We start from the raw sequence: 126,379 nt of genomic DNA on the forward strand, positions 1-126,379 counted from the left end.
TCTTGTCTTGTCTTGTCTTGTCTTGTCTGTCTGTCTGTCACATGTCTGTCTCCATGTTAAGTCTATGGAGATCCCTAATGTCATCAATATGACCTCATAGTACTGACGTCATGGACTGGGCTGTTGCTAATGAGATTACTTGGAGGCCAGTTTGACATCATGGACCACCCCATATTTGGGCATGCGCGGACTCTTTGTGACCTCATAGTGAATGGACCCCATATTTGGACATGTCTGACTCTGAATTTCATATTTGGGCATGGCTAACATGTATGGGCAACGCAGACCCCTGCCTTAAATGCTACCGAAGATGCTTTTGTCAAGAATCATTTGCGTGTCACAAGAGCAGACAGTTCCTGATCACAGTCAATCAATTATTTTATCAAATAAAGTCTCAATTGTCAACTTTAAAACCCGACCATGTTGACTGGAGAAACACACGGTGGTTCAGTGATGACGCAAGACGTGGAGATTGCAGTTCTCCGGGGATTTTTAACATCCAGCGAGACAACAGGATGGAAGCAGGAGCGTTTCAGCGATGGCGTTGTGGGCCCGCTGCTACAGTCACTATTAGAGGGGGATTTTGAGGCGGTGCTTCTGAACCCCCAGATGCTGGAACTGATGGGTGGAGGAGATGACAGCTGCGGTGACATAAAGGACATGGAAGCCTACATGGAGAGACAGGTGCTGGCCTTCTTGGCTAAAGGTACAGAGGGTGACAAGGCCGACAGGCAGCTGACTGTGATGGTCCTGGCGGTGGCCTGCCTCCACCTGTTTGCCCAGAGTAACTGGACCGGTCCTCCTGTCTCCATCCATGTCCATGACCTGCTGCCTCCAGCTCTGCTGTCTTCCTTCTCCCGGCCCCAGGACCTGACCGAGGCACTTCACAAGAGCCTGCTTCTCGACGGGGAGTCAGTGTACAGCCTGGTGGCAAACCCTTTTCTCCTCCTCCTGGCCCGGGTCCTCCTGCACAACTGCTCCTCTAAGATGGACAGCCTCCAGCTGCTGCCCTGGTGGACCTTGCGCTACGTGAAACTTCACCAACAGATCTTGGAGGCCTGCTCTCAACAGCTTCTCACCCTGGCCCAAAGTAGCATGGAGAAAGTGATGAAGTGTGATATTCTGTTCTTGGACAGACGCCACAGAAACCTGGTCATCCAGTTCCACCTGGAGTGCGTTTACATCCACCTGTCCTACTATGAACACCAGCATGCCAAGGAACACATCCAGAAGGCCCAGGAGCTGTCTGGACTTGAGATAGAAATGACTGGTGCCCTCGGGAAGCGGACCCGGTTCCAGCAGAACTTCTTGGCACAGCTCCTACTGGCAGTCAAGCGGAAGGAGGATTCACCCGTTCTGGCAGACTTTGATGAACTGACCCCAACGCCTACCCTAGTCGCCGACCTGCCAAAGGACAATGACCTGCACGATGACACAGTGCTGAACCAGATCAACCTAGCAGAGCCAGATCACTACCAGCTGCCTGATCTCAGTGCCGAGGAGCAGGCTCTCATCCTGGGTGTCTGCATTGACTTCCAGAAGAACAACCCAGTCCACAGACTAACTGAGGAGGAACTCCTGGCCTTCACAACTAGTCTACTGTCTCAGCCAAAGTTCTGGGTCATAGAGGTAACAGCCCTTTGCCTCAGGTCCAAGCTGGAGAAGGGCAGCTTCCGACGGGTAGAAAGAGCCTTGAAGCAAACCCAGACCATAGTGGATCACTTTGAAGACAAGAGCTGCTCCGTGACCGAACGCCTCAAGGTTTTCTACTGCTGTCAGGCTCCGCCCAGGTGGGACGTCCAGAAACTGCTGGCCAGCCTGTTGACCGACCTGGGCTGCACAAGCTCAGCTCTGCTCATCTATGAGAAACTGGAACTGTGGGAAGATGCGGTTATCTGCTATGAGAAGATGGGTCAACATGGCAAGGCAGAGAAGATCCTGCAGAGGGAGCTGGAAAAGAAGGAGACTCCCAGTCTGTACTGTCTGCTGGGAGACGTCAAAAGGGAGCATCAGTATTACGACCGGGCGTGGGAGCTCTCCGGTGGGCGCAGCGCCCGCGCCATGCGCTCCAAGGCCCTGCTGCACATGCGCAACAAAGAGTTCCAGCAGTGCGTGGACTGCTTCGAGCAGTCCGTCCGCATCAACACCTTTCAGCTTGGGGTGTGGTTCTCCCTGGGTTGTGCCTACTTTGCCCTGGAGCGTTGTGAGGGTGCTGCCAAGGCCTTCCAGTGGTGTGTTAGACTGGAGCCAGATAACGCAGAGGGTTGGAGCAACCTCTCCACAGCTTACATTCGCCTTCGGAAGAAGGACAAAGCCTTCCATACCCTGCAGGAAGCCCTGAAGTGTAACTTTGAACACTGGCAGATCTGGGAGAACTTCATTGGCGTGTGCATCGACATCGGGGAGTTCAGAGAAGCCGTCAAGGCCTACCACCGTCTCATGGACCTTAGGGAGAAATATAAAGATGTCCAGATTCTGGAGATTCTAGTGCGGGCGGTTGTGGAGAACCTAACGGATAACCGCGGTGAGCAGATGGCGTCTCTCCGCCCCAAACTCAGAGAGCTCATGGGCCGCGTCACCTCCTGCCACAGCACCGACGCCCAGATATGGCGGCTGTACGGGCAGCTGTACGGCGATGGCCACAGCACCAACCCAGAGGATAACGAAAAGGCACTGCAGTTCCTGTCAAAGGCTCATCGTTGTGAGGTCCAGGTCAGTGGCTGGGAGAAGGACACTGCCACCTTCAAGGACGTTATAAAGAGAGCTGTCCATATGGGACACGTCGCCATCAGTTGCAATAAGAAGATGGCTGACCCCCAGGAAGCTCTCCAGATGCTCTCCTCCACACGCCTCCGTCTGAGGTGTTTGGCCACCAAGGCCAAGCAAATGTACACAGAAGTGACCACAGGCCAGATCAGCGACGACCTGAGGGACAGCGTCACAGAGCTGGAGCAGCTCATCACAGAGCTGCAGGGCCTGAGTGGCGCCCTGCGTAGCCAATCAGAATGACCCTCCCATGATGACATGCCCCCTTTCTTCATTCATTTCTATGCAGAAAATATAATTCAACCAATGTGTATCTCATAATGAAACCCACACAGGTAAAACCACTGTATCTAAACTGAAAGTACTAAATTAAATGGTTAGTGGCTGGTTTCTATTTCTCCATTTGTCACAGAGGACAGACAGCTGCTTTCTTTCTCCATTCACTTCACAACTCTCATCTTTTCCAGCGATACAGTCTCTGTCTCAGGGTTGAAGATCTGGCCCAGTGTGCTCTGATGGCCTGGTGTTCCATGACATAACTCTTAATATTGGCTACATGTCTTCAATAGTTGCTCCGTTGATAAAACATTTATCATCTAAAATGTTCTCCCCGCTGACTGTACGCACAAACGCACAGTGTTCAGGTTCCGTGTTTTCACACCGTGGCTCTGTAGGAGGCTATTCTTCTATAAGAGGGTCTGTCTGTCTGTGTGTTTGTCCAAAGCTAATCTCACTAGTGTAAACCCTAACCTAACTCTGCTGGCAGTCTGCCAGTATAGGCCAAAGAAGCACCTTCACACATTCACACAATTGTATATCCTACCTACAGTTTATGCCTGCTTCTGATCAGAGTGAATTAAATGCACACATTTCCTTTTGGAAAATGTAGACTGTCTGATATGTTTGATATTCATTCAACAATGTAATGAAAAACATATATTATGTAAACCACGTTAACCCTGTGCAAGGGATCACTATTGTGGGCAAGTTTTCAAAATGTGTAAAGCAAAAAAAAAGAATAGCCAAAATAGCAGATGTACAAGCTCACAATGCATCACATTGTGAGTTTGTAGATCAGCTATTATCACTACGTACGAACAACTACAGTGTATAGGGCTTAACTGGTTAAGAAAATCCCCCCCCCCCCCCCCCCCCCGTGTTTCGTTATTAGCCGATATTAGCCTAATTTATGCTCCATAGTACACGACTGCGTTGTGGCCCGAAAATAGCTGATCTACAAGCTCACAACACGTCATATCTGTGACACGTTGTGAACTTAGATCGGCTATTTTGGGAAGTACAAATCAGCCTTAATGACTGACTGTGTGACATGGCTGACACGCCATAATGAGGCTGTTCACACATCCTTAGCTCTCCTGCTGGGGAATCAATCTGCCGACTGGACATGAGACTGTCTGTCTGTCCGTCTGCATGTCTGTCTGTCTGTCTGTCCGTCTGTCTGTCTGTCTGTCTCTATTTCTCAGCCCCCCCCCTCCCTCACCAGATGGTCGCCAGCTTTCACACTGTCTGGAAAGGCAAAAATATCCAATCCATTGAATCCCATTATAAACAGAGGCCGTAACGCGGGGCGACAGTGTTTCAACAGGGATGTCCTTGACCCTCATCCAGCTCTGCAGGCCTCTGACAACGACCCATAAATAAGCAGATTTGACGGTGCAGTTTCACCCTCAGTGACATTTTGTGAAAACCCCACTTTTCGGATAATGTGAATCAGCTGGCCTCCATTGACACAGGCAGAATGTGTTATGTTAATTGTTTTTTTGTGTGTGCTGAATAACTAATGTACCCGGGTTTTACTGCAGTCTGGTTGTTTGTTTATCAGATGTGAGTCGGACACACTGCTGCTGGATTGTTGTCTGTGACTGGAGATCTGAAAGGTCTACAACACAAACTGAATGCATCACTAAATGAATGTTCAGATGTTCCAATCAGGAAAGACGATTTGCTCCAGCCCTCATGAGGCTAAGGACCACAACTTGATATTACTTGAGATTGATTGATTGATTGAATACTTTATTAGCAGTTTGCAAAAAAAAAGTACAGGAAAGTGCATTTCAATACAAGGTCTGCTATTAAGGATTTTAAACCCAAGAAAGCCTATGGCTTGTTTCCATTGGGGTCCTTTGTACTCAATTAATCAAAACATTTAATGACGAATATACACTACCATGCAAAACAGCATATAAACAGTTAGAAAACAAAAACAAAAATATGTACAGTAAACAGCTCGGGTGGGGGGCGGGGGCTAGGCTTTGACGGGGGCCAGTTTCGAATTGCAGCCACCTGTAAGTGCTCTTTTAAACTGTGGAGAGTAGGGATTTACACTCCTTTACTGTTGGTAGGGCGTTCCACATTGTTGTGGCATAGCAGGAGAACGAATGTAACCCCGTGTTTGAGACAAATCTGGGTTGAACGTGATTTGTGGAGCTCCCTCTGGTGTTGTGATTGTGGACTTCATTGACGTTTGACTGAATGGTACAGATAAGGCTGAAACATTGAGGGATTTGAGTAGGGTTGTCCGATATTGGCTTTTTTACCGATAACCGATATTGTCCAACTCTTAATTACCGATACCGATATCAACCGATACCGATATATGCGGGGATTATTGTGATTAGGGTAAGCTCAAATTTCATATCACACACACCATATACAGTAAGAACTCCTGTAACTTATTTATAAAGCCAAAAAAATATATATATATATTTATTTATTTTCAAAAACCGATACCGATATTTTCCCGATATCAATTTTTATGCTAATATCGGCCGATAATATCGGGAGGCCGATAATATCGGACATCCCTAGATTTGAGGTTAGGTTGCTGGTTGGATGTTTTGGTATTGGAGTGAGATGGGGGGGGTTGACTCTGGACTCTTTGACTTGGAGCTCTGGGTGCTCACGTCATCTCAGGGCCTTTAGTTTACCACCAGCTGCGTACAGCTGCAGATGTGCGTAAGTGGCTGTGACCTCGAAAAGTCCTTTCATCCAACAACGTTCCTTTCGTACAGGAATAATCCTGATAGAGGACAAGCACAGAGAGCATTGATGTCATGGAGGTGCTGTAAAGCAAAGTGTTGATGCGTCAGCGTGACACGTCTGAGCTTTTTAAGTTGTTTCTGTAGTGAGTGTAGAGTGATTATGTTGCTAAACACTCGCAAATCAGCCACTGCAGGTCACTTTTAAGTGTGAGTTTGACGGGACTCAAACTAGAAAGGTACGCTCAGTAGAGTGCAATGTTTTGGGGTTTTGTGTTAGTAATATAAGTAGGCATGGGGCAATGGAGGGAAGGGATATAACACTTAGACTGTCATTACATCTTAGCAGTCAGGCTATTAGGAGCCTGTAGTGTGCCATGTTGTCATTACAATTACAATGTTATAGCCTAATAATACATAGCAATATGTGCGCATGACCCTCCCAGCTCTATTGTTCAGAATGTAATTCTGTGTGTCAATTATAATTGCAACTTTGTGTCGATTATAATTGCATCACCAGTCAATCAAATGTTTTAAAATGTGAATGTCAGGTTGTCGCTGCCCACGTCCTCCCAGAGAGGAGGTTAGGCAATGAAAGGCAGTGGGCACATTACTGTAGGCTTGTTGTTTATCTTCACCAATAAGAACAAAACTACTTCACAAGCAGATGTTGGTGTGACTAATAGCTTTATCGAAAAACATATTTTTTACATGCAGAGGTGAGTAACTGCAATGCAACTGTCATGAGTTGGCACTTTCTGTTTTAGTTTTGTTTAGTTTTGTTTTCAATCACTTGGGGAGTACCCTCGGTACCGAGGCGTGTTTTTTTAAATACTTTTTTCAATTCAACTTGTCAAGGGTCAATACAATATGTATGGCCATGGGAGGGTCACACCTTTTTCTATCGGAGCACTTTAAAATCCTCCAATGACCCCTCATTGTAAATATCGAACGATCCTGAAGTTAGACGATTTGTTGATTTGTACAAAGTCAATCCACGGTACTTTTCATGAGGCATAAAAAAGGCACTTAAAGAGAGATTAAACAAATGCCCTGGGGGTGCAAACTGCAAAGCCTGCTCACTCCCACACCTCTTGTATTACATCTCTCTGTTGTGACCTTGACCTTTGACATTTTTGACCCAACACGTAATCATCTCTTCGGGGCGGTCAACTGATCATCTCGTAGTTCCTTGAAAGGAACAAAGAAAACACACACACACGCACGCACGCACACACACACACACACACACACACACACACACACACACACACACACACACACACACACACACACACACACACACACACACGCACACGCACACACACAAAGGCGTGACCGGGCAGGTCACGTTGCAGGTCAAGTTGCACACGACGAGCGATGAAGTATTATTTGTCAGCAGTATCGTATTGTGTATAGGAACATTTATCCTTCAGCTTTTCAAGACACCAAAACGAGGACCTTGTAATGAGTGCTTCTGTTTCCACAACACTTCAGAAGTGTAGTCTGACGTCTGTCGTTTAGAGAGACCTTTACTGATCCAGACAGCGGTGGTGGAAAAAGATATTTTACTTCCAGTCAATAAAAGCAATACCACTAAACATAAATATTATTATTTTTATTTTTATTATTACGGTATTATACAAGTAAAAGTCCTGTAATCAAAATGTTACTTGAGTAAAAGCACAAAAGTATATGTATGAAAATATACTTACCAAAGTAAAAAGTAGTACATTTAATAAAATAAATCTGTTACACTTTTTGTGTAATAGCACAAGTAAACAATAGAGCTTAATTGGTTAATGTGTGTTTGGTAATAATAATCTAAATCTGGAAAGTAACTAGTAACTAAAGTTAAATAATTGTAGTTTAATTGTAGCCTCTGAGTTGGTGTATAAAGTATGCTGCTTTATAAAGTATAAAGCTGTGAAAAATTGACATGCTCAATTAAAGTAATTCAAGTACAGTACTTGAGTACTGTAAATGCACTTTACTTTCCACCACTGGTTTTAACGTTGTATTCTACTCGTATGTTTGACATCTAGATGGAAAATAAGCATTTTAGTAACTTCCTTGGCCCATCATAACTCATGTTAAAGACCTGTTTTATTCAAATATTTATCTAACTCAAATGTAAACAACATTTAGCGCTTGGAAACACACGTAAAACTCCTGTTTAGGAGACGTACAGTGTCACTGGGTCAAAACCCCAAGCAAAACATTTCTGACTGAACATAATTAATGCATTAGTAAAAGCTTTTGTACGTGCGGTTACTCATTATAGGCAAAATTTTAAAATGTCTTCAATCTTTTTTTTCAGATATAGCTAAAATAGCCGATATACAAGCCCACAACACATTGCACCGCGTGTACAATAGATCGACTACATCAGTTTTCCTTTTTTCCTTTTTTTCCTAATATGGAAATTACTTCAAAATTCTCCATAACCACTGAAACAGCTGTCCAGGACAGGTATTAACAATCACAACATCAAAAGTGAAGTTGCTAGTTGTACGTAATCTATTGACTGTACTTGGTGTAATATTGGCCTAAATGTCTAGCATTAACAACTAGCTACAGAAGCCTCTCTACTGTTTAATTTGAAATTAAATGCATATGTTATGATATAATTATCATCATAGTATTTGTTTATACAGAGCTTGATTGAGTTACCAGAGTGGACTTATTTCACTCTTGACATCACAAAATCTTATTTACTAGACGTTTTCTGAATGTTATTATTCAGGAAACATCTATTATTTGAATTTCCAACGTTTCAAAATGATCTGTTGCCCTGTCTTTAAACCTACTGGCATGTGGTCTTACTAGTGTACACTGAATCTACTGGCGTGTAGAGCAGACATGCAGTATACGACCATCACATCAATACGTTTTTTGTGGTGAGTACTGTGCCATGTTGAATGAATAATTCAACTCATTTCTCACAAGTGGCCGCAGTGCCTCTCGAGGGGCAGATGTGCTTAAAACTGTAACTGTCAGCTGGTGAATTCTTAAAGCGCATCCATACGGCAGCTCCTTCCAATACATTATGGAGAGCTCATTGTGGGCTGCGGGCTGAAGCCACTCTCCTTGTCCTCGGGTGTCTGTCTGTAGCCTATGTATGCAGCTACATACATACATACATACATGCATACATGAATGAATGAAAATGAATCAAAGGAGGTCAGTGGTTTTACTATTAAGTACCTCTTTAAGATTTGAACAACAGTGGAGGAGGAACATAAGAACAAGTGCTGAGTGTGTGTGCGGTTCAAAAGGTCATCACTCTGGTTCTCTTCTGGCTCGATCAGGGACAGCTTGTAGGGACTCTGCTGTATACCGCTGAGATGCTCTACAACAGTGATTCTCAAGCACCCCTCGTTTGATATGCATTAGGCCACTGACCCCCATTTGACACCATGTTTTATCTCTGGGGCCCCAAACTATACAGTAGGCTGCAAAATCCTCAGTGTTAATTTAACTCTGAGTGTGTACAAATGGAACCAAATGGACCCGCAAGGGTCCATTTGGTTCCATTTGTACACTCTCAGAGTTATAGACCCGCGGGTCTGGTCCCCAGACCCCGCCGTTGAGAAACGGGGCTCTACAATCAAATATGACTGTTTGTTTATAAAGCATTGAATGCTTTAGGACCAGCCTAGGGATGGAGTACGGTCTGGGTCAATGGGGGGGGGGGGGAGGCAGTGGCCAAGGGCCCTTCACTACCAGAGGCCCCTGGGGGGGCCATAAGCAGCCAGGCCCATCCATAAACGATTTACTAAAGGATAATTTCATTGGCCCAAGGGCCGCCCTCCATGAGTCTTAATCCGTCCCTGTTTATAGGGCCAAAATACATGTGTGATCTTGTGTTACAATTATGAACCATCCAGACCTCTCAGGTCATATCCAGGCATGCTTTCTGAACCCCGAATCGGAATGAAACGTGAAGAAGCATACAGTAGTTAAGTTTTTATGCTCCACATCCGAAACAAACTCCCAGTAAACTGCAGGTCATGCTACAACTCTCTGTCCATTTAAATCACGGCAAAAAAAAAACGTTCCGTTTGCCGCTCATTTCTCTCATTTTATTCCAGCATATTACCTGTTTTATTTTAGCTTATTCTTCTTTTCTATTCTCTTTGTAACTCTTTAATCATTTTGTAATCGTAATCCGATGTACTTTTATGATGTGTTTCTTTGCACATTCATTGTCTTTTAATGTTTTATGTAAAGCACTCAATTGCCCTGTTGAAATGTGTGGCACAAAAATAAACATGCCAGGGGACATGGAGTTCACTGTAGCTCCCCCACGATCACCCACCAGCGCATGTTATGTGCTCACATGCAAGCACATACATAGGCTACACACACACACACACACACACACACACACACACACACACACACACACACACACACACACACACACACACACACACACAGACACACACACACACACACACACACACACACACACACACACACACTTGCATTCAGCACAGAGAGAGAGAGAGAGAGAGAGTGGGAGAGAGAGACAACAAGTGTAGTGTATGATAATAGTACCCAGGCTGTTTATGAGAAGGACACGTGTTTGGGGTCAGAGGTGTTCTCTGTGATCTCCATTATCACCCCAGCAACAGGAATGGACACAGACTGAAGCCCAAAACGAGCCTTTGCAAAAGTGTTCAGGGTTATTTATTTATGAATGACTAGTCTATTCATTCTAAATCAAACCTGGGAATTCTGCTATAAAGAGTTGCAGTCTTATATTCTATAGAACTGCAACATCGCCATCTTGTGGTTGCTACCGTAATTGACATGAGTTTTCTACCACACTTAAACCACTTTTAATCCCTATAACTCTATGCTTGCTTAATCCCTATTTTATATGTACGTACGTTGTACAATGGTGTAACTGCAGCTACAGCTTTTTAGTTTTGTAATTATTTTGTTTTTGCCAATAATTCTTTTATTTTGACAAGCTTGTCCGGAAGCTCCCTTATGGTCTCGACCGGGTTGAAGGCTCACTCACAGCTCAGAGTGTCGGTGACGCTCACCGTGAGAGCACAATGTTTGTTTGCAGCGTGGTCGCTGAACCCAGGTTTGTTTTATTTTACATGTCAACGTTTATGTTCTTGTCAATGAGTTGTACGTCATGTTTTATTATGAGTTTAATTGATTGTTTGTTTTATTTCAGTTTGTTTTCAGTGTTGTTGTTGTTTGGGTTTCCTGAGGGCTCATTCCCTTTGATTTCATGCAGTCAATGAGGTAATTTAATTTCTTAAGTGCATTTTTCTTTATGTTTTATGTGCATTACATGTATTATGTCATCCTTATCGTTTATTTTTTGTGTGTTTTGAAAGAGTTTGACGTTGGTGTATTAAGCTGAGAAAGATGCTTAATAAAACCCATCAGTATAAACCACATCTGCCTCGTTCATGAAGGGAGTGACAAATGGTGTTATGATGTTGGGCGTGGCGAAATGACTTGTGAGCTTGTAGATCTGCTCTGTTTTTTTTTAATCTTTTGAAAAACTTCACCTATAATGAAAATAGTAACGCCAGGTGGTTCAATCCTTGTGGCTAACCTGATAGTGCTGTAATTAATTGCGTTTTGATTTACTGACAATATTTGTGTTTTGGGTGTTTTCAGGCTTGCTTGGCCCAGGCTTTATAAAGCAAACCAATGTCTAAGCAGGTGTCTGCAAGTGGAGTGGGCCTATTAGATCCCATAAAGTTTTCAAAGTCACCATTAATGGTATAACACTGTTTATATTTAGGCTTTGTGTCTCAATAAGCTGTGCCCTGAGTCGCAGAACACGCATGTTCTAATTGTAGATAGACAGATAGAGAGATAGAGAGATGAATAGATAGATAGATAGATAGCTTTATTGTTATTCAACAATTCCACTGGCTTGATATAATCTAATCTACTATATACTATACTATATACCTATAGGTAGAAGAATGATAAAAACTACAATAGCCTACTAAAATTACCACTAATAAATGAAATCACAGTCAGTTCATAATATGAGACAGAAATATTGCACAACAGGAGTCCTCAGCAGCATAGGAGAAAGGTTAGGGGATATTGCACTTATAGGGGACTAGAGTTGGCTTGGGGAAAGAAACTCTTGCAAACTCTGTCTGTTCTGCTCTTGTTGCTACCAGCAGATGGCTACCAGCAGATGGCGACAGTTCGATGCTTTCACCTCACAACAAACTAACAGTGTTATTTTCGAACTGGTTAATAAGGACCGACCTATGCAGTATCAAAATATTTTGGACCAGAACATTGTACAGTTTAGTTGATGTTGGCCTGCTGTTCTGTTCTGTTCATATTTGTCAGATGTATTTTTAATACATCATCATAGAACATAAACTAGCCCAGTAGTTCTCAAAAGTGGGTTCCTTGGTTCCTTGAGGGGGTTCTAAAATGACCCTTACAAGTCTCCATTTCTATACTGTCAGAGTTAAGGGGGGTCCTTAATGTATAAGTTTGAGAACTGAACTAGCCGCCTAACTGTACTCCCCTGATACATGACTGTCATATCATGACAGTCATGGATGAACTTCAACCTGGTGTTTGCACTTTCTCCATTTACGGCCCGCACATCACACATAATCGTTCAAATTTAAAATATAAAGTGCTTACCCCATGGCCACGGATGTTACAATTCTGTACGGGTCCTCAGAAGTACCCGTATCTTCCGTGTTGTTCAATAAAAAAGCATTCTAATCCGATTGGTGGCCATTTTCCAGCCCACCGATCGGATTAAAATGCGCTGTATTGAACAATACGGAAGATACGGGTACTTCTGAGGGCCCGTCCAGAATAGTAACATCCGTGGCCATGGGGTAAAGCACTTTATATTTGAAATCTAAACGGAGAAAGTGCAAACACCAGGTTGAAGTTAATCCATCACGGTCGTGACAGACGTCGTGTTTCCATGGCTAACTCTCTCGCAGACTGTTTTAATCAATGGCACACGTGTGCTGTCAGAGAGCAGACCAGACCAGACGACCACTACTACTATGAACTTGGCTTTACTAACTGAGACGTCAAGAGCAAGGCGGTCCTAAAACGGAGGCAGAGAAGGTCATGCCAGTGGGCTATACATACACACACACAGCAGAGAGTTGACTGCAGTGCAATAAGGAGCTGTGTTTCCAAACAAACCAACCTGCAGCCGTACATAACAGTCTGTCTGATCAGGAAGGACGCATGAGACAGAATGGAGATCTCCAAAGGAGACGAGCGTTCTGCTGAACACGCAGCCGCGCTGTTCGGCTCCTCCAGGCTGGATCACCAGCTGACACACAGTGAGCAGGACAGAAAGAGGAGCTCCAACTACTGTAAAATCATCATTGGGGTAAGTTATAGGCTATATTATGTCTACCTATACCATCACTATCCGACCTGCTTATGCACTCCTGGTAATAAGTTGGTCAACTCGCACTAAACAATTTTAGTCCCAGAGTCAGACAGTGCATACATCGCCTTACCACTGCAGCATGAGGCGGGAATTCTGTCTTTGGAACTTACTTTATTTTTAATTACGAGTATAGTTTATTTGCGTTAACATCACACTTGACATGATATTTCAGCCCTACTGGCGCAATTGCCTCCGCGGCTTTAAATGAGTAGTTCACTCAAACAAATGACTTATTTTCTATCAATTATACACACCTCATGCAGCCTTGAATTCATGGATATTTTTATGTTTTTGTCGCATTCCTGAGACAATAATTTGATAATTTGATGACTGGATCATCATCGGTCAGTACAGGAGACCCATTAGCAGACTCTTTGAGTCTCCACCGGTCAACACATTATTGTCTCAGGAATGCTACAAAAACAAAACAAAAGTAAGTGATTTTTTTGGGGTGAACTACTTCTTTAAGGTGAAAAAATTACGCATTTGGACCGCAGATGCCCCGCTACAGCGCACAGTTTACGCTTGGCACACGTCAGTGGCATTCCACACTGCAGCCAAGCTTGGCATTTCCATGCAATCTTTCACTTCCCACTCAAACCATGAGCCCGTTTTACCCTAGTATTTACAAACCGTATGATAAAACCACGGCTGTCTGTCAACACGCAGTAGAGAGCAGACAGCCTGTCACTCAGCTTAGTTGAGACATTATTTATAACAGGGGTCTTCAACGGGGGGTCCGGGACCCCTAGGGGGTCCTCAGAGTTACTACAGGGGGTCCACCAAATCTTTGTGTGATATGATTTTTTTTCTTCACATTAACTTGAACCCTAGCATCCCTTTCCTGAGGAGAACTTTAGCCAAAAATAGCAGATCTACAAGCTCACAACGCCTCGCGCTGCGAATTGTACTGAAGTACAGCACTTGAGTAAATGTAAATAGTTACTTTCCACCACTGAGTAAAAGTTATTATCATTGTATCCAGGGCAACAACTATTCAACATGCTTGCAGCTGCCTGTTGCGCCAACAATCCTCTTTTCTGCCTCAATAATTCAACCAATCAGGGAGCTCACATAGGGACCCGGAGTCCCCTGGCTCTCTGACATCATCATGAGTGTGGAGGAGGAGGAGGATGATGATGAGCTTCTTTAGGATGAGGATGAATGGCTGGCATGATGAGAGGACCAGACAGGTGGAGACACAGGCATTCAACTATGTACAGTGGTGGAAAAAGTACTTAAGTAAAAGTACCAATACTACAATATAGAAATACTCTGTTACAAGTAAAAGTCTAGAATAAAACATTAACTTGAGTGAAAGTACAAAAGTATTGGCATCAAGATGTACTTAAAGTACCAAAAGTAAAAGTACTAAAATGTTTGAAAATAGCAGATCTACAAGCTCACAACGCGTTGCATCGCGACGCGTTGCGAGCTTGTAGACCGGCTATTTTCAAATAGCCAAGGTATAATATAGGACTAAATTGTTTAATGCATGTTTTACAATATAATAATTGATAATTGCAAAGTAACTAGTAACTAAAGTTTTCAAATAATTGTAGTGGAGTAAAAGTACAATATTTGCCTCTGAGATGTAGTGGAGTAGAAGTAAAAGTACTGAAAATTGGAAATACTCCAGTAAAGTAAAAAGACCTAAAAATTGTACTTAAGTACAGTACTTGAGTAAATGTACTTAGTTACTGTACTTTCCACCACTGACCTATGTACGTTATTGGGCCTCAAAAGCACGGGGCATCTACTTATGTTTAATGAAAAGGATGTCTTTAGAATTATTTTTTCTCTAGGGGGGGGGGGGGGGGGGGGGTTAATATCATGTTCTGTAAGAAAGTTAAAAAAAAAGGGGGAAACGACATGCACATCCCCAACCCTGGTGCTGAGTGGCAAACATTAAGCAGAGAAAGACAAATAAAACACTCGCACACTTAGGGCTCCAATGTGACAGATGCTTTATTGCACCAAACAAAAAAAAGCTGTGACGTTTTGAGCTCAAAGCTCTTCCTCAGACACTGTCTTAAGGAAGAGCTTTGAGCTCGAGCTCGAGTGCATGTTTATTTTAGTTTTTCTCTGTAAGAAAGTTTGGGCATTACACATGATGTTTTGGAGGAATAAAAGGGGGGAAAAGCATGCACTTTGCACAGAGCTGGATTCCTGAACTGGTTTGTCAGACCTGCTGACAAATGAAAAACCTTTAGAATAGGCGTTTACTGCGGTCACATACAAATGAAACAATTACCTATATCAATTAAGTTGATACAATTGATATACATCTAATAATGTATTATGACATGCATTGCTGGGGTCATAGACCGGACAGGTCACACTGACTGACCTTCATATATATATATATTTTTTTTTAAAGATATTCATTTGGGATTTTTATGCCTTTATTGATAGGACAGTAGGCTGACAGGAAATGGGATCGGGAGTCGAACCCACGACACGCTGTCAAGCTGGATTACCAGTGTATGTGGTATGCGCCTGGACCACTAGGCCAGCGGGCGCCCATGACCTTCATAATTATTGTGCTAAATGAGAAAAGTTAGCTATGGATCGCAAACCACTGAGCGGAACCACCAAGCATAATGAGTGCGTGTGATTTTGATTGAATGTGAAGCGTCTTTTCCGCATTTCCACTCTCTTCCGATTCTAAATAATCTGTGTTTTGTCAATTCTGTAAGAGGTGTTAGCTACTCAACCACTATTAATTATATAAATTATGCATACTATGGGGTTTGGGTTTCCTATGAATGCAAATAGACAGGCAGCTGTGTGGAGTGTAATTCAAAGTATGTGTAGGCTATAGTTTATGGCTGTGTACCCAGCATGTACTTGTATTTGTGTGTTTTAGAGCTGTGGTTCTTAAAGTGAGGTCCAGGGACCGCCAGGGTTTCTTGAAGGCCTCCCAAATGGACCTGTGCAGGTCTGCAACTCTGAGAGTGTACAAATTGAACCAACCAAATGCACCCGTAAGGGTCCATTTCTTTCAATCAGAGTTAAGGGGGTCCTTGAAATTAAAAAAAGTTTGAGAACCACTGTTTTAGAGGGAGAAAGGGGGGCCCAGAGTGTTCCTAAGGCCCAGGGTCCCATAGACTCAGGATCCGAAATGCTGATTTTACACCAGATTGCCATTGGCTATAATGATTGACTAAGCCCCCCACACCATCTCCCACCCCTGGGATGTAAGTCGCAGGCGTAAAACCACCCACAACACCGTCTAATGATGTTCATTTAGCTTTTCTTTACTGCTGTGATATGTAGTTTAGTTGAGGGAATGAGGGAAGAAACTGGTATAAACATAGTTTATCCACTTCCATCTACTGTACTTTGTATACACCAATCATCCCTGATTTACACTGAAATAGGTTTGTAGGACCACAACATACCCCCCCCCCCCCCCCCTCAGCGGTACCGTATACCCACCTGTCAGTCTACAACCCACTGAGGAAACCATGGATTATGACCTGTTTATCTGATTACTACCACAGCCTGGCCAAAACCACTGGAACCAGTGATAAAACGCGTGGGAACCCTGTGATGTAAGGTTGTGTGTGTGTGTGTGTGTGTGTGTGTGTGTGTGTGTGCTGTCTATTTGGCCCGGTTCCGATATACATGTGGTGAGGTCAAAGGGTTTAAGCCTGATTTATACTTTGTCATACAACAGTGTAGCGCAACCGAAAATAGCCAATCTACAAGCTCAGCGACGCGCTGTGAGCTTGCAAATCGGCTATTGCGACACCGCCATATGACGGAGCATAAAAACGTTCTTATGAATCAGCCTCCCATATCTTGAGGAACATCTGGTTGTACTTCTGCCCCGGCTCCTCAGGTTCCTCTTTGGCATGTTACAACAGACGGATTGCAACAGCTTCTGATTAAACATAACACAAGTAGCGTTTTAGTGAAATCTAAAACGAGGCGGTTGTGGTAATTTAATCGCTCTAATGTGCTCAATTGTATAATCAGTATGATGAATTGACAAAGTTACTACAGAGGTGTATGCATTTCATCTTATGATAATGATAATGATGATGATGATGATGATGATCATTTGCTGGCCAGACTGAATGATTTAATACAGTGGTTCTCAAAGTATGGTCCAGGGACCTTCTGGGTTCCCTGAGTGGGTTCCAAATGGACCCTTGTAACTCTGAGACTGAGAGTGTACATAGTTTGTACATTTGTACAGAGTTATGGAGGTCCTTGAAATTCTAAAGTTTTAGAACAACTAATGGTGTGTCGTGTAGACACTGATGAGTGTAATGCTATATTGTGTTCACCATCAGACCAGACGCAGGTTTCCACCAGACACTGTTTACTCTTTAAACCCACAACCATGGAGGATGACTGCTAGTCTCTCTCTTCCTCGCATTCTCTCTCTGTCTGTGTCTCTGTCTCTCACTCTGTCTCTCACTCTGTCTCTGTCTTTCTCTCTGTCTCCCTCTCTCACTCTCTAACTCTCTCTCCCCCTCTCTGTCTTCCTCTTCTCCTGTCTCTTCCTCCTCTCTTGCTTGCCCCACCATCTGTGTCAGTCTCTGTCTTTCTCCCTATCTATCTCTCCCCCCCCTCTCTTCCTCTGCGTCTGCCCCCTCCCCCTGTCTCCCCCCTCTCTAACTCACTCACACACACACACACACACACACACACACACACACACCAAAAGGTTAGAGGAGGTTGGAGAGAAAATAAGTGCACATACCCAGACACCTCCATGCACACTCACACTGACTGCATATTTTCATACCTGTCTAGGAATTCAAAGTCTTGACTTGCGTACAGTATATGAATCACTGCAAATGGGTCTGTGGTGGTGGTTGTTTTTGCACAATCCTGTGGGCTTTTAAAAATAATGAGTAATATATGCCAAGTACTGTACACCACTACAGTACATGGTACCTAACTATAGCGTCTTTGAAGACACTCACTTACAGTAGGTGTGGTGCGTGGCTCTGCAAGAGGCTCACCGTCTATGACTGTCTGTGTGTCTGTCCAGAACTAACCTCGTAAACCACTGGACCGATCACTGCTAGATCTATGAGTATCCTGAGCAGTGTTGCCAAGTCCGCTTATTATAAGTGACTGTGGGCTTGTTTTTCCTGTAATGTCGCTTGTAAATATTGGTAGTTGTGGGTTGCTGTTTTTTGGGGCTTGTTTCTTAAGTGTAGTTGCTTATTTGGGCTTGCCTCAGTTTAACCATTAATCCCATATAATCCGGGTCGCGATGAGATGCGATCTAGATTTGCTTTTTCTTCTTTTTCTTTTTTTTCAAATCTGGAACGTTTTACACTGGCACAAAATATTTTCAGATGGGTTTCGGTGGAGGGGAGGTGGTCTCTCAGCTCTTCCATTGAGACATTTAGATCCCGTGGTCAGGGTAGGACCACAAGTCCAAGGACAAGAGGTGTTGCATGAAGCTCATGACGTAACATCACAGGGTTTCGGTCTCAGCTCAGCAGTAGAATTTCCTGCTCTTGTTTGGAAATTTAGGACATAACTGTTACGGATTGATGCTTTAACATTGAGGATTTTATGATGTATCACGTCTGGTTTCTGCTGGACCCCCCCCCCCCACACACACACACACACACACACACACACACACACACACACACACCCCACTCTGATATACCGACTGTAATGCTATAAACACACTGTGCATCCTTTAAAGGAGCAGTGGATTGAAGGGCACAGACACAACCTGGGGGCGGCATCAAACTTTAATACAAGGTTTAACCCTCAGCTCGCCACCTCCACTGCCAATTAACCAGCCAGGATAATTGCATGTGTGGTTCATTTCAGTGCAGAAGGGGGCTTCCTAATGAGCTGAAATGATAACTACTGTAAGTAAGCCGAGCCACGTGGCCCTTAGGACAGTACAGGAGCCTATCTCCTGTTTCTGTAGCGTGAGGGATCCCCCAGCCATGATGTACAAGTACACCCCCTGGACACGACGATAGTATGTCGCAGGGACTTTATGAACCCCCAGTCCAACCCTTGATGCTGTGTCCCATTTTTCTTCATGTCTTTGGTATGACCCGGCCGGGGGATCGAACCTCGACGACCTCCCAATCTCAGGGCGGACCCTCTCTAACCGCAAGGCCACTGAACTGGTTGAGAAATGATAACTGTTGAATATCTCCTGTCTAACTGGAAGGCTTTGCATGGAGCCGCCCCTCTAATTACAAAGAGTAAGACCCCCCCGGGACCCCAAGTACAGTACAGCCCTTTCTGGGCAGAGAAAGCAACCCACCAGCCAGCACTGTACTGTAACATACTGTACTGTACAGTACTGTACCAGCCCTGCAATTACAGAGAGCCAAGACCCACATGTAGCCTATGTGGAGAGACATTTAAAACGCTTCTTGGTGTAGTCTTCAATTTGTATTGAAACGTTTAAAAAATATTTGGGTGGGGAAAGGAAATATAGAACACTCTCCTCTGAAGTACCCTGAAAGAGCAGCAATCCAGAACTGTAGCCAGCCCTGATGGAAAAGGGTTTTGTATTTTAAAACAAAATGCCAGGCGCCAGAGGGCTAATACAATATAACTAGTTCATCTGTATGGTACAGGGCCGGATCTACCATATGGGCACTTTGGGCACGTGCCCCGGGGCCCTGGGCATCAGGGGGCACCCCAAGGTGGTTGAAAAAAAAAAAATTGGAAAAAAAAAAAATCGTTTTTTTTTTTTTTTTTTTGTCACGAAATGTTTTCCCATTTTGTTGTTATCTAATACGAATAACACAGTGTAAAATTAGCTAGATTAGAGGAAAAATTAAAAAAAACACAAAAAATGTTCGCGCGCGCTTCGCGCGCGGCCGCATGAGGGGGGGCACTGGCAGTTGGTGGTGCCCAGGGGCACTGTGAGGTGTTAATCCAGCCCTGGTATGGTAGAGTATAATACAGGGGTGGGCAAGATTTCTTTCCAGGGGGCCATACTGACTTCCATAAAGTGAGTGAGGGGCCACACGTTGTACAATTGAATTGAAACTTGAAACACATAGTGCTGAATTATGTTAAAACTGCATGGATTTGGTAGACATGCCAATAAGGTACTTGCTTTCACAACAATCATTTTCAGTTACAAAATGTTGTAACTGATTTTTTTTTAACAGCTATAGCCTACTGTATCACTCTGGTGTACTGGCCTTACAATAAAAAGATGACTTGCATAAAACAATCCACGTCAATGCTGTATCAACTTTTAAATGAGCCTATAAATTTATACAGCATCTTATCTGATATGCACCACTCCATAGGTCACTGATCAAACACATTGCATTATGTTATAAATATGGACTCAAGGTTGACTGTTACATTATAAACATAAAACATTTGAGTACATACGGATGGAGAAATGCAGGTAGGTAGCTTATAGTACTCAAGTGGTAAATATTAATTACTATTAATTGGAGTCTAGTTAAATATTCTTTTCTAAAAAACATTAACATACGGCAGCCTTTTAGAATGTACATTCTTGGTGGGGGTCTTGGTGAGGACTTGGTGGACCGGATTAAGATGGTCAAAGGGCCGGGTCCGGCCCCCGGGCCGTATGTTGCCCATGTGTGGTATGATAGAATATAACTAAATTAGTTCATATTTAAAGTGGGGTTCAGGGACCCTCACTGTTCCTTTAGGGGTTCCAAATAGACCTTTAGAGTTCTGCGTGTATAAACGCAGGGTCCATTTGGTTTCATTTGTACACTCATATGGGGTCCTTCAAATGAAAAAGTTTGAGAACCACTGATTTGAATGACACTGCGTACACTGTACTGTAGGCTACTGCCGTACCGTACCCGGTACCGTACCGTACCGCACTATGCTGCTAGTTACAGTCTTGCTGAGTTTGTTTAACCTGGCTTGTTTGGCCCTCTCCTCCCTGTACTTCCAGTTAGACACTTTGGCCTGTCCAGTCTAGTGTTTATCAGAGTATTCTCTGCCGTACACCGCTCATCCAAATCACAAAAGGTTTCACTGTTAAGTCACAGAAACATGTTATGTACATCTTAAGTACATTGCAGGGACTTGGGGTAGAATTGCTTGAAATTACTTTGTGTGTTAAGAAGTTGTATTCTAGTAATATTTCTATTTCTGCAGTCAGATAAACTTTCAAACATTTATTTTGCAACATCATTGTACACAACAAAATAAGGCAATTGAACATTGTATTGAAATCTTCATAGCTGTTTTTGGATATGGCAGGGCTAATTCAAAGGTAATGTACAGCACTGTAATGGATAACATTTAATGGAAGTAACATTTATATTGTGGCAAAAATCCTTTTATCAGTATAATGAACTGGGCTGCTTTCAAAAGCACCGTTTACTATCGTTGTCTAGCTAGCAGACTCAATTTAACTGGGCCCATATGAAAGCTATTAAATTCCTTTGCAGCCACAACCAAAAAGCAGAAAAAAACAAGTGCTTTAAAACACTGGGCTGTAGACAAAAATAGAACAAGGCCATTATCAATGTTCCTACAGTACATCATAGAACAACCAAACCAGGGGTTGCCAAACTTTTTCAGCTCAAGGCCCAAAATTCTGAAATTACTGTCAAAATGTTTGAAGTTATTTCTGTCTTTAAAAACAAAGAAAAAAGCAATTTGCAGTATACTCACAAACAGTGGTGGAAAAAGTACTCAAATGTTTTAAATTGTAAAAGTATCAATACTGCAATGGAGAAGTACTCTGTTACAAGTAAAAGTCCGGAATTTTAAATTCACTTGAGTAAAAGTACAAAAGTATTGGCATCAAAATGTACTTAAAGTACCAAAAGTAAAAGTACAAAATATTTGAAAATAGCCGATCTACAAGCTCACAACGCGTCGCGATGCGACGCGTCACAAAGGGGTCCACGACCCCAAACGGGGTCCCGACCCATTGTTTGGGAACCACTGAAGTAAACAAGGACCAGGTTGCCTACAGTGATGTAATGTTTGAATTCCTTCCCGGCTGGGTTTATATTTAAGTCGCACTTTGTCTATCATTATTCAACAGGGGGCCTTTGTCTTATTTGGCCCGAGTTCCTTGCTAACCATTGTTTATACACAGTCAAATCCTGAGTCTTCGTTTAACCCAGAGAGTGAAAATAAATGGACTCATGCTGTATGTACTCAAACAACCTTTCACAAATGTTGACCTTTGCCCTCCTCTCTGATCTGTAGGTGCTATTGCTGTGTTTACTGACGGTCATCCTTGCTGTGGTGTTCTTTATGAAGCAACGCTGTGATGTTAAAGGTACAGTATAGTAGTCTCTTTCACATAATGAAATCTGGAAAATGTCCTGGGGACATTGTGCAGTGTTGGCCTTTCATATAATAACAATAACACGCTCTTGCGTGTCAGTTTCAGATGTATTCTCACATAACTGTAAATAGTCTGTTTGATTAGGCTGGTAATCTGGAGTTCCCAGAAATTCTCACAGAAAAAACGGAAGGGGCGAGAACGGTTATTCTCAACTTTTTCAGGCCGTGACCCCCCAAAGTAATCATAATTTGAACTGGGGACCCCCCACCCTGAGAAGCGATTGGGATTGTACGAGTTGAGGCATTACATTTAGTTTGATTTAGTCTCTCTCTCTCAAAATGTTTTCCTCTTTCTTATATTATTTGACAATTTGGCCAATGTTTGACCAGTTTTTATTACAGTTTGTTGATTACGTTTGATGCAGTAAAGTTTTTTTTTTTTGGGTATTAAAAAGGTCTTAAAAGTCCTTAAATTGTCACTTCACTGTCATCTGGGTACCCCCTAAAAAACATGTGGGGACCCCCCTGGGGGTCAAGACCCACAGGTTGAGAACCACTGGATTAGGCAATTGTCTGGGTAGTAGACACATGTGTTAGCAACTCCTTGAGGGAGATGTGAGGAGCAAATGTGACATTCGTTATTCATTTCCTTCCATCTTAGTTTAGTTTAGTTTATTTGCACATTTAAAAAGACATGATAAAAACAAAAATGGAACAAAAACAAACGATACTTTTATATGGAAAGAAAAAAAAATCAAAATCAAAACATGATGTGCCGGAAAGGCCCAAAAAACCTTGAACATGACTGATTAATTGAACCGCTTGACATATATACAGTCTCCCATTTCAAACTCGGCACGCGCGTCGCTGAGGACCCGAGGAAGTGCACTTGCATTGTTCCTGAGTAGGCCGGTGCCGGTCTAGTTAACCTTGATTCCTGAACTGTGCGTCTCCTCTGTGTCCGTCCCCGTACAGTGACCAGCTGTAGGAACAGGTGTATAACGGGGACCAGGGACAAGGCCGCTTCCTGCCGGTGTGACGCGTCGTGCGAGGCGGAGGGGACCTGCTGTCTGGACTATGAAGAGGTCTGCGTGGAGCCCGGTAAGTCACACAACTGCACACACTTCAAACCAGGAGGTATTGTATTTACTGTCCAGGAGGGGGATCACATTACACCAGGGGTCTTCAACGTTTTCAGGCCAAGGACCCCTTTATATATTTCATAGGCAGCTTCATAGACTTGTTTCACAGCACTATCATGTTGGATTCATGTTGATGTGTATTTCCAGACATTTAACCATGCACTTAAACAATACTTAGTAAACCTGACCTTTCACTCTGTACTTATTCTGCTCTTTTTTCATCCTATACCAAACCACTTTGCCAAAAATAGCAGATCTACAAGTGCACAACGCCTCGCAGCGCGAGGCGTTGTGTGCTTGTAGATCTGCTATTTTTAAAGTTCTCCTCAGAATAGGGATGCTTGGTTGAAGTGGTTAATGTAAAAATCACACAAAGATTTGGCGGACCCCCTGTAGTAACTCTGAGGACCCCCTAGGGGTCCCGGACCCCCTGTTGAAGAGCCCTGCATTACACAGTCAAATCCTCAGTGTTACTTTAACTCTGAGAGAACCACGGGTCCATTTGGTTCCATTTGTACACTCTTGGAGTTACAGTGTCACGATCTGGTGGTGTGGTGAGGACCCACATGCAGGACAGCAAGGCAGGCAGGAAATCAAAACCCATTGGGTGATTTAATACAAAATAACAGCGAAAACGTCACAATCACAAACTAACAAGATACAACACTAAACATGATGTGACACCAAACAATGACCCGACAGGGACTGACTGGGGAACAAGAGTAACACATGAGGGCTGATTAGTGATTACACATGAGATACACCTGCGGAAGACATGAACGTAGAACCATGAAAACTAGAACAAGAACATAGCATGGAAATACAAGACCTAGACAAGACAGGCAAGGTCTGTGACTGTGACATACAGACACGTAAGGTCCATTTGGTTCCACTTGTATACTCTTCGAGTTACAGACCTGTACAGTAAAGACCCATTTGGTTCCATTTGTACACTCTCAGAGTTACGAATGTTTTTTCTCCTAACCATCAATCATTTAGCTGGGGACCCCCTGGAACGTCCTCAAGGACCCCTGGGGGTTGAGAACCAGTGCCTTAAATGCACCTTGTGTCCTGTAGTAAAGATTACACAGTACAATTTTGGGTGTTACTTTAACTCTAATGCAATGCTGTCATACTAGCAATGCCAAAAGCTACAAGATCACCAAGCATGGACAGCTACATTGCTGTCAAGTCGCCAAAAAACTGTGTAAATAAAAAGGGTTAAATAGCACAGGGAAGTGGTTAACAGCAAAAATGGAACAGAACAGAGCAGCAATTGTAGGGAGAGAGAAGGGCAGTGGAAATGGTGAAAAAAAAACATATGACGATTGAGTGACGACACGTCATTGCGTCATTGGAGTGCCAAAAAAAAGTTGAAGTCAGCTCAACTTTAGTCACGCCCGTCATGCAATAACAAGTGTCTTCATGCCGCCGGCTTCCATTGAACATGACTTGTCACTTTGCCACTATTGTAACACTCTTATTACATTTGTATGAACACACTCAGTGTTAAGTGGCAAAATGACCACTGAGGAGGACATTACTGTGTAAAAGTTGCTAGAGGAAGAGAGAGAGACACAGAGAGAGAGAGAGAGAGAGTTTGTTAGATCACTCACGTGTACGGCGCTTTTATTTTTTTCCCTTTACAGGATAGGTTTCCGTCACGGCGGTTTAATGTGGGTATTTCCCCGCTCAAAACAACACATCATTCAAACGCGTAGCGCTGTTTAAAGAGCTTTTCCAGAGGGAGGGGAATGTTTGCGCTCCCGGAGGAGGCTGACTATGGTTTCCATCTGGTGGGAACGTGGGCATGCGGTGTCGGTCGGTGTTCCTCGCTGTTGCAATCCCCGCCGTGCCCAAGCGCCCCTCTTCCATTTCAGGGTGACATGCTGGTGGTCACTGTGGGCTAAGCTGGCCCCAAGCAGCTGGGGTGGGGTGTGGCACGCACGCATTCTACGCTGGGACCTCTCCCCACCCACTGCCCATAGCTGGTGTTTACTACCCTAGTCAACATGGCCGCCAGATGAGCATAGTGTGTTTGGTAAGACTGTATATTAACACATTGACTGCCAGGAATTAATTAATGAATTAATCCGCCACCGCCAGTGTTTTTCTTCCGAGACCCACAGAAATTATTTTTCAAAGAAGATTTAAACAACAGATGTCTGGTGGGGAGGACGAGGGTCTCTACTATCATCTGGAAAAGAAAAATTGGAACCGCGATCTTCCATTCTTTAGTTATCGGCAAGTTGAATATAACTTGTTTTCACCAAAAACCCAAATCTGGGAAAAGAAATCAGAGATAAATGTATTTTTTATAAATCTGATAACGTTAGACCGGACGGGCTGGAATTTCTTTAGATCATGTGATTTCAGGGTGTGTTCTTCTTCGGGAGTCACAGGATCAGTCACAGGTTGCGGAAGAGTGCCCTCTATCGTGATCACTGAAAACACCAAATGACGTATATGGAAGTCAATGGCAGTCAAGTGTTATGCATAATTATGAACATTTTTTAACAAGTCAATAATTATTCAAATTGGTCATGCTCCGTTCTTAAAGAGACACGGATTGGAGAGCATGTATTTTGTAAAAAGTAGGCACATGAGATGAATATTACACAAACCGAATAACCTAAATAGAACAATAATAATAGACACTCACAGACTTTAAAGCACTGACTGTAAATTAGGACAGTAAGAGTTTTACAAGTGATGTAAAGTGTCGTGAATGAAGGACTCATCGTCAAAGTGCTGTGCCATTCCTTTTCCTTTTCATTTGGAGCCCTTGCAGCCTCTCAAACTCAAGCACTCATCAGGTGATGTCAGTTAAGGCTGTGAGGGTTCAGGGCTTAAGCCTTTAGGGAGGACATTGGAATTGGGCCAGTGTGCACACACAAAAAAAAAACTTGTGTCAGAGTATTGCAGGCAACTTGATTCCTCACCTGAATAGTCAATCCTCAGAGCTATGGCTCACCAGGCATTCTAGTTTTTTCAGCCGATACGCACGTATCTCATCCCATTGAATGAGTCTGTTATCACGGTTATCATCCCATAGCTATGGTCCAGTAATAATAATTATACACTTTATTTGTATAGCACCTTTCATGACATGAAATGCAGCTCAAAGTGCTTTACAGAGCAAGAATAAAGCACAAGTGCTTTACAGAAAAAGTAAAATAATGTAACAATAAAGCAAAAAAAGAAAATAAAACGCATAAAACAACATTAAAATAATAGCAAAAAAGGCATTGAATCAGGCAAAACTGTGAAGACAGGAATAACAAAATAGTGATTTAAAAATCAACTAAGAGCAAGAGTGAAGAAATAGGTCTTGAGCTGTGCTTTAAAGCTATCCACAGAGGCTGCCTGTCTTAGGTGTATTGGGAGTTTATTCCAAGCCATCGGCCCATAGAAGCAGAATGCTGCTTCACCCTGTTTTTATATGCCATTGTAGGCACTTCGAGCAGGTCAGCACTTGAAGGCCTGAGGGGGCGGTTTGGAACATATCTAGGCAGGCAGTCATATGTCAATGTCAACATTGCAAAATAAACATTATACACTTTCACTGGTTTGATACTTTTATCAGGCTTGCTGTACTAGCATTGGAAAATGATGGGTACAATTTCACCCATTAAACTGCTAAAAGTAGGCCTAGATAAATTGATGACTGAATGTAAGACCCATCTTTAATAATAACCATTCATTACTTAAAAGTGAATATCTCTGTGTGATTGCATGCACTGACCACAACCCCCAAGCGGGGGTCTGGGGGTCCTCCCACATAACCTTTTTAACATAGTCGATGCATTATCTTGTGTTCGGACGAAATGTTGGACTTTGAGACCAACTCCAGGAGAAATCCAGGAGATTGTCAGGAGACATGTTCGAAATCCAGGAAACTCGTGTTTAAGCTGAAATTTGTATGATAAAGTAGAGAGGGTTTGTACTTTGCCCACAGAGGTCTAGTAAGTACTGCAGTGGTTCTCAAACCTTTTCATGTCGCAGAGATTAAGATCTGAAAATATTTATGCAAGATTTGTGTTTCCAAATTATTCAGTATTCTTCTGAGCTTGTGGATGTAGGGGCTATAGAGGCGAAACAGATTTTGGTGCTATACTAACTCATTTAGCTGGGAACCCCCTGGAAACCCCTCAACAACCCCTGGGAGGTCTAACTTTGAGAACCACTGGTGTCGTAGAAGGCTGATGACAGAGCTTGTTTACCCGTTGGATTACTGACCACAGCAACTTGTCTCCTGAGACAGCACACCCCCCACCCCCCTGTCTGACAGACTGTTCACTTGACCCGGGTCCAAACCACACTACTGACTGACTGACTGACTGACTGGCCTGAGGTCAGAGACAGGGGGGGGGGGTATCTCTCACTAACATGTTAAAGAATCCCCTTCTGTCAGTGTGCTGTGTCAGCGCTCCCATCTGCTGTGCTGAGGCAGTGAGTGATCCACAGAGAGCTTGTTACCCGTATACTGTAACTAACACTGAAATGCTATAAAGCAGGGCTTCCCCAACCTTTTCAAGCTGGAGACCCAAAATTAACTTTTAAAAATGTTTCTCAATCTATTAGGCACATAACAAAATCTTCCATGTAAATCACCTATTTTCCGAGAATTAAGAGTTCACTTTGACATGATGTTAATTCGGAGAAACTATACCCTTGATTCCGAGAAATAATTCCGAGTTCACTGGTATGACAACATTTGATCAAGAAAACATTTGATTTGTGTACTTGCTGCTATCACACTCTTATGGGAACGCTCTATATGGCTCTCTTCCCGGCTTCCCGGTCTTTCCCAGAAATGGACTCCATGGACTTGGATATCGGGGCTGAAATATCGGCTGAACTCAGAATGGATGTTTCACCATCTACTCTTTGCGCAAACACTTAACTCAATATTCTGCTGTCTAGAGGCCTTCTAACCCCATGTCTTCTACATAGAATTTCGCCACTACAGAAGTCCTAAACACATTAAATGTGCATCAGTATAGTGCAAAGCAGTTAAGCACAGGCGACAGTCTTAGGTTTTGTTCAGCCGCCTGACAGCTGCTAGATAAAAACACTGCCACAGTACTCTCTTGTTAAGGCTCATGAATGATACTCCGGTATCGCTTGCCAGGTCGAGGGTCGACGCAGCAGTGGTTTGAACAGGGCGTGGCTGGGGCGATGTCCGTCCCTGATGTGCTAAAGAATCGCTCTGGTCATCAGTGCTGCGTCAGCGCTCAGGGGGCAGTGTGAGTGATGATACACAGGAACGGGTTGTTACTGTCAACAGTGCCCCGAAACACTTCCTCTCCTGATTGTTTTAATTACACAGGAAGATCCTTTGTTGCCGGGAAAAAACGGTCACAAGTGCAACTGTGGATGCTGGAATGCACTACTTTCTGGGCAGTGTGGCAGACTGCCCAGAAAAGAGTGCATCATCATACAATATAAGGTGCTTTCTTAAGTGTCAACCTCAGCAGCGGTGGTACGAGTACTATACTTTGTATATCGTCTCTGTCGTGCAGAAACCTCCTATCTCCATATTCTAACTTTTTGTGTTTTTTTTTGTAAATTAACGTCCTACTTAATCTCATACTACAGCGTCACACAGAAGCGTCAAAAGCAGCAGATCTCCAAGCTCGAAACGCTTGTAGATCTGCTACCTTTGCTACGTTTGAATTTGAATCCTGAAAAGTGACAGTTTTTGGACATATGAGGTTTCCACCCGACAGCGAGGACGACTAAACTGCTATAAATTAAACACTTTTCAACCTGGCGTCCCTATTGTGGTTACCGTATGTCATTCATGTGAACGTTGTCGAAACAAATTGAGAATAGCCGATCTACAAGCTCACAACGCATCGCAATGTTGTGAGCTTGTGGATCTGTTATCGTCGCTGCGCGACACCATCAACGACGTGTAAAATAGGGGCTTAAAGGTGATTAAAGTGGTTAAAGGTTAGTGAAGCTGTCTTGTGACTGGAATGGGTCATGAGTCATGGCTGAGGTTAACAAAGCTAAGAGGGGGAGGTGGATAAGACTTGTGCCCCCCCCACACACACACACACACACACACACACTGGTTACCATGGAAATGCCCTTGATCAAGGAAATGTCATCCCCAATTATTCCAGCTGAGCTGCAACAAGTACAGGATTTCAATCCCCAGGTGTGACTGTGTGTTACTGTACCTGATTAATCCATTAGGTTTAGATTTCTTTTGCTATTCAAAAATAGCAGATCTACAAGCTCATAGCCTATGAGCTATGAGCAGAAGCAAAGATTTGAGTTAAAATGTTTGTTTTGAAAAATATATATTCAAAGATTTCCACACATTTTCCTCGATTTAAAACAACATTTTAGATCTAAAAGCTCGTAGCGTGGCACTCAGTGTCGAATGAGGGTCTGTGCTCTAATGCCTTATCAACATGGAGGGTTATTGAAATTAAGAATCACTTAAATACCCTACTGGAATCCCAGTCTACACTGTAAAATCATCAGTGCTTATTTAACTCTGAGACCATGATGTTCCATTTCTCAACGGACCCAACGATGAGAAACGGTGTATTAAAATATCCTTAACATTTATTTTTTGAATTTCCATTTCTGCTAAGCAGCAAGCTACCTAGGCTTCGACTAATTTAGCATCCAGTAGGACTCATTATCGTGACTGTAAAGATGAAACGAAGTGGGGGGGGGTGAGGCGAGGTCGGACATGCGCTCTATTTTCTATAGATTTTCCGTGCTTTCGATGTACAGAATGTACTTAGGTGTAAGCATTTGAATATCGTGTGAGCCAAGTTGGCTCGGCCAACAGAGGCTATATTGAGCACAAACAGCATTGTTATTTCCCAGGGTGTCAAGGGCGGTAATCAATTTCCATTTGTGCTGCGTTGACATTTGAAGGACAACACAAAGAGACACTTTCATGTCCTCAATAAAAGTCACCCCAGAAGGAAGTAGTTTCATCACTTATTTAACTGCTGTCATGTTACCCAATACTGTGGGAGAAAAAAAAAAAGAGGAATCGGTGCTTATGAATGTCCTGGTGTGACTATTTAGCTTGGCACACGTTACAGGACAGGATGACGCCCTCGTCCTCGACTTTCACACCGCTTTCCTAATCACGTTTGGTTCCATTTGTACACTCTCAGAGTTACAGACCCGTAAGGGTCCATTTGGTTCCATTTGTACACTCTCTGAGTTACAGACCCATAAGGGTCCATTTGGTTCCATTTGTACACTCTCAGAGTTACAGACCTGTAAGGGTCTATTTGGTTCCATTTGCACACTCTCAGAGTTGCAAACCACCTGTAAGGGTCCATTCGGTTCTTAACTATCAATAATTTAGGGGGGGACCCCCTGGAACCCCACCCATGGACCCTTGGGGGTCCCCGCACCCCACTTTGAGAACCACGTACCGTTCTAAGGAAAGGAAAGATGAACAATGAAGTAAAGATAACTGTTTATGCAGCGCTCTCTCTGCCAAGAGTAATTCCACAGTGGAATGTACTGTACAGTACTGTACAGTACTGCATGACTCACTGCCTGTTTCCACACTGCGCTGGCTTACCTGTTTTTCTCAAGAATAATTCATACGTTAGACTTTAATTGGACAAAAAGTAAACTCACAAAAAACTCCTTTCCTTCCCACTGCAATATCCATTTAAAACACATGAACCCTATTCTGGGGCAAAGATTTGGCAAAAAAATCCTATTTTCAAGCAAAGCAGATCTACAAGCTCACAGTGTGTCACAATTGCGAACTGAACCCTATGAACCCTATAGCGTCTCTATTCTGGGCTGGACTATTCGTCTATTTTAGCCGAGGATATTTGGTGTAGAGGGAAAAAGGAGGGGCCCTAGCGTTGACCCCCAGTTCAACAAAGTGTATAGCTTTAAGCGGTTAATGCTAACATCTTGAAGATCAGTTATTTTAGGCAAGCGACACCGTCATTCTAATAAGGACTATAACCCAGCTTTAATTAAGCCTCAGATATACTGCGTTGCGTGCCGGTGTCATGCTCAGTAAACAGCAGATCTGTAAGCCCACCAAAAGACCAAAAGTCACGAATGTGATGCGTTGTGAGCTTGCTATCTGCCATTTACAGCATGCAACACCAGCGTATACCAACTAAGTATAAATCAGGCTTTAAGTGCTCATTATGTATCCCTCCGTCCCTCTCTTCTGTTCCACTCCATAAACTCCAGTTTGTTGTGTCTCCTCCGTCTTCCAGGTCAGCGCTGGAGCTGTTCCAAATTCCGCTGTGGAGAGGAGAGGTTGTCCAGTAGCCTCTGCTCCTGTTCTGATGACTGTGTGAAAACAGGGGACTGCTGCGTTAACTACAACAGTGTGTGCAAAGGTAAGCAAGCTGTGTCACACACACACACACACACACACACACACACACACACACACACACACACACACACACACACACACTCACCGGCCCCCGGGTTCAACCACGTCCCCAGTTAACCTCTAAGGCAGTCCTTCTCAAAGTGGGGTCCGGAGACCCCCAGGGCACCTTGGAGGGGTTCCAGGGGGTCCCATCCAGCAAAATGTGTTGCCGTGGCAATTTTTTAACTTTGACAAATCTTTTTATTTTTTTTATTTTTACATAAATCTTCTCTTATGGGGGTGCCTGGCACAAAACCTTTTCAGATGGGGGGTCCTCGGCCAAATACTTATCAATTTGGGGGTCCTTGACTTGAGAACCACTGCTCTTAACCATTTCACTGCCAATCACGTAGATCTACGCGAACCTATTTATAGCCGCCACGTGCCAATCGCGTAGATCTACGTGAACTAAAAAAAAAAAAGTTTTATTTTTATTTATTTATTTTTTTCAATTTGACCCAAAGACCAAGGAGATATGATTTATCGAAGATATAGACTCCTATCTATTTCCTTGTTAACTTAAAACTTAAAAAATATTGATCTCGGCTCCTGAGTTCTTTTTTTTTTCAATGAAAACTCTTTGGCACTGGCTAGAAATATTCAGAAATACCTCTGGCAGTTAATGGGTTAAGGCTACTGTATGTTCAGACTGACAGCCCAACTCCAATGTTTGACCTATCCTCCAGATTGGAATCAGATTTTTGGTTTTGATCAAGTCTGAACAGCAATAGAAAACACATGGAAACATATTTTTGGTGAATCAGATGTTAACGTCATTTCCATGTGGTTTGAAATTCAAAACCAGATCTCTAAAGACGTGTCTCCGTCTGGACACGCATCCTACGCTGGTGTTGCTCACCGAACATTGCTGATCTACGAGCTCACAACGGGTCGCAATGCGACGAGGTTGTGAGCTTCAGCATTTACTCACACGCCTATGTTTTTATGTTGTTACCACAGCAACAATGCAGAGAGGATGTCGACAGTGTTGCCAGATTCTGTGAGAGAAACAAGCAACCAGGTCTAGGAAAACCAGCCCAAAATAAGCGACTATGGGCCACACGAGCACTTTAACATATACATCAGCTATTTGAAAATAGCAGATCTTCAAGCTCACAACGCGTCGCGCTGCGACGTGTTGTGAGCTTACAGATTGGCTATTTTAAAATACAATATTGCAGGGAAATTATATTAACCAGATCTGGCAACCCTGGATGTCGACGATGTAAAATGTCTGTCTGGTCTGCTTCCTGGAAAAGAACGCTTCCTAAATCCTGTACGATGACCTTTGTGATGCAACATGTCAGATGGTCGACTTTTTCAAGATTGCGGGTTTACTGACAGTCCTAGAAACAAGTGAAGATTAAGATTATTAATATTGTGTATAGCCGGTAACTATAACTGGTATTATGTGTATAGCCTTTTTGTCAGGATCTGTCTGTGTTTCAATTTGCAGTGACATGGCTTCCTGTTCTGTGGTGTTTTTAGGTTTTACATTCCTGTTGAGTTCCTTTTATTTTGAAGTATGTTCCTAGTGTTTACTGTCTGCCCTAGTTACTGTTACCTATCTTATCTTGTTACCTTGTGATTAGTTTAGTCCTCCACTTGTGTCCTGTTAGTCCTCTTAGCCAATCGTGTGACTCGTCCCTGTGTCTATTTAAACCCTGTGTTTTTGAGTGAGTTCATTGTTATTGAATGATGTCTTTCATTTGTGTTCAGTTTTTGATGGTATTTGCCTGCCTCGTTTGTGAGTTTGTTAATAATTTGCTGGACTTCACCTGCCTGCCTTCAGTGTCTGCATTAAGGGTCCTCGTACAACACTTAACCCTGACACTTTTATCAATGAGAAACATAATACAGCACATTTTGAGAAACATAATTTATTAGGAAAATGATAAACTTGCACATCGTTGCTGTCGGCCGACAGAGATGATATATTTTACTGTACTCCTGCCCTCATTCAAATTTTCTCTTTCAGTTGGCGGGAAATCCTGGCTGGAGGAGGACTGTGAAGACATTGAACAGCCACAATGTCCACCTGGGTAATGTTATGTTTTATTTATATCACTGGAGAAATGTGTAGAGATTAAAACAGCATAAACACCTCATGTACTTTTCATGACGGTACAATTCAGCGTGACACTACCACTGCTGAGTTTGCTCTATAACAGTGGTTCTCAAACTTTTTCATGTCAAGGACCCCCAAATTGACACTTATTAGCCCGCGGACCCCCTGGAACTCCCTCAAGGACCCCTGGGGGTTCCCGGACCCCACTTTGAGAACCAATGCTCTATAACGCTTAATTTGTATGATGTGTCACGTGGCAGAAAGCAAGCTATCAACTATCTCCAATTCTTTCTGCTTTGTTGTTGAATTGTTGTTGCTTTTTCTGTAAAGCACTTCTGCTTTATTTTATTTTGTATTTTTTTCTCTGTAAAGCACTTTGAGCTGCATTTATGTCATGCTATATAAATAAAGTGTATTATTATTATCATCAACTCATCACAATGTGATGCGTTGATAGCTTGAAGATCAGTTATTATTGCCAAGTGACACTACTGGCTATTGAAAGCTATAGACTGGTAGAATGAAAGGGATGTATCTGCTACAACAGATGTGTTGTGCTCATTGTCTTTCAAGAAATGATTAATTCAGCATGGAAAAAAAGCATAAAAATGACGAATGAAATAACAAAGTCTTGGTCGACATAAACCAAACCGAGCGATTAATAGATTATTGGACTATGAGGTGACAGCCATAAACGAGACGAGACAATGGTATTGAGAATGAGTTCAGGAAGAGATGCCACGAGACAGAAGACATAATTATGCGATCTCCACGCAGAATGGAAAGAGAATGATGTTTTTCGACATCAGATGGAAAATATGTTAATCAAATATGTTCCTCTCAACAGCTGCAAATGAGACATTTAAATAGAAGGAAAGAAACAAATACAGGGAACTTAGAGCGACACCTCCTGACAAACCACAGATCATTTGACAACACTTTAACAGCTGACAGTGGGCTGAGAAATAGTAAGAAGGAACTGAAATCTCAAGCATCTGTTCATTTATTTATATGAAACTTGATCAAGAGCTGTCATCAGTATTTTAACCACTTAAGCTCCATCTACTTTTCTGTACGGCAAATAGTGAAAACAGCTGATCTACAAGCTCACAACGTGTAGCATCATGATGCAATATAGATCTGCTATATTTTGACTTTTTAATTTAATTACATTTTATATTGTTTGGAATTTTCGTCTGTAATGACATGCCCAACATAGGGCAACTAGAGGTTCAAAGTGATTAAAACTCCCATAAAGTATTATTGCACCACTGCCTGGTTTCTCAGAATTTATCTTGCCGATCTTAACCATTGACTTATAATAGCTGCCTATAATTAGACGTAAAAGCGATGGTGGTTTACACCATGATCGTAGATCTCGTTTTACTATGCAGATTTATGTTGGTTACTTGTTGTTCACATGTTTTTGTTATTTTGATTTGTGCTGCACCACTAATGTCTCAAATGTTATTTAGATTACCTGGTATCCTATTTTCTTTCAGGCACTACATTGCTCTATCTGCACTCCACTTATGTGGGTATTTAGCTTGTTGTATATTGACTGAGTTCAGGCTTACTCTGCTTAGTCCGATCTCACACTTGTACTTGTAAGTCACTCTGGAATCTGGATAAGAGCATCTGCTAAATGCCTAAATCAGGGGTCTTCAACAGGGGGTCTTGGAACCCCAAGGGGGTCCTCAGAGTTACTACAGGGGGCCACCAAATATTTGCGGATAGGGCCTTTTTTTGTACACTAACCACTTGAATAGCATCCCTATTCTGAGGGGAACATTAGCTGAAAATAGCCGATCTACAAGCACGTGATTTTCGGAAAAGAGGTTTGGTGTAGAGGGAAAAAAGAGCAGACTAAGTACAGAGCCAACGGTCAAGTTTACAAAGTATTGAGGGTTTAAGTGGTTAAATGTATGAAAACACACATTTAACATGAATACAATATGTAGTGGGGGTCCCTGCTTCATCTCTCTCTCAGCTAGGGGGTCCTTGGCCTGAAAAACATTGAAAACCCCTGGCCTAAATTGTATCTCACCAGCCTTGGAAACCAGCCATACTGTATACTGTAGATCTCTTGGCTGAAACGGTTGCCTATACCCCTGCTGTAACTTGAGGAGAAAAACAGAGTGGTATATTGTGTCTTCAGCCTGATGGCCTTGGCTGTATTTGTGTCACGTTAGCCCTTTAAAATGTTAAAGAAAAACAGAAACAGCCCACATGCATTAGTCTGGTGTTTTCATCATTGTGTTTAGCTTAGCTGAAAGTCACCGTCTCCGTGCAAAGTTAATGGTGCTGAGTTAAGTGTAATGCACGTGAGGGGAGTGGTGTGTGTGCGTGCGTGCGTGTGGGTACTTGACTCACTATACTTGTGAGGGCCAAATGGTGCCCACAAGTATAGTAGAATTTGAGAAATAGACAATTGTCCTTTAAGAGAAAATCGCAGTTTTTATGGTAAAAAATATTTGGGGAGGCCCGTACGGCTGCTGTAGCGGTCCGGGCACCGTGTCGCGGGTTCGAGTCCCCGTTCCCGATGACCTTTGTTGCGTGTCACTCCCCATCTCTCTCTCCCCATTTCCTGTCAGTCTACTGTACTCTATCAAATAAAGGCAGAAAAAGCCCAAATGGCAAAATGGCATGTGTGAAATTGCCTCACAAGTATAGTAAATACTTCTGTCTGTGTGTGTGAGAGTGAGTGTGTGCGTGCGCTTGCGTGCGTGTTCCTCCTTTAAGGGGAAGGGTGTATCCCCAGACTCAGTCTGGAAAAGCAAAATGTATGGTTTCTCTTTAAGCTATTTTGGGCCCTAGCTCTTCACTCTTCACACATCTTTGAACTAATGAATGTTGTCTGTGCTTTGTGTAATTTCACCGTATTATGTTAATGACTGACGTCACTTATTCTGTGTGTGTGTGTGTGTGTCTGTGTGTGTGTGTGTATGTGTGTGTGTTTTATGGGACTTCATTGGCAGTAACTTCAGTCAAATCTTCCTATTTCTTTTTATGCGCGGCTCGCCTTCACAGGCTAATATGAGACTCTCCCACAACACTTGGTTTTCAAACATTTTTTCCGCATTTAATGTTTTTTTTTGACAATTTATTGCACCTTACAAGTCGAGCAGTAATTACAACTTAATGTGACGTTATGAGAGCTTCGTAAAAACATAACCATACCAAAATGTATCCAATGTCCGTAAAAAACACATGAAATGCGACCGCGGCATTTTGATAACCTTATGACTAAAACCACAGATACAGCAGGAATAGCTGCATGCGCGACCTTTTAACTGTGGCGAGTGGGCGGTGACGTGTGCGCAAAGCGTTTTTCGATACATTTTGGCCACGAAAAGGGAAGGGAAAATGCCTCTATTCGGGCGGAACGGAGAGATCTGTTTGAACCACGAGATCGGCCTTTGATTCATCCGAGCCGTGGTGGTTCCCTTCCTCTCCGGGTCCATGTGGTCTGTGTGGGGGCAGCGTCTTGGCTTTCCTCCGGTCAAAGAGACGCTTTGTGTCCCCGACACAACACCAACTACTGTAGCACGCTGTCACGTTACCTCTGAACTGCAGCCAAAGATAGACTCATAGACTCGTGTAGTGTCTAGAGATGAGCTATTTGATTTCTCTTCATGCATACCATTACCCCCAGTCTGTGCACAGTTAACCACTTCAGCCCCTCTATATGTCCTTAGTTGACCGGCGTCCTCCGGGACTTTGACGATAGAACAGGGGTCTTGAACAGGGGGTCCGGGACCCCTAGGGGGTCCTCAGAGCAACTACAGGGGGTCCGCCAAATGTGCGACATTTCTTTCTTTTACCGTAACCACTTGAACCCTAGCATCCTCTTTTTCTGAGGAGAACTTTAGCCAAAAATAGCAGATCTACAAGCTCTCAACGCCTCACGCTGCGAGGCGTTGAGAGCTTGTAGATCGGCTATTTTTGGCAAAGAGGCTTTAGGTGTAGAGGGAAAAAAGAGCAGACTAAGTAAAAAAAATCTGAAACACAATTTTATACAATATAGAGTAGGGGGTCCCTGCTTTATCTCTCTCTCAGCTAGGGGGTCCTTGGCCTGAAAAAGTTGAAGACCCCTGCGATAGACAATCTACAAGCTTGTAGATCAGCTATTTTCGTTGAATGTTCGCCTATTTTTGCCAAATGTTTTGTCTTTTATGACATCCAGCCCAGAATCGTGATGCTTACGGTTCATGTGGTTATAAGTCTCATATTCTTCTTTTTCTTTTCACCCCCCAAGGTTTTCCAAGCCTCCTCTGATCCTGGTTTCCATGGACGGGTTCAGGGCAGGATATCTGAAAGCCTACGGCTCCCTTCTTCCAGTCATCAGCAAGCTACGTAAGTGTCAGAGAGAGGAATGCCCTTTTGTTGAACTCGCACCATGTCCATGATGACATCCTAATGTAGGCCTCATCCTAATTGTCCAATGGATTGTGCATTTATGTGTCTGTATTTCAGGCAACTGTGGTACATCAACCCCTCACATGAGGCCCGCTTACCCCACCAAGACCTTCCCTAATCATTACACCCTCGTGACGGTATGTCTGCCATTACTTTCCGGTCGGAATCGACTTTATTGTCACAAACGCTCGATTGCAGAGTGTCTGGAATTGTTATTTTTGTGCTCCCGACATTGCAGTTACAGTGCAGGCAGAGTTAGAATAAGGAAGAGAGAATAGAGAAGACAGGAACACAGAACAAACGTCAAGTAACGGGAAGGTGCGGTCAAAACAAATACATGAGATGATTTATAAATCGCAATGGACAGATGGCATTATGGAAAGCAGAAGCGCTTCTTGTGCAGGTGGAAAACATATGCACCGCTGCATCTTAACCCATTAAATCCGGAAATCTATCATTTCAGATTTCTTTGGCTATTCAAAAATAGCATATATACAAGCTAAAACAAACCGTGAAAATTTGAATATACATATATTTTTAAAGTGAACATTTTTAAGTCCAATCTTTACTTCTGAGGGGTCCCTGGAACACAATATTTTGATTTATCTGTGGAACCGAGTCAAACACTGTAATGCCTGCAATTCCAAGTGCTTGTCAGGGTGGGGGGTCCCCAGTTCAAATATGATGGGTGGGGGTCGCAGCCTGAAAAGTTTGGGAACCCTGAGTGATGAGAGTGATTGATATACCTGCGTCGTCTAAAGATCAGATTTAATAACAGTGTGGACAGTCAGTATAAAGATCAGATTTGATAACAGCGTGGACAGTAGGTCCTAAAGATCAGATTTAATAACAGTGTGGACAGTAGGTCCTAAAGATCAGATTTAATAACAGTGTGGACAGTCAGTCTGAAGATCAGATTTGGGAATCAAATGGTAATTGCCTGCAGTGTGAACAAAGTGTCAGTTTTCTTGGTTCTTTCTGTTGGTGTGTGTCTCTGTGTCTCCAGCTTTGCTTCACGTTTTACCGTTCACTGTAACATCTGTAACATCTGAAACCAGGTTCACTATAGTCTCTCTTACATACATGATTATTTTACTTGTATTTCTTGTCATGAAGGCATTACAACATGGCAACATGGCTCGCCGCTTGTTCAGCAGTCAGTCCGCCAATCAGTCAGGTCAGTCTAGGTCAAACGTGTATTGGTTACACACAGGAGTCTGCAGTTGTTTAGCTGAAGTTTCCAGTCCAGTGCCCATATTTCCCATCCATATCCACGTTAAACTCAGGTGTTTGCCAGGACATCTTATTACAGTCTTTTGTCGCTTGATTATAACATAGAGGCTCCTGTATTGTGGCCTAATGGCTGACATGTGTTTCTGAGCAGCCCAGATGATTGTACCTCTGCTGCTTGAACATGTGCCTTCAATTAAAGCAATTAGCTACCGCAGTTTTCTTTCAACATAAGCTGGGTAATCCTGTGGCTGCCACATATCTAACACACTGAGAAGATAAAAGGTCATGATAACCCTTTGTTAAGTGCCATTCCCACTGGGCACGATAACTATAAAGATAACTATAACTATATCGTTCACCATTGTATGTTTTTTTTAGTCAGTCTGCCATCCACTTGACTTAGAACGATTTTTTAAACTATATTTGTATAGTTATAGTGTTCAGTGTGAATAGCCCTTTAGTCAATCACCACTGTCTGCCGTTCTCAATGTGTATATAAGACCCTCACTGTGTGTGTGTGTGTGTGTGTGTGTGTGTGTGTGTGTGTGTGTGTGTGTGTGTGTGTGTGTGTGTTTGTTGCTCTGTGCAGGGTTTGTATCCAGAGTCTCATGGGATCGTTGACAACAAGATGTACGACGTGACTCGGAACGCCTCGTTCAGCCTGAAAAGCGCTGAGAAATTCAACCCAACGTGGTACCAGGGGGAGCCTGTAAGATCACACATTCATGACTGCACTGTTCCTTAAAATTCAGCCTCAAGTTCAGTGTCACATCACATGTTTAACTGGTGTAAAAGAGCGAACGCTAGACTCATTTGCAATTACAAAATATAGTCACGAGAGTAGAGAAAGGAGCACAAGAAAAGATAAGATAACCAGCCAACAATATCAAATATGTTGTGCATGCTCAAAAAAGAATTACAAATTTGGCAGAATATCAGTCTCTTGTGTAAATGAGAGACATCACTTAGCAGCAGATACAGTAGGGCCTATACAGCACCAGATATAGGTATCAGAGTCTCCTGTGCAAATGAGAGACAACTGTAGCAGCAGATATCAGATATCAGTTTATACATAGTGATAGTACCAGTGCAGAAATAGTGGAGGTGTATTCATAGACAGTCATATATAAATGAAATTATAATCCCTGTTTGACGGCCTGTGTCACCAAGACTAACACGGTGGCAGGGGCTTAGCGCTCTAGCACTCAAGAGCCTGATGATTGACAGGTGTAAACTGTTAACCCATTAAGACCTGAGGCCGATTCTTACTAATGTCTTCTAAATCCTATCAGTTTTTTGAAAAACGTATGTTTCTATAGCCTATCAGTGGTGCTCAAACGTTTGCTTGTCAAGGACCCCCAAAATGATATGTATTTGGCCACCGACCCCCATCTCAAAATATTATTTTCCAGGGACCCCCAGAAGCAAAGATTTTAGTTAAAAATGTTCGCTTTAAAAGAATATATTAATTTGCACACAATCTGCTATTTTTGAATAGCCAAAGTGTAAAATAATGCTTTTTTTTTGCTCAAATCTAAAAATGACACAGATGCCTCCCAGGTCTCAATGGGTTCAAGTTGTGCAAAACAGGGGTGTCCACCAGGTGACAGGGGGGTAAAGTTCCTGCCTACTACGGTTGAGACTGCCTACTAAGCTTGGCCGGGCGCTCCAAAAACAGGGTGCCTGTTCAGTAGGGAGCAGAACTGGGACGGGGTGGCCATAGCTGAGTGGTTAGTGAGCCTGCCTAGGGTTGCCCCAGGTTCGATTCCAGGCCAGGCCAGCATATGTGTCGATGAAATGAAATGTGTCCCTGAGCAAGACTCTTAACCCCTAATTGCTCACAGGTTCTCATTGGAAACAAGACCGCAAGGACTTTCATGAACGACCTGTTAAAAGGAATTATCCTTATCCTTATATCAGCCGGAATATCGGAGCAGCAGGAGCGGTATTGGTGCTGGTACTGCGTTCACTGTATACTGCAATGTTGTGACGAAAAGAGAGCTAGAAGGCAAAGCTCTTGATCTACCGATAACTCTTTGTTCCTCATCTCGCCTCCCGATAGAACAAGAACAAGAACAAGGAAGGGTGAGCAGTTCAGCTCACCCGGGAGAGACTCAGAGTAGAGCCACTGCTCCTTGGAAAGGAGTCAGTTAAGGTTGTTTGATTGATGGCCTTGAAACTACATGATAGCCTTGAAACACCTCAGGAATCCCAAGTTAATTTGGCCCAGGAAAGGGAAGTCTGGAACTCTCTACTGATACTGTTAACCCCCCGACCCGACTCCAGATAAGCAGATGAATGGGTGGATGCAGATTCCATGGGAAATCTGCGAGTCACGGACGTCACCAAGTGTGTTTGAGAGAAACTGAGAGTGTGTATGTGTGCATATGGAACGTGCCAGTCCGACAGCAAATACCCTCAAAGTTTAGTTTTTCAGAGAACGTTTTTGGCTTTACAGTGCACACTCTGTACTGCTGCTGAAACTGTGAATTGGCATAATGGGAGGAGGAAAAAAAAGTAAAATGTTAGTGTTGTTGCCTCTTATTGCAGCAGTGAGACGGTGTTTAGAGAAACTGAGACCTAATGACCCAATACTTTAGAGCAAATTAACTGAGTCATATTTTGTATTTATTTGTACAGCTAAAAGTGTACACCACTTTTATTGAACAAAAGTGTTTACCAAGACTAAGCTAGAAATTGACGATGCATAACATATTCACATCACTTCTCATTTCATCTACCGTATGTTTAAACAAAATCCCTATTTTACACTCTCGTATGACGGTGTCACACAAGCGTAGCGAAAATAGCCGATCTACAAGCTCACAATGTGTCAGCCTTGTAGATGGGCTATTTGCCTTTTTTTATAAGAATTTGAAAAGGTTCACCTGTAATAACATGCCCAGAATAGGAATTAAATTCGGCCATGTTGAAAGTGGTTAGGTGTGTCTGTGGGTTTTATAAATATTTAACCAATTAAAAGTGTTAACGAGCTTGTGGCTAAATAATAACTACACTGGATCCATTGGAACACAGGTTATGTTTTCCCCCATTTCCTGAAAAGTAACGGATTTGGACACCCGACAGTGGCGGTATACAGTTTGTGACGTGGTGTAAAGTAACTAAGTACATTTACTCAAGTACTGTATTTTTACTTACCGGAGTATTTCCAATTGTCTATACTTTTACTTTTACTTCACTACAATTATTTGAAAACTTTAGTAACTAGTTACTTTGCAGATATAAATGTATTACATTATAAAACATACATTAACCTCTGTAGCCCTATTTTATACCAAGGCTATTTGAAAATAGCCGATCTACAAGCTCACAAAGTTGTGGAATTCCAGGCTTTTACTTGTAACAGAGTACATTGCCGTATTGATACTTTTACTTAAGTAAAACATTTGAGTACTTTTTCCACCACTGGTGACGTGAAACAAAATGCTGCAACGTCCGCAACACGCTAAAGGGACAAGGAGAGAACGCGCTTTTCACCCGGGAGACAGTCACACAGTTTGAGAGATAAATGATGAATTACTGTCCGGGGGGGGGGGGGGGGGGGGGCAGTAGTTATTGTGCTCTGATCATGTCGTCCTGCACGCTGTAATTTGCTCTCTATGAACGGCCGGGAGACACTTGTCTTGTTGACAGCAAACGCAGGCTCGTCCATGACAATCCCAGCAAACAGAGCGCGGGCCTCTTCTCGGTGTAATTACGGATTGGGGCTTGTGCAAGATGACAGGCCCTGCAGAGGGCTGCGGCTTTGTGCTTGTTTAGACGCTCTGTGGTTTTTACATTTGAGTCGGAGAGAGAGGGAGGCCTCTTAAATCTCATTCTTCAACTCTGTGACAGCGCCCCCCCCCGCACCCCCTACGCACGTTTCTCACTCACATACCGCTTTCTCAGGAGACTTTTGATATCCCTGCCCTCTGGTCATTCATTTTTATGGCTAGTGGGGATGTTTTATCCATGCTTCTAGTCAGACTGAAATGTAAAAATACATGCATTTCCTTTTGGGAAATGTAGACTGTTTGATATTTATGTATGATAATACCACAAGCTTCAACTGTAGAACGAGCGAGTTGAGGACGAGATTTTACACTGCGAGCAGCTCCGTTAACCCCCCCGCATCCCTGTGATAATAACTCACTCGTTCTTCTGTTGAACACTTCTCCATTCATATAAAAAAAAAAGCGTATTTTAACAGTTGGCAAACGGCTACACAAGACGGCCGTCTCCATCTATTTATAAACTCTTGTATAGCCAGCAGAGAAGCAATTATTAACCTATATAAATGGACTAGCGTATTCATAAACTCTTTTGGTATTATTAACCTATATAAACGGACTAGTGTAGTGCCTATTTTAGCCATCATCATTAGATAGATATACATTGTGGAAATAGCCAGCCAATGGAGACGGTCGGGGGGCGCGGTTTGGATTCTAGCAGCACTCCAAGGGCAAGGTTTGCCAAGCACTCCCGTACGCTCCCAAATCACGCGTCACTGATCACATGACCCCAACAATCGATTCTCCAGTTCTAGGCAACATAGAAGCGGGGGTGACTTTTTTTCTTATTTCCACACAACAGCTGTAAGGTATATTATGACATGGTTCAATGTTGAAAATGAGTGGTATTCCCCTTTAACCACATTAACCCAGGCGTCCCTATCTTGGACACATTTTTCACGGGTTGTTGTGAGCTTCTAGATCGGCTGTTGTTGCTATTTGTCGTACGACAATGTATATACGGCTTCAGTTGTTCAGACAAAGAATACACACTGTCTTAGTAATATACTTTTATCGAGACAACTACTGCAGGTACACTCGCTGTACCCTTCCATCACATGCTGATACACTTAGGAATAAAACATATACTGTACGCAGACTTTACTGAGCTGTGATGGATTAACCACATGGACCCTAGCGTGCCTGTATTCCGGGGGCGAACATGGGGGCCAAGTATAGAGCCCTGGGGACTCCAGTCATCTCTAGTATATAGGGGGTTAAGTGGTTAAACAGTGTCACTTTGATGCATTGCTATGTGACGAATGACATACTGTAGCCATTCACTGTGTATACTGTAGCACAATGTGTCTGATTTAACCATTAACGATTAAAGCTTCCTCTCCTCTCCTCTGCTCTCCTCTCCTCTCCTCTCCTCTCAGGTCTGGCTTACAGCCATGGACAACAACATGAAGACGGCCACATTCTTCTGGCCAGGTTCAGACGTACCTGTCAATGGCAGGTTCCCTACTTACTACAAGAAATATGACAGGTGAGACAAATATGTATGAATGCGTAGCTTCCCTTACGATCGATGTCCCTGATCCCAATTGTTCTCACGGTGAAATGTTTTTAGTTACATAGCAGAGTGTTCATAACATGACGCGATGTCATTCTGTTTTCACAGAGGTGTTCCGTTTGAGAAGAGAATTGCAACGTTGTTGGAATGGCTCAGTCTATCCGAGGAGGAAAGGTATTGCTTACTTCAGGGGTCTTCAACAGGGGGTCCGGGACCCCTATAGGGGTCCTCAGAGTTACTACAGGGGGCCGCCAAATCTGTGATAGGATTCTGAGGGGAGTGAGCATTAGCCAAAAATAGCCGATCTACAAGCTCACAACGCCTCGCGTTGTGAGCTTGTAGATCGGCTATTTTTGACAAAGAGGTTTGGTGTAGAGGGAAAAAAGCTAACCAAGTACAGAGCCAACGGTCAAGTTTAGTATTGAGGCTTTAAATGGTTAAATGTCTGATAATTACACATTAACATGAATTAATAGAGAAGCTAATGTATACAAAATAAACAAAAAACATGTATTTATACAACATGATGATAGTGCTGTAAAATAAGTCTATGAAGCTATCTACAGTATCAAAAGTTTAATCTGCAACACAGTTTTATACAACATGTAGTTGGGGGTCCCTGCTTCATTTCTCTCTCAGCTAAGGGGTCCTTGGCCTGAAAAACGTTGAAGACCCCTGGCTTACTTCATTAGTATCATGTATTAGTAGGCAGCTATTCTTGTTTACCTAGCCTTGAATCTATATTACAGTATATTTGACTATCACATATTAGTCACAGGGACTTACCCCCAGTCCAACCGTTGATGCTGAGTGCCAAGCAGGGAGACATTGGGTACAATGTTATAGTCTTTGATATGACCCGGGTCACCCGGGGCCGCGGGGATTGAACCCTGACCTCCCAGTCTCATCACAAGGCCATATCTGTAAACGGTCATTTGGGTGAGGAGGTTCTTCTCATAACCCGCAACTTGTTGTCTCTGTGGAAACATTATAATGAGGTTTCTGTCAGGACAACTCATCAATGGATAAAGACGACTCATGAATGGGTAAAGACAACTCATGAATGAAATGGATTCAATTTTATTCAAGTGTCAAATCACAACAAGTTGCCTCACTTTACATGTAGAGCAGAGACCCGACAGTCCCACCCTGAGCAAGACATTTTGCGACAGAGGCACTGGATAAAGCCAACTCATGAATGGATAAAGCCAACTCATGAATGGATAAAGCCAACTCATGAATGGATAAAGCCAACTCATGAATGGATAAAGACAACTCATGAATGGATAAAGATAACTCATGAATGGATAAAGACAACTCATGAAGGATAAGATATTTTTATTGAATATAAAATTAGCAATATATTTATTATGGTTTGGCAATGAATTGGATTTTAGGTAATCTGATAAAGCGCATCTCCCTAGGAGAGGGGGACTCCGAATCCCCCGTACATGAACAGCAGATCCAAAACGTCAGGTGGTAGCTGGGGTGGTGGAGGGTGAGCAGCAATTTTAGCAAGACAGCAGTGACAGCAATGACTGCAACAGCCTGAGCGCAGCAAAAGCAAGCAGGATGAGAAGTGCAAACTTCCAGCTTAAATCGAGCGGTCTGAGAATTAATGAGTGGATGTGAACGTGGAGCTGAGGCGGCTCAATGGTTGGCCGCCAACAACTGCACTGATAGAACTTGCTCTGTGCATGACTGTGCCAAGCACGAAGCTCATGTCTAGTCCATCACAAGAATGTATTGTCTAACAATGTGTTTCTTTTGTGACTTCAGGCCTGACTTCTACACTCTGTACCTTGAGGAGCCGGATGCCGCGGGCCATCGTTACGGACCGATGAGCAGCCAGGTTAGACAAACGTTACGTAACAGCAATTAACACAAGCACAGGGGAACATGTTGAACAGAACATGCGTGTCATATATTAACCATGGGATTTGAGGGAAGTGTGAATAGCTAACTTGCATTGCATGGACTCGGAATCACTTTCAACCTGACGTCCCTGTTTTGGGCACGTCATTATAGGTGAAAGCCTTAAAAAATGTTTTCAAAAGTTGCTAAAATAGCTCAGCTATTTCTGTGTTACATTTTGTAAAATAGAGTTTAACCACTCTAAATCTGTTTTTTGGCTCTGCTATGATGTCCAAAATTGGAACAAAGATTATTTTTTCCATTTCCTGAAGAGCAACGGTTTTGGACATACAAGGTTTCTACTGTACTTGACAGCGAAAGAAATGTAATGTTGGAAGGTTCTGTATATTTTAGGGGAAGTCTCCAGTAAGTCAACAGTGTTTTGTATTTGTTGTCCCTCGGACCAAGGTCCTTTGGTCAAACCAGATTCCATTTGTTAATGACAGGGTTAATGAATAAACCCCACAAAGTGTGTCCGGTGTGTTAACACTATCTGAATGATGACAATCTAAAAAAGAATATTCATTTATTCACACTGTTCGGCCATTTGAAAATACCCGATCTACAAGCTCACAATGTGTCACGATGCAACGCATTATGAGCTTGTGGATCGGCTATTTTCAAAGGATTTTTATACTTGTGAAACTGACATTCTGCATAATGAGTACTTTCTTCTTTTTGTACTACATTTTGATACCAATACTTTGTACTTTTAGACTCAAGTAAATTTAGAATTCCAGACTTTTGCTTGTAACAGAGTATTTCTACATTGCAGTATTGATACTTTTACTTAAGTAAAACATTTGAGTACTTTTTCCACCACTGATAACTAGTACATCTGCAGTGGTTGGAGGTGATCTGAGAAATTAGACTCCATGGTGTCAGTTAGGACACCTGCTGGTCGACAAGTAGTACTGCCTGAATAGGGCTTCCCGAATCCCGATGCCATGTGGTTAGGCAGGGCATACTTACTTATTGGGCCCTATCTTGCCTTATACCCCTTATGCTTAAACATTTTGAATAACATTTTAAAATAGTGAAAATAGCGGATCTACATCAACTCTACATTGTAGATCAGCTATTTGAACTATTCAAAAATGTTTTTCAAAATAGTAAAAAATGCCAAAAGTTTAAGGATAAAGGGAAAGGCGGCGCGCAAGATGGGGCCCATAAGCCCTAACCACTTGGCTATCTGGAAGCCCCCATTGTGGTACAGTATATCATACTATACCACATGGGCTTAATGCCGAATCTCTGGTTCGATTCCTGGCCCACACGACTCCCGTCCAGACAGACCACTCAACTGTTGCTGTCAAATAGTAATATACCCAAAAAGGGTAATACTGGAGCTCATAAGTGCAATACCTCCCTTGTACAAGCGTCAAGCGAATGCCTCTTGACTGAGCGGTTGATGTTTGGTCTCCCACCCGGGTTCAAATCCCGGTCAGGACACAAATCTGATGGATTGCAGCTTTAAATGGGGAGTTAAACCTATGTTTCTTTTTGTTTAAATAAACATTCCTGTATTCTGCTCAGAACTCTGTTCTCATGTTCGCTGTCAGGTGGACACCTTGTATGCAAGACTGTTACATTTCAGGAAATGCAAAAAAGAACCTTTGGATCCAATGTAGTTGTTATTTAGTCACAAGCTCTGGTTCGTACTTTTCATTGTTGAAATACTTATAAGACCCACAGACAGACTTAACCACTTTCTAAAATAGCTCAATTTAGATTGGCTATTTTCACAACTTTTTCAGACACTGCCATACAACCAAGTGAAAAGTAGGACATTAACCCTTTAAGACTGGGAACGAATCTGTGTCATCTTAAGATGTCTATTTTTGAAAAATCTTGAACATAATTTTGTGCAAATCTTTGAATATATATATATATTTTTTTAACTCAAATCTTTGCTTCTGGGGGTCCATGGAACAAAACATTTTGAGATGGGGGACCGCGGCCAATTGCATATTTAAAAATGTTTTATAATCCTAACAGTATGTTGCTATATCAGTGGTGCTCCAACTTTTCCATTTCAAATGATAAAATATGTTGTTCCAGGGACCCCCAGAAGCACAGAGGAGTTAAACATGTTTGCTTTAAAACATATAAATGTGACCAGGTACAGTGGTTTGAGACACAAGTAGCCATGGTAATTTTCATCTCTTTACATATTATGAAAGCATTATGCAGAATGTAAGCTTACAAATGAGGTGTCATTCATTGAAATGTGAACATATTTCAAGAAAATAAGCTCATTTGAATCTTGTTAAACTATAATAGTCTAGAATTGGCACTTCTAGCACCCCTCAGCTCCTGGTAATGGGCGTGAACAATGGGTAATTTATTCAGTCAGCCGTCAACTCTGTAGAAACTTGATGCAACACAATTAAAATATTGCCCACTGTTACAACACATAATGTCCCCCACATAACCCTAACCCCACATATATTCAAAGATTCGCACACATTTTTGACGATCTTTCAAAAAAATTGCAGATCTCGTGCCGCGGTATGAGCTTGTATATCTGCAATTTTTTTTAATAGCCAAATAAATCTTAAAATGACACAGATGCGTTCCCGCGTCTTAAAGGGTTATTAACACATCGGGTGCCAAACACGGTCTGAACCGTGTGTTTACTTAGTGGCGGTTCCGAAGCTTCGGTGCCGAACACGGTCTGAACCGTGATTTCAGTCTTTTTGTTTTTTTCGTTTTTCTCCGCGCGGGCGGGGCTAGAGCAGCTCTGGGAGCACCCATTGTAATCCTGCGAAGGAAGTGCCAGATCGCTCACCGGAAACACTTTTTTCCCCCCCATCCGGTTCCTGTCTATTTCCTACTTTGAAACGCCTATATCTCCGAATCTGTTTCCTGTGGGGAAAAACGGTCATGCGCGATTCCCCCCCCCCCGTTGTAACCCGCGAGGGGATGTTATGGTTCCAGCCTGTAGCCAGGCTCATGGCAGAACATGAATCAATGCTTTTTTTTGCGTGGATTTGCTTGTAACGCACGCGGAAACAACAAACAGCAAAGCGCAGTCAATGGGAGAATGCTGGCACCCACGGTAAGTTGTTATGAAAAAACGCTGGCACCCGATGTGTTAAAAGAAAACATTGAAAAATGACATACAGGTATGGAGGTAGACTGAGGATGTGTTGTCGATGCTGCTGTGTTTGCAGGTGATCGAGGCCTTGCTGAACGTGGACAGGTTGTTGGGGATGTTGATGGACGGACTCAAACAGAGGAACCTGCACCGCTGTGTCAACATGGTGGTGCTCTCTGACCACGGTGAGAGTCTCATTTAAAACATCTACAATCTGTACGTTGTATGTCCTTTACCTGCACGGAGAGCGATTCCAACTGTAACCCCGGGGATTCAAATCCGTTTCTCGCACGTTGGATACCAAAACCACTCAGCAAGAGGGAATCCCACCCTTTGCCAGGGGAGATGTTGGGCTCATGGACTCCAGGCAGTACTACTTGTCAACCAATATGTGTCCTACCAGATACCAGGGTCTAGATGGTCTCCGTGGAAGAGTAGGGAGACCACCTCCAACCACTGCAGATGTACAAGTAGACCGGTGGGATTTCTGAAATATGTGATTATTAGAGGCATTTGGGGGTAAAAGTCGGGAACTAGGCCATATTACATAATTCAAGGGTGCTGAATCAGAAAAACACGGTTCCCAAGCAAAATTCTTAGTGCTTAACCTCCTAATTTGCATGTCAAAATGGCTGCCGATTTTGAAGTATTTCTTAAACAACTCTATAACAAAGCAAGCAAATCTGACAAATAAAGTGTATATATTTATGTTCTGAGGGTCATACAATGTGTGGAAGATATTTGTAATGTAATAAATTGTAAATAAGTATGCAAATTAGAGGCCACCATTACATAAAATGATGTACCGTAGTACTCAAACGGTGCAAAAGGTGCATCCCCCTTATTTTGTTCCTAATTATCTGTATTTTTGCCATCCTTAGGACATCTAAAATACATACTTTTTCCCCATGCTAAATGTTTAGTTTTTGACCTTCTAATCTGCATATCTGAATGGCTGCCAAATTGGCAAATTCGCACCTTTATCTTCAATAACTCTGTGGCCAGGCAAGCAAAATTGACAAATGAAGTGTCTATATACATTTTCTACAATGTGAGTAAAGAATTTGTAAGTAATATAATATGATAATACAATATAATATAATAATCAGCCTACTCCGAAATATGCAAAATAGCGGCCCCCATAACGGATAACGGTTTAGTACTCTAAAGATACTGTATTGGCCATTGTTGAACGAAAGTCTAGACACTAGACCACATTCATACAAGGAGGTTGATCATCACTCCGTTGCTGACATGCACACATGGCTGTGCATCGTAACCCAGATTTCCGGCATTTGCAACGACGTGTTGTGCATTGCTTATGGCATGCACATGAAATCATTTCTATAGGCTATACTAGCATGGAACAGGTTGGACTAGGCTAGAGTAGGTTGTACTAGGTTGTACTAGACTCTAATACTCTCTATTAGGCTTTACTAGTCCCTTGTCAGCCCTGTAGATACTCAGACCATAGGGACTAACCACTGTGTACACAGGCCATAGCTTGTGTGTGCACGAGCAATAGTTTTGCATGAACCTTTGTAGACCATAGTACAGATCTGCCTTGTACAGCCTAATATAGCCTAGTGCAGCCTAGCAAAGCCTACTAGAGATTAAAAAATCACACCCTGTGTGAAGGTAGCGGCGCCTTTGATACATTTTGTCATTGATATGTGTTTATAATGTGTTTATAGCCATGTGTCGCGTGAAGCTTGACCAATCACTTTGTTGACGCACCTGACCAATCAGAACGTTGACGCACACGGACAAAGTCAGGTATAGAGCGGCTAGAGCCGCTAAAAAGCGTATTAGAGACCAGTAGAGTCTAGTACTGTACAGCCTAGTACATCCAAGACTAGTCCAGCCTTTTGGGAGAACAGACTAGGGGAGGGTGGTATAGGCTATACTAGCATGGAACAGGCCGGACTAGGCTAGACTAGGTTGTAATAGGCTGTACTAGACTCTAATAGGCTCTATTAGGCTGTACTAGGCTCTTGTCCGCCCTGTAGATCCTCAACCCATAGGGACTAACCACTGTGTACACGGGCAATAGCTTGTGTGTGCACAAGAAATAGTTTTGCATGAACATTTGTAGGCCAAAGTAAAGTACTGCCTTCTATAGCCTAATAGAGCCCAGTAAAGCCTAGCAACGGGTGCTAGAGCTGAAAGCAGACCATTAGAGCCCAGCAGAGACTAGTACAGTAAAACCTAGTACACCCAGGTCTAGCCTAGTCCAGCCTGGTGGGAGAACATAATAGGGGAGGGGGTACCAGGCTATGCTAGGACTGATAAGGCTGGACTAGGATAGATGAGGCTGTACTAGGCTGTACTAGACTCTAATAGGCTATATTAGGCTGTACTATGCTCTTGTCAGCCCTGTAGATCCTCAGACCATTGGGACTAACCACTGTGAACACGGGCAATAGCTTGTGTGTGCACGATCAATAGTTTTGCATGAACCTTTGTAGACCATAGTACAGATCTGCCTTGTACAGCCTAATATAGCATTGTACAGACCAGCACAGCCTACTGGAATTTAAAACAGTCTATTAGAGACCAGTAGAGACTACAACATCAAAGCCTAGTACACCCAGGTCTAGCCTAGTCCAGCCTTTTGATGGAACAGACTAGGGGACGGCGATATAGGCTATACTAGCATGGAACAGACTGGACTAGTTAAGACTAGGTTGTACTAGGCTCTATTAGGTTGAACTAGGCTGTGCTAGTCCCTTGTCAGCCCTGTAGATACTCAGACCATTGGGATTAACCACTGTGTACACGGGCAATAGTTTGTGTGTGCACCACCAATAGTTTTGCATGAACATTTGTAGGCCAAAGTAAAGTACTGCCTTCTATAGCCTAATAAAGCCAAGTACAGCCTAGCAAAGCCTGCTAGAGCTGAAAACAGACTATTAGAGCCCAGCAGAGTCTAGTACAGTAAAGCCTAGTACACCCAGGTCTAGCCTAGTCCTAGGACTAGGCAGTAATAGGCTGGACTAGGCTGTACTAGGCAGGGCCCATCGGGGGTGGGGGGGGGGGACACAAGCCTGTATGGCAATCAACTGAAAAGTTAGGCTACATAGCTTAAACAATTTCAGCCTTTCCCTGTTGGCCGTCTAAGCGCATCTAGGAAGTTTCATAGGTTTTCGATGCTGGGAATTGGAGTTATGGCTGTTTAAAGCCCAGCCAATAGGAACACAGAGGGGCGGGGCTTAATACATTTCAGCTAGTCCCTGTTGGCCGTCTAAGTGTAACTATAGCCATCCCCATCCCACTCTATATAGTTGTGTTGAAAGTAGTTTGTGTTCAGTTATCAGTACCAGTTCTGTGGCTCTAACTCATTCTGGGGGTGAGTTATACATGGGGGCAATTTATTTTTTGGTCATCAGGGGCCAAATGTACCAGGATTTTTCCATGATCTAAATATGTATTTTAGATGTCTTAAGGATGGTAAAAATACAGATAAGTAGAAATAAAATAAAATAAGGGGGATGCGGATGAATCACTTTAAGTACGAAACCGTTTTCTGTAATAGTGGCCTCTAATTTGCATATTTATTTACATTATTTACATTTATTTACATATATTACATTACAAATATCTTCCACACATTGTATGACCCTCAGAACATAAATATATACACTTTATTTGTCAGATTTGCTTGCTTTGTTATAGAGTTGTTTAAGAAATACTTCAAAATTGGCAGCCATTTTGATATGCAAATTAGGAGGTTAAGCACTAAGAATTTTGCTTGGGAACCGTGTTTTTCTGATTCAGCACCCTTGAATTATGTAAAATGGCCTGGTTCCCAACTTTTACCCCCAAATGCCTCTAACCTCCTTATAGAAGGCCTTTTTTCTGAAATCCCTCCTGTCTAAAGTTATATTAACATACTCTACCACCAAGGGTTCCCAAACTTAACAGGCCGCGACCCCCCAAAATAATCATAATTTAATTTTGAACTGGGGACCCCCCACCCTGACAGTTTGGAGTTGTAGGCTCTGCATTTAGTTTGACTCAGTTCCACAGATAAATATTGTGAAAATAGCCGATCTACAAGCTCGCAACGCCTCGCTGTGAGCTTTTAGATTGGCTATTTTCCCAACGTTTATCTTTTTCTTACGTAATATTTAACAATTTGGTATTAAAAAAGTCTTAAAAGTCATTAAATTGTCACTTTAGAAATGTGCAGATACCCTGTATACACGTATACTGTACAGCATTGGTTCTCAAAGTGGGGTCCGGGGACCCCCAGGGGTACTTGAGGGAGTTCCAGGGGGTCCCCAGCTAAATTATGGACAGGAACCAAATGGACCCTTATGGGTCTGTAACTCTGAGAGTGTACAAATGGAACCAAATGGACCCTAACGGGTCCATTTGGTTCCATTTGTACACTCTCAGAGTTAAATTAACATTGATTTTACAATATGAATTGGGGTCCCAGAGATATAAATGCCATTAAATGGGGGTCCGTAGCCTAATGCATGTCAAACTGGGGGTCCTTGAAATTAAAATGTTTGAGAATCACTGCTAGAGAGCCCTAAAAATCTTCTCTTATGGGGGTCCCTGGCTCATCTTTTCAAATGGGGGTCCACTGGCTAATAAGTGTCAATTTGGGGGTCCTTGGCACGAAAAAGTTTGAGAACCACTGCTGTGCAGTATGTTGGTTTGTTTACCGTTGAGTGAGAAAACCATACAGATGGGTTAAAATAACCTTTCATTCATAAAAATAAGTCCCAGATTGCAGCTTCAAACTCCGCACACTGCTACCATCAAGGTTATAGGTCGTGACAGGCATCAGCGCTAAGTTTACAGAGGCTTTTATTTGGAAAATAAACACAGAATTTCCTTTTTAAAACGCAAAAACGCCCAGACGGAACTGATAAAAACAAAAAAACGGTTGGATTATTTTTTCCCTAAAAAATGAACGCCGACCACAAAATGCTTTAATGAGAACAGTATGAATAGGAAATGACCTCGTTTAGTTTGCAGGGAAGGAAAAGAGCGAAGGAAAAAAATGGGTGTCCTCGCTTGCCCCACTCGCTGGCTTTTCCTGAAATCGAGCTGTTTAATGTCACTGGCAGTTTCTTTTTCATCCCATTCCAAAAAACAAAACCCTGGTTGGCTCTACTAGGCGAACCGAGGCCTCCCTGTAACGTCGCCAGACGCTCTCGGATCGTTTTTCACCCCGGTGCCTTAGAGAGGGACTGTCCCACCGTTTAGTTAGTAAAGTGTCACAAGTGTCAGCTTCCACTGTTTGACTCGGCCGTGTCACGACACCTGTTCCAGGGGGGACGGACGCACGCGCATACCAGACTGAGACGCCGGGCCCGGTGACAACAAGCGAGGCTAGTGTGCCGTGGTGTGAGCCAGCTCGGTGGGATCGAAGCGTTAAAGGGATAGTTCACCCCAACAAAAAAATAATTCTATCGATTAGTCACCCCATGGTGACTTGAATGAATGGATATTATTTTGTTTTTGTCGAGTTCCTAAGCCAATAATCATTTGACCAGCGGACCGGTAGACAGTGGTTCCGGTAGACAGCGGTTCCGGTAGACAGCGGTTCCTACCGGAACCGCGAAATTATTGGCTTAGGAAATGCGACAAAAACAAAAAGATATCCATTCATTCAAGTCTCCATGGGGTGACTAATCGATGGAAAAAAAGTCGTTTCGGGGGTGAACTATCCCTTTTAAGGCTGAGTTATACTTACTCTAGTTGCGTGCGGGTGTCGCGTGCGGGAAATAGCTGATCTCCAAGCTCTGCAGATGTACTATATACATGTTCTGCAGATGTAAAATAGCTTGTAGATCAGCTATAGCAGTATAAATCTGGCTTTTACTGTGCTGGATGGGGACAGAGAGGGGGGGGGGAGATGCCCAGGACATCTGCATGCCATATGTCTAGTCTTGTAATTAGGCATATCCATCGATGAGATGAGATACAGTACATGTGGCTCAGGGCGATGTTCGTCTATCCTTGTAATAAACGCCTTCGTCGGCGTTGTAATTTGGAAGACGGGTTATTAATTTAAAGTCACTGTAGCCGGCCCTGGCTCTACGCTCCACCGTACATCAAGGGGAGTTCACATCCCTCTACATTACCGTCAACATGCGCTCCCAAATAATTCAGGAGCTATGAAACCATAAGGGTTTAGTAGTGGAGGGAGTCCTGGGAACAGTGGCCAGATCGCATTGAACAACACTTGATTCTTTGCGTTTGGAAATGATGCTCTGAGAGCGCCGTTGAGCACCCAGGCGTGATCTTGTGGTCGTTCGGAAAATCCGAGAGGTCGAAGCGTCGGCGCTTGGAAATTCCACACAAGAAAAATGCTATGGGAGCACTCAAAGCCTGGTTGTCACCAGCATCTGAACAATGGAGGATGGTTGCAGCTTGTTTGGTGCGCTAGACCAGTGGTTCTCAAACTTTTTCATGTCAAGAACCCCCAACTTGACTCTTATTAGCCCGCGGACCCCCATTTGAAAAGATATACTGTAGGGAGAAGATCTTTACGGCTCTAGCAGTGATTCTCAGCCATTTTAATTTCAAGGACCCCCAGTTTGACATGCATTAGGCTACGGATGGCATTTCTATCTCTGGGACCCCAATTTATATTGTAAATTCAATGTTAATTTAACTCTGAGAGTGTACAAATGGAACTAAATGCACCCGCTCAAGACAGTATTCAACACACGTATGCATACAGTACATTTAACAAAACCGGGAACAATCATGTTTATACATGGGATGAATTAACATTATTCATTTAAAATAATTTTAAAAGATGAAAATGTCAACATTAGTTGATGAGTATCTCCTCTGACAGTTTCGTAAATTAACTGATATTAGAGCACTCACTCTATAGTCTATAACGTCAATACCAGAGCGCTCTGAAATGGGAGCAGATTCTCAGAGCACATTTACAAATGCACCCATTACATAGTGACGGGCAACAAACTCTGCCATGAGCGTACCGCGTTAGACAGGTTGTAGAAGTTCCTGAAAAATTGATTTAACTACTAGATTAGTATAGAGGGTTTACTTTATACTTTTTTTTTATTTTTTATCTCTACATTTTTATCCCACGATTTTGTAACCCTTATTTTTTCACCCAGTGCCAATGCCTAAGCGTGTAATCCTGGGCACTACCTTCCCTCTGCCAACCTAGGGAGGCCAGGGCCGAGCTCATGCCTCCTTCAATGCATGAGAGCCAACTGACCTTCTTGTCACCTGACAGGGGGGAGTTTCCCTGGTTGGACGTAGCGCGTGGAAGGAACACGTTATTCCAAACAGTTCCCTTCCCCTCCATCAGGCGCCCCGGCTGACCAGGGGGAGGCAGTATAGTGACCAGGATTACTGCATGTTTTTTGTGAGGGTACCTACCCTAGGAGACACGGGGAGAACATGCAAACTCCACACAGAAAGGCCCTTTCGCCAACCCCACCTAGGGTGTGGGCACTGATGACACGGAGGAGAGAACACGCCCCCAGCGCCCACAGCGTCCCCTGCGTACTTTAGACTTTGTTGACCTGGGTGCCCCAGGGGTCTGTACTTGGTCTCCTCCTTTCCCCCCCCTCTGCACATCAAATCACAAAATAGACGATCTTCAAGCTCAAAATGCATTGCAACGCATCACGTTTTGTATATCTGCTATTTTGTATATATCTGCTATTTTTAACCAAATGCTCACTTATGACATGCCCAGAATGGTTCCAACATCCCAAAACAGCTGGATTCAGTCAAATGTTTCAAATTGTCTGTGAGAAAGACATCACTTAATTTGCTATTCTTTACCTGTCCATCACTGACAGTCCTATCATGATATGACAGCCTACAGCTGGGATCTGTTTGTTTTTTTTTTGGGGGGGGGGGGTATTTTTGTGCCTTTTATTGATAGGATAGTAGTTTGACAGGAAATGGGGAGAGAGATGCAGCAAAGGCCGCCAGGATCTGTACTGGGGTTCAGCACCAAAACAGCTTGAAAAGGTTCTCATATCAGCAGCACTGTGCACCCGAGGTCAAGCTCAGTGTAACCATAGATGCGGTGCTCTTGTTTTGAGTTACTGTACATCTACTGAAATGATTGTACAGTACACTGGAATTCCCCAACCTCCCAGGGTCTCTGGAGTTGGTCCTGTGTCTCTGAAATATGCTATGAATTATAGGTGCTGTGTCATATGTTTATCGTGACGATCATTCTGTTGTGTGACCGAGGCTATTCTCCCCCCACTACAACTAACCACAGGTTTTCAGTGGTTCTTTAATGTACCTTTAAATACATTTTATTACCTCCGCCCACGGAGTAGGTTTTGTTTGTGTGTTTGCAAAATAACTTGGATGGACAGATCAGCATGAAACTTTTGAGTGAATGAATCAGTGGGGCTGCCCAGGTCAAAAAGACAAAGGTCACAGTCAAGGCCAAGAGAAAGGTTACATAATCGTTTGTCATCTGTAAGGTGGGTTTTTGAAAGCAATAGTCAGCAGTAATAGCCGCTTTATTATAATATGGGACACATGCTGCTTTTTCTACCGCAGCACAGTGGCGCATGATGTACTGCTAGTAGTTAATAGCTGAACTACCCCACTCAGCACAGAGCCACGGCGCCAAGTGTCTTTTCTGTTATTGTGGGGAAAGCTTTCGCTGAAAAGAGCAGATCGACAAGCTTGTCGATCTGCTATTTTCAGCGAAAGCTTTCCCCACAATACCCGGTTTGAGTGGTTGACTTTATCCAGTTGGATCTATGTATGAAATTTCCAAGCTCGCCAAGAAATCTATAAATATTCACTTCAAAGCAAGCCGTGCGTAAAGGGCTAAAGACCGGCTTTGTAATCTACAAAACCACAGTTTAGTTTAATTTTTGTTTTCAATGGATTGGCTTTTAAAATAAAGGCACGTTTTTTTGCTCTGAAACCATAGCTGATAGAGACAACTAGGAAACCACGAGACAGTGGAAAACATTTCCATAAAGACAGATGACTGTTTATCATCTTTATTTAAACATTGTTCACCTTGCAGGCTCTGTCCGTATAATGACATGCTTGGCTTTGTTTGCCGAGAGTACTGACGTCTACACACAATGTAATGATGAAGTTGCTTGTGTTCGAGACTTGTGATGATGTGCACTGTAATGTTAATTTGTATAAATATGATGTCACGCCATGATTAACTGAGGCTAACCGCAAACACTACAAGTCTACACATGCCCATCCCTATAAACTGTAAAAAGTTATGGACGAAGGGAGCCGTGACACGCCACCCATTGGTTAAAGCTAAATTGTAGTTCGGAACTCCTTAAAAGGTCTGTAACTCAGATAGTGTACAAACTTGGTTCCATTTGTACACTCTCAGAGTTATGGGGGTCTGTGACCTAAATTTGCATACCAAATTGGAGATCCTTTTAATTAAAAACTTTGAAAAGCACTCTACTAAATAGAGAATCTACCCCCCACCTTTAAGAATGTTTTTATCCAGTGCTTCACAGGAGAGAATAGAGAATCTACCCCCCACCTTTAAGAATGTTTTTATCCAGTGCTTCACAGGAGAGAATAGAGAATCTACCCCCCACCTTTAAGAATGTTTTTATCCAGTGCTTCACAGGAGAGAATAGAGAATCTACCCCCCACCTTTAAGAATGTTTTTATCCAGTGCTTCACAGGCATGTGTTTGATAAAGTTTCTCTCCATATCTAAGAACCGACCTTGAGCACCTATGTAATGTTAATTTGTATAAATATGTTGCCATGATTAACTGAGGTCTAACCACAAACACTCCAAGTCTATACATGCCCATCCCTGTAGATGGATTTCTGTGACTACTAAAGCAGCACTCCTAGTGTGAGACCATCTGTCCATATCTGAGAACAGACCTTGAGCTCCTATTCAATGAAAGAGCTTGTTTATCTCTGTTCAAACGGGAGTATGTCTGCCTATCTCCAGATGTTTTTTTTTTTTTAAATTAACTGAAAGTCCTAATTCATGGATGTGGCCTTCACAAAATTATATGCACCTGTAACATTTGATTACACACACAGTTTTATCAGTATATGCAGTTAAAACACGCACATCTTATTTTAGTAATTTATAGCAATAAATAGCAATTAATATATTGATTATTGTATAAGACTGTCAAAGTTCCAGATTTGAATTTCTTAAAATCAATCAAATCAATGTCTTAAAATCAATTTCTCTTGATTGTGTTCTGGCCCATCATCTAATGACTTAGAAAGAAATTGGCCCAAGGCCAAACATACTTGCAGACCCCATAGGCCATTAATGAGAACTGTAGCGTTTTCATGGCCAAGAGCGAATGTTTGCCACCTGTGTGAGACAGACCTGTACTTGAGGTCACGTGATCATGCAGCTCATTGCTCTAGCTCTCAAAGTGGGCTCCGGAGACCCCCAGGGGTCCTTGAGGCAGTTCCAGAGGGGTCCCTAGCCAAATGAGGAACAATGTAAACACATTAAAAACGTTGTTTTGTAGATCGTCAATTTCCAAAAAACGACGACAAATCTTGATAATTGTTCACTAATCTTCTTTTCTGGGAGTCCCTGGCTCAAAACAAAAATATTTTCAAATGGGGGGGCCTGTGGTCAAATAAATATCAATTTGACATGAAAATGTTTGACAGCCACTGACCGTAATCACGGACGGCTCATTAGAATCTAATCAACTGTGTGTTCCATAAAGAGCTTTTAACCCCTGAATGCACGCCGCACACCCACTAGTGTTTGTAAACAAGAAACCTGTCTATCCGGAGGAGGTACAGTATATGCATTCTACCGAGTGTGATCGCTCTAGTTAATATTGCCGTCATTGTATTGCAGGCATGGAGGAGGCCTCGTGTAAAAAGGCAGCGTACGTGTCGTCCTATCAGGACAACATTGATGACTTTGTCGTCATCCAAGGCCCCGCTGCTCGAATCAGACCCAAGCGCCTTCCAGAAGACTTCTTTTCCTGTGAGTTCCCCTTGATAACGTCCTACTGCTCTTCCTGTATAACCCATGAAGACCAGGAAGGGAACGCGTCTGTCATTTTAAGATGTCTTTGGCTATTTTTTGAAAAATCATGAAGATTTGTGCAAAACTTTGAATATATATATTTTGAAGTGAACATTTGTAACTCAAATCTTTGCTTCTGGGGGGTCCCTGGAACAACATATTTTACAAATGTTTGCTTTAAAAAATATATATTCAAAGATTTGCACACATTTTAACGATTTCCCCCCCAAAAATAGCAGATCTACAAGCTCATAGCGCGGCACAGAGTGCCGCACTATGAGCTTGTTAGATCTGCTATCCTTGAATACCCCAAATAAATTAAAAAATGACAGAGATGCGCATTCCCGGATTGAATGGGTTAATTCCCAAGGTGACATTATTCATCATTATCAGGCTGTAACTAAAACAATGTGTTTCCTTGTCTTCTCATTCGTTGTGTGTGTGTGTGTGTGTGTGTGTGTGTGTGTGTGTGTGTGTGTGTGTGTGTGTGTGTGTGTGTGTGTGTGTCTTCCTCCATTGCAGTCGACTATGCGGGCCTGGTGAAGAATCTGTCGGTATGTCGAGCGTCGCACAACCTCTGTTGACGTTTTCTATTGTTAAGAGGAATGACAAATTATCTGCCTGCTTGACTTTCCCTTCAAACAACACATTCCCTCTCTCTCTGTGTGTGTGCGGCGTGTTGATTCTCCTCTCCTGTCTGCCCTGTGTTCTGAAGTGCAGGATCCCTGACCAGCCAATGAGGCCGTACCTCAAAGAGCACCTCCCCAAGCGCATGCACTTTGCCAACAACGTGCGCATCGAGCGGGGCCACCTCTACATGAAGCCAGGCTGGCAGGCGGCGCTGTAAGTGACCCCTCCAGCTCACATTAGCTCTAAGGTTATCTTTACACCCGGCAGCCCACATTTAGATTTTTGGGCTTTCCTGATTGGAACTAGATTGAACCGTCTGAACAGCAAAAAAAAAGAACTGATTTTTGTGAATCAGATTCCTAGATAGTTTAACCCTTTCAATCCGGGAACGCCGAGTGCCGTACTATGAGCTTGTAGATCTTGTAAATATTTGAAAAAAATAAATAAATTATATATATATATATATATATATATATATATATATATATATATATATATGTATATGTATATGTATATATATATATGTATATATATATATATATATATATATATATATATATATATATATATATATATATATATATATATATATATATATATATATATATATATATATATATATATATATATATATATATATATATATATATATATATGTTTATTTATTTTTAGCGATTTTTTTTTTTACTCAAATCTGCTTTTGGGGGGTCCCTGGAACAACATATTTTGAGATGGGGTCAAAATGCAAAATACATATCCTTGGTCCTTGACATGAAAAAGTGTGAGAGCCACTGATATTATAGCAACATAAGTTTAAAAAAAAAACTGAGACATTTGTAGAATCCCCAGAAGCAAAGATTTGAGTTACAAATGTTCCTTTAAAAAAAGGTTCGCTATGAGCTTGTATATCTGCTATTTTTTAATAGCCAAAGTATAAGATAATGGTTAAAGTGGTTAAAATTACAGATGCTTTCCCAGTCTTAATGGGTTAAATTGCAATTCAAATCTGATTTCTAAAGATTGACTGATTTATACTTCCTGGTATGACAGTGTCGCTCACCAAAACCAGCAGATCCACAAGCTCACAACGTGTCGATCTGCTGTTTTCAGTGAGCGACACCATTGTGCGACAGAGTACAATGGTGTCTAGCTAAGCACTACTCACGCCTACAGAATGTGTTTACCACAGCCACTAATGCAGACGGGTCGACAATGTGGACAGTCATATTTGAGAAACAAATCAGATTGTAACGGTATAGGAATGTTGCAGAAAGATAAGCTACAGCGCCATCACATGATGGAAGTCATGGATGTGATTGGATGGTGTTTGTTGCTTATTTGGTTAGGAACCAAATGGATCTTTACAGATCTATAAGTGGAGTTATGGGGGTTCCGTGGCGTGATCTTGTACATCAAACTGGGGTTTCCTTTAAGTGATAAAGTTTGAGAACCATTGACTTACTGTATATGGAGATCACAGCTGGAGGCCATTTAATCCGGGAACGCATCTGTGTCATTTTAGATTTTAGCTACAACCATTATTTTTTATACATTGGCTATTCAAAAATAGCAGATCTACAAGCTCATAGCTCTGCTATTTTTGAGAAATCTTGAACAATTTTGTGCAAACCTTTGAATACATATATTTTTTGGAAACGACTCAAATCTTTGCTTCTGGGGGGTCCCTGGGACAACATATTTTGATGAGTATCGGCGGCCAAAAACATATTTTTGGGTGGTCCTTGACAAGAAGGGGTTTGAGCACCACTGATATAGCAACAATAGTTTTTTAGAAAAATGAAGACATTTGACAGTTATAAATGTTTGCCGTAAAAATATATATATTCAAAGATTTGCAGAGATTTTCACGATTAAAAAAAATAGCAGATCTACAAGCTCATAGAGTTATGAGCTTGTATATCTACTATATTTGAATAGCCAAAGAGATGTGTTCCCTGATTGAATGGGTTAAGACAGTGGACGACAAAGATCATTTGTGTAAATCCTGTGGACAGCTGCTACAGTATGCTGACCTCCTGACCTCCTGCTGAGACATTGTACACAGTATAATGCACACATGTGTGTTCTGAGAGAGAGAGAGTGACTCACTGATTCAATTTACAACAATTTACAGCTTAGGCCTTTAGCAGACGCTCTTATCCAGAGCAAAGTGCGCGAGCAGCAGAGTAAATGTCATGAACCCTAGTCAACAAACTACAGGATAAATAGTCATGTACTGTAAGTGTTCTAAGAAAACACTTTAGTGTTACAAAGTAACTATAGAATACCATGGTAAACATCAATCCTAGCATCTGTCTAAACAGCATGCTATCTAAATAACATTCTTAACGTTTTTGGACAAGCAAACTGTATATGTCTCAATAACATACGTAGCATATAACCCAACATAGGAGAGAGGAGTGCTAGGGGGTGAAGTGGAAAGAGAAGACGTGGAGGACGTGAAGAGTCTAGAACTCTTGGAGCGTTGGCCAGGACGGGAGGGTCAGACGTCTTGTGTTAGACTCACTCCCTTCCTCTGACACACACACACACACACACACACACACACACACACACACACACACACACACACACACACACACACACACACACACACACACACACACACACACACACACACACACATATTCTCTCTCTCCATTCATAGTGTGTTTATTCTGCTCTTCCTCAGCCAGCCCAGCCAAATCAAATACTGCACCGGAGGATTCCACGGATCAGATAACCTCTTCAAAAACATGCAGGTCAGAGTTGAAGACATATTATCAATCCTGTTGTGAGCTTTTTCTTTGGTTAAAACTTAAACTCTAGTTGACCGGGGTCCCCCATGGGTCTATACTAGTAGGCACCCCTCCTTTTTTACCTCTACACCACATCTATTCGCTGAGAATAGCTGATCTACACGCTCACAACGCATCGTGTGGAAGCCAATAGTTCACATGCGGGCGGTCCACTTTGATACGTGTGACAGACTCCTTTCCCACTGCCAGTAGACAGTTCACCTTTCTGTGTTTGTTTCTGGTGGTATGTCACGTTTAATCCAGATCATATATGGGCACAAAACTCAGTCACTACAGGAGTTATATCAACCATTATAAATAAAAGTATGCCTGTCATCTTAAGAATCTGGATGTTCTTTTGCCAGAAATGAGTGTGTTCCATAAAATGTTTGCCTACTATGGTATGTGAAGTGCCTGCCGGGTGCAAGTGTGTGTGTGTGTGTGTGTGTGTGTGTGTGTGTGTGTGTGTGTGTGTGTGTGTGTGTGTGTGTGTGTGTGTGTGTGTGTGTGTGTGTGTGTGTGTGTGTGTGTGTGTGTGTGTGTGTGTGTGTGTGTGTGTGTGTGTGTGCGAGCGTGCGTGCGAGCGAGCGTGCGTGCGTGCGTACAGTACAGTACAGTACAGTACAGTATCTGTAGTTTGTAGTTTGTGTAGAAGTGTCAGGTGTTAACCCTAGCGTCCCTATTCTGGGGGAGTACATTCTGCGAAAATGGCAGATCTACAAGCGATCGGCTATTTTCTGCCAAGAGATTCGGTGCAAAGGGAAATACTATTTATTTGTGCCCAATACAGAGCCGTGGGGGACCCCGGTCATCTAAGTATGTAGGGTTTATTAAATTCTTGGAGAGACCAGAGGTGTCTCTAAGCTCTTGGTAAGTAGTGACGTTTGTGTGAAAGTGAGCGTGTCTGAAATTGTATCTAAATATTGTTTGGCTTTTACAGCATTGGCGCTGTTTAAATCACAGTTTATGCTAGCGACTGTTTGGCTATTTCAAAATGCATTTTTCCAGTTTTGAAACAGCATTTTCGAGTTGTTGACAGCATGCATGCAGGCCCTGGCCGTAAATCTGAGATTTAACATGTTGTCCAGCAATCAAAAATTCCACGACCTTGGCAGAGCTTCTGACCACAGTATTTTCTTCTAGGAACAGAACCGAGGGAGACACATCCCAAAAAACTCCATAAACATAACAGCTCCATAAAAAGCTTTAGTTGTACAACAATTGAACGGTCAATTCTCCCAAATTTCCTCCATGGTGGTGTGCTCTATTCCACAAATCTCTCGCTGAACAGAGACGTTAATTCTCTGAGTAGTCTCTGGAGACAGACTGTTGGCTCACACATGTTTCAAAAGCTTACGCCAGTGGTTTTCAACCCTTGTCATATCAAGGTCCATTATTTATGCGGCATCTGAGCCACGGACCACCATTTGATGAGATTTAGCCTCTCAGACCCAAAACTTAGAATATTTTGTTGTTGTTGGATAAGATTTTCCATGCTGTATAGATGTTGGTACCATAGGAGAGTAACAGGCAAACGTTAAAAATATAATAACAATTCTTTAATTAAGTAATGCAGATGTTTAACAATAATTTAACTCTTGAGAGCGTAATATGAAACCAAATGGACCCGTAAGGGTCCATTTGGTTTCATTTTACACTCTCAAGAGTTAAAGATCTAAGGGTCCATTTGGTTACCAACTCTCCATCATTTAACTGGGGACCACCTGGAACCCCCTCAAGGACCACTGGTGGTCCCCGGACGACTGGTTGAGAACCACTGCCTATCAGTCTGTACATCGGGAGCAATGAAAATCAGCAGAACATAAAGTGGATGTCTGCCTCACCTTCCGCTTCACCTTTTGCGGTGGCATAAAATAACTCCTACTGGAACCCAAATTAGTCGAAGCCTATCTAGATTGCTGCTTAGCGGACATGGCTGTGCTTGAGAGACTTTTCTCAGAACTGTGTCTGAATGTACCACATGATCTTTATATAATCACTGCTATTGGTTTAGTAGATTTTGTAAGGTTTGTTTAGCAGGCGTGCTCCTCTTTAACATGGTGGTACGTTTTAGACGCGTAACCACATCCTTCGAAGGCTGCAGCACCTGAATAGTATCTGTGCATAACTTCCCATGTTTCCAGAAGGTGGCATACCCGTTTCCTGTTCCGGTTAATTTTCCCATAGCTTTGTTTAATTGGCTCGGCAGCAGATTTGAACCTTCACACGTGTCTCCAGTTAAAATCTGCTGCAGAGCCAATCAAATGATGCTATGGGGAAATTAACCTAATTGGCGCACATCTATTGACACCTGGGTGCTGACCAGTACAACAACCACAGCCTTTCACTGTGACACAGGGAAGCTGTCTGAACCTTCCCTAAAACATCCGGAACAACGCTCCACGCGTCCCAGACTCTTCTCCCTTCTGGCTCCCAAGCTGTGGAACAAACTCCCCCATTGCCGTCAGAACTGCAGACTCACTCCCAATTTTCCGCTGTTATCTCAACCTTAGCCCGTAGCACTTGACCTAGCCTTGATGACCAAGCAGTCTTATGCAAAGGTTAAAATGTAATGTTATTTAGACAGATGCTAGGTTCATTTGTTGACTTGGCATCCTATAGTTTCAATGTACAGATAATGTTTTGATATTATGCTATTTAGAGGGGACGCCATTTATTTACGGCGTCCCAGGTACTTGCCTGGGAAATCGAACCGGTGACCATCATTCCACAAGCTAATTTCTTCAACTATTATACCTGATTTATACTTGGTTGCGCTCCATGTTGCGCACCGAAAATAGCCAATCTGGTGTTGTGAGCTTTCAGTGTGCGACACATGGCGCGCAGCTAAGTATAAATCAGGCATTAGTCTACCACTGCACCATATAACACATGATAAAGTGTCTTGTAAAACCTCAGTCTGAGTCGAGGCAAACACACATCCATGCAGAAACCCGGGTTACATCTACATAGTGGGGCCTCACCTACAATACTACACCTACAGTAAAGTGTACTTTAAATCCACTTTTGATATAACGTCTTTGTCGGGCGGAAACCTCATGTGTCCGAAACAGTTACTTTTCAGGATTCACATTTTTAAAATGGCAAACACGCATACCTGCGTGCCGCGTTTCAAGCTTGCAGATCTGCTATTTTTGATACTTTTGTGTGATGCTGTCGTATGATCAAAGTATGGCATTCATTTACGAAAAAACACAAAAAGGTTGGAGGTTTCTGTCCGGATAGCGACGATATAAACATGTCAGGTCTGTAGAATGAACAGTGCTGAGTCACAGCCACCATAATGTACTCGACTACTCGTACACAAAGAAATGCACTTGGGTATACGCAAACTAGAGCGGTTGTACTTGTACGCCACCCACACATGTTTTGCTTTGGGTTCATTTTGTTTCTTTCCGAGACCCATGTTTACAAGGTTGCCGTCTGCCACCTTCGTGTCGCTCTTTATACGATACGTCTGTGTCAGTTCCTGGTCGTGGTTTTGCGCTGGAATTTAACTCGGTATAAATAGCCAACAAACGTTCCTCTCTCCAAAAACAGGTGTCTGAGCAAAAGGAATGTCTGTCGCACAAATGGCTGTACACTGTGTGTGTGTGTGTGTGTGTGTGTGTGTGTGTGTGTGTGTGTGTGTGTGTGTGTGTGTGTGTGTGTGTGTGTGGCTGACCCAACAGACAAGCAAACCACACGACTTGAAATAGTCAGGGTTACATCACCTGCACACAGTTCCACATTCTTCATATTTACAACTTTCACTATAATAGTATTTTCCATAATAGACCATTTACAAGAGGTCACAAGTTTGCTTTAACTACTTAAACACTATGTAGTTCCTTTTACCTCAAAAAGCCGATCTACAAGCTCACAACAGCTTGTAGATCTGCAATATATGCTGAATGTTAACCTATTATGACATATACCCAGAATAGGGACGCTATAGGGTTCATGTGGTTAAAAGTAAACATTTAAAAATATTTACACACATTTAGAGCTTTCACTATAAGTAGTATCATTTACAAATGGTCACAAGTTCAATTTAAAAGTTGTTCATAGAGATGGATCAATGTGATTTTGACAATATTTGTGTATCTCTCGTTTTGTATATAGTATGTCTCCATATACTGTACACTAAACGTATGAATTTAACTGTGTGTATCTTCTTCTTCCAGACTATTTTCATTGGCTATGGCCCAGGACTCAAGCACAGGACTGTTGTTGCCCCGTTTGAGAATATCGAAGTTTACAACCTCATGTGCGGTAAGCCACTTTGTTTTTTAACTGTACTGGAGCCTGACTGCAAGTCAAATAAGGACCTTATTAGATGTACAGCATTTATTAGATGTATCACAGTGGATTAGTAGATTAGATATTCTTCATAAAGGCCATCCATCCATCAGGCCAACGTAGTTAGTGGCACATCAGAGTGAATAATGTTTTATTGATTCATTGTATGAAAGAATATTAAAAAGGAAGCTCCTGGAATGCATAAAGTTCATCAGGACTCAAGATTGTATTCCTTTAATCTCATCATCGCTGTGGGGCAGAAACCTTGTATCTCCTTGTATATTTCAACTTTTTAATGTTTTTTTCCATCACTTAATGCCATACTTCGTCATAAAAGAGTGTCAAGCTAACTTTGTGAAAATAAGCCGATCTACAAGCTACAGTAGTAAATTGGTTAGATCAGCTTTCACCATTTCTGTATTTTTTTGTTAAATCTTCTGAAAAGTAACGGTTTTAGACATATGAGGTTTCTACCCGACAGAGATGATATTCTGGTACATGACAGAAAATCCTTTAGAATTGCCCCCTCGACATTATAGCAACAAACAAAGGAAACAAAACAAGCATTTAAAGGTGCTATATATAAGAAGTGCCCAGTTCAACACGCACCATAAAATCCATGAAAACATTTGGAGCTAGTCATTTGGACACTGCAGTGGTGTAAAGTTACTAAGTACATTTACTCAAGTACTGTACTTAAGTACACTTCTGAGGTATTTTTCACTTTACTGGGGTACTTCCAATTTTCAATCATTTTACTTTTACTCCACTACTGTGCATCTCAAAGGCAAATATTGTACTTTTACTCCACTATAATTATTTGAAAGCTTTAGTTACTTTGTAGATTTTGATTATTATTACGAAACCAGTTCAGACCTTTATGCTTTGGCAATTTGAAAATAGCCGACCTACAAACTCACAAGGTGTCGCAAAGCAACGTGTTGTGAGCTTGAAGATCTGCTATTTTCACAGGATTTGTATACATTTTATTCATTTGAAAACCAGGATCGCCGGGACTAAGAGTGTACAACTGCTTTCCTCCCTTTGTCTCGCACTGCTTTATGACAAATGTTTCCCCCCTGCATTCAATGACCTTCCTTCTTGTTTTGGTTTTAGTTTAGTTTTTTATTGGGGGGGGGGGGGGGGGTTAGAAGCCCTTCCCCCACTGTTCTGTGTAGTTAATTGACTACTTAATTGACTAATTGTAAATCCGAAATAACAGAAATCATTATTTGATGATGTATTAAACCTTTGGCATGTACAGTAAATGAGGGAACTTTTCTATGTTTCTGTCTGTCCATCTCTGTCTGTCTGTCTATCTACGAACTGTTGGACCGATGAGCTTCTTGTGCACGCTGCCAGTAGACCAAAGAAGTACCATGCCACTTTTGTGTGTGTGTGTGTGTGTGTGTGTGTGTGTGTGTGTGTGTGTGTGTGTGTGTGTGTGTGTGTGTGTGTGTGTGTGTGCGTGCGTGCGTGCGCGTGCGTGCGTGCGCGCGCGCGCGTGCGTGCGTGCGTGTATTGTATTTATTTATTGTTCTCCAATGAGCGCATACAACCTTTCTAGTTCTTAGATTTATTGTATTCTTCGCCTTAGTCATGGCTGCCAGTTCCCACCTGATATCGTGTGGGAGTTCTGACTGCTCCAGACCATACTCAATAACTGCTAGCTTTCATAACGTCTTTAGACTAGGACTAGGGTCTAAGATGTATAAAGCTCATCATCAAATAGGATGATATGATCTCCCACCATGCAACAGCAGCCATCAGTCATCCAGAACAGGCCTTTCCCCTTGGGATTAACCTCTTTCCAGGAAAAGGTCTCTGGATTGAATTTCCACAGATCATTTAAGGTCTGGTTCGGATTAGAAGAGCTGCTCATTGCCACCAAATATATAAAGCCCTCCACTTCTGAAAGAAGCTGTGCTGAAGGCATGCTAAGCCAGCAGTTGGCCTCTGTGTCACACACTCTGATGTTATCGTAGCCCTCCCACTGGTTCCCTCGGCCCCCCAAATACAAGCATCTTTGTCCCGATGATGGTGGCAGAGTGACATGATGTAGCAGGGGGCGGAAAGCCTCTGGTGTTAATTCAAGACCAAACCATTGTGGTGGTGTCCACCTTGTAGATGTCTGACATCCAGTCAGATCGTTGGATCCTCCATAGATAGTTCGTACCTCCCCTCCGGAACGGTACTGGAAATATTGGGCTTGAACCATCCTTGGGTGTCGACTTCAAATGCATAAAGTACATCGCAACGCGTTGTGAGCTTGTAGATCTGCTATTTTCAAACATTTTAGTACATTTACTTTTACTTTTGATTCTTGATTTTGATACCAATACTTTTGTATTTTTACTCAAGTAAATTTTGAATTCTGGACTTTTACTTGTAACAGAGTATTTCTATATTGCAGTATTGATATTTCTATTTTCATCATAATCTGACCCGGGGTGTTGGCTTGGTTCAAATACAGACAACTTGAACTTTATTTATTATTTATGTTTTCTCGTCTGTCTGTCTGATGACAGTGTTTTTGTTTTTTTTTGTTCAAGGTTTTTTTATTTTATATTTTCACATACAGGTCAATAACAAAGGGCATACAAAAACAGTGAATGTATGTTACCCCTCCCACCCCCCCAAAGTTCCCGCTCCGAAAGAGCCACAACCCTGGTATCTTATTGTACCATTTGTCTGATGACAGTTTAAACATTAAAATCCTATTATATCTTTTTGCTATTCAAAAATACCGGCTCTACAAGCTCAACAATGCGATGTATGTATGCTGTTTTTCAAAAACAAATGAGAAATGTTGACAATCCTACCCTTATGGGGTTCCCTGGCACTAGCGGATAGACCTGGACAAATAGTGTTGTCCTGTTATCTGTACTGTACAAACTAATTATTTCTTTCTCTCTTTTCTCGCTCTCTCTCTCAGATCTTCTTGGTATTGCTCCTGCTCCAAACAACGGGACCCATGGCAGTCTGAACCACCTGTTGAAGCAGCCGGTCCACCATCCGGTGCACCCCGCCCAGCTGTCCCATGACACGCCCTGTGACGCCAGCGCTGCCCTGCCCGCTGATGACCTGGGCTGCACCTGTAGAGCCGTCACCGAGGCAGCCGTACGTCTAAAACCAAGCTTTATAGCGTCTCTGTCAGGTGGAAACCTTGCATGTCCAAAACATTTTCACAACAAATTCTAAGATTGCTAAGAAAATAGCAGCTGTAAAAGCTCACATTAGATATGCTATTTTTGCTATTTTTGTGCAACACTGTAGTATGACGAAGTAGGGCATTCATTTACGAAAAAACATGACAAGTTTTTAATTCATTTTACCGTTCCTTAGCTGCATTTGATTGCCTTGGCAGCAGATTTGAGCCAGAAACACATGACACCTTCATATGTTTTTCCAGTTCAAATCTGCTGCCGAGCCAATCAAATGAATCTATCGGGAAATGAACTGGAAGAGCAAACGGGTATGCCACCTTCTGGAAACCCGCGGAACTGCGGTTATGCACAGAGCTGACCATCCCTTGATCTTCAAACACAAACACACCTGGTTGTCCACCTCTGGTTTAGATGTATCGACTCGCTCGCTGCATAAAATATTAAATAAATATTAGACAGAGACTAAGAAAATAGTATTTATTTTATTTGTATATGCTCATAAAGTGCTCTGTGCTCATGGTGAGGGGTGCATACAATTAGCAAACGTTTCGGTCCTTGGACCTTGGTCAGTGCTATAGCATACAGTGATATATTTTATGCAGTGAGCGAGTCTTTTTCTGACAGTTTTCCTTTATGTTTCTGAGACCACCGCACCTGCTGTCAACCCTGAACAAAGGACAAAGAAGGGCGCAACAGTTTTCCCTGTTCTACTGAATGACTCAAGTACATAGTGAGAGATATAGCAGTGCATGGATAGTAGTGCATTAGAGCACCAGGACAGAGCAACATGTACTATGGGCACTATTAGTCTACTTAATGTATATCATTATGCACACTATACAACATTATAAAGTTCACTAACAAAGAAAAAACACTTTCTTTTCAGGAGAGAACGATGAACGGACACCTCGAAATTAATTCTAGTGAGTATCACTTGTCCATATACTGCATGTCATGGTTTTCAGAGAAGGTTTGATGTCCCTAAACACTGGATAACTTTTCTAGAGCACTGGTTCTCAATGTGGGGTCCAGGGACCCTCCAAGGTTCATTGAGTGGCTTCCAGGGAGTCCCCAGCTATAATGTATGATTGACAGTTATGAACCAAATGGACCCTTACGGCTCTGTAACTCTGAGTGTGCACAAATAGAACCATTTGGACACTTACGGGTCCATTTGGTTCACTCTCAGAGTTTGGTTTGGTTTATGTAGGATCCTGATTAGCTGTTACAGTTGGCAACAGCTACTCCTCCTGGGGTGCACACAGAGTTAAATCAACACTGAGGATTTTACAGGGTACTGTTTTCTGGGGTCCCAGAGATGACAAATGTTATCAAATGGGGGTCTGTCTGTCGTCTAATGCATATAAACTGGGGGTGCTTGAAATTAAAAGGTTTGAGAATCGCTGTTCTAGAGAGCATTGACAATAGAACCCTGGCCACTTTCCTTACATTTTACCATCTTGCCTTTTGGATCTATAGCACCTGCTAAGGATTTGAGAGGAGCTTTTCTCAACTTTAATTTATCGATGCCTACTAGGATTTTCTGGAGGGAGAATCCATGCCTCTGCTTTTGATATCCCCCCTCTCTGGTCATGCATTTTTATGGCCAGTGGGGATATGTGTTATCCCTGCTTCTGGCCAGACTGAATTAAATGCATGAATTTCCTTTTGGGAAATGTAGACTGTCTGATATGTTTGATAATATCACAATTTAATTTAAAAAAAAATACTCTGTCATCCCTATTTTGGTCAGATTTGCCAGAATGCATTTTTTTTTTTTTTTTTTTCACTATTTGCCCTAGATAGAAGTATATACAGGGTCAAAAGTCGTAGGGAAAATGCCCCCCCCCCCCCCCCCCCCCCCATCTGTATTTCTTAACAAATGGAACCCTGCCTGCCCCACTATACTACAGGTTCTAAAGCGGACCTCCGTCGCCTCCACCTTCCGTACGGAACGCCTAAGGTCCTGCAGGAGAACAGTAACCACTGCCTGCTCCACCAGGCCGACTACCTCAACGGCTACAGCAAGGACCTTCTCATGGCGCTGTGGGTGGCGTACACCGTCCAGCCTCTGGTGAGCTCAGCGCTGCTCTTTTATCTTCTAAACATAGTCTCCTCCAGCGGTGTCACAGCTTGGCTGCGTATCAGCTGTGGTTCCCTGGGTTTGGCTTCAGTTGCTGGAAGATGAACTGAGACTCGTTACTTAAGTAGAAGTAGCAATACCACAATGTAGAAATGCCCTGTTACACGTAAAAAGACCTGTATTCAAACATTTACAAACGTATGGTCATCCAAATGTACTTAAAGTACCAAAAGTTCAAGTACTCATGCTCAAATGTCAATGTGTCAATTTTTTTTTCTGAAATAGCGGATCTACAAGCGTTGTGAGCTTGTAGATCTGCCATTTGCGAATAGCTGAAGTATTATCTAATTTCTCATTTAATTTGTTTACCTGGCATCCTATAGCTTCTATAGTTTCAATGCATAGATTATACATTTGTTTTTATATTATATTGTTTAGACTGATGCTAGGTTCTTGGTTTACCCGTGATCCTAGATTACTGAGGCACTACTGTCTCTCTGCATTTGTTGTATGTGTTTACCTTGCTTACTGTAAGTCGCTCTGGATGAAGAGCGTCTGCTAAATTGCTTAATTCTAAATTGTATTGGAATAGGGGTTTTGTATTAATAATACAAATCTGAGAAGTAACTAGTAACTAAAGTTTTCAAATAATCGTAGTGGAGTAGAATGTACAATATTTTCCTCTGAGATGTATATTGCAAAATGGAAATGCTTAAGTCAAGTAAAAGTACATCGTCTCAAAGTTGTACTTTAAGTACAGTACTTGGATAAAAGCACTTAGTTACTTCCCAGCACTGGTTTGGCAGCAACATTAAAGAGGTTGTTTAGCGTGTGAGGCGGCGTGTCTTGTCCTGCACCAGTCGTTCATCCATCTGACTGTCGTGCCGAGGCTCTGAAGACTTCTTGTCATACTCATTATGAGGTCCAGCTTTTGCGTAAATCAGCCGTCGCGCTGACAACCCAATAGAGGGATGTTTTCAGCACAAGTGTCGCAGTGTTTTTTAACAACAGCTGCGTTTGATATCACTGCAGTTCCTTGATGGTATTCATTACAGGTGATTAGAGAAACGTTTAAATTGTGATTGTCGTTTGTTTTTGATGCCCTACTGTGTATACTGTATACTGTAAGCTGAGTCCTAAGTCCTTAGTCCTTCAAATTAACCCATTAAGACAAATTGACAAACCGATTCTACAAATGTCTTCTAGATCCTAACAGTTTCTTTTTTTAAACCTATGTAGCTTTATCAGTGGTTCTCAAAAGTTTTCATGTCAAGGACCCCCAAAATGATATGGGCCGCGGACCCCCATCTTAAAATATTTTGTTCCAGGGACCCCCAGAAGCAAATATTTGAGTTACAAATGTTCGCTTTAAAAATATGTATATTCAAACATTTGCACAGATGTTCACGATTTTTAAAAAACAGCCAAAGAAATCTAAAATGACACAGATGCGTTCCAGGTCTTAATGGGTTAAAAGAGTTCAGAATCACTGCCCTGTAGAAGCATCAATGAAAGCTGTGCTGATCTACCACAAACACAAGTGTTGTACTTGTAAAAGCTCTATGGTTTCAGTCACACGTGAGCCCTGACGTAACGGGGCTTATTGCGTCCATGTGTGCACGCTACAAAAATACACCCATCAAAGTTTCCAATAGTCATTCTTGGCAATTTTTTTATGTATCAGCCAAAAGCATTAGTGGATTAGTTCCAGTGTTTATAATACACACTGGCTCATGAAGGACAAACAGAGTGTTGGTGGTGAGGTGTCTCACAGCCCTGAGCTCAAGGCTTAAAGAAGAGCTTTGTGGCAAACATTCTGATCGGCTCGGAGTAACAAATATTCAATCCACGACATTCCATTCTCCAGTTGTAGCAGTTTGTAAACAACGCGTCTGACTGAGCACGGCAGAGAAAAGAAAAAAAAAAAGCAGAGAAAAGGCTGTTTCAGAGGGAGAGTTAAACAGGGAGCAGGCAGAAACGGAAATCTTGGATTGACGTTAGATCCGTATCCGGGTGTGTTACAATGATGTATGTCACGTCGAGAGATGAAGAGCGGTGAGATCTTTTATAAAATCAAATCAAAACAATTACCATAGTTTTTACGTCAGTGGCAGAATTGGTAATTGTAAAAAATTAAGTGTTTTACCACAGTAAAACACTTAATGGGCCGGGCCGAGCCTCGGGTTCCGTGAAGGAAAAAAAGAAACAAATCTATTACCCCCAAAAAAGAAAATTCAACTGCCCCTAGCGGCCTAACGGTGAGGCCGACGGAAATGGCAGTGGATGCGTTGGATGCAGCTCAAAGTGAAATTTACTCAGGTGTCTAGTGTGTTGCCGTCCGATGTTCCTAGCCCACGTTATTAAAGAAAAACGGGTGTCAATGGCCGAAACTCGATCAAAAAACGGCGATATAAAATCGGCGAAAGTGGCCGTTTTCAAGATGTTTTGGCCATTATCTCTGAAACGGAAGGTCCAATCTGCTCCGTTTAAAGCTTGTTGGGTGCGTGACTTTGAGGACATTAAGCACATAATGACACCCTTTCGGGTTTTGCGGTTTTTGAGCCCTTAAAGTATGGTAATTGTTTGGGCAGAGCCTTCATTTTCAGGCCCATTGAGAACTCTGTCTGTCCCTTTTATACCCATACATGGAGATCTCTGTATCTGTCTGTCCATGTTCTTTCATGCCCATATCCCTGATATCATCAGTATAATGCTCATATATGGGCCCATATGGTCATATCGGTCGGCTTGGCGGTCCTGGACAATCGCAGATCTGACCGACTGGCACCGCACTCCGTTGATCTGCCAGGCAGTTCTCGAGATTTAAGCGGACAGACACACAGAGATTTCGCACATTTATCTTGTTGCTATTAGAACTTGCCCCCCCCCCCCCAAACATTTCACTGCTTGTACCTGTATGAGACAAACAAACCGTTGTTTATTCCTGATGCCGTATCACTTTATTCCATTGGACTGGAGCCTTGAACACAAAATTACATTATTCTATTCAGAGAGCACCGCAGTCCAAAATAGTGCTGTGTCCTCCCTGACCCAAATACACAGCCAGAGTCCAAGCCAAATGATGTTACACAACCCACACAGCGTGGCTCCGGCCCGTCCCCATCCGTCCCGTCCCGTCCCATCCAGCGCTGACAGGACCTCTTTGTGTGCCTCCCTGTCTCTCTCTCTCTCTCTCTCTCTCTCTCTCTCTCTCTCTCTCTCTCTCAGAGTGCCGTCCAGCCGCTGAGCCCGAGCCTGGAGGTGTGCGTGCGCGCGGACGTGCGCGTCCCGGCGCTCGCCAGCCAGATGTGTCAGAGATACAGAGACGACCCCGATCTGTCCTATGGCCTCCTGCATCCCCCTAGTGAGAGAGAGTGTGTGTGTGTGTGTGTGTGTGTGTGTGTGTGTGTGTGTGTGGGGGCGTGTGTGTGTGTTGGCGTAATGCCCGATTTGTGCTGTGTCACGCACAGAAAATAGCAGATCTACAAACTTACAAGCTTGTAAATCGGTTATTTTCAGCAATAAGTATAACCCACAGGCTTTAGGGCTGCGGTTAAAAAAGGCAAAAATGTTTCAATATAAACTGTAAAAATGGCATTTACCGGTGTAACATTTCTTTGTCAATTGTGATGTCCTGACAAGTATAGTAATACAAGCAACACGTGTGTGTGTGTAAGTGAGTGTGTGTCTGGTTCTGCGTGCGTGTGTGTTGAATTGGAGTTGACATTTTTAAAGCCATGTTGCTGCTTGATGCACTACAGATGTGCACATCCTGACTCACACAGCCCTGCACAGTAAAATCATGAGTGTCAATTTAACCCAGATATACTGTAAAACTGGACCCATGGACCCGTAAGAGTCTGTCTTTACGCTCTCTGCTTTAAATGACTGTGACTGTGTACAGTATACACACGTGTAAAGAAGCAGATGTACAGTAACAGTAATCAGTGCTGCTGTCTCTTACAATGTGTTTATTGACTTGTTTCTTTGTGTAGATTTCAGTGGCAACGGATCAGAAGCAGATTCACTTGTCACAAGCAACATGGCACCCATGTTCCCTGCTTTTAAAGGTGAGCTGCTCTGGCATGTTTACACAGGGGTAAATGTTTTTTGTTTTTTTTCAAGTTGCATTCCAAGTTGTACGAAGTATGAGGCTGGCATTTATTTTTTCTGTGTGAGTTTGGAATTGCATTCCAAGTTTCCACCATGATAAAAGTCACCCTGAGCGGATTATTTTGCACTTTCCGTTAGGGGGGCATGCAGTGGTGGGAAAAGTACTCACATTTTTTACTCAAGTAAAAGTATCAATACTGCAATGTAGAAATACTCTGTTAGAAGTGAAAGTCCGAAATTTAAAAATTTACTTGAGTAAAAGTATAAAAGTTTTGGTATCAAAATATACAACAGTGTGGCAGCGGTGGCCTAGTGGTTAGAGGGGCGGCCTTGATACCGGAAGGTCCCTAGTTCGATTCCCCAATTAATCACATCAATCATGAATCACCGCTGAATAGCCCTTGAGCAAGGCTTCCATGCAGGGTCTGGCTGTAAATAAGTTCCGCACTTAGTCCAACACCCTGGGTAAACAACAAACTTTGCTTTATTTTGCTAACAAAGTACAAAAGTAAAAGTACTCCTTGTGCAGAATGTCTACAATGTCTAAAAAATCTTTTGAAAATAGCAGATCTACAAGCTCACAATGCGTCGCATAGCGACGCATTGTGAGCTTGTAGATCGGCTATTTACAAATGGCCGAAATGTATATAGGGCTGAAGTGGTTAATGTATGTTTTGTAATAATAATCAAAATCTACAAAGTAACTAGTAACTAAAGTTTTTTTTTAATTGTAGTGGAGTAAAAGTACATTATTTGCCTCCGAGATGTACTGTAGTAAAAGTACTGAACTGAATGAGAGCTCTGTGATTCACGGAACCTTTGAACTGAAGATTCATGGGTTAGATGACTAGACATCATATGTCTTCTTGTGTTTTGCTAAACTGTGTGGGAGGGAAAAAAGGTTTTCCAGAAAAAGGTATGACAATTGCCAGCGGCCTTTCTCTCGGGCCATATTTCTCATACGGAACATTATGCTTGCATCCAAACCCAACCCAAAATGGGCTTCACTTAGCCCTGACTGACTGAAACATGTATAATTGGAGTGCGGAGATCTAACCGCATTGCTGACATGGGACTATACTTCAATGGGACCTAACCTTTCTCTGTCAAATACAGGCCAGTGTTTAGTAGAATGAACTCAGTACCGTTTCCCAAGCTTGTGGAATAATAATGTCTTGCCAACCCTGAGTGATTTTTTTATAATTTAGGCATTTAAGCATTTAATTTAGGCAAGTTGCTCTTATCTGTAGCAACTTGCAAAGTGTAAGATCAGTGTAATTGGTATGAATCCTAGTAAAAAAAAACACAGGGTAAGTTGAGTGCCAAGAAAAACTATTAACCACTTGAACCCTAGTGTCCAAATTCTGGACAAACAGTCATTGAATATGACGAGAGAGATATGGTGTACCAATAAAATAGCCTAGTATAGAGCCCTGGGGGACACCGGTCCACAAAGTATATAGGGTTTAAGTGGATAAGTGCTACAAAGTAAATAGGATACCAGGTAAACATCAATCCTAGCATCTGTCCAAACAACATTCTACTGTACATAAATAACATGGGCTATTTCATTTTAAAACACTTCTATAGACAGTTAAGTTGCTTTTAATATTTTGATATTTGACATTCATTTTATCAGACATGCCCCCTTCCTACATATATATTGTAAACATATTGTAACTTCAAACTCCATTTTAACCATGTTAGACTGATTGAAAACACATGTCCCTGGTTCTGGTGACTGATATTGTCTTTGACCTTCTAATGCATGAGGGGGCCGTGTTTTTCCCCCCAAATCTTTTTTTCTTTCATAATAAAAATACAAATTGGCTAGGAGTTACAGACCTGTAAGGGTCAATTTACGACCCCCTGGGACGTTGAGAACCAGTGGTGTTCTAATAACGACCTGCTGATTCAACAGGCAGTAGAGATTTGTAACTATTTTGCTGCCGTTTCCCCACTGTTTGAGCAATTCATCTTCCAACTCTTCCAGTGTAATTACAAATTCCCTCAATTTGGATCTTGAGCCTCCTGTCACTTGGAGTGAGCCTCAATTTAAATCCCATTATGAGAGTTGCATAATGTCGGTGAGAGGAGCCAGCCCACAATGTATCAACAGAAGGGTGTTGCTGAGATGGGGCGTATTGCCAAAAAAACAATGATGTAATATGTGGAAGCATGTGTGTGGTGAGAGTGTTAATCCTGAGACACGTGGACGACAAGGTGAGCCACACCACTGCTGCTAAAACATCTACAACGTGTTTCTTTAACCACTTAATCCTTATATACTTTGGCGTACGATGAATAGCGAAAATAGCTGGTCTACAAGCTCAAATCACAATGCGTTGTGAGCTTGTAGATCGGCTAATTTTGACATGTTATTTACAATTAGAAATTTTCCCAAAATAGGGACTTAAACTGAGAGGGGATTCAGACACCCCATTTCCTCTGGTGTCTTCTGGGTAAATAAAAAAAAGTGTACTCATGATACTGTAAGGTAGATGCAGAAAATGAATTGCTTTGAAAATGCTGCCCTCTGGTGGCATAACACCGTGGGAAATATTATTTGATGTTCAGCGCTGGAAATATCACTTTTTAAACCGTTCAATGTAATATCTTGTTAAATGAGAATGCTTGTCTTTGATTTAAATTTAAATTAGAATAACTATAATAACTATAACTAAGTTATGTATTATGTTGTATGTGTTCTTACCAAACTACAGACGCCTGGACTCATTTCCATGACGTCCTGATCCCGAAATACTCCCAGCAGCTGAATGGAGTCAACGTGATGAGTGGGCCCATATTTGATGGAGATTATGATGGAAAGGTTGATGCCCCCAGAGTAAACAGACCGTAAGTAGACAAACTTCATCATAGTGAACACTAGTTAACTATGATGCCTTTTTTTTACAAGGTACAGTCTGTTTGTAATTATGAGGAATTAGCCCTGGAGACACAAGAGGGTTTTAAACGGTTTGACACCGTTTGGGTTTGGCAGTGGTTCTCCCCCGTCAGGGTTCCCCGGGTGAGGCTAAACTAATCTAAAGCTATTGACCAGAGAGGCTGAATAAGAACACACACTGTACTAGCTATTATAATTGTGTGTGTGTGTGTGTGTGTGTGTGTGTGTGTGTGTGTGTGTGTGTGTGTGTGTGTGTGTGTGTGTGTGTGTGTGTGCGTGTGCGCGTGTGACAGGAGAGTTGTATACCTTTTACAGTACTGCCACCAACAGGTCATGAATAGTATTTTACATGTCCAGCATAGCAGGTCTGTGACTCAAACCTTCATATCGTCACTGTTGGGTGGAAATCTTGTAGGCTATGTCCAAAACAATGTTACTTTTCAAGAAATGGGGGGGAGAAAAAGAACCTGTGCTCCAATGAATCCAACAAGCTCGTTAATAATTTTCTTTGGTTAAATATTTATAAAACCCACAGAGAGACTTTCAACCTGCTATCGCTATTTTAGGCATGTCATGCCAAAGTTATCACATCGAAATATGTTGCATCACACCGTGTTTGGGTGCATTCCTACTTTTGCATGTCCCTGTCATTCGACAAAGTATCAAATAGGGCATTAATTTATGGGGGGAAAAAAACATAAAAAGACAAAATATAGAGATACAAGGTTTCTGCCCGACAGCGACGAAATGCTAAAGATCCATGTCTGTCTTGTTGTATAACTCCTGTGGTGTGTTTTTTTTTTTGCTCCAGGAACGAGGCTCCCATCCCCACACATTTCTTTGTGATGTTGTCCAGCTGTGGGAACTCTAGCTTCAGCCCTGTGGACTGTGAGGGTCCCCTACAGGTCCAGTCCTACGTCCTGCCCCACAGAGCAGACCACACCGAGAGCTGTCCTGTGAGTAGAACACCACTGTACCACTGCTATAATAGGCCTGGCACAATTATTACGTAATCACACTTATTTTAGATCAGGGGGTCTTCAATGTGGGGTCCGGGACCCCCTAGGGCAGTGGTTCTCAAACTTTTTCGTGCCAAGGACCTGCAAAATTATATGTATTTGGCCGCGGACCCCCATAAAATATGTTGTTCCAGGGACCCCCCAGAAGCAAAGATTTGAGTTACAAATGTTCGCTCAAAAATGTATATATATTCAAAGGTTTGCAAAAAATATGATTTTTCAAAAATAGCAGATGTACAAGCTCATAGCGCGGCATAGCTCATTCCCATAGATGGGGAACATTAGCCGAAAATAGACGATCTACAAGCTCACAACGCCTCGCTGCGAGGCGTTGTGAGCTTGTAGATCGGCTATTTGTCTGAGATTTGGTGTAGAGGGGGAAAAAAGAGCAGACCAAGTACAGAACCAATGGTCAAGCTGACTAAATATTGACGGTTTAAATGGTTAACTATCTGAAAATACTCTCCAACTATCTATGAAATCTATGAAAAAGTCTAATCTGCAACACAGTTAATAACCACTTAACCACTGCACTGACACCATGCATTCAAATACTGATTTTACTGTTGATCTGAATGTAAAAACGTTTATACCACCCCTCTCCACCAGTGTACAAATGGAACCAAATGGATCCTTAAGGGGTCCATTTGGTTCCATTTGTACACTCTCAAGGGTTTCAGACTTATAAGTGTCCCATTTGGTTACAAACTATCAATCAGTTTAGCTAGCGACCCCCTGGGAATCCCCCTCAAAGACCCCTGGGGGTCCCCAGACCCCTCATTGAGAATCAGTGCATTAAAATAAGCATTGAAACGTATTTTGTGAGTGCAGATGTTCCGTTTTTTTCTTTTCTTTCTGTTTGCATCTGCATAGACGTCAGCCCGCCACCAACCAGCACTTCTCTAGAAGTCTATTGATAGATTCTGTCACACTGTTCTGCACGAACCACAGTATCTCTCTTTCACTTTCCTTTCTCTTCTCTTCTCTGCTGTCCTGTTCTCCTCTCTGTCCGCTCCTTTCCTTCAGTCCTTTACACCATTGGTTCTCAAAGTGGGGACCCCCGGGGACCCCCAGGGGTCCTTGGGGGGTTTCCAGGGGGTCCCCAGCTAAATGTGTTAATATAGCATCGCAATAATTTGAACCACTTTAACCTTTTATACTTTGGTTATTGAAAAATAGCAGATCTATAAGCTCATAGCGCGGCACCGAGTGCCGCGCTATGAGCTTGTAGATCTGCTATTTTTGAAAAATCGTGAAAATGTGTGCAAACCTTTTGAATATATACATTTTTTTAAAGCCAACATTTGTAACTCAAATCTTTGCTTCTGGGGGTCCCTGGAACTAAATATTTTGAGATGGGGTGTCCGCAGCCAAATATATATAATTTTGGGGGCCCTTGACACGAAAAAGTTTGAGAACCACTGCTTGACACACTCCTCCTCCTCCTCCGTTTCCCATGTTCTTTGTTGCTTTTTATGGCTTCAACTATCGTGTTTCTTTTATATATTACATTGAGGACCGGTTATTTAAAGATAGGGTGAAGTGGTCCTTTCTATTATAGATTTTTTTTCTATCATCGACTATATTGATTAGCTGGATTAACTGTTGCTCTTGGTCGCCCGCAGAATGGATCAGACATGTCGTGGGTGGAGGACTGGGCTCAGATGCACACGGCTCGGCCCCGAGACGTCGAGCTCCTGACGGGGCTCAGCTTCTACCACGACAGGCTGTCTGTGGAGGAGACGCTGCAGCTCAAGACGTCCCTGCACACCGTTTAAAACCTCACACAGACTTTTTAGACGCAACGCCAAGCTGTCGGTTCTGAAAGAAGAAGCCATATTGGCCGGTTCCAAAGGGCCTTTGGACCCTGTAGACGCACACAGTGACTCTTATTGCCAGGGAGCGTCGTTTGTAAAAAAAAAAAAAAGGCTTCTCACACACACATTTATGTGTACTCTGTCCTACAAATGCAAAGTACAGTAACTGCCAGCACTCTTCAAACAACCATTTTTTTAACCGCGTGCACGGTTCAAATCAAGTACGATTTTAAAAAATCACAAAATATCCAGCACTCACTTAAATATCTTCTGATTTATTACAACGCACGGGCAGCAGCACAGCCAGTAAGGTTGGGTTCCGGAACCGGATGAACCAAATCAAACATTGAGAAAACAGAATCGGTTCCATCACATTTGGAACCGTTTGCGGAACCGGCTTTTATCACACTGTCAGAGCTGGTATGTGGACTTCAAGTCTGCTGTACAATTACAATACCGGCGGTTCTCAAACTTTTTCATTTCTAACTGAGTGTGTACAAATGGAGCACTCAGAGTTACAGACCTGTGAGGGTCCATTTGGAATCGTTAAAGGGAACCGGGAACCGTTAAGGAATCAGAATCGTTAACCCTAAGCACAGGTACACGTCCTTGTACATGTGCTGCTGCCCGTGCCTTGTAATAAATCAGAGGATTTTAAGTGAGTGCTGGACATCTTGTGATTTTCTTTTTTTTGGTACAGTGACAACGCAAAGAATCAACTGATAGAAAGGCTTTAAAGTCTTTCAATTTGCCAGGCAAATGGATTATCGGTATATAAGTGATATTGCACTAATTGTATATCTCTTCATTAAGTAATTGTGTCCAAAAATATAGTTACTGCACTTTGGCTTCGTAGGGCAGTGCAACTGTTTGACCCAGTTCTGCTGTAACCAATGTTCTAATAATGAAAAAGTGGTTGCATGATTCTCTGCAATGTTCTTTGATGTACATTTGAATGTAAGTTAACGATCGTCTAATGGCTCTTTTCTTCTACTAGATGTTCGGGCTGCTACGCGGCCCTCACATCTAGAGTTTGGGCCGCTGCGCGGCCTTCACATTTACGCCGCACCGCCGATCATAGTGTCGGGGGGCCTTGTCAGAGTACCTGTTGTACCCATCTGTCTGTGTCCCTTTTGTGCCCGTAAATGGAGACCTCTGTATCTGTCTGTCTACCTGTGTCCCTTTTATGCCCATGTATAGAGATATCTGTATCTGTCAGTCATTCTCCCTTTTATGCCCATGTATGGACAACCTCATATCCAAACGACTCGACCACGGGCACCACACTCCATCGAGTCCTTGCCGATGCGTGTGCCGAGTTTGAAGTCGGTCGGTCCCATATATGCCCATGACCCTATATGGGCATAGCTCTGGACAACCGAAACAAATCAGGTTTGTTTATAGTTATGAGTCATAGTGACGTGAACGTGGTCCGCCGGCCGGCCGGTCCTCCCATTAGCCAATTGTAATATAGGATGAAGGGTAACCCCAGTACCTTCCGTGAAACTTTACAGAGCCCTTGAAGTTCTGTGATAGTTTTTATTTTTATGTTTCAATTACAACCACAAACCCCCCTGAAGGAGGAGGTGCGTCATTATAAAACCACTTCTGTCCATTATCAGTTTTTCAGAGTTTTTCAGTTTGATTTAAGGTTTGATTTAAGATTTTATTTTTTTATGGCGGTGTTGCTCTTGTTCGAGTTCCAGTTGTTCTGTGTTCCCAGAACTCAGGGTTAGAACTTCCTCCTGAGCAGGCCACAAATTACTGTATGTTGTGAGAACCTTATTATCTGAAACCCAGCCGTAGCATCATGGAAACAAACCCTGAACCTGTGAATTACGCTACATGGCACGAGGACGTCCCACATGAACATACATGGACGTACTCAAGAAAGATGCAAAGAGTGCAAAGTACCGACGAGCTGGCCAGACGTATGGACTATGGAGAACCGGGATGACTGGAGGCGACGATGGAGGGCTCGTCTGAGGACCACCTAGAGAGAGCACGGTACACTTAACTCATTGGTTCTCAAAGTGCGGTCCAGGGACCCTCAGGGTTCCTTGAGGGGGTTCCAAATGGACCCTTACTGGTTGGTAACTCTGAGAGTTTAACAAATGGAACCGAAATGGAACCTTACAGATCTATTTTGGTTCCATTTGTTACAGAGTTATGGGGGTGGGGGTCCTTGAAATGAAAGGTTGGAGAAACAATGGTTTTATTATTGTGGTGGAAAAGAGCAATTAAATGCAATTTATGCAATACCATTGATGGGCATTCAACACGCAGAGCTCCATACCAAAGAATTGCATTGCTTCTGTTGAATGGCACCGCTTAAGCCAAAGCTCCGCTTCAGGTGAGAAAATTGTGGGAACAAAGGAAACGCAGACATCTCAGAAAACCTTTTGTTCATGTAAAAAAGAAAAGCTATTTATATATAACAAGTCATTTTAATAGCGGAAACCTCAAGACATTCTGAAAATGTTTGTCCTTTCATGAGAGTGACCCTTGCCAATACACTTACTGTTGAAACAGATGTTAATAATCTTGCCAGTACATTTAGATGTGGATGTTAATAATCTATAGACGTAGTTGTAACAGTTACAGTAGGCCCCAAAATGATACGTTATAGCCAATAAAATAAAACGTTTAGGCTCTGTATAGCATTTAAGAGATGGCACATTTTCAGCAGGTTATGTTTTTGTTTTTGTATTTTGTTTATATTGCACCAATGTCTTAAATTTAGTGTTTTGTATTTTTCATTGATCTGGTCTTGGTGTAAATACCTGTAATTAAGTCAAATAAAGTTTTGACATTGTGTGTGTGTGTGTGTGTGTGTGTGTGTGTGTGTGTGTGTGTGTGTGTGTGTGTGTGTGTGTGTGTGTGTGTGTGTGTGTGTGTGTGTGTGTGTGTGTGTGTGTGTGTGTGTGTGTGTGCGTGTGTGTGTGCGTGTGTGCGCCGAGAGGTTAGTTTAGTTCTTAGTCACAGTGGTTAGAGTAGTTACTACTTATGAATTTTATAATGCATGAAAATGTAGTGAAACTCCCACACATGACAGCTTTTTCCCCAGTGTTTGGGGTAAACCGTTTAATTGTGACGGTTGTATACATATCTTCTTCCCGTGGTTACATCATAACTTTTCACTTCATTTCCTGTGTTAAGGTCAAAGATGACATATTTCCCTAAATGTGGTTTATAAGATGAGAGGCTGCATATGAGCGCTGTGAGTTAAGTGTTGAAGTTGCTCTTTGAAAATGGTCCGTGAACCCTCTATTCTGGACATGCGATAGAGGCTAATAGGCAAACATTCTGAGAAAATTGCAGATCTACCAAGCTCACGTCATCGGATTGACGAGTTGTTGGTCAGCTATCATCAGCTTGCAGCTTGTAGGTCGGCTATCTTCAGCGAAGACATTTATATGGTGTAGAGGGGGGAAAAAATCAAGTAGAGACCCCTGGGGGACCCCAGTAAGTGAAATACTGTATATAGCGCTAATTGATTTTTTTTTAAAGAAAGATTCAAAGCACTTAAAAAGATAATAAAATACTTTAAATGTATAGTATTTTAGAGTTAAACTAGCGTCAACTTGCTCATGTGTGGATGCACACATACCTGATCACATTGACAGGAAGTGATGCCCACCATCATAGACATATAAATGTAGACACCTCCTCTGTCTCTGAGGCGTCTGTATCTCGGGCGCCATTTTCTCACTTTTTTTCCCCCTTAAATTAGCCAAAACTGTTTTACCTCTTTTTCTCCCCAATCTAGTCGGTAGGACAATTAATTCCTCCCCACACACATTTCTATGTTGTCACTGCTGTCCTACTACTACTACTACTACTACTAAGCTTCCTGACTACAGGCCAATCTCAGTGCGTCTTTTACCAAACTTGGCAGAATCTAGTTGTATAAAAATATAACAGGATATTTTTATACAACTAGATTGCCGGAAAAGACGCGCTGTGATTGGCCAGTAGTCAGGAAGCTTGCCTTCTCCAAAATGGCGGCCGCAATACAAGTCGCTCCTATGAACTGCAGAGTCCAATGAGTTATCTAGGTTTCTATATCTACTGTATGCCCACCATGCCCGAGGAAACTTGTGGATACTGCAGGTGATTTTGGTTCCAATTAAAGAGCAGGTGTGTTAACTGAAGAATGTCTATCCTGCTGGGAAACAAAACAGGCCTTCTCAAGTCAAGTAAACCTGGTGCAGCATGCCTTTAATGAACTGTGGACATGACATGTTGACAATGTTTTAGAAATGCCTTGTGACTTATTTCTTAAAACCCTATTTCACCAACATTCCTCATCATACAGCAGTCAGAGCTGCATGGCACTTCATGCAAGAACCCATAACTTGACATCAGACCATGCAACACACCCAAATTTGGGTGTGTGGCAGCAGGAAGGATGTTGTCTGTGTTTTCCTGTATATATGTGAATATAATATGCCACATCCTCAGGTTGACCATACACTCAGCATACACTCTGCGAGGAGCCAGAGAGGTAAGATCTTTGCACGCAAACCTTTTTGACTTTCACTTGGTTTCCTGAGTTGTTGACATGATGCAGGCAGGTCATGCATATTGTGCTCATGTGGACAGATTGCATTCAGGCTTTTGTTGTTTATTACTGTAACACTGCACCAAATTGCGCTGCAGTTAATTTTCATGATTGAAAATGGATGCATCTTGTTGTTTTTTTGTGTCCAGAGGGTAGTTGACACAGCTAAACACCATGTTATACTGTCTGGATTCTTATGTCACTCTACTGTAAATCTAGTGACTTTAGTCTATCATTTCATGCATGGAGCAAACACTGATTGATATCAATGGACTGTGGAACAATATGGCAAACAGCAGGTAGTGCTAGTATGTTATTTTGGGGCTATAGCTTATCATCATATCTTTATCATGCTGTGAATCAGGAATGGATACAGTAATGTATTTTATGAATGTTATTATTTTGAATGCATGTGTAAATATTGAGCCGTGCATGAGAAATTTAAAGAGCAAAACCTTATTACTGACTAAATGGTATAGACTCGGTTGTCTGTCTACAGCTGTTGGAACTTATTTTTCTACATTGAAATGACTTTTCCTCTCATGAAACTTCACTTCATAAAGCCATCATATATATTAAAAAAGATATGGGTGGTATCTATTAACTGATGTCAACAAGGGAATCTCACTGACTCCTTAAAAATGAATTTCAGAAGTAGCTACAGTCAATCTTCCACCATGACAACTAGTGTTTCGGTTTTGAATTTAGGCTAGATGTGGTAAAAGTGTCAGCCTTTAAACGTGTCATGTTGCCATATCTGCAGTGGTGTAAAGTAACTAAGTACATGTACTCATGCGAGTACTGTACTTAAGTACAATTTTGAGGTATTCTTACTTTACTGGACTATTTCCAATTTTCAGTACTTTCACTTCTACTCTACTGCATCTCGGAGGCAAATATTGTTCTTTTACTCCACTACAAGTATTTGAAAACTTTTGTTACTAATTACTTTGTAGATTTTGATTATTATTACAAAACATACATTACCCACTTCAACACTTTATATACTTCAGCTATTTTCAAAAGATTTGAATATATTTGAAAACTTGAAATGGGACATTCTACATAATGAGTACTTTTGGTACTTTTAAGTACATTTTGAAACCAGTACTTTTGTACTTTTACTCAAGTAAATTTTGAATTCCGGACTTTTACTTGTAACAGAGTATTTCTACATTGCAGTATTGATACTTTTACTTACAGTAGGTAACAAATGTGAGCACTGACAATTAGTGTTTTGGTTTTGAATTTAGGCTAGATGTGGTGAAAGTCTCAGCCTTTAAAACGTGTCACACTGCCATATCTGACTTGAGACGCGTAGCCTATACTGTGGGGCCTATTACCGGCTGTTTGAGCGTCGCTCTTCCTGGAACTGCTGGGTGGGAAATGACAGATTTGTAATTTCTCACGCCGGGTCACACTGACTATTCAGATCCCACATTAACCCAGGCTAGGTTATCCTTTACTGCTATAGCCCTGGGCTGGCTCGCTGTGTCACTTCTCGTATATACAGGTCATCATAATCAAACGACACTAACCACTAACTAACCACACTCTACCTGAGTCATATGACTGCAAGGGGTTAAGTGTGACATCAGTGTAGTTCTTAGTCACGGTGGTCGCAGTAATTAATACTTGTGAATTTTGTAACGCATGTAAACGCAGTGAAACCACCGCATGCACTTCACAATGACATTTTCTTATTTTCCACCGTTTGGGCTAAACCGTTTATTTGTGACCAACATATCTTTTTGCAGTGTGTGTGCATGCGAGCGTGCGTGTGTGTATGAGTGTGTGCGTGTGTGTGTGTGTAGTACAGATCCCCCCCAGGGTTCTATACCAGTGGTTCTCAACCTTTTCAGGCCGCCGTGACCCCCCAAAACAATAATAATAACTGCCCCCCCCCCCCCCCCCCCCCCTCCGATCAGCACTTGGAATGTATGAGATGAGGCATTACATTTTGTTTGACTCGGTTCCACAGATAAATATTGAGAAAATAGCTGATCTACAAGCTCACAACGCGAGGGGTTGTACTGTAGATCGCCTATTTTCAAAATGTTTGCCTCTTTCTTATATTATTTGACAAATTGGCCAATGTTTGCCAGTTTTATAGTATAGTTTGTTGATTACTTTTGATGCTGTAAATGGTCTTTTTCTTTTTTTTGTCTTAAAGGTCCTTAAATTGTCACTTCACTGTCGTCTGGAACCCCCCCCCCCCCAACAAAAAAAAAATCATGTGGGGACCCCCCTGGGGATCCCGAACAACAGGTTGAGAACCACTGCTCTATACTACTGTAGGCCCTCTACGTTTTTTCCCTCTACACTAAATCTCTGTGCTGAAAATGCCCGATCCAAAAGCTCACAAAGCGTGAGAACGCAATGTGAGCTTGTAGATCGGCTGTGAGCTATTTTGGCCGAATGTTCGAACCCCAGAATCTGGAAGCTAGGGGTTCAAGTGGTTAGGTAACAGTTAGTATGTTGCGATTCTTAAAGTTTGACTTGTGGCATGATGAAGAGCAACAAGACGAGGGCCAGCTCCCGCTGGGAGCCACAGACCTTCTCATAAGTGACACTGATTGTATTCAATGGCCGGCTGGTAACTCTGGATAATAGCAGGGACAGTATGTTATCTCTTAACACAGGCTGACAACCAGCCGTCCATTATAATCTCTCCCTCTCTCTCTCTATCATGATATGTAGCCTATTGTACCACACACACACACGAATGATACTGCACATTTAAAGCAAACAAGTCAGATTTATATGATAGTAAGCCAAGTTGTCAAATTTTAAAGATCAGATTATCCATTTTAAAGACTTTTGCTCTTTGAGTCATGATTTTGTATTTCTTTTCAAATGGATAAATGGGTGCTGGCTCAGAATACAAAAAGGCACATCAGCCTAATTAATGGAATGATAATGGAAGGCATGCAGAGCAGGCCTAGCTGCTGTCTGTTTGGTGAATCATCACAGTCACAGCTGCATGTGACGGTCCCCTTGATGAGAGGTGAGCTCCACATGTGGGCTGTGGTCAGGCCAAGCATGATTAAGAACTCTGAACAAAGCACTGTGGCGACGACGTAGGAGGGGATGTGCAGTGTGCGTTTGTGTGTGTGTGCATGTGTTTTGGGGGGGGGGGGGGGGGGGGGTTGGCTTGTGCAGAAGCTTATAAGACTGCTCACCAAAGAGCAAGTCCTGATCAGTAGTCCATCAAACTGGCTGGCTGGCTCTCTCTCTCCACAGTGCAATGTTGCATGCTTGCTCCAAAGGTCAGTGGATTATCTGCTGCAGTGGTTCTATAGCTACTGTATTTTTACTGTGAGGATAACACTGACTGGATGATTGTCTGGCTGGCTGGCTGGCGTTTCTGACTTTTCTTGCAGCAATCAGAAAATCAATCTTTTCAGTTGCTATTGAGGATTGGATAGTGTTGTTCAGACTGCCCTTTATCATGCCTGGATTGCCTTTATGTTTGGGTTAGACAGCGAGAGAGTGTGAGAGGTGAGGCTGACTGAGCGTCCCAGAGCAGGACCGCAGGGACAGTGGTCAGACAGACAGACAGACAGACAGACGACAGCTCTATGTCTCTGCAAGATAACCATATTCTGTTGTTTATTACTTTGTTCTCTCAGGCTACAAATACACATCTAAAGACTGCAGCACCGTCTTTTGATCCAGTCAGCAGCAGAAAGAGAGGAGGCGTGGAGGGAGGAACATCAAAACGGAGAGAGAGGTTTGAACAATAAGAGGGAGATCAGAGACGGAGAGAGCGTTTTGTTAAGGATGGATCTGAGTCTTCTCCAGGCTCTGGAGATAGAGAGCGTGCTGGAGGTTCTCCACAGGGACAGACTGTTACGCACCGCTGAAGAGGAGAGGATACGGTGAGCAATTATTTGACCAATAGCCTGGCCTGTAGTGAAGTTGTGTGTACTGTACTGTACTGTACTACTGTACTGTACTGTAGGTAGTGCAGTTTATGCAGTGATATCTAATCATTTCTGCTCACTGATAATGCAACATAATGCAACATGTGTGAACTGACAAGTTTCATTTATCTTATTTACTTAGCCAAAATATTTGCTTGATTGGTTGACATATTTATTGACAATATGCAGAAGGATATTAATTGATTGATTGAATACTTTATTAGCAGTTTTCAAAAAAAGAACAGGAAAGTACAGTTCAATACAAGGTCAAGAGGATTACAGGAGGATTTTAAACCCAAGAAAACCTATGGCTTGTTTCCACTGGGGTCCTTTGTACTTAATGTACTTCAATTCATCGAGACATTAATGACAGACAAATATACACTACAATGCAAAACATACATCCTGTTCTCAAACAATAGTTTGAGAACAGGGGGGGAGGGGGGCTAGGCTTTGACTTTTACAGATAAACATTGTTCAGTACAAAATATATCTATCAAAACGAGGACAAAACACAATAAAGCATGAGAGCTTATTTCATGTGCGTGTGCATGCATGTTGAGTGAGGGGTTTGTAGTAATAGTTATTCCCTCTTCAACCCTCATCCCAGGAGGCTCAAATATGAGCTGATGGAGATCAGGAGAAAGGGAGCGAAGAGCTTCAGCAGACAGTACAGCGAGAGGACCTGCGCTCGCTGTCAGAGGCCGCTGGGGAAGCTGTGGAACTCGGGCGCGGTGTGCCGCGGCTGCAGCCACCGCATCTGCAGCAAGTGTCGCGTGGGGGGCGCGTCCACCATGGACTGGAAGTGCACCGTCTGCCACGCCTACAGGTAAGAGATATACCTGAGGGACCAGTCTTTGTGACTAGACTAAGAGACCTGGCATGAAGACAGTCAGTTTATAGAATCATGAATCGAGTGCAGTGTACATGATAGCTATTACTGTACTCAATACACACTACTGATTGTGCTGTAAGCAGCGGTGGAAAGTAACTAAGTACATGTTCTCAAGTACTGTACTTTTTGAAAATATTTTTAATACAATTTTGAAATATTTTTACTTTACTTGAGTATTTCCAATATCCAATACTTTTGCTTCTACTCTACTACATCTCAGAGGCAAATATTGTACAGTATGTTTTACTCCACTCCAATTCTTTGAAATCTTTAGTTACTAGTTACTTTGTAGATTTTGATTATTATTACAAAACCACTTCAGACCTACAGTATATACTTTGGCAATTTGAAAATACTGTTTAAAAAAAAAAAAAGCTCACAAGGTGTTGCAAGCTTGTAGATCTACTATGTGTGTCACCTCCCGGGAACGGGGCAGTGTCTACATACAGTAAGATCTACTCTAATGAGCAACAATAAAAAAAAAAAAGTGGGAGTCTACTAGAGACTTGCTTTTATAGGAAGAAAATAGCCTTTTCTACTACTGTAACTATAGACTAAATACTAGTTATACTAGCAATTACTTTACAGATCTGCTGATTAAGGATTACATGGTCAAACGCTATCAATTCTAATATTATTGCTGTATATTCTGTCTGTCTAATAGTTTATTTGCTTAGTTGAAACAAAACCAGTGGTTGCTGCCTCATGGTTGACAATCATGCTCGTCTCTTCTAGGGAAGTTAAGATCCGGTCTGGACAGTGGTTTCTGGATGAAAGGGCAAAGAAATTTCCAGCTGGTACAGGTTAGTTTACTGTTGTGTGGCTGCATGCATGCATGTCTAAATGTCTATGTTTCCTGTTTGTTTACTGTGATTCATTATTCATATTCCCTCGATACAGTAACAGTACAACTACATTGATTGTTAAATAATGTATAAATATTTGTTTGCGAATTTGCTTGTCTGTACTCTGTACTGTATGTACAGTATAGGGTTCTGTAGTGTACACTACTTGAATTGAATTATACATCATTACCAGGTAGCAAAGTCTTGTCTTGGAGGCAGTGGAAGCTAGAACAGTTAATAACACATTTTAGGGATTCAACCCCTATTGGATTTGTGCTGTTTTTTCTTCTGTTGTGTTTTTTCAAATTCCCATGACATGGTTAATGGTAGAGAGTAGAGACATCACATTTTCACGGGAGCACCAGTGATGGGAAGATGTGTGCATTCACTGCATTACCAAAACTGCAAATATATGCTATAATTAAATGTTAAATAAGCCATGAGTCTGATTTACACAAAACCTGCTTCAGATTTCGATCTATACTCAGTCAACAAATTGTGTACAATTATTTTCGAACTCGCCCAATAGGGGGCCACCAGATCGTAACACATGCATGGGCCTGGCTACAACGTGGCCATACATCCATGACCGTTTGCCTAAATATCATCATACTAGGTGGATATGTTTAAACTGTTGAGTCATGCCCCCAAATTGTTTTGAAATTGAAAAGTAGGGGCTGATGCCGTTGCCAAAAATGGGTGTGGCCCGGCACCGTTTTGGACACCTATTAGTTGTCTTTAATACAGGTGTTGAACTGTCATATAGTCGCCATATCCTAATCCTACAGTAGGCATCAGATCGGTTGGGTTTGTCAAAGAGCACAATATATAGTGTTTCAGGAAGTTTAGACAAAATGTCAACAATAACAATGTAAACAATTTGATGATGCATTTTTTGTCCAAGCAGTCGAAAACTAATGTTTTTTACCTGAAGTGCAATGTTTGCTGAGTCATCATATTTATATTGTTTACAGACAGACATGACACAGTTGGAGAGAAACTATTAAAGTCCTACCGGAAGCCTAGGTAAGATCATCAAATAATGTTGAATAATAATAGAATTATACTAGCTATTTGGACCACAATGGAACAGGACTTGTTTGTTATCCTTTCCTAAATGCTTTACTGTACCTTTGTGCTGTTTACATTTTTGACTAATAAAGTATTCAATCAATCAATCAAGCTATTACTAATAATAAAAGATATACCGTTACCGTATATCTTTCATTGGTTATTGGGGTTTGTAGTCAATTCAATCCTAAAATCAATCTTTTCTTTCCTATTTTACAGCCAAAAAATATCAGTTGTTCCACCAACTCCTCCTTTTGACTGCACGACCTTCGGCAGATCTGGGGTAATATTACACTCTGACTCAATAGGCTCTATGCACAACAGCCATATTGGAAAGAAATTGGGCCTCTTCTTACTTCCTTCACAGGTGTTACCAATGATACTAATGAAGGCTCTGTTCCATTCTGGTCAGGGTGCTGATATCGTGCATGCTCACTAGAAACACTCCATTTTGGTTCCCAAATGGCCCCTTATGATGGGTATGTAACTCTGAGAGTGTATAAATGGAACCAAATGGACCCTTACGGGTCCATTTGGTTCCATTTGTACACTCTCAAAGAGTTATGGGGGTCCTTGAAAATAAGACAACCACTATGCCACACTAAATGGAACAGAGCCTTAGTTAGTATCATTGGTAACACCTGTGAAGGAAGTAAGGAAGGGGCCCCAATTCATTCCCAATATGGCTTCTGTGCATAGAGCCTATAGCACCGTTATGCCGGATTTATACTTTGTCCTATGATGGAGTAGCGCGGCTACAATAGCCGGGTCCACAAGCTCGGCTGTTTTCGCCGTGCGACTCCGTCCTAAGACATAAATCGGCCTTTATTCAACAACAACCTGCTCTGAGTGCCGTTAAACACCCTGTCTTTATTTACAGGATTTAAAAAACTCCAAACCTTTTACCAAGTCTATGGAGGACCTGATGGTGTCATTCACTAGTCACATTAAAAGTAAGTGTGATAGATGGCAGTGGTGTAAAGTAAAGTACTTTTACTCAAGTACTGTACTTAAGGACAATTTTGAGTGTTTTTGAATGTTCAGTACTTTTACTTCTACTCTACTACATCTCAATGGAAAATATTGTACTTTTACTACACAATTTGAAAACTTGAGTTACTTTGTAGATTTTTATTATTATTACAAAACACTTTAAGTACATTTTGACACCAATACTTTTGTACTTTTACTCAACTACATTTTGAATTCCGGACTTTTACTTGTAACGGAGTACTTCTACATTGCAGTATTGATACTTTTACTTAAGTAAAATATCTGTGTACTTGTTCCACCACTGGATAGATGGAGGATTGACAACTACTGACTTTAATACAAAAAAATCACTTCTTCCACGAGGTGAAGTTATACAGTCAAGGGTTTTATTTAACTCTAATACGTAACCAAAGGGTCCCTCATGGGTCCATTTGGTTACATATAAACACACTATGAGTTAAAGGGGCTGTAAGGAATATGTTTTTGTACAAAACAAAAGTGTTTGGTTAAAATGTTAAAGCTCTATATTCTGATTGTAATCATTGCTATAGAGTTTTTGCTCAGTAACAGTGTCTCTCCAGCTCTTTAGTTGTGGGCTAGGCCTAAAAAAACTGAAAATAAATGTCTTCGTCAGGATACCAATTTTATCTAATCAGGAGAGAGACCCCCACAAAGATAATCTATCAATTTCAATGTTATAGTGTTCCAGTTCCAATTTTGTTGACCTGATGTTTACTAAAGAGCCGGACAGACGGGCAGACCCCTGTTACTGAACAAACACTCTATAGCAATGATTACTGTGGTTAACTATACAGCTATTTCACACTTTTTTTAACAAACAAAACAAAAAACATACTTACACCACCTTTTAAATGAACACTCAGGATCTTAGCTGGGGTTTTTTAGGTTCATCTGATGGACAGATATAGAGTGAATGCATCACAGGGAAAGCACAGCGCTGCTACGTTTCCTCTGGATGGTTATCAGTCTTTATATCCTCTGTCAGGTTTTGATAAGCGCTCTCAGAAACGCAAAGGAAATGACATTAACAGACTGATCATCAGCGATGACAATCTGCCAAGAAGAGTCAACAGCACACATCATGTCGTCAGTGACGGCTCCAGAGAATTTTGACTGGGGGGCTTTTTTAGAGCAGGGGCAAATGAATTTTGGCAACACACCATAATGAATAATACTAATACGACAAACAAGATGCACTGTACCTAGTTTAACCCCTTCAATCCGGGAACACATCTGTGTCACTTTAGATTTCTTTGGGCTATTCAAAAATAGCAGATATACAAGCTCATAGCGCGGCACCGAGTGCCGCGCTATGAGCTTGTAGATCTACTATTTTTTTTAAAATTAGGTGCAGATCTTTGTAAAACATTTTGTTGCAGGGACGCCCCCCCCCCAGAAGCAAGGATTTGAGTTACAAATGTACGCTTTAAAAATATGTATATTCAAAGATTTAGACAAATGTTCACGATTTTCCAAAAATAGCAGATCTACAAGCTCATAGCCAGATGAATCTTAAAATGACACAGATGTGTTCGCGGTCTTAACGTTAAGTTAATAAATAAATAAATAAAAAGTAAGATTTTATAGTATGGTTTACATAGAAGTCAGTCAATTATATATTTTATTAGGGGGGGGGTCTGGAGCCGTCACTGCATGTCGTGCCTGTTGTCATGCTTTACTAATAACTAAAGTCATTAGTTACTGACTGTACTGAAGTTTCTAAAAGCTCCCGTACACTTCCACTTGTAATTGTTTCAATCATTGCTCACTCTTATTGGAGTATATCGTCTCTGTCGGGTGGAAAAAAGTAGCGGACCTACAAGCTCAGTGATAAAGTATTCATCTTTTCTAAATGCAGAGGTTAAGTCCCATAATGACGTGAGAGGAGACCTGGACCTGCTGACGGTGGACTCCACCTGGACAGAATCCATCCATAGCGGCCGCCAGAGCCGCTCTGACAGTGACCTCAACAAATCTTTCAATGTATGTACACATACTGCATGTACATGCCTGATATGTGATATTAGCATCTATCAATGTATGTACATATACTACACACAGCATGTACATCTCTGATACTGTATGTGATATTCAAGTTTGTTGTTTTTTTTGTCGCATTCCTGAGACAATAATTTGATGACTAGCAGAAAGATGCTAATGTATCCGGTAGGTGTCTTTGAGTCCTACCGGAAATACACCCGGTCATCAAATTATTGGTTTAGGAATGCATCAAAAACAAAAAAATCTCCATGAATTCAAGGCTTCATGGGGTGTGTAATTGATAGAAAATAAGTATTTTTTTGGGTGAACTGCTCCTTTTAAGCCGTTTGTGTATGTAACAAGAGACACAAATACTGAGACTATAAGACGGATGGATGGATAGATGGATGGATAGATACTTAAGAGAAGCTTCAAAATGTTAGTGTTTATGGTTATCAAAATGTTAGTGTTAATGGTTATCCCTAAATGAATCTTTTAACCACGTAAACCCTCTAGACTTAGTAAAGTCCGAGTTGTCTCTGTACTTGGACCGCTTTTTTCCCCATTTACACAAAATCTCTTTCTCAAAAATTGCCGATCTACCAGCTGTTGTGAGCTTGTAGATCTGCTATTTTGGGCTAATGTTCCCCCAAGAATATGGATGCTGGCCGGGGTTCAAGTGGTCAATCTTGAGTTTTCTACTAACCGAGGGTTCTTTCTTTCTCTCTCGTCAGCTAACCAAAGTCCCCAGTCTCCCCAATCTGTTCAGGAGAAACAAGGACAGTGACCATTCAGGATCCTCTACAGGGGTTGAAGATGAAGATGAAGTTTACTCTGGAGGGAAGAGAGTGAGTACATTCATTCATTCACTGATCTGATTAACTCAGAAACGTGAAAGGAAACACAACCTGTATGCATGCAAGCATTCTGTGACTGATTCCAAGGATGATAGAAAACACTACGATAAAGAAAACCACACGATAGTTTCAATTTCACTACTGAATGTGTAGTAAAATAAATTGCCGCTTATCCACTGCCTACAACGTACTGTAAGTGAGGCGCTGGAGCTGAATAAAGTCAGTATGAATGAGAGAAAACACTACTGAATGTGTAAAAAGATCTCTCTATCTACTATCTACTACTATCTATGTAGGCCTACACCAAACATCTTGGCAGAAAATAGCCGATCTACAAGCTCACAACGCGTTGCGTTGTGAGCTTGTAGATCGGCTATTTTCGGCTAATGCTCCCCCCAGAATAGGGATGCGAGGGTTCAAGTGGTTAATGTCAAAATTTGGCGCCCCTACCTGCTATCTCTGTGGACCCCCCCTAGGGGTCCCGGACCCCCTGTTAAAGACGCCTGCCGTACTGCATGCAGGAATATTTTGGGTACACTGAAACATTTGAAAGAAAGTAGTTAGACACGGTCACATCACATGTTTACAGAGTGGGTGACTTCTTTTTTTGTATGCGAGCTCTGAACATTGCAATAGGCTATATGCACAGCACAGCAGCCATATTGGAAAGAAATTGGGCTTCTTCTTACTTCCTTCACAGGTGTTACTAATGATACTAATGAAGGCTCTGTTCCATTCTGGTCACGGTGCTGATATTGTGCATGTTGGCTCACTAGAAACACTCCATTTTGGTTCCCAAATGGCCCCTTATGGTGGGTGTGTAACTCTGAGAGTGTACACATGGAACCAAATGGACCCGTAAGGGTCCATTTGGTTCCATTTGTACACTCATGCCACACTAAACAGAGCCTTAATTAGTATCATTGGTAACACCTGTGAAGGAAGTAATGAAGGGGCCCAATTCATTCCCAATATCTGCTGTGCATAGAGCCTATTACAGGAAGAGTTAAAATAGGGAAGAGAGAATAGAGAGAAAAGGAACAGAGAACAGGTGCATGATTAAAAAAATAACAACGGACAGATGGCACCACACGGAAGGCAGAAGTGTTTCTTGTGCAGGTAGAAAACATATCTAGCATAGCGTCACTGTCGGGCAGAAACCTCATATCTCCATATTAGTTTTTTTCTGTAAATGAATGGCCTACTTCGTCACTCTACAGAGACCGTATAAAAAATTGCAGCAGGTGTATACAGTATATAGTGAGAGGAGTAGGAAGGGGGAGACGGGGAGAGAGAGAGAGAGAGAGAGCCTGTCTCACCCACGCAGTAACCCTGACAATGCTGAGTAACCTGAATGTTTTGTCTGTGCAATAACCTGGCAACACTGGGCAAGCTGGTAACGTGCCAGATTGTGTTATAGATAAATGTGAAATTTGGAATGAAAGATTCCTAAAAAGCTAAATATGACAGATAAATGCATTGTTTTATCCTCCGTTCTTAATCCAAATGTTATATTGGTTCTGGCAAAGTGAAGGAATTTTGACTCGTACCAGTCATACTGTCTACACTCTATAATGTATTACTGTAAGCACAAAAGAAAAACTGATGGTCTGTTGCAGTCTCCATTTTTGAGGCGGTTAGTTGCCCCTTGAAAGTGAAAACCTCTTGGAGAACAAGCAGATGTTGTTTCAGACTCGGTGGCCTGGTGTGTTCAGTATTTGACTGAAGACTTTGAGTTCAAACCCTCACAAGAGGGAGATCAGAGCCAGTTCCCAGAGGAAAGATTGAAAACCCCCTGGTTTTTAGAGATGTAGCCTGCCTTGCTTTCCGTGGCTCAGTGTGTTTAGCACTTGGCCAATGCTAAGATTGCAAGTTCAAGCCTCATTACACTTAACTTAACTACATTTAGAAAGCTAATGTCCTACACGAAAACTTGAAAAGCTTCCCTCGCTTTTAGTTCCTCAGTACTTAACCTCAAACCTTGTTACATTGAACTTAAAATGTATTTAGACAGCTAACGTCTCAGGGGAAAGCCTACAGCATGGCTTTAATAACTCAACGGCCATGGGGTTAAGAAGCGACCTGGGCTGTCTTGCAGTCACAGGACCGCCAGATCAGAGGAAGAGACTGTCACAACTGCCAGCAGGCAGGCTATACAGTACATGACTATACTGACGGACAATCTATGTACTGAAAAGACACTTTTGTATGCCACTGTGGGAATTTGTATGAACTGCTTGCCCACACAGTGATGTGATGTAATGTCTCTTACCTCTGAAAAGCTTGTTTTAAAAAAGATAAAATAAAAAGTTGGTCACAAAAAAAAACATACGTATACTACACACTGTGATGGAACCGCAGGCACTGTGGCTCAGCATGTTAAGATGCTCTCTAGATGTTCCCAATAGGCTCAAACACCACTCTGCCTAATAACTAAATATTGTAAAATCTGAAAACACTTGTTTTCAGTGTGAGGTCTTTGTGAAAGGGCTTTTCGATCTCTTTTCCACTGCTAATATTTGACAATGGAACGTCAAGCATTGTGGCTCAAAGACCAATTCTAGATGATCATTTGTTCAAACCCCACTCTCTAAATAGTATACTTATGCCATTTCTTGAATTTAAAACAACATAGAAGAAGACACATCATATCATGTGTGTTTTTTTATCATCATTTCTAGTACATACATAGAATACATAGAATAGAGAAGCAGTGTGTTTTTTTTTATAGTAAATATCAAAACAGGAGAGACGTGAAGCAGTGTGTTTTCATTATTAAAAGCAGTGTGTTTATGCTCTGCAGGGCAGCATCAGCAGCATCAGTACAGAGTGTGGTCTGTACACAGAGAGTGTGACAGGAGACCTGGAGCTGCAGCTGCTCTACAACTTCAACAGCTCTTGTTTGGAGGTGACGGTGGGTGGCTGTCGGAACCTCACCCACGGAGACGTCAAGAGGAGGAAGTGCCACTCGTGAGTGTTAACCACTACACCCCCAGCTCACGCAGTGCCACACACTACTACACCCCTACCTCACACAGTGCCCAACCCGATCGCCAGAGGAAACGTTCTCATTGAACGTTTTTCAGCGTTTCTCAAAATCCGTGCATAGACTACTGGAAAACCACAAATTCCGTGCATAGCCGCCTCGCATCTCCCCCATTGTGACTAAACCATTTCGGAGCCGCGCAGTCTCAAGGGAATTGTCGCTTTGTGAAGGACCACCGAGCGCGCTAAAGCGCGCGAGTTGCCGTCCTGAACATAGCGACATTCCCTTGAGCCTACTCAGCGGCGTTTGAGTTACGTACCGATAGGCACAGAATCGTAAATTTTGTTGTGGGGACTGCTCTACTTCCTGGTTTTTCCGGGTTGCGACTGGTTACGCCCACCGTGGGACTCCCCGTACATATGCACGGAATTTGGGGGTTTCTAGGCGACTATGCACGGAATGGCGTGCAGAAATCCGTGCAATGTATACTAATTCTCTGGCGATCAGGCTGCAGTGCCACACGCTACTACACCCCCACCTCACACAGTGCCACACGCTACTACACCCCCACCTCACACAGTGCCACACGCTACTACACCCCCACCTCACACAGTGCCACACGCTACTACACCCCTACCTCACACAGTGCCACACGCTACTACACCCCTACCTCACACAGTGCCACACGCTACTACACCCCCACCTCACACAACGTCACACGCTACTACACCCCCACCTCACACAGTGCCACACGCTACTACACCCCCACCTCACACAGTGCCACACGCTACTACACCCCCACCTCACACAGTGCCACACGCTACTACACCCCCACCTCACACAGTGCCACACGCTACTACACCCCCACCTCACACAACGTCACACGCTACTACACCCCCCTACATGGCTAAATTGTACGTACCCCCGCCCCCATCTGATTAGATCATTATCAATCACAAGTTAATTTACACTTTTCGTCATTTTTTCGTCACCAGCATTTTTCGTCATTTTTCATCACCAGCATTTTTTTGTCACCAGCATTTTTCGTCATTTTTCGTCACCAGCATTTTTTCGTCACCAGCATTTTTTGTCATTTTTCGTCACCAGCATTTTTCGTCATTTTTCGTCACCAGCATTTTTCGTCATTTTTCGTCACCAGCATTTTTTCGTCATTTTTCGTCACCAGCATTTTTTCGTCATTTTTCGTCACCAGCATTTTTCGTCACCAGCATTTTTCGTCATTTTTCGTCACCAGCATTTTTCGTCATTTTTCGTCACCAGCATTTTTTCGTCATTTTTCGTCACCAGCATTTTTTCGTCATTTTTCGTCACCAGCATTTTTTCGTCACCAGCATTTTTCGTCATTTTTCGTCACCAGCATTTTTCGTCATTTTTCGTCACCAGCATTTTTCGTCATTTTTCGTCACCAGCATTTTTTCGTCACCAGCATTTTTCGTCATTTTTCGTCACCAGCATTTTTTCGTCACCAATGCTGGTGACGAAAAATGACGAAAAATGCTGGTGACGAAAAAATGCTGGTGACGAAAAATGACGAAAAATGCTGGTGACGAAAAAATGCTGGTGACGAAAAATAACGAAAAATGCTGGTGACGAAAAAATGCTGGCACAACGTCACACGCTACTACACCCCCCTACATGGCTAAATTGTACGTACTCCCGCCCCCATCTGATTAGATCATTATCAATTTTTTTTGTTAATTTACACTTTTCGTCATTTTTTCGTCACCAGCATTTTTCGTCATTTTTCGTCACCAGCTTTTTTTCGTCACCAGCATTTTTCGTCATTTTTCGTCACCAGCATTTTTTCGTCACCAGCATTTTTCGTCACCAGCATTTTTCGTCATTTTTCGTCACCAGCATTTTTTCGTCACCAGCATTTTTTCGTCACCAGCATTTTTTCGTCACCAGCATTTTTCGTCATTTTTCGTCACCAGCATTTTTTCGTCACCAGCATTTTTCGTCATTTTTCGTCACCAGCATTTTTTCGTCACCAGCATTTTTCGTCATTTTTCGTTACCAGCATTTTTTCGTGACCAGCATTTTTCGGCATTTTTCGTCACCAGCATTTTTTCGTCACCAGCATTTTTTCGTCACCAGCATTTTTCGTCATTTTTCGTCACCAGCATTTTTTCGTCACCAGCATTTTTCGTCATTTTTCGTCACCAGCATTTTTTCGTCACCAATGCTGGTGACGAAAAAATGCTGGTGACGAAAAATGACGAAAAATGCTGGTAAGGAAAAATGACGAAAAATGCTGGTGACGAAAAATGACGAAAAATGCTGGTGACGAAAAAATGCTGGTGACGAAAAATGACGAAAGATGCTGGTGACGAAAAAATGCTGGTGACGAAAAAATGCTGGTGACGAAAAATGATGAAAAATGCTGGTGACGAAAATATGCTGGTGACGAAAAATGACGAAAAATGCTGGTGACGAAAAAATGCTGGTGACGAAGAAATGCTGGTGACGAAAAATGACGAAAAATGCTGGTGACGAAAAAATGCTGGTGACGAAAAATGACGAAAAATGCTGGTGACGAAAAAATGCTGGTGACGAAAAAATGCTGGTGACGAAAAATGATGAAAAATGCTGGTGACGAAAATATGCTGGTGACGAAAAATGACGAAAAATGCTGGTGACGAAAAAATGCTGGTGACGAAGAAATGCTGGTGACGAAAAATGACGAAAAATGCTGGTGACGAAAAAATGCTGGTGACGAAAAATGACGAAAAATGCTGGTGACGAAAAAATGCTGGTGACGAAAAATGACGAAAAATGCTGGTGACGAAAAAATGCTGGTGACGAAAAATAACGAAAAATGCTGGTGACGAAAAAATGCTGGCACAACGTCACACGCTACTACACCCCCCTACATGGCTAAATTGTACGTACCCCCGCCCCCATCTGATTAGATCATTATCAATTTTTTTTGTTAATTTACACTTTTCGTCATTTTTTCGTCACCAGCATTTTTCGTCATTTTTCAACACCAGCATTTTTTTGTCACCAGCATTTTTCGTCATTATTCGTCACCAGCTTTTTTTCGTCACCAGCATTTTTCGTCATTTTTCGTCACCAGCATTTTTTCGTCACCAGCATTTTTCGTCATTTTTCGTCACCAGCATTTTTCGTCATTTTTCGTCACCAGCATTTTTTCGTCACCAGCATTTTTCGTCATTTTTCGTCACCAGCATTTTTTCGTCACCAGCATTTTTTGTCATTTTTCGTCACCAGCATTTTTTTGTGACCAGCATTTTTTGTCATTTTTCGTCACCAGCATTTTTTCGTCACCAGCATTTTTTGTCATTTTTCGTCACCAGCATTTTTTTGTGACCAGCATTTTTCGTCATTTTTCGTCACCAGCATTTTTTCGTCACCAGCATTTTTTCGTCACCAGCATTTTGCTGGAAAAATGCTGGTGACGAAAAATGCTGGTGACGAAAAAATGCTGGTGACGAAAAATGACGAAAAATGCTGGTGACGAAAAATGACGAAAAATGCTGGTGACGAAAAATGACGAAAAATGCTGGTGACGAAAATATGCTGGTGACGAAAAATGACGAAAAATGCTGGTGACGAAAAAAATGCTGGTGACGAAAAATGACGAAAAATGCTGGTGACGAAAAAATGCTGGTGACGAAAAATGACGAAAAATGCTGGTGACGAAAAAATGCTGGTGACGAAAAATGACGAAAAATGCTGATGACGAAAAAATGCTGGTGACGAAAAATGACGAAAAATGCTGGTGTCGAAAAAATGCTGGTGACGAAAAATGACGAAAAATGCTGGTGACGAAAAAAAGCTGGTGACGAAAAATGACGAAAAATGCTGGTGACAAAAAAATGCTGGTGATGAAAAATGACGAAAAATGCTGGTGACGAAAAAATGACGAAAAGTGTAAATTAACTTGTGATTGATAATGATCTAATCAGATGGGGGCGGGGGTACGTACAATTTAGCCATGTAGGGGGGTGTAGTAGCGTGTGACGTTGTGCCAGCATTTTTTCGTCACCAGCATTTTTCGTTATTTTTCGTCACCAGCATTTTTTCGTCACCAGCATTTTTCGTCATTTTTCGTCACCAGCATTTTTTCGTCACCAGCATTTTTCGTCATTTTTCGTCACCAACATTTTTTCGTCACCAGCATTTTTCGTCATTTTTCGTCACCAGCATTTTTTCGTCACCAGCATTTTTCGTCATTTTTCGTCACCAGCATTTTTTCGTCACCAGCATTTTTTCGTCATTTTTCGTCACCAGCATTTTTTAGTCATTTTTCGTCACCAGCATTTTTTCGTCATTTTTCGTCACCAGCTTTTTTTCGTCACCAGCATTTTTTCGTCACCAGCATTTTTCGTCATTTTTCGTCACCAGCATTTTTCGTCATTTTTCGTCACCAGCATTTTTCGTCATTTTTCGTCACCAGCATTTTTCGTCATTTTTCGTCACCAGCTTTTTTTCGTCACCAGCATTTTACGTCATTTTTCGTCACCAGCATTTTTTCGTCACCAGCATTTTTCGTCATTTTTCGTCACCAGCATTTTTCGTCATTTTTTGGCACCAGCATTTTTTCATCACCAGCATTTTTTCGTCACCAGCATTTTTCGTCATTTTTCGTCACCAGCATTTTTTCGTCACCAGCATTTTTCGTCATTTTTCGTCACCAGCATTTTTCGTAATTTTTCGTCACCAGCATTTTTTCGTCACCAGCATTTTTTCGTCACCAGCATTTTTCGTCATTTTTCGTCACCAGCATTTTTTCGTGACCAGCATTTTTCGTCATTTTTCGTCACCAGCATTTTTTCGTCACCAGCATTTTGCTGGAAAAATGCTGGAAAATGCTGGTGACGAAAAATGCTGGTGACGAAAAAATGCTGGTGACGAAAAATGACGAAAAATGCTGGTGACGAAAAATGACGAAAAATGCTGGTGACGAAAAATGACGAAAAATGCTGGTGACGAAAATATGCTGGTGACGAAAAATGACGAAAAAAATGCTGGTGACGAAAAATGACGAAATATGCTGGTGACGAAAAAATGCTGGTGACGAAAAAATGCTGGTGACGAAAAATTACGAAAAATGCTGGTGACAAAAAAATGCTGGTGACGAAAAATGACGAAAAATGCTGGTGACGAAAAATGACGAAAAATGCTGGTGACGAAAAATGACGAAAAATGCTGGTGACGAAAAAATGCTGGTGACGAAAAATGACGAAAAATGCTGGTGACGAAAAAATGCTGGTGACGAAAAATGACGAAAAATGCTGGTGACGAAAAAATGCTGGTGACGAAAAATGACGAAAAATGCTGTACAAATGTAACCACATTTTTTGGGTTACATTTGCACACACTCAGTTACAATAGGTAAATTATTGTTATTAAATTAAGGATTTTATTGTGCAGCTGTGTATCTTAAATTGCTAATTTATTGATCCCTTTATATTATTTTTATTGCAACATAGCTGCAACTGTCGTTGGAAACCTCATATATCCAAAACGGTTACTTTTCAGGCTTAAAATGAAAAAATATCAAAAGCAGATCAGATCAGCAAAAACACAAACATTTTAAATATGGAGTTAAGAGGTTTCTGCCCGTCACGACAGCAACGATATATGTCCTACCTCAGTAGCCCTGGGAAGGTGTAACTATCAGTATCTATGGTATGCACACCAACAATGTCTGTGTATAGATATTTTACTCTACTGTCGTGCAGAAACCAGCTATGTCCAAAATATTAAAGGTAGGGTAAGTGATTTACTTTGGAGTGTTTGTTCAGTAACAGGAGTCTCCCATGTCTCTCCAGCTCTTTATTAAACAGAAAATGCATTTTCGTTGCTTTCTCCTGATTGGCTTAAAATGTGTCACATACCTGAAAATGTACAGTACTATATTCTGTTTACTAAAGAGCTGGAGAGACCCCTGTGACCGAACAAACGCTCTGCAGCAATGATTACTATCAGAATATAGTACTTTAACCTAAATTAAAAAAAGAAACACGTTTTTAGAACAACACAATACTGCCTTATCAAAGTTGGTATGGTGACTTTATACATTGTCAGATACTTGAATGTGTCCTTATATTATCATCACTTTACCCAAATACAGCTCAAGTGGAGTTAGGAGGTTTTTGACCATTATTGTGGAGATTTTTTTTCCGCCTGACTTCATCATTCTAATCAATGATGGGCAAAACAACCATCTCCACAAGTTGGAGTTAGGTGGTTTGACCGACAGTTTGAGGATCCAATGGAGTTAGAAGGTTTAGTCAGAAGTGCTTTTTAATACTTTCCATTGGTTCATTGAAAAGTCCTCACTCACTCACTCACACACACACACACACACACACACACACACACACACACACACACACACACACACACACACACACACACACACACACACACACACACACACACACACACACACACACACACACACACACACACAAATCATACTATGCTGTTATCAAAAAGGTTATGTTTGATTGATTGAATACTTTATTAACAGTTTGCAAAAGGTACAGAAGTACAATTATGTAATAACGCTAAAAGGATAAGACAAAACTCCCTGAGGGCTTGTTTCCATTGTGGTTCTGTGTATTCAATTCATTGTAAGTTCTTCAATCTCTGAATCATTGTGCAGATATGTCAAGATCTACTTGCTGCCAGACAAGGCTCAGAGTGGCAAGCTGAAGACCAGCGTCAAGAGAAACACTACTGACCCGGTTTATGATGAAACTTTACAGGTAAACGCAAGCACTGCTTTCACTCAATTGGCAAATATTGATTTGAGATTTATGATATGATATGCACAGCAGGAATGTCCAGTCTTTTATCGCTGAGCTGTGACTTTCCCTTCAACTCTCATTCCATTCCATTCCCATTTCTCTCGTGTGGCTTTCAACAGTATCACATAGAGCGCCCCCTGCTGTATGAAAGGACCCTGCAGGCCTCCGTGTGGCACTCAGGCACTCTGAAAAGAAAGGTGTTTCTGGGACAAGTCCTGATCTCACTGGAGCACTGGAGGTTCGAGGAGACGGCTTCACAGTGTTCTATCTGGTACCCGCTGTGTCCAAAGGTACACAAAAAACGTTTTTTTTCGTAAATTAACGCCCTACTTGATCATACTACAGTGTCACACAAAAGTATCAAAAGTAGATCATCTACTGTCAATTGCTTGACAACTTTAGTCTCCAGTTACTTTGCAGATTTTGATTATTAGTACAAAGCACACGTTAACTTTTAAATAATGATGTGTCATCATGGGTTAAGCTACCTGGCAACAGCATATAAAGTAATTACATTCAACCCCACCTTTACCAGCTACAGTATAAAGTTGAAGTGATTAACACATTACTATGCATCACCAATTACAATACAATCGATTGTGAGATCTGCATATTGAGTAGTTTTATGTTTGGTAGTGGTCCTGCAATTATATTTTGATGCCAATAGTGTTTTACTATTGTACAATTTTGAATACAGGACTTTTACTTGTAACAGAGTATTTCAACAATGTGGTAATCGGAGTACTTTACCACCACTGGTTATCTTAGCAGTTGCATATGAACTTACTGGTGTTTGTGTCTGTCAGCAGCCTGAATGTCCAGAAGGTGGAGCTGTGGAGCACATCAGAGGAGAAATGCAGCTCAGGATCAAGTTCAGTTTCTTGGGAGGGACTGTCTCTCGAAGACATGGTTAGTACCACTAATTATACTAATAACATATGATAAAAAAAACGAATTATCTCACTAGTCCTTGTACAAAGAACATTAGATTAATATAATTGGATAAAAGCCTGCATCAAAAACAAGATTTTATAAGAAGACAGACAACTTATATTCACAAAATAGGTCGACTTGGCATTGACATCACCAGACGTCATAAGACCTCTGGTCTGTGTAAAATATAACAATAACATTGTCTTACTGTTTACAGGGGTTGACACTGGGCCTCGTGATAACGGTCAACTGACGGTCCTTATCAAAGGAGCCAAACACCTTCCCTTTAAAGCAAACACTAGACAGGGCATCTACGTGAAAGGGTAAATATACATACGTGTGTGTGTGTGTGTGTGTGTGTGTGTGTGTGTGTGTGTGTGTGTGTGTGTGTGTGTGTGTGTGTGTGTGTGTGTGTGTGTGTGTGTGTGAGAAAGATGTCAGACTTGTGCGTCTGCAAGGCGTGTCGTGTGTGTTCTGGTGTGTGTGTGTGTGTGTGTATATGAATGCATTGCAAGTGTGAGTATTTAACAACTTTCAACCTTATATACTTAGTTAACCGGAGTCCCCCAGGGATACTAGGCCCCCTTCCTTTTACCCCTCTACACTAAATATCTTCGCCGAAAATAGCCGACCTACAAGCTCACGACTTGTCGCTCTGTGACACATTATGAGCTTGTAGAACGTTGACTTTTGCCCCAGAATAGGGAGTACTATGGCCCTGTCATGATACTGACCGTGATACTGACCATGATACTGACCATGATACTGACCGTGATACTGACCATGATACTGACCGTGATACTGACCGTGATACTGACCATGATACTGACCATGATACCGACCATTATACTGACCATGACACTGACATGATACTGACCAGGATACTGACCATGATATGGAGACACAATGACCAGTACTATATAGACACAATGACCAGTACTATATAGACACAATGACCAGTACCATAACATCCCTGTCACACAATGCCAGCGCCCCCCAAACTTCTCTGTACGCCCCCTGGGGGGCTGTCCTGCCCCTGTTGAGAAACACTATGCTATTTAGGCTAAATAAATTTGACTTTGTGTTTAGGTGTCTGACTCTCTCAGGGGGCAGAGAGGTGGTCCAGAAGACCCCTCCTCTGAAAGGGAAGCCCGGCTCTGACTGGTCCCAACAGCTGGTGTTTGACAGCGTCTTGGGTTCCGACCTCCTGGACTGTTCTCTAGCTCTGGACCTGTGGGACCACGCCTCTTCCTCCTCTGGCCTCTCGGACCACCAGCGCCTGGGAGGGGCCCATATGGCCACGGGTAAGACCGGCCACTTCCTCTGCTTATGTAATGGTTTTCTTTTGACACTTGGTATAGACTATAGAGCTTGCTTCCTGTCAACGTATCGTGTTGAAAATGTAATTATTTCCTTAGAAGTGTGGCTCCCTCAGACCTGCCAGCCAGCTTAACATCCATGCAAATCCAATCATGGTCAGAAGATGAGTGGTTCATAACACCCTGATGAAATTCTGAGCCACACCCAGGGTTCAATTTGTGAAGAAAATAAGATAACAAAACATAAGGGGGGATGGGGTTGACTTTTTTTCCTTAACCAAATCATGAAAATAGCTGATCTACAAGCTCATGGCAGAAGAGTTTTGACAAATTCTGACGATTTTTTAAAATTTTGCCCAAAAATATGGACACCAGGGTTAATGTGGTTAACATAAATCTTGAATTTAAAGTGTTAAATTGTGATAAAATCAAACGTATCAGAGAGTCTACATTCCCTCAAAAGGATATGCATGCGTTTAATTCAGTCAGGCCAAGAGGTAGGAATAAAACACATCCCCACCGGCCATAAAAACGAATGACCAGGAGGGGGTGTGGGGGGGATATCAAAAGAAGAGGATTGCTCCCATTACACTGGACCACGCCCCCCCCCCCCACAGGAAGTGCTTTGACTAGGTTAAGAGTGGGGGGTGGGGGGGGGACTCATTCGCTCAGTGCATTCCCCCCCTCTTTCACAATAAAGCCTCTCTTGTCTGCTGCGTGTCTTAAGTAGCGTGTGAAAGACATGCTCGTGTCTCCGGTTTCACCGCCATTATTATTATGAAAAAAATGTTTTGTGAGGAAAGGAGAGGTGATGTCATTCTCTGTTAACCCTCTGCTCTACCACGCCGTGGTCCACCAGGGGTCCAAATGGGACCCTTACGGGGTCTGTAACTCTGAGAGTGTACGAATTGGAACCAAATGGACCCTCATGGGTCCATTTGGTTCCTTGAAGTTCAAAAGCTTGACAATCAACGCTCTGCTCTGCTCTACTCAGGGTCACCGTGGCAACCAGTGCTGCATTTGCCAAACAAGTGGCATGACTTCAGTCTGCCGATCCATGCCAATGACAACACCAGGCTGCCATGATGATGATGATGGCACCTGCCTGGGACAGATAAAGATCTGGACAACACGCGGGACTCAGCACTTTACCACGCTCTGTTTGCACTGACTGCCAGGCTATTTGCTCAACCTACAGCCCAGCTTTTAGGCTATTTATTATTCTAATTGAATCATTTAGTTTTGCAGGAGTTATTTATGATCATAACTTATGTTTAATGCCTTAAAGGCAATGTAGAGAAGAATGCATCAATTTGTCGTTGCTATTTTCTGTCTTGCGTGTGTGTGTGTGCGTGTGTGTGTGCGTGTGTGTGTGCGTGTGTGTGTGCGTGTGTGTGTGCGTGTGTGTGTGCGCGTGTGTGTGTGTGCGTGTATGTGCGTGTGTGTGCGTGTGTGTGCGTGTGCGTGTGCGTGTGTGTGTGTGTGTGTGTGTGTGTGTGTGTGTGTGTGTGTGTGTGTGTGTGTGTGTGTGTGTGTGTGTGTGTGTGTGTGTGTGTGTGTGTGTGTGTGTGTGTGTGTGTGTGTGCGTGATTCTGGATCTAATCTCGTAAACCAATCTCGACCAATCAGTGCCAGTGTTTTTGTGCATGCTGCCCGGAGGCCAAGGAAGACACTCCCCCGATAGTTTTCCAATCCATCAACAACTAGGACATTTTTTGTGAATGCATTACTGCAGACCTGAAAGTTACAGAATGCACTCTTCAGTTACACTTTTTTTTTTTTTTACATTTTTGGCTACTGTATACGACATGCTGTCGTATACAGTAGTTTAACTTTGTTTTATGACGTAGTATAGTGACAGTTTTGTTTACGGCATAGCACTGTGTTTCTTGAAGGCCTATGACTTTTTAGGCAGGGTAAGACTGTTAACATGGTGACTCAGCCAGTTAGTGCACCATGCTCCATGTGTCCAATATTGTCTCTGTAATTATTTTACTTCTATTATGTATGTATTATGTTTAGTGTGTGATTTTTTTTTAATTCGTTATTATTATGTAACTTTTTTTGGTGTGAATAAAATGTTATTTTGTCCAATCTGTATGGTAGAGTCAGCAGATTTGTTTTGTACCCCAGCATCCATATTCTATGGGGAAGGTTAGCCCAAAATAGCCGATCTACAAGCTCAAAACGTGTTGCGCTGCGATGTCATGCTCGCTTGTGATCTAAAAGCTTGCTAGAGCTTTGTGAGCTTGTAGATCGGCTATTTTTGGCAAATGCCCCCCCCCCAGAATAGGGATGCTATAGGGTTCAAGTGGTTAATGTAAGAAAATTAAAAAGGTTCCTATCACAAAAGGATTTGGTGGCCCTCCCTGTAGTATCTCTGAGGACCCCCAGTTGAAGACGCCTGGTCTAGACTTAAAGGACAACTTTGGTTTTTTACAACCAATGTTTATGTTTTAGATTGTAATTAAAGTAAATAAAAGATGAGTGTTAAAAATGTTAAATTTACTGCTTTCTATAGTTTTAGCAATTTTCACAATCTTTTTTACAGTGTTTTCACAGTGGGCGGGGGCATTCTGTCCGGTGGCTAAATATGTATTTTTTTAACACATTAACCCGGCGTTTTCTTTATTATTATTTACAGTAGCTCTTCTAGCCCCCAATAACTCACATCTGGCCATCTCAGACAGCCGGACCTTTTTTATTGTGTAAAAAAGGCATATTTAGCCACCGGACAGAATGCCCCCGCCCACTGTAAAAAATATCGCAAAAAATGCTAAAACTATAGAAAGCAGTAAATGAAAAAAAAATTACACTCATCATTTATTTACTTTAATTACAAGCTAAAATATAAACCTTGGTTGTAAAAAAACAAAGTTGTCCTTTAACCTCGGTCCCAGCCTCACTCATCTGCGAAGAGAAGAGCCTGGTCACGACCTAAAGCAGCGAGTGTCTAGGAAGTCCTGAGTGGACAGATTTCCGTTTCCCCCGGAAACGATATTTTTTGACCAATCACAACACTCGTTTCATTCACGGAGAATGTTAACAGATTTGTAAAGCATCAACGTCATTTCCTTGGGCGGTACTTCCGCCAAATTCAACCATTTCCGGTTGTCAACTTCCTAGACAACCAACATTGCAGGTCTTGCCCAGGGTGGTCTAGACTAGGACTGGGGCACTGTGTGGACAGGGTTGCCAGATCTGCTTATTATAATTTCCCCGCAAGATTTTCTTTGAAAATAGCCGATCTACAGCTTGTAGATCTGCTATTTTCAAATATATGTTAAAGTGCTCATGTGGCAGTGGCCCATAGTCGCTTTTTTGGGCTGGTTTTCCCAGACCCGGTTGCTTGTTTCTCTCACAGAATCTGGCAACACTGTGACTGGCATGTGAGACCTGGCAAAGATGGGGAAACCATCCAGATGGACTGGACTCTGTGACACGACATGCAATAAAGAGCCGACTGTGAGGCATGTCATCGTAGGAGTTCAGCCGTTACACAGAGGAAAGAAAGAGGATGTAAGTATGCAGCAGTGGCCAGTGAAGCCCTCCTGAATCCCACTTACAACCAGCCAAGGACTGTGTGAAAGCAGTCGAGTTCATTGCCTCCACAGCATTGGTTCTCAAAGTGGGGTCTGGGGACCCCCAGGGGTCTTTGAGGGGGATTCCAGGGGGTCCCCAGAAAAAGTAGTTAATTATAGCGCCACGATTATTTTAACCTCTTTATCCATTTATACGTTGGATATTCAAAAATAGCAGATATACAAGCTCATATATATACAGCTTGTACTTCTGCTGTTTTTTTTTAAAACACATCTTCTCTTCTGGGGGTCCCAATCAACACACGATTGGCTAGGGCTAAACAAGACACAGGTGAACAACATTTGCAAATGACAGGGTGAGACAAGACAGGTAGCAGCAAACAGGAAACACTCAGACATCACTACAAAACAAAAGGTACACAAGTGTAAATTAAAACTAGAACTAAGAAGATATATTTCTATAATATTTAAAGAAACACAACTGTATTGTAAAACGCGAAGTATAACTAAGAAACAAGGAACACAACAAGAAAACACAACAGTTATTGCTAAAAAACATCTGTTGGAACATTTTTCTCTGCACCCAGATTTACCCTTTCATTGAGAGCAAACATAGGGATGTTTAAAGTTAAATATTTCAAAGACTACAAATCATTTCAAAGTAAAACATCTCAAGGATGTATGTCCACAGTAAGGTGGAATTTTTGAACTGTGAATGGAGTTTCTAGGTGAAAGTGTTTTTTTGAGGTCCCAAAATCTTCCATCGACCTCCATTATAAATCTCTGAACTTTTAAAGGAGTACTATTCTAAAACAATGAAACATTTCAAAGATCCCTTATCAGGCAAACATGTCCATATTAAACTTTACATTTTAAAGTTTGAATGGGGTTTCTGTTCAATATATGACATTTTGAATCATTACAGTCAGTTCACCTTCTTTTGGGTCTTGAGTCGAACCAATTACTCCCGCGGAGACATCAAATTTCTCTTTTGGGCCTTGACTCAAGGCCCAAAAGAGAAATTTGATGTCTCCGCGGGAACCTTCCAGTTGCAAGTCCTGTTTCTAAACCACTGCACCACAGAGGTCCTTACCTGCACTGTTGACTTGCGTGGTATTTTCTGAAAGATTATATAAAGGTAAAAGCCCCAGGTAAAAGTTAGAAAGATGTCCTTGCGGGATTTGAACTCAGGACCTTCAGTATGCAAGGCCTGAATCCTAACCACTGCTCCACCATGCTACATACTTTCTATGGTCTCTTACACGCTCTTCAGTGAAAGATCAGATAAAGGTGCAAGAGTCAGGTATTGGTTGGAAACCTGTCCTGGTTGGATTTGAACCGGTACCTTCTGGTTGCAAGTCCTGTATCTAAGCCACTGCACCACAGAGGTTCTGACTTGTTCTGTTAAAGGAGAATTCCTGTCATTTTAAGTGTTATGTTTGATGTGTGTCAAATCACTTACCAACGTAGGAATGAAAATCGCGTAACTCCACAGAGCCCCCTATCGACCCCCACCGTTGTCATTATAGGAGGATATAGGATAGCCCAAATTCGCCTATTTTAACCAATGCAAAGTCTGTTTTTTTGCTTCCAGTACTCATTGTTGAGTCCCATGATAATGTAACAGGCGCTAAAACTCCCGACAAGCTAACGGCTAATAACAGAACGAGCTAATGCTGGTTGCTGGTTTCTCTCCCGACCTGGCAACCTGGGGCTGCCATGCAGAGAGATAAGCAGCCCCAGCGTTAGCTCGTTTGTTATTAGCCGTTAGCTTGTCGGGAGTTTTAGCGCCTGTTACATTATCATGGGACTCAACAATGAGTACTAGAAGCAAAAAAACAGACTTTGCATTGGTTAAAATAGGCGAATTTGGGCTATCCTATATCCTCCTATAATGACAACGGTGGGGGTCGATAGGGGGCTCTGTGGAGTTACGCGATTTTCATTCCTACGTTGGTAAGTGATTTGACACACATCAAACATAACACTTAAAATGACAGGAATTCTCCTTTAACTTAGCCTGGTAAAGTTTGTACCCTTTTCCCTTTAAATATCCATTGCCATAGACAATGTATGGGGCGCTTAAAGTTAAATATTTCAAAAACTACAAATCATTTCAAAGTAAAACATCTCAAGCATGCATGTCCACAGTAAGGGGGAATTTTTGTACTGTGAATGGAGTTTCTAGGTGAAAGTGTTTTTTTGAGGTCCCAAAACCTTCCATCCGCCTCCATTATAAATCTCTGAAATTTTAAAGGAGTAAAATTCTAAAACTATGCAACATTTCAAAGATTCCTTTTCAGGCAAACATGTCCACAGTAAGATGAACATTTTAAAGTATGAATGACGTTACTAGGCGTAAGTATGTAGTTGTAAGCCTGCCTTTAAATGTCCATTGCCGCATCGACAATGCATGGGGCGCTTAAAGTTAAATATCTCCAAAACTACAAATTATTTTTTTTTAAAGTTTCTCAAGCATGCATGTCGGTCAGGGGATCTTAGAATAATCTCACATTCTATTCCAATTCACTTTTTTAACAATTATTTTACTGATTTTCCTTTCAGACCCCAAATTAGATATTGCTCAATTTTTCAAATATTCACTTCCAATTTGAAGCTCAGATTATACTAAGATCCCCCGGGCCCCTGTGAAGGTATCTTAGTATAATCTGAGATTCAATTCGAATTCACTTCTCAAGTCTATCTTACTGATTTTCGTTTCAGAACCTAAATAAAACATTGCTTGTTTCTGTCTGCTTCTGTGATGTATGTCCTGTAATGCACTTTGTGTAATGTATTGTGTATGTCCTGCCTGTATCTTGAACGGTGACGTCATGGACACTAAGCAAATTTCGGTGAAAGCTGACAATAAAGTTGTATCGTATCGTATTGCTTAATTTTTTTAATTTTCTATCCCACCAAAAAATCAGGAAAATGCTCCATTTTTCTGATATTCTGCTTAGTATTTTGGCTTCTTTTGATTTGGGACTGACACTGAGAAAAGCTCAAAATAGTTTTTTTTCCCAAATCTTTCATCCCAGAATAAAAATCAAAGAATGTCTTTGCCATTTTTCCAATTTTCTAGCCTACCCAAAAAAATCAGGAAAATATTTCGTTTCGGTAAAATTTATTCTACCGAAACGAAAGTTAAATCCGAAAAAATCACTAAGTGTGGAGACCAAAATCGTCCCCCCAAAAACCTGTTAGGAGTACGTTTCAGGCAATTTAGAGTTGATTGGTACATTTATTTTACCGAAACGAAAGTTAAATCCGAAAAAATCACTAAGTGTGGAGGCCAAAATCGTCCCCCCAAAAACCTATTAGGAGTACGTTTCAGGCAATTTGGAGTTGATTGGTAATTTTCGTTTCGGTAAAATTTATTTTACCGAAACGAAAGTTAAATCCGAAAAAAATCACTAAGTGTGGAGGCCAAAATCGTCCCCCCAAAAACCTGTTAGGAGTACGTTTCAGGCAATTTAGAGTTGATTGGTAGTACTTTGTAGTGACTTTTTTTGGTCCCTAACATTCATCGAGCTCTGGACTTAGTAAATGTATTTTTTCACCATTGTGTCACTACCGCAACGAAAGTTTGTCACTACCGAAACGAAAGTTAAATCCGAAAAAATCATTAATTGTGGAGGCCAAAATCGTCCCCCCAAAAACCTGTTAGGAGTACGTTTCAGGCAATTTAGAGTTGATTGGTAATTTTCGTTTCGGTAAAATTTATTTTACCGAAACGAAAGTTAAATCCGAAAAAATCACTAAGTGTGGAGGCCAAAATCGTCCCCCCAAAAACCTGTTAGGAGTACGTTTCAGGCAATTTAGAGTTGATTGGTAAATTTATTTTACCGAAACGAAAGTTAAATCCGAAAAAATCACAAAGTGTGGAGGCCAAAATCATCCCCCCAAAAACCTATTAGGAGTACGTTTCAGGCAATTTAGAGTTGATTGGTAATTTTCGTTTCGGTAAAATGTATTTTACCGAAACGAAAGTTAAATCCGAAAAAATCACTAAGTGTGGAGGCCAAAATCGTCCCCCCAAAAACCTGTTAGGAGTACGTTTCAGGCAATTTAGAGTTGATTGGTAATTTTCGTTTCGGTAAAATGTATTTTACCGAAACGAAAGTTAAATCCGAAAAAATCACGAAGTGTGCAGGCCAAAATCGTCCCCCCAAAAACCTGTTAGGAGTACGTTTTAGGCAATTTAGAGTTGATTGGTAGTACTTTGTAGTGACTTTTTTTGGTCCCTAACATTCATCGAGCTCTGGACTTAGTAAATTTATTTTTTCACCATTGTGTCACTACCAAAACGAAAGTTTGTCACTACCGAAACGAAAGTTAAATCCGAAAAAATCACGAAGTGTGGAGGCCAAAATCGTCCCCCCAAAAACCTGTTAGGAGTACGTTTCAGGCAATTTAGAGTTGATTGGTAATTTTCGTTTCGGTAAAATGTATTTTACCGAAACGAAAGTTAAATCCGAAAAAATCACTAAGTGTGGAGGCCAAAATCGTCCCCCGAAAAACCTGTTAGGAGTACGTTTCAGGCAATTTAGAGTTGATTGGTAATTTTCGTTTCGGTAAAATGTATTTTACCGAAACGAAAGTTAAATCCGAAAAAATCACTAAGTGTGGAGGCCAAAATCGTCCCCCGAAAAACCTGTTAGGAGTACGTTTCAGGCAATTTACGTTTTAGCACTTTACAATAATGACCCGTTATAAAGCATTTATAAACGTTTATAAGTAGTTTGTAGACTATTAACAAATCATTAACAACCTGTTTGTTGACATTCGTAAATGATTACTAAACCTTTATAACTACAGTTACAAATCATTTGTAAAGTATTAGTAAGTAGTGAACTATTCATGAATAAGCCATTTATATACACCTGTAAAAGATTATTAAATCATTTGTAACGACCCATTCTAAAGCATTTATAAACGTTTATAAGCAGTTTGTAGACTATTAACAAATCATTAACAACCTGTTTATTGACATTTGTAAATGATTACTAAAACCTTTATAACTACGGTTACAAATCATCTATAAAGGTATTAGTAACTATTCATGAATAAGCCATGTATAATACATCTGTAAATGATTATTAAATCATTTGTAACTGATGTTACATAATATATACAAGCTATTGGTAGCTTGTTCATGTTTAACATATGCTTTGTTAAACATTCCTAAAGTATCTATAAATCCTTAGTACATGTTATTATGTGCCCTATAGTAAAGTGAAGACAGTTCATCATTTACAACTGTCTGTTAATGTGTTTGTTCATGTTTAACATGCCTTGTAAAACATTCCTAAAATATCTATAAATCCTTTGTCAGTGACTCTAACCATTCACCTACAGCTGTTTCCTTGGAATCTGTGGTTCTGAAACGTTTTGTTGTCAACCCCCCAAATTGACATGTATTTGGGCAGTGGACCCCAATGTGAAAAGATGTAGTGTCAGGGCCCCCCATGAAAAAGATTTATATTTATGCTGTAACACATTTTTTTAAAGTTATTTGTCTTGTTTGTTGTTCAAGTCAAAGCACCAGGAAGGCTGTACTTGTCAGCCATCTGTTAGCTCAATGGGTTGAGACGCAGTATTCATGATCCAGAGGCCATGAGTTCAAATCCCATTGATGTCTTTCCTATGATTCTTTCCTTTGCAGACTGGCTTCCAGAAGATCAACTGAAAAGTACCAGGAAGGCTATATTTGTCATCCAACTGTTAGCTCAATGGGTTGAGACGCAGTATACATGATCCAGAGGCCATGAGTTCAAATCCCATTGATGTCTTTCCTATGATTCTTTCCTTTGCAGACTGGCTTCCAGAAGATTAAGTGAAAACTACCAGGAAGGCTGTACTTGTCAGCCATCTGTTAGCTCAATGGGTTGAGACGCAGTATTCATGATCCAGAGGCCATGAGTTCAAATCCCATTGATGTCTTTCCTATGATTCTTTCCTTTGCAGACTGGCTTCCAGAAGATTAACTGAAAACTACCAGGAAGGCTGTACTTGTCAGCCATCTGTTAGCTCAATGGGTTGAGACGCAGTATTCATGATCCAGAGGCCATGAGTTCAAATCCCATTGATGTCTTTCCTATGATTCTTTCCTTTGCAGACTGGCTTCCAGAAGATCAAGTGAAAACTAGCAGTAACTCTCAGCCTACAGCATAGCTCAACTGGTAGAGCGTCTGTCCAATAACATGACTTGACTTGACTTGAGTGGGTTCGATTCCCACTCGAGTCAAGTGTCCCAGGTAACCAGGTAAGTCAATTTATCCGTTGCCCCAAGTTACCGGGGACACTTGACTCGAGTGGGAATCGAACCCACTCAAGTCAAGTCATGTTATTGGACAGACGCTCTACCAGTTGAGCTATGCAGTTTAACAGCATAGCTCAACTGGTAGAGCGTCTGTCCAATGACTTGACTTGACTTGACTTGAGTGGGTTCGATTCCCACTCGAGTCAAGTGTCCCCGGTAACTTGGGGCAACGGATAAATTGACTTACCTGGTTACCTGGGACACTTGACTCGAGTGGGAATCGAACCCACTCAAGTCAAGTCAAGTCATGTTATTGGACAGACGCTCTACCAGTTGAGCTATGCTGTAGGCTGAGCGTTACAGGTTTCCTGGTGGTTTTAACTTGTTTTTCTAGAAGTTAGTCTGCAAAGGGAAGCATCACTAATGATATCAGTCAATTTATCCATTGCCCCAAGTTACCGGGGACACTTGACTCGAGTGGGAATCGAACCCACTCAAGTCAAGTCAAGTCATTGGACAGACGCTCTACCAGTTGAGCTATGCTGTTAGCTGAGAGTTACAGGTTTTCTGGTGGTTTTAACTTGTTTTTCTAGAAGTTAGTCTGCAAAGGAAAGCATCACAGTAAAGACACCAGTGGGATTTGAACTCATGGCCTCTGGATCATGTATACTGCGTCTCAACCCATTGAGCTAACAGTTGGATGACAAGTACAGCCTTCCTGCTAGTTTTCACTTGATCTTCTGGAAGCCAGTCTGCAAAGGAAAGAATCATAGGAAAGACATCAATGGGATTTGAACTCATGGCCTCTGGATCATGAATACTGCGTCTCAACCCATTGAGCTAACAGATGGCTGACAAGTACAGCCTTCCTGGTAGTTTTCAGTTAATCTTCTGGAAGCCAGTCTGCAAAGGAAAGAATCATAGGAAAGACATCAATGGGATTTGAACTCATGGCCTCTGGATCATGAATACTGCGTCTCAACCCATTGAGCTAACAGATGGCTGACAAGTACAGCCTTCCTGGTAGTTTTCACTTAATCTTCTGGAAGCCAGTCTGCAAAGGAAAGAATCATAGGAAAGACATCAATGGGATTTGAACTCATGGCCTCTGGATCATGAATACTGCGTCTCAACCCATTGAGCTATCAGATGGCTGACAAGTACAGCCTTCCTGGTACTTTTCAGTTGATCTTCTGGAAGCCAGTCTGCAATGGAAAGAATCATAGGAAAGACATCAATGGGATTTGAACTCATGGCCTCTGGATCATGTATACTGCGTCTCAACCCATTGAGCTAACAGTTGGATGACAAATATAGCCTTCCTGGTACTTTTCAGTTGATCTTCTGGAAGCCAGTCTGCAAAGGAAAGAATCATAGGAAAGACATCAATGGGATTTGAACTCATGGCCTCTGGATCATGAATACTGCGTCTCAACCCATTGAGCTAACAGATGGCTGACAAGTACAGCCTTCCTGGTGCTTTGACTTGAACAACAAACAAGACAAATAACTTTAAAAAAATGTGTTACAGCATAAATATAAATCTTTTTCATGGGGGGCCCTGACACTACATCTTTTCACATTGGGGTCCACTGCCCAAATACATGTCAATTTGGGGGGTTGACAACAAAACGTTTCAGAACCACAGATTCCAAGGAAACAGCTGTAGGTGAATGGTTAGAGTCACTGACTAGTGAGCCGCAGGTAACAGGTTCAAGCCTCAGCTCCAGCAGCAAGTCAGGATGTCAAATTAAATAGGTATTATTAGGAGTGAAATGGTTGTGTTTCTTCACCCCAACTGCACATGACATCAGTTTACATGTACGTTATTTTCAGTGATGAAGACAAACCGCACAGTCGTTCACTGTACTTTAGTACATTTTGTAAACTTATGACTCTGAGTAGAGTATAGCCTGACTTAAACAAATAAATAACAACTTAGTATAGTCAGATTATTTTTTACACAACTTACATTTTGTAATCAAACTACCGAAACGAAAGTTGGTCACCACCGAAACGAAAGTTAAATCCGAAATAATCACTAAGTGTGGAGGCCAAAATCGTCCCCCCAAAAACCTGTTAGGAGTACGTTTCAGGCAATTTAGAGTTGATTGGTAGTACTTTGTAGTGACGTTTTTGGTCCCTAACACCACAAATGGTTTACATACTCTTTACGAATGTCTTACGCATCATTTGCTTAACATGAATGATAATTCTAGTAATTGTTTGGTGTCTGCATTCATGAAAGCCAGGTAGTTTGCAACAGGTAAGGAGAAAGTCCACATTAACAGACAGTCATAAATGATGAACTGTCTTCACTTTACTGTAGGGCACATAATAACATGTACAAAGGATTTATAGATATTTTAGGAATGTTTTACAAGGCATGTTAAACATGAACAAACACATTAACAGACAGTTGTAAATGATGAACTGTCTTCACTTTACTATAGGGCACATAATAACATGTACTAAGGATTTATAGATACTTTAGGAATGTTTAACAAAGCATATGTTAAACATGAACAAGCTACCAATAGCTTGTATATATTATGTAACATCAGTTACAAATGATTTAATAATCATTTACAGATGTATTATACATGGCTTATTCATGAATAGTTACTAATACCTTTATAGATGATTTGTAACCGTAGTTATAAAGGTTTTAGTAATCATTTACGAATGTCAATAAACAGGTTGTTAATGATTTGTTAATAGTCTACAAACTGCTTATAAACGTTTATAAATGCTTTAGAATGGGTCGTTACAAATGATTTAATAATCTTTTACAGGTGTATATAAATGGCTTATTCATGAATAGTTCACTACTTACTAATACTTTACAAATGATTTGTAACTGTAGTTATAAAGGTTTAGTAATCATTTACGAATGTCAACAAACAGGTTGTTAATGATTTGTTAATAGTCTACAAACTACTTATAAACGTTTATAAATGCTTTATAAAGGGTCATTATTGTAAAGTGCTACCAATTTATTTTACCGAAACGAAAGTTAAATCCGAAAAAATCACTAAGTGTGCAGGCCAAAATCGTCCCCCCAAAAACCTGTTAGGAGTACGTTTTAGGCAACCGAAACAAAAATTACCAATCAACTCTAAATTGCCTGAAACGTACTCCTAACAGGTTTTTGGGGGGACGATTTTGGCCTCCACACTTTCGGTAAAATACATTTTACCGAAACGAAAATTAAATAAATTGACTGATATCCATAGTGATACTTCCCTTTGCAGAATAACTTCTAGAAAAACAAGTTAAAACCTGCAGGAAAATTACCAATCCACTCTAAATTGCCTGAAACGTACTCCTAACAGGTTTTTTGGGGGACGATTTTGGCCTCCACACTTAGTGATTTTTTCGGATTTAACTTTCGTTTCGGTAAAATAAATTTACCAATCAACTCTAAATTGCCTGAAACGTACTCCTAACAGGTTTTCGGGGCGACGATTTTGGCCTCCACACTTAGTGATTTTTTTTGGATTTAACTTTCGTTTCGGTAGTGACAAACTTTCGTTTCGGTAGTGACACAATGGTGAAAAAATAAATTTACTAAGTCCAGAGCTCGATGACTGTTAGGGACCAAAAAAAGTCACTACAAAGTACCACCAATCAACTCTAAATTGCCTAAAACGTACTCCTAACAGGTTTTTGGGGGGACGATTTTGGCCTGCACACTTAGTGATTTTTTCGGATTTAACTTTCGTTTCGGTAAAATAAATTTTACCGAAACGAAAATTACCAATCAACTCTAAATTGTCTGAAACGTACTCCTAACAGGTTTTTGGGGGGACGATTTTGGCCTCCACAATTAGTGATTTTTCGGATTTAACTTTCGTTTCGGTAGTGACAAACTTTCGTTTCGGTAGTGACACAATGGTGAAAAAATAAATTTACTAAGTGAAGAGCTCGATGAATGTTAGGGACCAAAAAAAGTCACTACAAAGTACAACTAATCAACTCTAAATTGCCTGAAACGTACTCCTAAAAGGTTTTTGGGGGGACGATTTTGGCCTCCACACTTAGTGATTTTTTCGGATTTAACTTTCGTTTCGGTAAAATAAATTTTACCGAAACGAAAATTACCAATCAACTCTAAATTGCCTGAAACGTACTCCTAACAGGTTTTTGGGGGGACGATTTTGGTCTCCACACTTAGTTCGGTAAAATAAATTTTACCGAAACGAAACATTTTCCTGATTTTTTGGGGTAGGCTAGAAAATTGGAAAAATGGCAAAGACATTCTTTGATTTTTATTCTGGGATGAAAGATTTGGAACAAAAAACTATTTTGAGCTTTTCTCAGTGTCAGTCCCAAATCAAAAGAAGCCAAAATACTAAGCAGGATATCAGAAAAATGGAGCATTTTCCTGATTTTTTGGTGGGATAGAAAATTGAAAAAATGAAACGATACGATACGATACGATACAACTGTATTGTCAGCTTTCACCGAAATTTGCTTTGTGTCCATGACGTCACCGTTCAAGATACAGGCAGGACATACACAATACATTACACAAAGTACATTACAGGACATACATCACAGAAGCAGACAGAAACAAGCAATGTTTTATTTAGGTTCTGAAACGAAAATCAGTAAGATAGACTTGAGAAGTGAATTCGAATTGGATCTCAGATTATACTAAGATGCCTTCACAGGCCCGGGGGATCTTTGTATAATCTAAGCTTCAAATTGGAAGTGAATATTTGAAAAATTGAGCAATATCTAATTTGGGGTCTGAAAGGAAAATCAGTAAAATAATTGTTTAAAAAGTGAATTGGAATAGAATGTGAGATTATACTAAGATCCCCTGACCCATGTCCACAGTAAGGGGGAATTTTTGTACTGTGAATGGAGTTTCTAGGTGAAAGTGTTTTTTTGAGGTCCCAAAACCTTCCATCCGCCTCCATTATAAATCTCTGAACTTTTAAAGGAGTACAATTCTAAAACTATGCAACATTTCAAAGATTCCTTTTCAGGCAAACATGTCCACAGTAAGATGAACATTTTAAAGTATGAATGACGTTACTAGGCGTAAGTATGTAGTTGTAAGCCTGCCTTTCAATGTCCATTGCCGCATCGACAATGCATGGGGCGCTTAAAGTTAAATATCTCCAAAAGTACAAATTATTTTTTTTTAAAGTTTCTCAAGCATGCATGTCCACAGTAAGGCGGACTTTTTGTACTGTGAATGGAGTTTCTAGGTGAAAGTGTTTTTTTGAGGTCCCAAAACCTTCCATCCGCCTCCATTCTAAATCTCTGAACTTTTAAAGGAGTACAATTCTAAAACTATGCAACATTTCAAAGATTCCTTTTCAGACAAACATGTCCACATTAAGATGCACATTTTAAAGTTTGAATGGGGGTTCTAGGTGTAAGTATAGCCTGCCAAAGTTTGTACTTTTCCCCCAGTTTAAATGCCCATTGCTATTGACAATGCATTGGGCTCTTAAAGTTAAATATTTCAAAGACTACAAA

At 41.8% G+C, this 126,379-nt stretch overlaps 3 protein-coding genes across 4 annotated transcripts; all 3 read left to right on the top strand.

Moving 5' to 3' along the window:
• Positions 1–453: 453 nt before the first annotated feature.
• LOC311062749 (tetratricopeptide repeat protein 27-like) lies at positions 454–3,009 on the top strand (the record flags this gene model as incomplete). Its single annotated transcript, XM_084081969.1, has 1 exon — positions 454–3,009. The coding sequence occupies one exon, from the start codon at positions 454–456 to the stop codon at positions 3,007–3,009; it is 2,556 nt and encodes an 851-aa protein (XP_083938095.1).
• Positions 3,010–12,868: 9,859 nt separating this feature from the next.
• On the top strand, positions 12,869–86,695 carry enpp1 (ectonucleotide pyrophosphatase/phosphodiesterase 1). Of its 2 annotated transcripts, none has more exons than XM_084081691.1 (25): positions 12,869–13,140; positions 22,384–22,456; positions 23,440–23,565; positions 31,844–31,969; positions 33,986–34,049; positions 38,334–38,431; positions 38,552–38,631; positions 40,317–40,436; positions 44,898–45,007; positions 45,143–45,208; positions 46,814–46,886; positions 50,125–50,233; positions 60,873–61,004; positions 61,569–61,600; positions 61,762–61,889; positions 64,369–64,438; positions 68,662–68,749; positions 71,712–71,896; positions 72,830–72,866; positions 73,857–74,017; positions 77,255–77,400; positions 78,029–78,096; positions 80,863–80,995; positions 81,856–82,000; positions 83,689–86,695. In XM_084081691.1, exons 1-25 carry the CDS (start codon positions 13,003–13,005, stop codon positions 83,839–83,841), a joined length of 2,661 nt encoding a protein of 886 aa, XP_083937817.1. In that variant the 5' UTR covers positions 12,869–13,002; the 3' UTR covers positions 83,842–86,695. The 2 variants fall into 2 exon arrangements, with proteins under 2 accessions (XP_083937817.1, XP_083937818.1); XM_084081692.1 differs by having other exon boundaries at positions 77,255–77,390; positions 78,022–78,096.
• Positions 86,696–92,095: 5,400 nt separating this feature from the next.
• On the top strand, positions 92,096–113,094 carry sytl3 (synaptotagmin-like 3). The gene is made up of 16 exons (XM_084081873.1): positions 92,096–92,325; positions 92,981–93,199; positions 94,001–94,068; positions 95,085–95,136; positions 95,401–95,464; positions 96,062–96,134; positions 98,054–98,178; positions 98,910–99,023; positions 101,836–102,002; positions 108,680–108,782; positions 108,944–109,114; positions 109,634–109,733; positions 109,975–110,080; positions 110,847–111,061; positions 112,071–112,839; positions 112,972–113,094. Exons 1-15 carry the CDS (start codon positions 92,228–92,230, stop codon positions 112,160–112,162), a joined length of 1,767 nt encoding a protein of 588 aa, XP_083937999.1. The 5' UTR covers positions 92,096–92,227; the 3' UTR covers positions 112,163–112,839; positions 112,972–113,094.
• Positions 113,095–126,379: the final 13,285 nt, after the last annotated feature.

The sequence above is a fragment of the Gymnoscopelus microlampas genome (assembly GCF_963454915.1).
Source record: "Gymnoscopelus microlampas genome assembly, chromosome: 16".
Lineage (NCBI taxonomy): Eukaryota > Metazoa > Chordata > Actinopteri > Myctophiformes > Myctophidae > Gymnoscopelus > Gymnoscopelus microlampas.

Coding starts and splice junctions, on each gene's coding strand:
- enpp1 (XM_084081691.1), top strand. CDS start 13,003: ATGGAGATCTCCAAAGGAGACGAGCGTTCTGCTGAACACGCAGCCGCG. Junction 23,566..31,843: donor AGAGGTCTGCGTGGAGCCCG/GTAAGTCACACA, acceptor TCCGTCTTCCAG/GTCAGCGCTGGAGCTGTTCC. Junction 38,632..40,316: donor ATCATTACACCCTCGTGACG/GTATGTCTGCCA, acceptor TGCTCTGTGCAG/GGTTTGTATCCAGAGTCTCA.
- sytl3 (XM_084081873.1), top strand. CDS start 92,228: ATGGATCTGAGTCTTCTCCAGGCTCTGGAGATAGAGAGCGTGCTGGAG. Junction 98,179..98,909: donor ACCTCAACAAATCTTTCAAT/GTATGTACACAT, acceptor CTCTCTCGTCAG/CTAACCAAAGTCCCCAGTCT. Junction 109,115..109,633: donor GGTACCCGCTGTGTCCAAAG/GTACACAAAAAA, acceptor GTCTGTCAGCAG/CCTGAATGTCCAGAAGGTGG.